The 144,179-nt window shown below is 43.2% G+C and overlaps 3 protein-coding genes across 4 annotated transcripts in view; all 3 read left to right on the forward strand.

Annotated features, from left to right (window-relative positions):
* The first annotated feature begins 19,464 nt into the window (after positions 1-19,464).
* On the forward strand, positions 19,465-37,817 carry FAM219A (family with sequence similarity 219 member A). 2 transcript variants are annotated; one of them, XM_075187214.1, is made up of 4 exons: positions 19,465-19,563; positions 27,231-27,311; positions 31,006-31,060; positions 32,418-37,817. In XM_075187214.1, exons 1-4 carry the CDS (start codon positions 19,475-19,477, stop codon positions 32,574-32,576), a joined length of 384 nt encoding a protein of 127 aa, XP_075043315.1. In that variant the 5' UTR covers positions 19,465-19,474; the 3' UTR covers positions 32,577-37,817. The 2 variants fall into 2 exon arrangements, with proteins under 2 accessions (XP_075043315.1, XP_075043322.1); XM_075187221.1 differs by having other exon boundaries at positions 32,421-37,817.
* Positions 37,818-50,115: 12,298 nt separating this feature from the next.
* On the forward strand, positions 50,116-93,540 carry LOC142102382 (BOS complex subunit NCLN-like). Its single transcript, XM_075187235.1, has 15 exons — positions 50,116-50,321; positions 51,699-51,889; positions 53,202-53,346; positions 54,285-54,379; positions 59,965-60,048; positions 60,541-60,644; positions 61,316-61,404; positions 62,341-62,480; positions 62,666-62,847; positions 66,190-66,277; positions 68,085-68,123; positions 75,405-75,568; positions 91,130-91,183; positions 92,306-92,384; positions 92,579-93,540. Exons 1-15 carry the CDS (start codon positions 50,174-50,176, stop codon positions 92,636-92,638), a joined length of 1,662 nt encoding a protein of 553 aa, XP_075043336.1. The 5' UTR covers positions 50,116-50,173; the 3' UTR covers positions 92,639-93,540.
* Positions 93,541-138,278: 44,738 nt separating this feature from the next.
* The window catches only part of LOC142160697 (uncharacterized), a 6,524-nt gene continuing 623 nt past the window's right edge, over positions 138,279-144,179 (forward strand). Inside the window, exons 1-2 of the mRNA XM_075215606.1 lie at positions 138,279-141,666; positions 142,252-142,662. Of these exons, the coding sequence (XP_075071707.1) occupies positions 138,279-141,666; positions 142,252-142,662 (3,799 nt within the window). The remainder of the gene's footprint in view (positions 141,667-142,251; positions 142,663-144,179) is intronic.

Consider the following 144,179-nt stretch of genomic DNA (forward strand, 5'->3'; position numbering starts at 1 on the left):
GTTAGAGGGGGAATGAGCACAGGAGACAGGGACATACCAATTTGTGAGGGAATGGGATCAAGAGGACAGGAGGTAGAGTAGGAAGATAAGAAGAGAGTAGAAACTTCCTCTTCATTTGTGGGATCAAATGAAGAGAAAGTGTCAGAGGGTGCTACAAAGGAATTGAGACGATTGCTTGTCGAGTGAGATGATATCATTTCAAGTCGGATATTATTAATCTTGTCCTTGAAATAGGAAGCAAGATCCTGGGCACTGATGGTAGTCAGAGGATTGGGGTGGGAGGATTGAGAAGAGATTTAAATGTGTTAAAAAAGCGTTTGGGGTTAGAAGCCTGAGCATAGATGAGAGATTGGAAATATGTTTGTTTTGCAGTGTCCAGAGCATTTCTATAGGAGCGGTAGATAGAATTATGTGCTGAAATCATTACAGGTACAATGTTAAGACAATACCACACATAATTACAGAGCACACACAGTTGCAGAGGAACACATGATAATCACGGGGTAAAGTAGCAGGACACTGCACTTAGCTCTGGGGTACACTAAGGAGCTAGAAAAGTACATGTTGTTATAGTGAGAAACAAGGGGCTCAGTACATGCCTGAGGTGGCCCTCATTGGTCCCCTGCACTCTCATTCACCTGCTAACCTGAGATAACGAACCACAGGAGACAAACAGGGCAGAAGAGAAAACCAGCGGAACAAGGGAGCAGAATACATGAGATCCGCTGTGTGTGTGTATGATGCCCATTATATAGGCTGCTAGAAGGAAGCTCATTAACAGCCCAGGGTCTAATCACAGCCGTCTGAACTGAACAAAACTACACATATCCGGGCAAAGGTCCAAGGTCCGCTTCCAGCAGGTCATGACAGGTAGATTTACTGACGGACAAGTTGGATCATAGAAGTAACTGAGATGAGACTGGGTCCCTCTGGTGGTGGTGAGGGGTATTACAACAAGCTGGTGGGACAGTATATTGCAGAAACACGTTGTTATTCTCTGACACTGAGTTTTCCAATCAATGAACAACATTAAACCTCAGCCAGCCAGCGTTTACTTGAGATCTGGGCCTGTCCTCTGATCGCTTCTGAACTGATGTCTTTATCGATCTATATATATCCAGTATTATGTACGTGATTGCTATAAACAAAATGTCAGTGAGAGGAGAAATGGATGTAGAAAGGTCAGGAAAATAATTTGTGGTGACACATGGGGCGGGTGGCTGGATTAGGTCTGAGTGATGTCACTGGTTCCTAGTGAATGGATAGGCTGCACTCTCAGTGATGTCACTGGTTCCTAGTGACTGGATAGGCTGCATTCTCAGTGATGTCACTGGTTCCTAGTGACTGGATAGGCTGCATTCTCAGTGATGTCACTGGTTCCTAGTGACTGGATAGGCTGCACACTCAGTGATGTCACTGGTTCCTAGTGAATGGATAGGCTGCATTCTCAGTGATGTCACTGGTTCCTAGTGACTGGATAGGCTGCATTCTCAGGGATGTCACTGGTTCCTAGTGACTGGATAGGCTGCACTCTCAGTGATGTCACTGGCTCCTAGTGAATGGATAGGCTGCATTCTCAGTGATGTCACTGGTTCCTAGTGACTGGATAGGCTGCACTCTCAGTGATGTCACTGGTTCCTAGTGACTGGATAGGCTGCCTTCTCAGTGATGTCACTGGTTCCTAGTGACTGGATCGGCTGCACTCTCAGTGATGTCACTGGTTCCTAGTGACTGGATAGGCTGCACTCTCAATGATGTCACTGGTCGCTAGTGACTGGATATGCTGCACTCTCAGTGATGTCACTGGTTCCTAGTGAATGGATAGGCTGCATTCTCAGTGATGTCACTGGTTCCTAGTGACTGGATAGGCTGCACTCTCAGTGATGTCACTGGTTCCTAGTGACTGGATAGGCTGCATTCTCAGGGATGTCACTGGTTCCTAGTGACTGGATAGGCTGCACTCTCAGTGATGTCACTGGCTCCTAGTGAATGGATAGGCTGCATTCTCAGTGATGTCACTGGTTCCTAGTGACTGGATAGGCTGCACTCTCAGTGATGTCACTGGTCCCTAGTGACTGGATAGGCTGCATTCTCAGTGATGTCACTGGTTCCTACTGACTGGATAGGCTGCACTCTCAGTGATGTCACTGGTTCCTAGTGACTGGATAGGCTGCCTTCTCAGTGATGTCACTGGTTCCTAGTGACTGGATCGGCTGCACTCTCAGTGATGTCACTGGTTCCTAGTGACTGGATAGGCTGCACTCTCAATGATGTCACTGGTTCCTAGTGACTGGATAGGCTGCCTTCTCAGTGATGTCACTGGTTCCTAGTGACTGGATCGGCTGCACTCTCAGTGATGTCACTGGTTCCTAGTGACTGGATAGGCTGCACTCTCAGTGATGTCACTGGTTCCTAGTGACTGGATAGGCTGCACTCTCAGTGATGTCGCTGGTTCCTAGTGACTGGATCGGCTGCATTCTCAGTGACGTCACTGGTTCCTACTGACTGGATCGGCTGCATTCTTAGTGATGTCACTGGTTCTTAGTGAATGGATAGGCTGCATTCTCAGTGATGTCACTGGTTCCTAGTGACTGGATAGGCTGCACTCTCAGTGATGTCACTGGTTCCTAGTGACTGGATAGGCTGCATTCTCAGTGATGTCACTGGCTCCTAGTGACTGCATAGGCTGCATTCTCCTGAATATTGGTTCAACACATAGTGGCTGACTCTACCGTACATAGCTAATGGGTGTGTTTTAATACACAGTCTATTAAGCTGTATATTGGCTCTTAAACTATTATAGTCTTTATTATAGTATAAGAAGCTGTTATGTTTATTTATAGGCAGCAGTCCGTCAAGGTGAATGTGAGTCCACAGTTAGTCATTGGGCTGTGCAGACCTGCAGGAGTTAATCCCCCGGATCACACTGGAATAATCACAGCGCTGGGATCAGATGTGCGCTGTAATATTTATAGCTTCGGGGCCCCCAGGAGTCATTAACTGCAGTGGAGACACCTGTGTCCCAGGGTGCAGGATTCCTGCTCTACATTAGATGTATCCCGATGCCGCAGAGGAAGGGGATATCTCTGCAGTAACAGTAGTGTAGTACGTGGGTGGCGAGAGATATCTCTGCAGTAACAGTAGTGTAGTACGTGGGTGGCGAGAGATATCTCTGCAGTAACAGTAGTATAGTACGTGGGTGGCGAGAGATATCTCTGCAGTAACAGTAGTATAGTACGTGGGTGGCGAGAGATATCTCTGCAGTAACAGTAGTGTAGTACGTGGGTGGCGAGAGATATCTCTGCAGTAACAGTAGTATAGTACGTGGGTGGTGAGAGATATATCTGCAGTAACAGTAGTGTAGTATGTGGGTGGCGAGAGATATCTCTGCAGTAACAGTAGTGTAGTACGTGGGTGGCGAGAGATATCTCTGCAGTAACAGTAGTATAGTACGTGGGTGGCGAGAGATATCTCTGCAGTAACAGTAGTGTAGTACGTGGGTGGCGAGAGATATCTCTGCAGTAACAGTAGTGTAGTACGTGGGTGGCGAGAGATATCTCTGTAGTAACAGTAGTGTAGTACGTGGGTGGCGAGAGATATCTCTGCAGTAACAGTAGTGTAGTACGTGGGTGGCGAGAGATATCTCTGCAGTAACAGTAGTATAGTACGTGGGTGGTGAGAGATATCTCTGCAGTAACAGTAGTGTAGTACGTGGGTGGTGAGAGATATCTCTGCAGTAACAGTAGTGTAGTACATGGGTGGTGAGAGATATATCTGCAGTAACAGCAGTATAGTACGTGGGTGGCGAGAGATATCTCTGTAGTAACAGTAGTATAGTACATGGGTGGCGAGAGATATCTCTGCAGTAACAGTAGTATAGTACATGGGTGGTGAGAGATATATCTGCAGTAACAGCAGTATAGTACGTGGGTGGTGAGAGATATCTCTGCAGTAACAGCAGTATAGTACGTGGGTGGTGAGAGATATCTCTGTAGTAACAGTAGTGTAGTACGTGGGTGGCGAGAGATATCTCTGCAGTAACAGTAGTGTAGTACGTGGGTGGTGAGAGATATCTCTGCAGTAACAGCAGTATAGTACGTGGGTGGCGAGAGATATCTCTGCAGTAACAGCAGTATAGTACGTGGGTGGTGAGAGATATCTCTGTAGTAACAGTAGTGTAGTACGTGGGTGGCGAGAGATATCTCTGCAGTAACAGTAGTGTAGTACGTGGGTGGTGAGAGATATCTCTGCAGTAACAGTAGTGTAGTACATGGGTGGTGAGAGATATATCTGCAGTAACAGCAGTATAGTACGTGGGTGGCGAGAGATATCTCTGTAGTAACAGTAGTATAGTACATGGATGGCGAGAGATATCTCTGCAGTAACAGTAGTATAGTACATGGGTGGTGAGAGATATATCTGCAGTAACAGCAGTATAGTACGTGGGTGGCGAGAGATATCTCTGCAGTAACAGTAGTATAGTACATGGGTGGTGAGAGATATATCTGCAGTAACAGTAGTGTAGTACGTGGGTGGTGAGAGATATATCTGCAGTAACAGTAGTATAGTACATGGGTGGTGAGAGATATATCTGCAGTAACAGTAGTATAGTACATGGGTGGTGAGAGATATATCTGCAGTAACAGCAGTATAGTACGTGGGTGGTGAGAGATATCTCTGCAGTAAGAGAAGTATAGTACATGGGTGGCGAGAGATATCTCTGTAGTAACAGTAGTGTAGTACGTGGGTGGCGAGAGATATCTCTGCAGTAACAGTAGTGTAGTACGTGGGTGGCGAGAGATATCTCTGCAGTAACAGTAGTATAGTACGTGGGTGGCGAGAGATATATCTGCAGTAACAGCAGTATAGTACGTGGGTGGTGAGAGATATCTCTGCAGTAACAGTAGTATAGTACATGGGTGGCGAGAGATATCTCTGCAGTAACAGTAGTATAGTACATGGGTGGTGAGAGATATATCTGCAGTAACAGCAGTATAGTACGTGGGTGGTGAGAGATATCTCTGCAGTAAGAGAAGTATAGTACATGGGTGGCGAGAGATATCTCTGCAGTAACAGTAGTATAGTACGTGGGTGGTGAGAGATATCTCTGCAGTAACAGTAGTATAGTACGTGGGTGGCGAGAGATATCTCTGCAGTAACAGTAGTGTAGTACGTGGGTGGTGAGAGATATCTCTGCAGTAACAGTAGTATAGTACATGGGTGGCGAGAGATATCTCTGCAGTAACAGTAGTATAGTACATGGGTGGCGAGAGATATCTCTGCAGTAACAGTAGTATAGTACATGGGTGGCGATAGATATCTCTGCAGTAACAGTAGTGTAGTACGTGGGTGGCGAGAGATATCTCTGCAGTAACAGTAGTATAGTACGTGGGTGGCGAGAGATATCTCTGCAGTAACAGTAGTATAGTACGTGGGTGGCGATAGATATCTCTGCAGTAACAGTAGTGTAGTACGTGGGTGGCGAGAGATATCTCTGCAGTAACAGTAGTATAGTACGTGGGTGGTGAGAGATATATCTGCAGTAACAGTAGTGTAGTACGTGGGTGGCGAGAGATATCTCTGCAGTAACAGTAGTATAGTACATGGGTGGCGAGAGATATCTCTGCAGTAACAGTAGTGTAGTACGTGGGTGGCGAGAGATATCTCTGCAGTAACAGTAGTATAGTACATGGGTGGCGAGAGATATCTCTGCAGTAACAGTAGTATAGTACATGGGTGGCGAGAGATATCTCTGCAGTAACAGTAGTATAGTACATGGGTGGCGATAGATATCTCTGCAGTAACAGTAGTGTAGTACGTGGGTGGCGAGAGATATCTCTGCAGTAACAGTAGTATAGTACGTGGGTGGCGAGAGATATCTCTGCAGTAACAGTAGTGTAGTACGTGGGTGGCGAGAGATATCTCTGCAGTAACCGTAGTATAGTACATGGGTGGCGAGAGATATCTCTGCAGTAACAGTAGTGTAGTACATGGGTGGCGATAGATATCTCTGCAGTAACAGTAGTGTAGTACGTGGGTGGCGAGAGATATCTCTGCAGTAACAGTAGTATAGTATGTGGGTGGCGAGAGATATCTCTGCAGTAACAGTAGTGTAGTACGTGGGTGGCGAGAGATATCTCTGCAGAAACAGTAGTGTAGTACGTGGGTGGCGATAGATATCTCTGCAGTAACAGTAGTATAGTACGTGGGTGGCGAGAGATATCTCTGCAGTAACAGTAGTGTAGTAAGTGGGTGGCAAGAGATATCTCTGCAGTAACAGTAGTGTAGTACGTGGGTGGTGAGAGATATCTCTGCAGTAAGAGAAGTATAGTACATGGGTGGCGAGAGATATCTCTGTAGTAACAGTAGTATAGTACGTGGGTGGCGAGAGATATATCTGCAGTAACAGTAGTATAGTACGTGGGTGGCGAGAGATATCTCTGTAGTAACAGTAGTATAGTACGTGGGTGGCGAGAGATATCTCTGTAGTAACAGTAGTGTAGTACGTGGGTGGCGAGAGATATCTCTGTAGTAACAGTAGTATAGTACGTGGGTGGCGAGAGATATCTCTGCAGTAAGAGAAGTATAGTACGTGGGTGGCGAGAGATATCTCTGCAGTAACAGTAGTATAGTACGTGGGTGGCGAGAGATATATCTGCAGTAACAGTAGTATAGTACGTGGGTGGCGAGAGATATCTCTGCAGTAACAGTAGTATAGTACATGGGTGGCGAGAGATATCTCTGCAGTAACAGTAGTATAGTACATGGGTGGCGAGAGATATCTCTGCAGTAACAGTAGTATAGTACATGGGTGGCGATAGATATCTCTGCAGTAACAGTAGTGTAGTACGTGGGTGACGAGAGATATATCTGCAGTAACAGTAGTGTAGTACGTGGGTGGCGAGAGATATCTCTGCAGTAACAGTAGTATAGTACGTGGGTGGTGAGAGATATCTCTGCAGTAACAGTAGTATAGTACGTGGGTGGCGAGAGATATATCTGCAGTAACAGTAGTGTAGTACGTGGGCGACGAGAGATATATCTGCAGTAACAGTAGTGTAGTACGTGGGTGACGAGAGATATATCTGCAGTACCAGTAGTGTAGTACGTGGGTGGCGAGAGATATCTCTGCTGTAACAGTAGTATAGTACGTGGGTGGTGAGAGATATCTCTGCAGTAACAGTAGTATAGTACGTGGGTGGCGATAGATATCTCTGCAGTAACAGTAGTGTAGTACGTGGTGGCAAGAGATATCTCTGCAGTAACAGTAGTGTAGTACGTGGGTGGCGAGAGATATCTCTGCAGTAAGAGAAGTATAGTACGTGGGTGGCGAGAGATATCTCTGCAGTAACAGTAGTATAGTACGTGGGTGGCGAGAGATATATCTGCAGTAACAGTAGTATAGTACGTGGGTGGTGAGAGATATCTCTGCAGTAACAGTAGTATAGTACATGGGTGGCGAGAGATATCTCTGCAGTAACAGTAGTATAGTACATGGGTGGCGAGAGATATCTCTGCAGTAACAGTAGTATAGTACATGGGTGGCGATAGATATCTCTGCAGTAACAGTAGTGTAGTACGTGGGTGACGAGAGATATATCTGCAGTAACAGTAGTGTAGTACGTGGGTGGCGAGAGATATCTCTGCAGTAACAGTAGTATAGTACGTGGGTGGTGAGAGATATCTCTGCAGTAACAGTAGTATAGTACGTGGGTGGCGAGAGATATATCTGCAGTAACAGTAGTGTAGTACGTGGGCGACGAGAGATATATCTGCAGTAACAGTAGTGTAGTACGTGGGTGACGAGAGATATATCTGCAGTACCAGTAGTGTAGTACGTGGGTGGCGAGAGATATCTCTGCTGTAACAGTAGTATAGTACGTGGGTGGTGAGAGATATCTCTGCAGTAACAGTAGTATAGTACGTGGGTGGCGATAGATATCTCTGCAGTAACAGTAGTGTAGTACGTGGTGGCAAGAGATATCTCTGCAGTAACAGTAGTGTAGTACGTGGGTGGCGAGAGATATCTCTGCAGTAAGAGAAGTATAGTATGTGGGTGGCGAGAGATATCTCTGCAGTAACAGTAGTGTAGTACGTGGGTGGTGAGAGATATCTCTGCAGTAACAGTAGTATAGTACGTGGGTGGTGAGAGATATCTCTGCAGTAACAGTAGTATAGTACGTGGGTGGCGATAGATATCTCTGCAGTAACAGTAGTGTAGTACGTGGGTGGCGAGAGATATCTCTGCAGTAACAGTAGTATAGTACGTGGGTGGTGAGAGATATCTCTGCAGTAACAGTAGTATAGTACATGGGTGGTGAGAGATATCTCTGCAGTAACAGTAGTGTAGTACGTGGGTGGCGAGAGATATATCTGCAGTAACAGTAGTGTAGTACGTGGGTGACGAGAGATATATCTGCAGTAACAGTAGTGTAGTACGTGGGTGGCGATAGATATCTCTGCAGTAACAGTAGTGTAGTAAGTGGGTGGCGAGAGATATCTCTGCAGTAACAGTAGTGTAGTACGTGGGTGGCGAGAGATATCTCTGTAGTAACAGTAGTATAGTACGTGGGCGGTGAGAGATATCTCTGCAGTAACAGCAGTATAGTACGTGGGCGGTGAGAGATATCTCTGCAGTAACAGTAGTATAGTACATGGATGGCGAGAGATATATCTGCAGTAACAGTAGTATAGTACGTGGGTGGCGAGAGATATATCTGCAGTAACAGTAGTATAGTACGTGGGTGGCGAGAGATATATCTGCAGTAACAGTAGTGTAGTACGTGGGTGGCGAGAGATATCTCTGCAGTAACCGTAGTATAGTACGTGGGTGGCGAGAGATTTTTCTGCAGTAACAGTAGTGTAGTACGTGGGTGGTGAGAGATATCTCTGCAGTAACAGTAGTATAGTACGTGGGTGGTGAGAGATATCTCTGCAGTAACAGTAGTATAGTACGTGGGTGGCGATAGATATCTCTGCAGTAACAGTAGTGTAGTACGTGGGTGGGGAGAGATATCTCTGCAGTAACAGTAGTATAGTACGTGGGTGGTGAGAGATATCTCTGCAGTAACAGTAGTATAGTACATGGGTGGTGAGAGATATCTCTGCAGTAACAGTAGTGTAGTACGTGGGTGGCGAGAGATATATCTGCAGTAACAGTAGTGTAGTACGTGGGTGACGAGAGATATATCTGCAGTAACAGTAGTGTAGTACGTGGGTGGCGATAGATATCTCTGCAGTAACAGTAGTGTAGTAAGTGGGTGGCGAGAGATATCTCTGCAGTAACAGTAGTGTAGTACGTGGGTGGCGAGAGATATCTCTGTAGTAACAGTAGTATAGTACGTGGGCGGTGAGAGATATCTCTGCAGTAACAGCAGTATAGTACGTGGGCGGTGAGAGATATCTCTGCAGTAACAGTAGTATAGTACATGGATGGCGAGAGATATATCTGCAGTAACAGTAGTATAGTACGTGGGTGGCGAGAGATATATCTGCAGTAACAGTAGTATAGTACGTGGGTGGCGAGAGATATATCTGCAGTAACAGTAGTGTAGTACGTGGGTGGCGAGAGATATCTCTGCAGTAACCGTAGTATAGTACGTGGGTGGCGAGAGATTTTTCTGCAGTAACAGTAGTGTAGTACGTGGGTGGTGAGAGATATCTCTGCAGTAACAGTAGTATAGTACGTGGGTGGTGAGAGATATCTCTGCAGTAACAGTAGTATAGTACGTGGGTGGCGATAGATATCTCTGCAGTAACAGTAGTGTAGTACGTGGGTGGGGAGAGATATCTCTGCAGTAACAGTAGTATAGTACGTGGGTGGTGAGAGATATCTCTGCAGTAACAGTAGTATAGTACATGGGTGGTGAGAGATATCTCTGCAGTAACAGTAGTGTAGTAAGTGGGTGGCAAGAGATATCTCTGCAGTAACAGCAGTATAGTACGTGGGTGGCGAGAGATATCTCTGCAGTAACAGCAGTATAGTACGTGGGCGGTGAGAGATATCTCTGCAGTAACAGTAGTATAGTACGTGGGTGGCGATAGATATCTCTGCAGTAACAGTAGTGTAGTACGTGGGTGGGGAGAGATATCTCTGCAGTAACAGTAGTATAGTACGTGGGTGGTGAGAGATATCTCTGCAGTAACAGTAGTATAGTACATGGGTGGTGAGAGATATCTCTGCAGTAACAGTAGTGTAGTAAGTGGGTGGCAAGAGATATCTCTGCAGTAACAGCAGTATAGTACGTGGGTGGCGAGAGATATCTCTGCAGTAACAGCAGTATAGTACGTGGGCGGTGAGAGATATCTCTGCAGTAACAGTAGTATAGTATATGGGTGGTGAGAGATATCTCTGCAGTAACAGTAGTATAGTAGGTGGGTGGTGAGAGATATAAATAATAATTATATCTATCTCTAAGATAATATACTTCACATAACAATACTGCCAGCTGCTGTCCTTCATTCCTGTTTTATACCTCAGTCAGAGATTACCCTGCTTAATACAGATGCACAATAACAGCTGTACCTCGCGGCTCCGTCGCCTGTATAAGAGCCTTAGTGACTTCCAATATCTTATGTCTGACAGCAGGCTGTACATTATCACATATATTGGTAACGTGTAAATATTTATGTGACTTTTACTTAGCTCTGAATACAATTAGCCTTCAATATAGCAAAATAATACTTTAAAACACCCTGTCCTTGTCTCATCAAATCACCCTGAACACCTGTGTGAATAGTAATGTAGCTATCAATATATTGTGCAGCGTTGTATTGATCTGGTGTCCTACGGGAGTCAGATTGTGTCAGTAACTCACTGCGGCATTAGCCAGAACAGCTGACAATCTGTAGTCTGCGGCTTATGTATGAGAGTAAGTCCTGTCTGAGTCTGCTGGTTAGTAAGATATTCTTCTGGAAACTATTAGTATTAATTTTATTATTAATTATTATTTATAGGGCGCCCCAAAGTGTCTGTAGCGCCGTACAGGGACAAGCATTATCACAGTACGAGGTGAGACAGCACGGTACAATTAACAATAAGCACAGTAACTCGTGAAGCTCAAGAGCTAGAGAGAGGGACAGGGGGGTGGGGGAGGGAAGATCCACATACGCTGGTAGCCTGGGCACAAGAGGGAGGGTGCAGATGACAGGGAGACCCCCAGAGGGGTGAGGAGAGAAGTGAGAGGGGTTGGAGGGCAGAAGGTCCTCGAGGAGGAGGGTTGAGTAGCTGGAGAGCGGAGTTAGAAGTTGTGGAAACAGGAGGAGAGATGGCCGTGCTCAAAGGAGCGTACAATCTAAGGGGAGGGGTAGACAGATAGACACAAGGGTGAGAGGGAGAGAAGAAGGAACGGATCCAGAATCAAGGAAGGGGAAGAGGGGGGGGCGGTAGATGAGAAGGTGGGTAGTTAAGTGGGAGACTGGAAAGCTTTTAAGAGCCCGTTTGAAACTGGACAGATTGGGGGATGTTCTGATGGAGCGACGGAGCTTGTTTTAGCGGAGGGGGGCAGCGCGGGAGAAGTCTCGGATATGCCCATGGGAGGATGTAATCAGAGGGGAAGAGAAGCGACGATCGTTGGCAGATCGCAGAGGGCGGGATGGAGCGTGAATAGAGATTAGGTTGGAGATGTAGGGAGCAGTGGAGTTAGTGAGGGCCTTGTATGTGAGTGTGAAGAGCTTGAACACTATTCTGTAGGGGAAGGGGAGCCAGTGAAGGGCTTGTTAGAGGGGGAGACAGAAGAGGAGCGGCGAGAAAGGAAGGTAAGCTTTGCGGCTGCGTTAAGTACAGATCGAAGGGGAGCGAGATGAGAGTGGGGGAGGCCAGTAAGGAGAAGATTGCAGTAGTCCAAGTGGGAGATAATCAGAGAGTGGATAAGAGATTTGGTGACATCTTGGGAGAGGAAGGGCCGAATGTGTGCGATGTTGCGTAAGTGGAAGCTGCAGGATTTGGCAAGAGAGTGAATGTGAGGGGCAAAGGAGAAAGAGGAGTCGAGGATGACACCGAGGCAGTGAAGTTGGGAAACAGGGGAGATAGAGGAGTTGTTGACAGTGATAGAGACGTCGGAAGGGGAGGAGGTACAAGGGGGAGGAAAATAAATGTTCCTGTACTGTACTAGTGTTCCACTTCTGTATTGTGAATATAATTCATGAGCTCAATTCCCGACCATGGCCTTATCTGTGAGGGGTTTGTATGTTCTCCCCGTGTTTGCGTGCGTTTCCTCCAGGTGCTTCGGTTTCCTCCCACACTCCCAAAACATGCTAGTAGGTTAATTGGCTGCTATTAAATTGACCCTAGTCTCTGTGTCTGTGTGTATGTATATTAGGGAATTCAGACTGTAAGCCCCAATGAGGCAGGTACTGATGTGAGTGAGTTCTCTGTACAGCGCTGTGGAATTAGTGGCGCTATATAAATAGATAGTGATGATAATTCTTAGTATCTGATCTAATTTTCTGTGTGGATGACTGCACAGTAAAACTTCTCTTGTCCTGTATGCTGGATGTACGTCTGATTATTAGGACCTGTGAATCATGATCGGGGTGTAGTGTATCAGGACGATGCACATATTTCCTGGTCCAGGAGCAGTGGGGCCGGATACTGTACTATGATTGTACTGGAGTTAGTGCAGTTATGATGCCATAAATAAGGTGGTTACAGATGGATTGTGAGAGGTAGATGCTGCCTAGAGCATCTCAGGAAGGGGTAATATACAGGATTATTTGGTAAGTATTAACCACCGTACAGTGCCAGACTTCATGGGGGATTTCAGACCCTCTTGGCACCTGCAGTAATAATCATTCAGTGAACCGCGTCCGTGCTAATAGCGCTACGAAGCAGCTGGAAATGTTTAATGTTTTAATAACACGTCTGAAAATGTGTGAAATCTCCCAGCTGTTCACAATTCATCAGTGAGAGATCAGAGTGGTCTAACGGGCAGCAGGAAGGACGTGGTCAGGGGGTCCCCGACATGTAGAAGGTGACTGGTGACCAGACAGTGACCGCACACTAGAGAGCGTATTCCTGGAGTGTTGTGACAGTTCCTGTATAATTAATGGTGACCGCGCACTGACTCCCTGTACTCCTTCCAGGTGACATCATTTCTTTATTATCTCTTTCAGAAGTAAAGTTATAATTATCCTGCCCTCCTCACCCGCAGGGCGTCCCTGCAGAGATGGTGTGTGCGATATAGTAAGGGCTCAGGATTGTTGTCAGATTACAGACTACCCCAGTGTTATAAATTGTCTCACAAGGCTGTACTCAAGCACAGCAGTAGCGTCTGGTTATACAGAAATTAATTCCTCATCAGCCATAATGATTCCTGACAGTTGAAAGTGAAGCTCAGATTGTTTGTCACATACAGGAGCCTGTGGAAGAGACTTCTTGTGTGAGTGCTGTCTGATGAGAGGGGACCAGCTGCCCAGGGCCCAGTCCATTGACCTGTTATATGGTGGTAACTGTCCTGTTCCGCGGTGGTATCTGTCCATGATCCTGTTCTGTCGTGCTATCTGTTCTGTTTTGCTTTTGTAACTGTCCATGGTCCTATTTCATGGTGGTACCTGTCCATGATCCTGTTTTGCGGTGGTAACTGTCCATGGTCCTGTTTTGCGGTGGTAACTGTCCACGGTCCTGTTCCATGGTGGTAACTGTCCACGGTCCTGTTCCATGGTGGTAACTGTCCACGGTCCTGTTCCATGGTGGTAACTGTCCACGGTCCTGTTCCATGGTGGTAACTGTCCACGGTCCTGTTCCATGGTGGTAACTGTCCACGGTCCTGTTCCATGGTGGTAACTGTCCACGGTCCTGTTCCATGGTGGTAACTGTCCATGGTCCTGTTCCATGGTGGTAACTGTCCATGGTCCTGTTCCATGGTGGTAACTGTCTTTGGTTATGTTCCCCGGTGGTAACTGTCTTTGGTTATGTTCCCCGGTGGTAACTGTCTATGGTCCTATTCTGTGGGTTTGGTGTTTGGTCATTAATGGTGGGGATGCAGTCAATGATGTTCGGTGTAATTAATGATTGGTGTGCAATTGTGAGCGTGTAATTGTTCATGTTGGATGGATTGTTATTAATAGCTGTGTGCAATTATTTGTTTGTGTACCATAGTTGATGCCAGGTGTGTACTGGTCGGTGATTGGTTGTCAGTTGTTCATTGTGGATGTGTAATGGGTGATGATGATTTTGCAGTGTATAATTTTTAATGATTGGTTTCTAGTTGTTGAGGGAGGGTATGTAATATTTGAAAATTGGTCATTTGTTGACGATGGTTGCAATTGAGAGCAACTGCAAAAATACATTTTAGGTACAGTAGGCAATAAGAACATTCATATATATATACAGTCAAGTCCATAAATATTGGGACATTGACACAATTCTCATATTTTGGGCTCTATACACCACCACAATGGATTTGAAATGAAACTAACAAGATGTGCTTTAACTGCAGACTGTCAGCTTTAATTTGAGGGTATTTACATCCAAATCAGGTGAACGGTGTAGGAATTACAACAGTTTCTATATGTGCCTCCCACTTTTTAAGGGACCAAAAGTAATAGGGCAATCGACTCAAAACCTATTTCATGGACATGTGTGGGCTATTCCCTTGTTATTTCATATTCAATTAAGCAGGTAAAGGGTCTGGAGTTGATTCTAGGTGTGACATTTGCATTTGGAATCTGTTGCCGTCAACTCTCAATATGAGATCCAAAGAGCTGTCACTATCAGTGAAGCAAGCCATCATTAGACTGAAAAATCAAAACAAACCCATCAGAGAGATAGCAAAAAATTAGGTTTGGCCAAATCAACTGTTTGGAACATTCTTAAAAAGAAAGAACGCACCGGAGAGCTCAGCAACACCAAAAGACCCGGAAGACCACGGAAAACAACTGTGGTGGATGACAGAAGATTTTTTTCCCTGGTGAAGAAAAACCCCTTCACAACAGATGGCCAAATCAAGAACACTCTCCAGGAGGTAGGTGTATATGTGTCAAAGTCAACAATCAAGAGAAGACTTCACAAGAGTGAATATAGAGGGTTCACCACAAGATGTAAACCACTTGTGAGCCACAAACACAGGAAGACCAGATTAGAGTTTGCCAAACAACATCTAAAAAAGTCATTACAGTTCTGGAACAACATCCTATGGACAGATGAGACAAAGATCAACTTGTACCAGAGTGATGGGAAGAGAAGAGTATGGAGACGGAAAGGAACTGCTCATGATCCAAAACATACCACCTCATGAGTGAAGCATGGTGGTGGTAGTGTCCTGGCGTGGGCATGTATGGTGCCAATGGAACTGGTTCCCTTGTATTTATTGATGATGTGACTGCTGACAAAAGGATGAATTCTCAAGTGTTTCAGGCAATATTATCTGCTCATATTCAGTCAAATGCTTCAGAACTCATTGGACGGCGCTTCACAGTGCTGATGGACAATGACCCGAAGCATACTGCAAAAGCAACCAAAGAGTTTTTAAGGCTAACAAGTGGAATGTTATGCAATGGCCAAGTCAATCACCTGACCTGAATCCGAGTGAGCTGCATTTCACTTGATGAAGACAAAACTGAAGGGAAAATGCCCCAAGAACAAGCAGGAACTGAAGACATTTGCAGTAGAGGCCTGGCAGAGCATCACCAGGGATGAAAGCCAGCGTCTGGTGATGTCTATGCCTTCCAGACTTCAGGCTGTAATTGACTGCAAAGGATTTGCAACAAAGTATTAGAAAGTGAAAGTTTGATGTAGGATTGTTTAGTTTGTCCCATTACTTTTGGTCCCTTAAAAAGTGGGAGGCACATATAGAAACCGTTGTAATTCCTACACCGTTCACCTGATTTGGATGTAAATACCCTCAAATTAAAGCTGACAGTCTGCAGTTAAAGCACATCTTGTTAGTTTCATTTCAAATCCATTGTGGTGGTGGTCTCAGCTAGGTTGCTTTTCAACATGGGTCCCTGATGAAAGCAACCTAGCTGAGACGATGGTGCAGGGCATATTACTGTGATGAATCTTTCTATTTTTTCTATAAAATTTAGTATTTTTGTCATTGCTGGTGCTGCTCTGTTTGTTTGTTGAACAACTATGGATCCTGTTTTTTGAATTATGGACTATGCACAGCTTTTTAAGCTTGATTTACTTATTGTATATAGAGTGCATCCTCGTGTGTGTATATATCTATATCTATCTATAAATATATATATATATATATATATATATATATATATATATATATATATATATATATATATATATATATATATATAAACATATATACACATATATATACACTATATGGGCAAAAGTATTTAGCCACACTTATTAATTATTGAATTGAGGTGTTTCAGTCAGACTCGTTGCCGGAGGTGTATATAATCCAGCACCTATTCATGCAGTCTCCACCTTTGCAATAAGACGGTTCATGAAATTTCATCCCTGCTGGATATTCCACGGTCAACTGTCAGTGATATTATTAGAAAGTGGAAGCGTTTAGGAACAACAGCAACTCAGCCACGAAGAGGAAGACCACGTAACATCACAGAGCGGGGTCAACGACTGCTAAGGCGCATGGTGCGCACGGGACACCAACGCTCTGCTGATTCCATAGCTGAAGAGTCCTGAACTTCCACTGGCATTAATGAAAGCACAAAAACTGTGCGGCAGGAACTTAATGGATGGATTTCCATGGCCGAGCAGCTGCATGCAGACCTCACATCATCAAGACCAATGCCAAGCGTCGGATGGAGTGGTGTAAAGCACACCGACACTGGACTGTGGAGCAGTGGAGACGTGTTCTGTGGAGTGACGAATCGCGCTTCTCTGTTTGACAGTTAGGGGGAATCTGGGTTTGGTGGATGCTGGGAGAACGTTATCTGCCTGACTGCATTATGCCAACTGTGAAGCTTGGTGGAGGAGGGATAATGGTATGGGGCTGTTTTTCAGGGTTTGGGCTAGGCCCCTTATCTCCAGTGAAGGGCGATCTTAATGCTTCAACGTACCAAGTCATTCTGGACAATGCGATGCTTCCAACTTTGTGGTAACAGTTTGGGGACGGCCCTTTTCTATTCCAACATGACTGTGCCCAGTGCACAAAGCAAGGACTACAAAGACATGGGTTGATGAGTTCAGTGTGGAAGAACTTGACTGGCCGGCACAGAGCCCTGACCTCAACCCCATCGAACACCTTTGGGATGAACTGGACCGGAGATTACGAGCCAGACCTTCTCATCCAACATCAGTGTCTGACCTCATAAATACTCTACAGAATGAATGGGCACAAATACCCACAGTAACACTCCAACATCTTGTGGAAAGCCTTCCAAGAAGAGTGGAAGCTGTTATCACTGCAAAAGGTGGACCACCTCCATATTAAAGTATATGTATCTGAATACAATGTCATTACAGTCCCTGGTGGTGTAATAGTCAAGCGTCCGAATACTTTTGTCCATACAGTGTATATCAGGATGTTCTTACTGCACATAAAATGCGTTTTTACAGTTACTCTTATTTGCAACGTGGAATATTTTATTCATAAAATACATATATATTTAAATGTATATTTGTTGATTGTTATAGTATTAACAGGTGTTACTGTATTTAGTATTTCACCATGCGTTGTGATGGGATGTTATATTACACATTGTGCGTATCCGGCAGTGTGTTGTCTCTGCGACCAGTAAGTGCCGTATAACCAGAACCTACTTATACCTTGATTCACGTGGAAGCGTTCTATCAGATCCGCTTGTACTTGTATATGGACGTACGTGTGAGCACTTATCATTCAGCTGTATAGATTGCTGTCCCCTGCGTTCCTTGATGAACCAGGCCCAGAATATGCAGTAAGATGTATAGTGCACAGTGAGCCGTCTGCCTGGCCTGTGTCCTCTGTACCTGCCATACGTGGAGCTGCGCTGTACTCTGTGTAACAATCCCCTGATAACCAGATTACACAGAGGACAGATAATCCCTTCGTTCTCCTGAGCTGACAGATGTTGTTCATTTAATGATCAGATAATAGCATTTAGCTGCTCACAGATGTGTCTGACAATCTCCTCTTTCCATATGTAGAGAATCCGCTGACCGCGGGCTCCTGTATCCTGGATCCACTCCCGGGAGTGTTGGAGCAGCAGCTGCTGAGTCCCCCTCCCCAATATCACTATTAACCCCTTCACCTGCCAGTCTGTCATCTCTGGTTCCTATTACAGGGGTCTCTCTGATTCTATCCCCCCCCCCCCCCCCTATCTGGGACATGTGACTCTGGCTGCATCTATTTACATATCAGTAGTCACATGGGATATAATGATTTATATACTGCGCACAGTTTGTGTCAGTGACTTCGGCTCCCCTGGTGACATCATCAGTAAGCGACCTCAGAAATAATTACGTTGCACATTCCTCAGTGGCTCATGTTCTATATTGCAGACAGGAACTCGTGTTGTAATTGCAGACAGGAACTCATGTTGTTGAGCAGAAGCCAATTACAGAATGTACTAAGAATCAATGTACTAAGAAAGAGACAGCACAGTTTCTATTAATAAGGGATCGATATTTGAATTGATTATATCTTTTGAGAGCCATTAGGAGGGACCAGCGTTTTGTTTTTGTATTCTATAAATGAGCAGCATTTTGTGAATACATATTTACTCCCCTGCTTTCTAGTTAATGGACTGTTTTATATATGGTCAGTGTTCCCTGTTCTGCTTCCATAAATTCATGGAATAATAAATATGAAAAGTAAAAGTTCTTAGTCTGTAGGATCTTTCTATAACATCTCTATATATCTACATGAGATCGCACGGACTACTGCGAGGCTGATTCAGGTCAATCTCAAGATGCTTTTATTCCTAATACAAAGATCATTATTTTATTTGTAGCACAGTTTTCATTATTATAAGGAGACGGGGGTCAGAGTTATCACATGTTGCTATGTGAAGGGGTACACAGGGCTGGTTATTGTCTAATTTGTGACTGACCTGTCTCTGCTATCAAGCAACAATCAGGCGCTGGCTATATCTCAGTTCATGCTGGGACTTTTAGTTCCACCCTTAAAGTCACAGGTTTACTGTTCTTTTTGTATCGCTTCCCATATTTGTTGTTTAATTTTAGATTGTAAGCTCTTATAAGCAGTTTCCTCACTCAGTTTGTTAAGTTCCTGTATCTTAATTATTTTTCATGTTGTTCTCACCCCCCTGACACTGAACGGAGCTACTGAATGTGTCAGCACTTTACAGATAATTATAAATAGGAAATAATAATATTAAAGATATTGCTAGAAACAAGAAATGTTGATAAAACATGTTATAATGTCCAGGACGGATGGTATAATACACTTTGGGAGCCAGTGGAGAGGGTATTTATAAACTTGAATGCCAAGGGCACGGAGCTCTGCATAATTGTATTTCCTCTCTCTGTAATACTAACAGCACTGTGACTGGTCATGGTGTCTGGCTGACTGTATCCTCTATCCTCACAGAGAAGCAGCGGGAGATGGCCAGGAAGGGATCTCTGAAGAACGGGAACGTAGGGAGTCCAGTCAACCAGCAGCCCAAGAAGAACAATGTTATGGCCAGAACAAGGTAACGATGTGCGGCTGGGATCTGTCTCTTATCACAGCTGGGGTGGTTCCATGACTCTGCTGATGGATATAAAAACAGGAGGTACGAGGTAAAATAAGGACCTCAATTGCATGTAGTGATGCTGCTACCAGGGCAGTTCAGGTGTAGAACCCAAGAGAGACATATAGTATATATACAGGTAACACATGTGGCTGATTACTAAACAGAGAAAGAACAATAAGGGTCCGCTGGTCACCATGTGCGATGATGTATGGAAAATAGTTTTTAGTTCAATTTTCCCTTTTTTTAAATTAATAGCTTAATTAATTCTACTATTTTCATCCCTATAGTAATATAGAACTGAATAAGAAAAGGTTTTTTGAGAAAATACTGATTCAGCTCTCTTCCACTTCCAAGAAGCCTGCGAGATGCCGGTGTTGTAGTAGAATCCTGCCAGTTGCCGACAACGTAGTAGTAGCCTGCCAGTTGCCGATGACATAGTAGAAGCCTGCCAGTTGCCAGCGTTGTAGTAGAAGCCTGCCAGTTGCTGGTGTTGTAGTAGAAGCCTGCCAGTTGCCAGCGTTGTAGTAGAATCCTGCCAGTTGCTGGTGTTGTAGTAGAAGCATGCCAGTTGCCAGCGTTGTAGTAGAAGCCTGCCAGTTGCTGGTGTTGTAGTAGAATCCTGCCAGTTGCCAGCGTTGTAGTAGAAGCCTGCCAGTTGCTGGTGTTGTAGTAGAATCCTGCCAGTTGCCAGCGTTGTAGTAGAAGCCTGCGAGATGCCGGTGTTGTAGTAGAATCCTGCCAGTTGCTGGTGTTGTAGTAGAAGCCTGTGAGATGCCGGTGTTGTAGTAGAATCCTGCCAGTTGCCGGTGTTGTAGTAGAATCCTGCCAGTTGCTGGTGTTGTAGTAGAATCCTGCCAGTTGCTGGTGTTGTAGTAGAATCCTGCCAGTTGCCGGTGTTGTAGTAGAATCCTGCCAGTTGCCGGTGTTGTAGTAGAATCCTGCCAGTTGCCGGTGTTGTAGTAGAATCCTGCCAGTTGCTGGTGTTGTAGTAGAATCCTGCCAGTTGCTGGTGTTGTAGTAGAAGCCTGCCAGTTGCCAGCGTTGTAGTAGAAGCCTGCGAGATGCCGGTGTTGTAGTAGAAGCCTGAGAGATGCCGGTGTTGTAGTAGAATCCTGCCAGTTGCCGGTGTTGTAGTAGAATCCTGCCAGTTGCTGGTGTTGTAGTAGAAGCCTGCCAGTTGCCAGCGTTGTAGTAGAAGCCTGCGAGATGCCGGTGTTGTAGTAGAATCCTGCCAGCTGCCGGTGTTGTAGTAGAATCCTGCCAGTTGCTGGTGTTGTAGTAGAAGCCTGCCAGTTGCCGGTGTTGTAGTAGAAGCCTGCCAGTTGCCGGTGTTGTAGTAGAATCCTGCCAGTTGCTGGTGTTGTAGTAGAAGCCTGCCAGTTGCCGGTGTTGTAGTAGAAGCCTGCCAGTTGCCGGTGTTGTGGTAGAAGCCTGTGAGATGCCGGTGTTGTAGTAGAAGCCTGCGAGATGCCGGTGTTGTAGTAGAATCCTGCCAGTTGCTGGTGTTGTAGTAGAAGCCTGTGAGATGCCGGTGTTGTAGTAGAATCCTGCCAGTTGCCGGTGTTGTAGTAGAAGCCTGCCAGTTGCCGGTGTTGTAGTAGAAGCCTGTGAGATGCTGGTGTTGTAGTAGAAGCCTGCGAGATGCCGGTGTTGTAGTAGAATCCTGCCAGTTGCTGGTGTTGTAGTAGAAGCCTGTGAGATGCCGGTGTTGTAGTAGAATCCTGCCAGTTGCCGGTGTTGTAGTAGAATCCTGCCAGTTGCTGGTGTTGTAGTAGAATCCTGCCAGTTGCTGGTGTTGTAGTAGAAGCCTGCCAGTTGCCAGCGTTGTAGTAGAAGCCTGCGAGATGCCGGTGTTGTAGTAGAATCCTGCCAGTTGCCGGTGTTGTAGTAGAAGCCTGCCAGTTGCTGGTGTTGTAGTAGAAGCCTGCCAGTTGCCGGTGTTGTAGTAGAATCCTGCCAGTTGCTGGTGTTGTAGTAGAAGCCTGCCAGTTGCTGGTGTTGTAGTAGAAGCCTGCGAGATGCCGGTGTTGTAGTAGAATCCTGCCAGTTGCCGGTGTTGTAGTAGAATCCTGCCAGCTGCTGGTGTTGTAGTAGAATCCTGCCAGTTGCCGGTGTTGTAGTAGAATCCTGCCAGTTGCTGGTGTTGTAGTAGAAGCCTGCCAGTTGCCGGTGTTGTAGTAGAATCCTGCCAGTTGCTGGTGTTGTAGTAGAAGCCTGCCAGTTGCTGGTGTTGTAGTAGAAGCCTGCCAGTTGCCAGCGTTGTAGTAGAAGCCTGCGAGATGCCAGCGTTGTAGTAGAAGCCTGCCAGTTGCCAGCGTTGTAGTAGAAGCCTGCGAGATGCCGGTGTTGTAGTAGAATCCTGCCAGTTGCTGGTGTTGTAGTAGAAGCCTGCCAGTTGCTGGTGTTGTAGTAGAAGCCTGCCAGTTGCTGGTGTTGTAGTAGAAGCCTGCCAGTTGCTGGTGTTATAGTAGAAGCCTGCCAGTTGCTGGTGTTGTAGTAGAAGCCTGCCAGTTGCTGGTGTTGTAGTAGAAGCCTGCCAGTTGCCAGCGTTGTAGTAGAAGCCTGTGAGATGCCGGTGTTGTAGTAGAATCCTGCCAGTTGCCGGTGTTGTAGTAGAATCCTGCCAGTTGCTGGTGTTGTAGTAGAATCCTGCCAGTTGCTGGTGTTGTAGTAGAAGCCTGCCAGTTGCCAGCGTTGTAGTAGAAGCCTGCGAGATGCCGGTGTTGTAGTAGAATCCTGCCAGTTGCCGGTGTTGTAGTAGAATCCTGCCAGTTGCTGGTGTTGTAGTAGAAGCCTGCCAGTTGCTGGTGTTGTAGTAGAAGCCTGCCAGTTGCCAGCGTTGTAGTAGAAGCCTGCGAGATGCCGGTGTTGTAGTAGAATCCTGCCAGTTGCTGGTGTTGTAGCAGAAGCCTGCCAGTTGCTGGTGTTGTAGTAGAAGCCTGCCAGTTGCCGGTGTTGTAGTAGAATCCTGCCAGTTGCTGGTGTTGTAGTAGAAGCCTGCCAGTTGCTGGTGTTGTAGTAGAAGCCTGCCAGTTGCCGGCGTTGTAGTAGAAGCCTGCGAGATGCCAGCGTTGTAGTAGAAGCCTGCCAGTTGCCAGCGTTGTAGTAGAAGCCTGCGAGATGCCGGTGTTGTAGTAGAATCCTGCCAGTTGCCGGTGTTGTAGTAGAATCCTGCCAGTTGCTGGTGTTGTAGTAGAAGCCTGCCAGTTGCTGGTGTTGTAGTAGAAGCCTGCCAGTTGCCAGCGTTGTAGTAGAAGCCTGCGAGATGCCAGCGTTGTAGTAGAAGCCTGCGAGATGCCGGTGTTGTAGTAGAATCCTGCCAGTTGCTGGTGTTGTAGTAGAAGCCTGCCAGTTGCTGGTGTTGTAGTAGAAGCCTGCCAGTTGCTGGTGTTGTAGTAGAAGCCTGCCAGTTGCTGGTGTTGTAGTAGAAGCCTGCCAGTTGCTGGTGTTGTAGTAGAAGCCTGCCAGTTGCCAGCGTTGTAGTAGAAGCCTGTGAGATGCCGGTGTTGTAGTAGAATCCTGCCAGTTGCCGGTGTTGTAGTAGAATCCTGCCAGTTGCTGGTGTTGTAGTAGAATCCTGCCAGTTGCTGGTGTTGTAGTAGAAGCCTGCCAGTTGCCAGCGTTGTAGTAGAAGCCTGCGAGATGCCGGTGTTGTAGTAGAATCCTGCCAGTTGCCGGTGTTGTAGTAGAATCCTGCCAGTTGCTGGTGTTGTAGTAGAAGCCTGCCAGTTGCTGGTGTTGTAGTAGAAGCCTGCCAGTTGCCGGTGTTGTAGTAGAAGCCTGCAAAATGCCGGTGTTGTAGTAGAATCCTGCCAGTTGCTGGTGTTGTAGTAGAAGCCTGCCAGTTGCTGGTGTTGTAGTAGAAGCCTGCCAGTTGCCAGCGTTGTAGTAGAAGCCTGCGAGATGCCGGTGTTGTAGTAGAATCCTGCCAGTTGCTGGTGTTGTAGTAGAAGCCTGCCAGTTGCTGGTGTTGTAGTAGAAGCCTGCCAGTTGCCGGTGTTGTAGTAGAATCCTGCCAGTTGCTGGTGTTGTAGTAGAAGCCTGCCAGTTGCTGGTGTTGTAGTAGAAGCCTGCCAGTTGCCGGCGTTGTAGTAGAAGCCTGCGAGATGCCAGCGTTGTAGTAGAAGCCTGCCAGTTGCCAGCGTTGTAGTAGAAGCCTGCGAGATGCCGGTGTTGTAGTAGAATCCTGCCAGTTGCCGGTGTTGTAGTAGAATCCTGCCAGTTGCTGGTGTTGTAGTAGAAGCCTGCCAGTTGCTGGTGTTGTAGTAGAAGCCTGCCAGTTGCCAGCGTTGTAGTAGAAGCCTGCGAGATGCCAGCGTTGTAGTAGAAGCCTGCGAGATGCCGGTGTTGTAGTAGAATCCTGCCAGTTGCTGGTGTTGTAGTAGAAGCCTGCCAGTTGCCAGCGTTGTAGTAGAAGCCTGCCAGTTGCCAGCGTTGTAGTAGAAGCCTGCGAGATGCCAGCGTTGTAGTAGAAGCCTGCCAGTTGCCAGCGTTGTAGTAGAAGCCTGCGAGATGCCAGCGTTGTAGTAGAAGCCTGCGAGATGCCAGCGTTGTAGTAGAAGCCTGCCAGTTGCTGGTGTTGTAGTAGAAGCCTGCCAGTTGCCAGCGTTGTAGTAGAAGCCTGTGAGATGCCAGCGTTGTAGTAGAAGCCTGCCAGTTGCCGGTGTTGTAGTAGAAGCCTGCCAGTTGCCGGTGTTGTAGTAGAAGCATGCCAGTTGCTGGTGTTGTAGTAGAATCCTGCCAGTTGCCAGCGTTGTAGTAGAAGCCTGCGAGATGCCAGCGTTGTAGTAGAATCCTGCCAGTTGCCGGTGTTGTAGTAGAAGCCTGCCAGTTGCTGGTGTTGTAGTAGAAGCCTGCCAGTTGCCGGTGTTGTAGTAGAAGCCTGCCAGTTGCCGACGACGTAGTAGAAGCCTGCCAGTTGCTGGTGTTGTAGTAGAATCCTGCCAGTTGCCGGTGTTGTAGTAGAAGCCTGCGAGATGCCAGCGTTGTAGTAGAAGCCTGCCAGTTGCTGGTGTTGTAGTAGAATCCTGCCAGTTGCTGGTGTTGTAGTAGAAGCCTGCCAGTTGCCGGTGTTGTAGTAGAAGCCTGCCAGTTGCCGGTGTTGTAGTAGAAGCCTGCCAGTTGCCGGTGTTGTAGTAGAAGCATGCCAGTTGCTGGTGTTGTAGTAGAAGCCTGCGAGATGCCAGCGTTGTAGTAGAATCCTGCCAGTTGCCGGTGTTGTAGTAGAATCCTGCCAGTTGCTGGTGTTGTAGTATAAGCCTGCCAGTTGCCGGTGTTGTAGTAGAAGCCTGCGAGATGCCGGTGTTGTAGTAGAAGCCTGCCAGTTGCAGACGACGTAGTAGAATCCTGCCAGATGCTGGTGTTGTAGTAGAATCCTGCCAGTTGCTGGTGTTGTGGGGAGAGCTGGATTAAGGCTTTGGGGGGGCCCAGGGCAACTTCAGAGGGGGGGGGGGGTTCTTTGGTGTAAGAGGTACATGAAAATATAGAAAGACCTAACCAGCCCCAGCATTAAATCAATAGCACCTTTGTTTAATAATTAGGCCTCCTTCCCTGCAGCCAGCCCCAACATGAAATTAATAGTATTTATTTTTGATAAATAAACATATTTCCCTCCCCCAAACAGCCCCGGCAATAAAGTAATCGTATTTAAATGTAATAAATATATTTAATCGCCTCACCTTACATGAAAAGGCCCCACTATTAAATTAAATATTCCTGCAATCACCCCAAAAACCCACACTCCACCATTATATTAATAACCTACATTACATAAAGACCCCCTCTCGTCCCTCACACTTACCTTGTTCCAGCCGTGCTGTGTAGCAGAGACAGACTCCTCTGCAGCCTGCGTGCATGAGACAGCGCCTGTCATGTGGTGTGTGTCCCGCGTGACGTGTCAGTGAAGGCGATAGGAGGAGGGAGGAACGAATCATAAGGTCCCGGAGGAGGGGCCAGCGACACGTACTATACTGCCCTCTGCTGGCAGCCTTTGAGCTTATCCGGGGGGGTGGCCCTGTGAGAGGAGGGTCCCAGACCTCCCCCTTAATCTCGCTCTGGTTTTGGGCAGAAGAAAGCCAGAAATCCAGCGCTCCCCCTTATCATCTATCGCAGCCAGTGCTTAATAACATAGATCGGTAATAAAGGGGCGCAGATAATTGTATAATAATGGATTCTAAATGATGAATGAAGGACATTACTTTCTAATTGGCGGCCCTCATTATGTTACAGATATATCACACACAGTGCAGGAAACAGAAGAGCGTCTGCTAGCAGCCGGTGGGACGGATGGAAGTGCCCAGGGACAGGCGGAGTAATGATCAGGGTTATGAGGAGAGGGGCTGCAGACATGGGACCTTTAGGACCATTTAATAATTTTGAAGTCTGAGAAGAATTATAGAAAATGCTAATTGTGGAGGAGAAAAATAATAACTATTATATAGTGACCCCCAAACATGGGACAACGTTACCTATGTTTTTCTGTGTGAGAGCCGGGAGCTCTCCTGACATCATTGTACGACCATCCTAAGCCACCCACAGGTCAGCCTGGCTCTATCATCTTCTGGGGAGTCTCTGTCGCACATTGGATGAATGTCTGAGAGACCCACGCATCATGCTATGGGAGAAGACCCCCATGGGCTGTGAGAGAGCAGGGTTGGCTTGTGGCATATTTTATATAGAGCTCTATGACATCCTTCCAACATGATCAGGGACTGAGGTGCGTGCTTGAGGCATGCCCGCCTCAGGCTCCCTGACCTTACCATACATGGTGCCCGCAGGCCGTCAAGACCTAAAGGTTTGATGAGTGAAGTCTGCTCTCGTGTACCTGGATGTTACACTGGGACATTGCCGAGCGAGCTGGGTGGTGGTAGAGCTCAGGGGGCTGGAGGATGGTTGTGAAGGGGCCCCAGGAACACTGATACCGTTTTCCTGTTACTACGTATAATGCCTCATCCTGTATATTACACACAGGACCTACTGCTCGGTTCTACACTTCATGAGCTTGTATTACCGTGTGTGAACAAGTGGGGGAGCGTACTATACGGGAGACTACGTTCCTGGGGCTCTCTGTCCCACCGCTGCCGGACCGCACACTTCCAGATGTGCCCCAGAGCGCAGGATAGTACACGGGACTGACCCTGTGACAAGTGGGGTAAATGTATTATGCTCCAATTTTAGCAACGTGCCAATATTCTGCAACTTTGACAGCTAAATTTAAAACGGCAACGTGTCTAAGGGCAAGTTTTAACTTTAAATACATTGCCATTTTAAATTTAGCTGTCAAAGTCGCCGAATATCGCAAGTTGCAGAAATCACAGATTAATACATTTACTCACAGATGTCAGATAAATATACGTCATTATACCGGATCTATAGTGGTGTATCTGTCAGCATTGTCTGATAACTAATCTGCCATCTTCCTGATGAAGCACCAGCTCCATTCTCCTATCTCTCTTTATAACCATTATATATATATATATATATATATATATATATATCATTATTTACTTCTACCTGTAAATGATGTGAGACATTGTCCACATACTGTTTGCTACTAATAATATAGATACCGCTCTGAGTAATACTGATAACTCTCTGAGTAATAATATTATTTTATCGCTTTCCAGACTGGTCGTCCCAAACAAAGGTTACTCCTCCCTAGACCAGAGCCCAGATGAAAAACCCCTTGTAGCCCTGGACACAGACAGGTAATTATCTCATATATCTGTCTGTCTATAGATATCTGTCTGTCTCTATATACACTGTATGGACAAAAGTATTTGGACGCTTGACCATTACCCCAACAGGGACTGTAATGATATTATATTCTGATACATATACTTTAATATGGGGTTGGTCTCCCTTTTCTCCCTTTTTCAGCAATAACAGCTTTCACTCTTTTTGGAAGGCTCCACAAGATGTTGGAGTGTTACTGTGGGTATTTGTGGCCATTCATTCTGTAGAGTATTTATGAGGTCAGACACTGATGTTGGATGAGAAGACCTGGCTCACAATCTCCGTTCCATTTCATCCCAAAAGTTTTCGATGGGGTTGAGGTCAGGGTTCTGTGTGGGCCAGTCAAGTTCTTCCACACCGAACTGATCAAACCATGTCTTTGTGCCCCAGTGCACAAAGCAAGGACTACAGTCATGTTGGAATAGAATAGGGCCTTCCCCAAACTGTTACCACAAAGTTGGAAGCATCGCATTGTCCAGAATGACTCGGTATGCTGAAGCAGTAAGATCGCCCTTCACTGGAGATAAGGGGCCTAGCCCAAACTCTGAAAAACAGCCCCATACCATTATCCCCCCTCCACCAAACTTCACAGTTGGCATAATGCAGTCAGGCATGTAACGTTCTCCCGGCATCTGCCAAACCCAGACTCACCCATCTGACTGCCAAATAGAGATGTGTGATTCATCACTCCACAGAACACGTTTCCACTGCTCCACAGTCCAGTGTCGGTGTGCTTTACACCACTCCATCCGATGCTCGGCATTGGTCTTGGTGATGTGAGGCTGCATGCAGCTGCTCGGCCATGGAAACCCATCCATTAAGCTCACGACGCACAGTTTTTGTGCTTACATTAATGCCAGTGGAAGTTCAGAACTCTTCAGCTATGGAATCAGCAGAGCGTTGGTGACTTTTACGCACCATGCGCCTTAGCAGTCGTTGACCCCACTCTGTGATGTTACGTGGTCTTCCTCTTCGTGGCTGAGTTGCTGTTGTTCCTAAACGCTTCCACTTTCTAATATTATCCCTTACAGTTGACCGTGGAATATCCAGCAGGGAGGAAATTTCACAAACCTTATTACACAGGGGGTATCCTATCACAGTACCACGCTTGTAGTCACTGTGCTCTTCAGAACGACCCATTTTGTATCACAAATGTTTGCAAATGGAGACTGCACGGTTGGTGCTGGATTTTATACATCTCTGGCAATGGGTCTGATTGAAACACCTCAATTCAACAATTAACAGGTGTGGCCAAATACTTTTGTCCATATAGTGTATATCTGTCTGTCTCTATAGATGTCTCTCTCTCTCTCTTTCTCTCTCTGTATATGTGTGTGTGTGTGTGTATAAATAAATATATATATATATATATATATATATATATATATATATATATATATATATATGTAGTGTGCTTAAGTCTTAGGTGTGTGTGTGTTTTAGGTGGGTGTGGGATAAAACGCTGCACAGTAAACATGGTTTAAAAAATAGAGGTGTTAATAGTTTGTTTTTTATTTATTTTTTTTAAATTCTTTATTTTGAATGGTCAAACAATAGAAGGCATATAAGATACGAAGTGTGAAGATTACAATGTGTACATAAAAGGACATTAACATTGTAGTGAAATCCAGAGAAGGCGTCCTGAAAAAACTTGGAACATAAATTGACAATATTTTCATTATTCTTGCTTTTCTTTAAGTATAACAGACAATAATGCAAAAAATAGGGGGGGGGGGGGGGGTGAAGGAAAATTAGAAGGGAAAGGGAAGACCACAAAAGTTGATGCAAGAATGTGATCGGAAAGAAGGTAATATGTAAATGTTAGAGGGTCAAAGGGTGGCAGAGCAGGAGCAGAATCCTGATCGCCACACATGGGTCATTTCAAGGTCGTTAAGGGTCAGAGGGGAACAAGCACTCTGCGAACTGCCAAGGAGCCCTTACACGACAGAGGTTACGCAAAACAAGCAAGTAAGTAGTAAGCAATTTCTTCCAAGGTTGCCACATGTCATATTTGCTTTTTAAGGGCAGAGAAAGATGGAGAAGAGCTGCGTTTCCAGTTAAGGGCTATAAGGGATTTGGCGGCTGTGAGGATGTGTGCAGTCAGTTTTTTAGAAAATTGTTAATAGCTTATTTTTATTAATTAATAACATGAATGAACAGAAGAGAAGTCTAAATCAAATCAATATTTGGTGTGACTGCCCTTTTCCTTCAAACCCGGAATCAATGCATCAATTCTTCTAGGGACACTTGCACACAGTTTTTGAAGGATCTCGGCAGGGAGGTTGTTCCAAACATCTTGGAGAACTAACCACAGATCTGTGGATGTAGCTGGCTCAAATCCTTCTGTCTCTTCATGTAATCCCAGACAGACTGGAGATCAGGGCTCTGTGGGGGCCATATCATCACTTCCAGGACTCCTTGTTCTTCCTTACACTGAAGATAGTTCTTAATGACATTGGCTGTATGTTTGAGGTCGTCGTCCTGTTGCAGAATAAATTTGGTGTTAATCAGACACCTCCCTGATGGTATTGTATGATGGATAAGCACCTGCCTGTATTTCTCAGCAATGAGGACACCATTAATCCTGACCAAATTTCCAACCCCACTTGCTGAAATGCAGCCCCAAACTTACAAGGAACCTCCACCCTGCTTCACTGTTGCCTGCAGACACTTATTATTGTACCACTCTCCAGCCCTTCGGCGAACAAACTGCCTTCAGTTACAGCCAAATATTTAAAATTTTAACTCATCAGTCCAGAGCACCTGCTGCCATTTTTCTGCCCCCCAGTTCCAATGTTTTCGTGCATAGTTGAGTCGCTTGGTCCATGTTTCCACATGGAAGGTTGGCTTTTTCACCGCAATTCTTCCATGATGACCACTTCTGGCTTCTCTGAACAGTAGGTGGGTGTACCTGGGTCCCACTGTTTATATCAGTTCTGAGATGATGGGACTGCTGGACATCTTCCAATTTTGTAGTGCAGGAAGCTTGATGTGTCTTTCATCTAAGGTTCCGTGCCCGACCCTGGCGTCTACAGTCCTCAACGTTGCCTGTTTCATTGTACTTCTTCAAAAGAGCTTCAACAGCACATCTTGAAGCCCCAGCCTGCTTTGAAATCTCTGCCTGGGAGAGACCTTGCTGATGCAGTATAACTACCTTGTGTCATGTTGCTGTGCTCAGTCCTGCCATGTTGTATGACCTGGGTGTATGATCTGTGACATGAACCCGTCTTCCCCAACCTCCTTTGTAGCAGAGTTTGGCTGTTCCTCACCCAGTTTTAAGCCTCCTACACAACTGTTTCTATTTCAGTTAATAACTGTGTTTCAGCCTACATATGAAAATGATGATTATTATCATCTGTTTGGGATGATTGGTTAATCGTACAAATTCCTGATTTTGTGCAAGTGTACCTAGAAGAACTAATGTTGTTTGCAAGACAAAGGGTGGTCACCAAATATTGATTTGTATTAGGTTTCTTTTCTGTTCATTCACTTTGCATTTTGTTAATTGATAAAAAATAAACTGTAAACACTATTTTTGAAGCATTCTTACTTTGCAGAATTTTGTTCTCAGCTGCCTAAAACTTTTGCACAGTATTGTGTGATATATTTATATCTATATATAATGGATATTATGATCTAATGATGACATATTTTCCATCCCACAAGTGATGACGACTTTGATATGTCCAGATATTCATCTTCAGGATATTCCTCAGCTGAGGTAAGTCATCGACTTGCTATACACACAGATACTGAGAACTAGATTCCCCTCTGTACACTCAGAATGAGGACAGATACTAAGAATTACATCCCCCACTGTACACACAGAATGAGAACTAGATCCCCCTCTGTACACGCAGTATGAGGACAGATACTGAGAATTACATCCCCTCTGTACACTCAGAATGAGGACAGATACTGAGAATTACATCCCCCACTGTACACACAGAATGAGAACTAGATCCCCCTCTGTACACGCAGTATGAGGACAGATACTGAGAATTACATCCCCTCTGTACACACAGAATGAGGACAGATACTGAGAATTACATCCCCCTCTGTACACACAGAGTGAGGACAGATACTAAGAATTACATCCCCCACTGTACACGCAGAATAAGGACAAATACTGAGAATTACATCCCCCTCTGTACACACAGAATAAGGACAAATACTGAGAATTGCCTCCCCCTCTGTACACTCAGAATAAGGACAAATACTGAGAATTACATCCCCCGCTGTACACACAGAATGGGGACAGATACTGAGCATTACATCCCCCTCTGTACACACAGAATGAGAACAGATACTGAGAACTAGATCCCCCTGTGTACACGCAGTATGAGGACAGATACTGAGAATTACATCCCCTCTGTACACACAGAATGAGGACAGATACCGAGAATTACATCCCCCTCTGTACACACAGAATAAGGACAGATACTGAGAATTACATCCCCTCTGTACACACAGAATAAGGACAGATACTGAGAACTAGATCCCCCTCTGTACACGCAGTATGAGGACAGATACTGAGAATTACATCCCCTCTGTACACACAGAATAAGGACAAATACTGAGAATTACATCCCCCGCTGTACACACAGAATGAGGACAGATACTGAGAATTACATCCCCCTCTGTACACACAGAATAAGGACATATACTGAGAATTACATCCCCTCTGTACACACAGAATAAGGACAGATACTGAGAATTACATCCCCCTCTGTACACACAGAATGGGGACAGATACTGAGAATTGGATACAGATATCATTGTTTTATTGATCTAATATTGGGTTGTGACTGAGAGAAATGAGAAAGGAGAACGTTGGGGGAGACAGACGATTATCCGTGGCGCCTGTGCAGTCACTTGTTGGAGGCACCTAACATGACCCATTTCCCCCAGCATGATATAATGCCGGGGCAATTACTTGTTGCAGTCTGAGATCCCCTTTGATCTGCTCCGACTGATGTCGCCCCTGATGCGTGTACCCCACTGACACCCCTTGTAGGTAACAGTGCAGGTTAGTTCTTGAAGTCTGTCATCCTTATAATGTTTCCTGTTCCCTACAGCAGATTAACCAAGACTTGAACATCCAACTGCTGAAGGACGGCTACCGGTTAGACGAGATCCCAGACGACGAAGATCTGGATCTTATACCCCCAAAGTCCGTCAACCCCACCTGCATGTGTTGCCAAGCCACTTCCTCCACCGCCTGTCATATCCAGTAATGAGGGAGGTGCCACGTGTTTGTGTGATCCACGATAACTGTAAATCTTAACAGCCATTGCTTCCTCCTATGGTAGGACACGCATCTGTTTGTGTTCATGGAGCCAGGAGAAACCAAAAATAATCTATTCTCTTAATTTATCCGATTCCTGTTATGACGTGGGCCGTGGAACGATGGCTGATGGGAGGGATACAAGGACCAGAGCTGCTAACATAGGAAACGTCACTAATCTCTCCAGAATAAATCAGTCTCTAGACACATTTCTGTAACTGAGAGACGGGTGTAACGGTGGTGGGGAGATGCCTGGTGTCTGTAGACCAGAGGAGGTCTAGGTAGAAGCACCAGGACACTCCTATGTAGAACCAGAACATGTATTTAGCAATATCATGTAGTATCAGATGAGGAAGAGAAACTGTCTCTATATCGCCCCCTGTCTTATATTCTTTGTAAAATTGCCTCAATCACTCAAAACCCTTCGTATTTAATCTCATTGTTTTCCGTACATCAAGTTCTTTGAATACAGAGTTGGCATCAGGACAGAAGCTTCCAATGCAAACTCCTCCAAATTAGATCGTGTTGGACATAATCCGGCATTTTGGCTAAAATCTTGTAAAGGGATGAAATGTTCAATGACCACGAACGGTCGGTTTATCGTCTGAGAACCCACAGTTATCTCAGTGCTGCCCGTATTGTATCCATTGTTATGTTTATTGGATGCGCTCAGGCTGGTATCACGTTGAATGTTTGTCTGCGTTCGGGGGCTGGCGAATATGATGGTTTAGACCCCCCCAATAATGCACTCCTTATTTGGTTTCTTCTGTCTCCATGTTTTATGTCCATATTTTACAAACAAAGAGAAAACACCCAATATTCTATCAGTGACGGAGAAATACCCCATGCACTGTCCGCTCTCACACCCCTCCGCTGCTCAATACGCCTTCACTCTCGTCTCTTACCCTGACCCTTATGTAATATATTGTGACCCGGTCACCCCAGCTCTGGGAGGTGTGGGTCCCCCAGTCCATGGAGGGGATCACCTTATATTCTGTGAGGAACGCAGTTTCTTGCATGTGTGCTTAGGTAATCTGTGTATAGAGCTTAAGACGGCTAAAGTGAAGATGGATATTAATGTAAATCATGGCTAGTAATGTAAATCAGTTCTGTAATGACGCCCCCAGCTCCTATGTGACACAATCTTTGTAGGTTCCTCACAGTACCGAATATATGGCAGCACGGGTCGGCCCGTTACCAGAGGTTTCCCATGAATTGTAGCTCATGAATGAACACAGCGTTTGCTTCGACAGCTACATTTTGGTTCTCTGTGTCCCAAGTGTGCACAGAAAGGACCTTTATGTTATATGTTGTCAGTCGGTGGGGGTCTTGGATACATCATGGTGGGGATGTTAAATTGCACTCAGGGATTCTGGACAAGACAAGAAGAAAATATGCCCCTATCTTTGTTTTCCACCTTTATGTAACTTGGATTTATCCTCCATCCCTAAACATGGCCGGGACTGTACAGGTGGAGTACGATAGACACGTGGGATGACCGCGCGCCCTCAGTCCGCGACGTATGCATCTCATTGTGCCACATATCGCACTCTGACCCGAATGTGCACTGCGCTCTCTCCTTTGTTTAACACGGTGCCATGTGGAGGCGTAGGGCGCAATAGATGGGGTTTGGTCACACTGTCTGCCTAATATAAATATCCTCCATTTGTGCATAGAGCATAATATTACAATTCCATATAACATCCGGATCTGCTTGTTGTAATACATAGTTGTAAGATCCCATTAACATCCAGATTTCAATATTTTGCATTGAACTATATGTAAATGTAATTTGTTATTTAATTGGGAAACAATATATAGGGTACGTTTGCACAGCCCACCAAACACCTCGGTTACGCACTGTCTCACCTCAATAATGTGTACGCAGACGTTAATGTGCGCAGGGCGGACTGTTGAGATGCGGAAGTGCGGCCACGGGACATGCCCACTCTTAGAAGTGCGTCTGGGAGCTGCAGAGATGCGGAAAAATCTTTCACTTTGTATTAACGTTTTCTTCTTGGTTGTCCTTATTTGTGGGTTTATTTAATGGGGGAACATCGGGGCCGCCTGTAGAACAAGTAGCAATTCTGTGTCAGCTTTTTGCTTCCTCGCTCAATGTACAAAACGGTCCCATTATAAGTATTGGATAAGACCTGGTTTCCGCAAGCTCAGAGTTGTATAATTCCTGATGGGGCGTGAAAATGGGTGTTCACCTTTTCACGTGGCAAATACGTTACTTTATCTCACTACAATGATTTTGCTCCTTTCTGTGCGGATCTTCGCTGCTGTCCCTACTCCTTCTCCTATAATGCCCCCTCTCCGCCCATCTCGTCTCTTTAACCCTGGCGGAAATTTACCCACAAGTAAAGAGCTGCTTCTGTACTGTGCAGCGATCCTTCTGTGCTTCATAGATCACCTCTAGCGTTCTTATCTCATTGTTAATCTCTGCCTCATTGTATTTCTGACCTGCAGGAGTCAGTGTTGCTATTGCTGTCCTTGGGGATGATTAGTCGGTGACTAAAACCTCTTAGCCTATAACATAAGAGGAGCCTCAGAACAAAGCACTGTATATAAGATACCGTGACCTTAATTGCAAAGTTTAGTTTCATTTTACAACAGACTTAATGTATTTCAATAATTCCCATTAGTGAGAAGCTTCTGCTCTGGTTCTCGGACTATCAGCCACATATAATAACCTGCATGTGAGATTATATCATAGAGGATAGTTTGTTACTGTATTTCCTTAATGATGATAGCGATCACTTATCTAATATCAATGTTGTATAGATTGCAGTGGAGATCCCTGAATAAGTGCACAGCAGAACCTGATCCTACCTGGTAATGTTTTATTACAGTGTAGCGCTCAGTGGTCCTTTATACCCAAGTGTGAGGTTCAGCACTAACACAGAGAACAGCTCCCTTGTACTGCTTGTCCTAGCTGAGAGTTGCCACCAGGGGGCGACGCTACATCATTGTCCAAGAGTAGAACAGTTGTAGCCTCCTGATTATAGCACTGGGTCATTTAGGAATAACAAATATGAGGACCCTCTCTGCTGTGTTATGTGAGTAACCGCTCTGTTATGTGAGTGACCGCACTTACTGTCCTCTTAGCGCATGTTAAGGTACGCGCCACATTCCCAGAGCATCAATCTATGTGTCAGGAGAGTGGGTGATATCAGTACTGCCGTACATGCGGCTCTTTTGTGTGTTTAAAAAGGTGCACAGGTGAAAACTCCCCCCAAAATTGCCGTCTCCATCCCCGGAAACTCATTGAAATTTCGAACTGCAAAGGAAAGTTAATAAAAGAAGGCCCACTCATACGTCTAATGCAGTGGATTCCAAACTTTTTCAGTTGAAGGCACTCCATAATTTTTTCAAGGCACCCCTAAGCCAAAATAATTACCAAGTAGTCCCTCGCCTTGCTTACCACTGGCCCTGGCCGAGGCACACTTGTGAGATCGCCGAGGCACCCCAGGGAGTCGAGGCACAGAGTTTGGGAACCACTGATCTAATCCATACTCGGTGAGGAATGACCCCCTATCCGCCAAACTCCCCCCATCGGATGCTGCAAAGGCTGTGACACAAGAGCCTTTGCACGACGGGTTTGCATTATTGCACATAAACCAACCATAGCGTGAGCAGCTGAACGATGCTGCCGGTGTTGGGTGTATGCGGAGGGAGCTGGTCACATGGCATTAGCTGCTTAGATTTGGAATAAAATCTTTCAGCGCTGTCCTGACAATACTGCAACTAATATGATATATAATGTGTGTTTGTGCCAATATACTGAAGGTAGTTGTACTGTTTTAGCTGGAATTCCCTTAATCCTCCTTTCCTGCATGTTCTCTGACAGTTCCCACCCACTGCGGCACACGTATATCTCTCTATATCACCACACAGCGTAGTTAATACCAAGCACAAAACATTTCTCGGGTTCTGATAATAACGGACATTTTGTTGTTGATACAAAGACTTATATTCAGGGTCACTGTCTGAGACTCGTTGTATGAGTGGGAATCTCTGTAGAAAACATTGTATCTCATCCTCTCCCAGACACACGAGCAGCCTGTAGCTCTTTTGCCTGCTGTGGAACTACAAGTCCCAGCATAGATAGCGGACCAGACCTTTTCTTAGCCAATACTGAAGAAACGGTTTCTGATCCCGAGTGAAATATAATAGTTTATCTCTAGAACATATATATATACACAGGTATTACAGACTAACTTCTACTGTCCCTCTAATTAACTGTTACATTGTTACCTAGAGGTTAGGGCTCCCCCTACAGGTCAGAGATGATTTCGTCCAGGATCTGATAAATATTGGGACATGTCTGATTGCTTTTCATTAGTCCATTCTCCTAATACGCACATTGACCTTATATCGCCACAAGGACTGGTCTGTGTAATTATCCAGCCTCACAATAGCCCTTGTATAGATATTATATTACTTATTGTGATTGTTCAGCTGGCTCATAACACCTCTGCTGGGATAGTACTTATCGCTTCCTTCTTATTTTACAACATGTAATAGAAACCAGTAAGGAGCTGTATATTGTATGTTATTATATTATTACACTATATCACGGGAACACGCGCTCATACCACACGGGTGTCACAGCTGGAGACCAGCGAATCGCAGAGCACTCGGAGGTCAGGAGAGGACTGATCTCTGCCGCAGACTAGAGATGGGTCACCTGGTCTTTGGGTTCTTGAAGTTGATAGACCCCAAAGTCCAGGAAAATGTGGGCGACTTGGGTTCCGGCTGTGTCGCCATCAGTGTGTGTAAATATTGTGGCCCGTCGGTATACAACAGGCGTATTTACACCTCCGCTCCTGTTTCATATCGCTGTATACAGTACTCATGTAATATACTGCTTAACCCTTGCAGAGCTGTATCAGGACCGTGACACACTGGACGTCTCTCCCCGGGTCTGTGGGGTAACCCCCTCTCGCCCAGCGGGGGGACACATTGCAGATTGCAGTACATGGCCCTGTGCACAAGAGAGGTTAAATGTCATTTTTATTCCTTTATTTTTGTATGTACTATTTATTTGAGAACAGGATGTGTTTGTTTTTCCGTTGAAATATGTAAAACATGTATAATATTTTTTTTAACATTTCCATTGCAGTATTTATTAATGTTACTGGTGTGTGTAGTGTAACATGACGATATTAAAAGCATAAGTATGAAACCTGTGTGTTTGTCCTTATTTCTCAGCCCGGGGGACATCGTTCATTCTATCAGTACAGGACCGGCAGATCATGTGTAATAGCTGATGTTAGGCTTACAGGCCTGTACATACCTACTCATAGTCTGACATCCCACCCTGTGTGCCTCACACCTCCTCACCCTGTGTACCTCCTCACCCTGTGTGCCTCACATCTCCTCACCCTGTGTACCTCACACCTCCTCACCCTGTGTGCCTCACATCTCCTCACCCTGTGTACCTCCTCACCCTGTGTGACTCACATCTCCTCACCCTGTGTACCTCACACCTCCTCTACCTGTGTACCTCACACCCTGTGTGCCTCACACCTCCTCACCCTGTGTACCTCCTCACCCTGTGTACCTCACACCTCCTCAACTTGTGTACCTCACACCCTGTATGCCTCACACCTCCTCACCCTGTGTACCTCCTCACCCGGTGTGCCTCACATCTCCTCACCGTGTGTACCTCACACCTCCTCAACTTGTGTACCTCACACCCTGTATGCCTCACATCTCCTCACCCTGTGTACCTCCTCACCCTGTGTGCCTCACACCTCCTCACCCTGTGTGCCGCACACCTCCTCAACCTGTGTACCTCACACCCTGTGTGCTTCACACCTCGTCACGCTGTGTGCCTCATACCTCCTCACGCTGTGTGCCTCATACCTCCTCACACCTCCTCAACCTATGTACATCACACCCTGTGTGCCTCACACCTCCTCTACCTGTGTACCTCACAACCTGTGTGCCTCACACCTCCTCTACCTGTGTACCTCACACCCTCTGTGCCTCACACCTCCTCACCCTGTGTACATCACACCCTGTGTTCCTCACACCTCCTCACCCTATGTGCCTCACACCTCCTCACCCTGTGTACATCAGACAGATGAATTCACTTCCTGTCACTGGATGATCTTCCTGTTTCTCAGCATATTGCAGACACTACTAGAACGGTTTAATGCAGCACATAGATTGTCAGCCCATAGGCTCACCTGCGTACCAGCAGGGTCTGTCTAATTCTTCTATAGTGGTAAAGTTAAATATAATGTAATGTCTCATCACTACTTCGTCCCTGGATCCATGAGAGACGAGATATTTACAATCCTTAGACCATATATTGGCAGAGATATTTGGGTGTAATATGTCGGTGCTGGTACCCGTGGAGTGACCCTGATCTGGGTAACAGACCCCACTCTGCATCCTCAGCACTGTCTGCTCTGTTCCTCCACCTCACACTCTGTGTTACCTTCTCTGCAGATGTTAGTGGTCAGAATACAGACACTGCTGATGCTGCTATCTGATGGGAGTTGTATCTTATCACCACAAACGTTGCATTATGTAGATACTGAACCAGACAATTGTTCTTGGGATTCCCAGATGCTCCTACAAATATTATTAAACACAGACACACATCTTAGGCAGATATCAGCTTTATTACAGATACTGTGTTATATGTCTGCACATGAGTTCTGTCTGTAGAGGTGGAATATTGTGCAACTCTACATACAATATAGGAGACGGCAAATCTGGAAACAATATGATGAGACGGCAGGATACCCGGCCGGACCCCTGTGGAGGGGGGATCGGGGGCAGTATTTCCCACACACAGCGCTTGGTAATTGCTCAGTGGTCCCTGCGTTGTTTGACTCCTAAAAAGACGTTTCTTCGCGGTCCGGCAGCGATCAGAGATAATGTCTGAGTTTTTCATATTGATACAAAGTGTCACGTTCCTCTCCGAACCCAGCAGTTACCGGCTCATTAATATAATACCCGTCTCTACCACTCAGCAGCCCACAAACCTTGTATTTCAATAAAGAATTCCTATCAGTATCTTTAAGCTGGGAGAAGGCCTTGTTTTCTAGATCTTCATCATATTTTTTCTCAAGGAATTGTTGTTTCAAATTCTCCCCTTGTGCAATATAATCTTGGATGTCAGTACAGTTACGTCTGACCTGTGTAAACTGGCTGAAAGGAATACTGTGCAACCAGTTGGGCTGGTGATTGCTATCGGATAGGATAAAACTGTAAACAGCCACAGTTTTTTTTAAAGATCTAGTTGCTAATTTACCATCCTTAATGAAAATTTCGAGGTCTAGGAATTCTATAGAATTTTGACTGTATTGTACTGTGAATTATAGGCCATATTGATTGGTATTGATGTGTTTAAGGAATTCTTGTAGTTTTCTCTCTGGACCCACCCATATAATCAGCACATCATCAATGTAGGGCTTCCAGAGCACCAGGATCATAGCCCAGCTATTATTGGACCAAATAAATTAGTTTTCCCAATAGCTCATGTACAGATTTGCATAGCTGGGTGCAAACCTGGTGCCCATAGCTGTGCCTTGCAATGGTAGGTAAAAAGTGATCCTCAAGCCAAAAGTAGTTGTGGGTTAGAATAAACTCTAAGTTAGTTAGGATGAACTCGATTTGGTTGCAATTGAGGGAATATTCTGTTTCAAGAAAGTATCTAGTACTCATTAATTTTATTTAAATACCTGGCCATAACATATCAATTGTGTTTTATTTATTTTTGTCTTATTAGAATGGTTTATGGATTTAAGTATATTTGTATACACTGTATGAGGCACTCAGATGTGCAGTTTGTTTATTTATGGTATTTTTCTTGACTAAAAGTGTAGCTGCTACACAATTATTCTAATTTTATAATTCTATTTTAATTGAATATTTTATATCAGTGGTATTGATTTATTATTAAACAGATTGAATGACTGAAGTCTTAATTATTAGATGCCAGAATATAATAATATTTTATTGTATATATAGTTAGGGGGAATCTGGGTTTGGCGAATTCTGATTTTCAGGCTTTGGGCTAGGCCCCTTATCTCCAGTGAAGGGCAATCTTAACGCTTCAGCATATCAAGTCGTTTTGGACAATGCTATGCTTACAACTTTGTGGCAATAGTTTGGAGAAGGCCCTTTTCTATTCCAACATGATTGTGCCCCAGTGCACAAAGCAAGGACTACAAAGACATGGTTTGATGTGATCGATGGGGTTGAGGTCAGGGCTCTGTGCGGGCCAGTCAAGTTCTTCCACACCGAACACCTTTGGGATGAACTGGAACAGATTGCGAGCCAGGCCTTCTCGTCCAACATCAGTGTCTGACCTCATAAATGCTCTACAGAAGGAATGGGCACAAATTCCCACAGAAACACTCCATCATCTTGTGGAAAGTCTTCCAAGAAGAGTGGAAGCTGTTATCACTGCAAAAGGGGAACCAACTCCATACTATAGTTTATGCATTTGAATACAATGTCATTACAGTCCCTGTTGGTGTAATGATCAAGCGTTTGAATACTTTTGTCCATATACTGTAGCTCAGGACAACACATAAACAGATGGATGTGCAGGACAATGCTAACCAGGGACCCAGAAAGAGAAGCCTGTGGATATACTAAAAAGGAGATACATAAACTTCCCCATCTACAGAATGTATTCTATACTTGGAGTTGTACCAGTGAAACCATATCTGATAATAGTTATGACTGGCACCTCTAACCCAGTACATGTAGCGTTCATGGCCTATAACATCACTTACGATAGCTCGCCATTTTTGGAAGTTAGGGTAATTAGCAGGAAGCCATGTGCGGGCTATTATGACTTTTGCTAGTGTCGGGAGAATAAAGATATATTTGTAAATTATTTTATTTAGGGTATCCTCTAATGAGACACCAAACAGACAGATCAGAGGGGTATGGGGGGGGGCACCTGGTACAGTGCCAAAAATACATCACACATCTGCCCAAAAGCACTGGACTGCCGGACAGCCCCACACAAGGTGCCAGACGTCAATGTCATGGGAATCAGTTAGTGTCTTGTCTACCACCCATTTTAAACAGAGAAACTGGTGTAAAATATACCCTGTGAAATGCAAATAAGTGAACCTGTTGGAATCGGATGCCGGAGGTTGAGTCCCGAAGACTTTTAAGTGCCTGAGTCCAGTCTTCATCAGAGAAGAGACCCAAGTGAGCCTCCCATCTAATTTTGAGAGAAAGTAATACATCTGGGTCAAATTCAGAATTAAGTTTGGAGTATAGGATGGAAATCATTCTCCTTCTTGTCACAGTAGATAGTAAAAGACAGGAAATTGTGAATTAATAGGATGTCACAATTGTAAATAATGAAAAAAAAGCAGAGATGGGCAAATCAAATTCTTATCTTAACTGAGCAAAAGATTTACGTGCACAGTCGCAATAAATATATGGCACAAATAGGGAGCACCTCCCCTGGAACATATTACCGTGAGAACGTTTATGTAATTCCCGCAGATTACCGTTATACCAGAGAGACATATCAGGGCCATATACATCCCCATCTAAAATATTATAAGCTAACGACCATACCTCTATTACTTGTCTGATAATGGGGGCTATTCCCCACCCTCTTCTGCCTGCCATGAGCGTCTGAAGAGGGGTGTTAGGAGACCCCATCTGCTCAGCCAGGAACTCCACCAAGATACTGTCTCCTGGAGCTTTTATCCAATCAGATGGGACAACTGTGCCGCTCGGTAGTAGAGCTTGAGGTTAGGAAGAGCCAAACCACCTTGACGACTTGGAGCAACAAAGGGTATTAAGTTTAATTCTAGGCCATTTAGCCCCCATATAAAGGAGGAAGCCTATTTATTAATGAAGAGAAATAACTTATTGGGAAGAGGTGCAGGAGAGTGTTGCAAAATATAGAGGTATTTAGGCTGTATAATCATTTTAAATAGATACATTTTCCTTGACATGGTAAGACGCAACCTACCCCAAGATTGAGATTTAAATTTAAAATATTTTGTAATGGGATCAATATTAAGTGAAATGAATTCTGATGGCAGTGAAGAGACCCAGATTCCCAGATATTTAAAGCGTAGCTTCCACTACCAACGAGAGAGGTGAAGGTATATCAACCGGGACCTTACCATGTACAGGGAAAATGCTAGATTTATCTCAGTTGACTCTAAGGCACGAAAATTGTCCGAAGGCGTCTACCACTTCCAGGAGATTATTAAGCAAATGAGTAGAATCAGAAAGGAACAATAGCATGTTATTAGCATAAAGGGCAACGTTATCTACTATCCTCCATGCAGGGAGGCCAACAATACCAGTGGCTATAGAGCCAGTGGCTCTATGGCCAGAGCAACAGGGCAGGAGAGAGTAGAGACCCCTGACGAATGCCCCTACCCAGACCAAACGGGGCTGTAGTATAGCCATTGATGCACACCCTCGCCGCCGGAGTGGAATATAATAATTTAATCCATCTGATAATGGTGACCCCTGACCAAACCGGCCCAGCACCTGCCATAAGTAGATCCACTTGACCGAGTCAAAAGCCTTGGCCGTATAAAGAGACAACCACCACTGCCCCCAGGCTCAGCCCCATGATCCAACTGGAGATGCATGAACAGGCGGTGTAGATTAATTGTTGGGGATTTTCCTGGCATAAACCCCTGTCTGGTCTGGGTGCACCAACTGCCCAAAATCAGCATTAAGACAGGTGGCAAAAATGTGGGCTACAATTTTGATCCATTGACTCACTGGGGAGACTAGAGGTAGGTGAATTGAATGTAAATATGCTTTACGGTGGGAGTGAGTGAAGGAGACTTTGGATTCATAAAGTGTTTTATAATAGAGCAAGAAAATCTGTGCAATATTTTTACTAGCAAAATGTTTAACATTGTATTCACCCAAAATAGCAGGACTGGTTCTTGTAACTTGCTCATCTCCAGTCAGACATGACAAATAACTTCCCCCCATGTCTGACTCAGCATATAGGAGGTGCCTAGAACATAGGAGATGACGTTTGTACATCATATAAACGGTCCGACCAATTCTGTTGAGCATGTATCATCATCATCATCATCATCATCATCATCATGTAAGTCTGTCTTCTGTAAAATGGGAAGTGATATACCGACATTCCAACTCCCTGCACATTTGTTCCAGGGCAGAATCTTTCCATCTATTACATTTCTTAATTTCAGCCAATAATGTAACTTCCAAAACGTAATACCTCTATCAGCAACATCAATCCTTACCATTAGGGGAGAATGATCAGACATACCCCTCGGCAGGTACCCTATATCTGAAGCAAGGGGAGCTAATCTATAGGATATAAACATAAAACCTATTCTGGATAATGCATGATAGACACCCGCAACTCAACAATATTGGTGTCACTCCACTTCCTAAGACGCCATATATCTACCAGACCCTTTTCTTCAATGAGCCGAATGGGTTAGACCGAAAAGGAATGGGAGTCATGGATCCCTATCTTGATAGATGGTGGGAATCTGTTACATTATTATAATTGCCCGGGCATATGACAGGTGTTTCAGGAGATAAGGCCATGTGGCCGCTGCTCTGTGTGTCTAGCACAGGTATTACCCTGTGTAGATGGCCCCTGTTGTGTGGATTGTATAGACTGCAGGTATAGGTGAAAAAAACATCCCTCAGCCACAAATACCGCCAGATGCGCACCGGCATCTGTACAGAGCATATCTGTTACCTAGGGGGCTGCAAGCCTGTTACACTGGGTACACACTACAGGTTTTTCAACCAGTTATCGTGCCGATCACACGCTTGGTAAGATATTGCATTAGTGTGTTCGCTCCGACGATCATATTTTATTGTACCAAAGCACGTCGTATCATTTGATTCGAGTTTTTTATACTTTCTAAAAATCACGATCAACGATGCCGACCAAATGTGGAATTGTCTATGCACTTCTGACCAGCAGTGTAGGCAGATATCTCTATCTATATCTCAGTGTACAGAGTCACAATCTTCTCAGCAGACGGTTATGAGAGATGAAGATCTCAGATCAGAAGGTAAATCATGTAGGTGTGTACACATGGATCGGCTGCTCATCGGGACTTCCAGTCGTTGGTGAAATCGTTACAGACATTGCATCTGCAGTAATTCCTGTAGTGTGTACCCAGCTTTACTCAAACTCCTTTCAAGATGTCAACTATCAGCAAATGGACGGATCAGGCCGCACACTGAGCAGATTTAGAGAAATAATATACGGCTAATAATTGTAGTGTCCATAAAGATCTCAGATATAAAGTGTAAACGTGTATTTACCTGTTTATTTGTTCTTAAGGAAACAATGTTCAGAGAATATCCTGGATGGAATCACGTCAATGAGGGAGTGGGGGGGACGGGACGTTGTATAAAAGAGGATTGTCTCCAGTGTAATTGGATAAGACATTTTACAGGACAACAGAGATACAGGAGAGATAAATATAATGTGCACATGTTCCAGAAGGTCACAGACGGAGGATATTGTGGCTGCATTCATGGTATAGATGTGACAGGACACAGCAGCTCCAGACCTGAAGCCTTTATGTGACGTTGTACATCATATATATTACATACACACACATATATATATATATTTATATATATATTACACATAGCGCCACCCTGTGCCCCAAGAGGAGTACTGCAGCTCTATGTACATCAGTACTCAGAGCCCATAACTTTCCAAATATCTGTTCCAGACCTATCTCAGGACAATGATCCCACTGATAACAGGTTTGTACCAAATGATCATCAGTGAATTATTCTGCAATGTGCTTTATTCTCCAGTGTTATTATAACACGAGGTCTAATATTCAGCTCTAGTCACACATATGGCAGTATATCAGAGCCGGATTTAGACCTCATGGGGCCCTAGGCAAGATACTAGTTTGGGGCCCCCATCCCTAAAACAGTCCATAACAATATATTTTTTTAGCATAGCATATATTTACTTTTAACACGTACTAGAAAAGATAGTGTAAACAATGTTATACAAAAAAATATTATCTTTTTAACTCCTTAACTAAACCAGAGTGCAAATAATGGTGTACAAAAGTCTTTCTTAGCTTTAAATGCCTTATATCAGACAAAGTGCAAACAATATTAAGTTTGCTCTTTGTCTAATATAACGCATTTAAAGCTAAGAAATTGTTAACCCAAACACAAATATTTCAGTGTCTTAAATACATATACATGATTATGTACATGACTATGCAATGATTTGTATGTTTTACATTGGATTGCAGATGTTCTACCTACGATGCTTATTTTTCTTCACTTTCTAATTGAAGAAATAAAGCATATAAAAAATAAAGAATCTAATAAAAATCTACCTTTATTTCTTGGCCCTATACCACTATGTACCTGAATTACTTACACAGATTTGTACTAATTGTGTAAAGGTGCCTATGGGAAGAATAACAGATAAGTGTATTCTTTGCCAATTTGCCTTTATCATTAAAATATATATTTTTTTCACTATCCTAATAAAGCAAAGCCCAATCTCTCCAGAGAATAACAAATTAAAGTTTACAAGGACAGATCATGCAGTCAAGATATTTAATGTTTAGCCAACAGGTAGCAAAATTAAAATGTGGTTTGGTCACAAATGTATTCCTCCTGTCATTAAGGGGCTAATCATGAAATTTAGCATTCAGCGACATTGTAGCTAGACAGATATATACATTTAAATTGGCTTCTTCCCTTTCAGCTTCCTCATGCACCATGTCAAAGGCTTGAAAGTTGCCATCTTTTCTTGTGCAGGCCTCCACTTTCTCCTGTATGGGCAGCTGGTCCTTTACAAGGCTGGCAGCTTGGCTATTACCAGATCCACTGTCCAGCTCATCATCACAATTTGACGGAGACTTGATATTAAACAGTAACGGCTTTTTTTTGGCGCTCAGCGTCTTTCCGGTCTCGTAGGTCTTTCTGGATCCACTGCAAACTCCCGAGAGTGGGCTGAAGCACCGGAGAAGCCCTGTCACGGGAAATGGCACCATGTATGTACTTCTGAACGGGCTCATTCTAAAGGTGGACAGAAAGTACACACATAACATGATAGTCTAAGCATTTCTGATTTTACATATAAATAAAGTCGCATAATACTGATTGAGAAAGTTGAAACATTATTATTCAAGTTCTAAGAACACTATAGCATAGAAAGAGAGAGCTTGAAAATATTTGTGGTGTTAACAGACATAAAGAAATAATAAATAATCTAACCATTAAATAATAAACTAAAAACTGCTCCAACGTTTAGCCAAACAGTTCCAGCAATTTACACTTAAATATCCAACAGCTTTCCCAACTGGCTTGGTGACATAACCCTATAAGAGCAGGGCTGCCAAGAGGAATTCAGGGCCCCGGTACAACAACTTCATGGGGCCCCCCTTAAAGCTGAGAATGAAAAAAATGTTGTGCTGCCACTACATTTTCGGCACCAACATATTTTGGTGCGGCTAAAAAAAAAAAAAAAACACCCCAAAATTTTTTTGCGCCACTAAAAATTTGTACGCCCACAACCACAATTGTACGACCATACACACATGTGGGTGTGGTCGTACAATTGGGGGCATGGCTATGAATCACTTGGCGTGCCCAGGAAACCCTCTTACAGAAAAAAAACTTGCATTGCTGTGTCACCAAAAATTGGGATTGTCCCACTAGAATCACAACATTTCTCACACGCTCCTGCTCTCTCCTACCTGTTCTTCTCACTTTCACCAACTGTGGCTGCAGGTTTCCTTATCTGCGGCTTGGCAGGAACCTGGAATGTTGGAAAAAAAATGGGTACTTTTAGAAAATTACAGCCAGCACCAGCGTTAAATCAATAGCACCCACGATTAACAATTAGGCCTTCCTCCAGCCCCAATATTAAAATAATAGGTTTATTTATTAAATGAGAATACTATTTCCCTCCCTACAAACAGCCCCAGCAATAAATTAATAGTATTTACATTTCAGAAATATACCTATTTACCGCAACCATCACTGACATTAAATAATTCATAGGCACATTTAATAAAGAGACCTCATTGTCCCCCACATTCAATAGCCCCCAAACCACCCCATCTTAAACTCTTTCATCACTGTGCCATGCTGCCCCCGTTCTCCATCACTGTGCCCTCCTACCCCCCCCACTCCATCACTGTTCCATCCTGCCTCCCCACTTCATCACTGTGCCATCCTGCCCCCCCCCCCCGCTCTCCATCACTGTGCCATCTTGTTCCCCCTCTCCATCACTCTGTGCCTTTCTGCTGCCCCCCTTTTTTCCTTCATACTGTGCCTCTCTCTCCCCCTTTTTCCTCATGGTGTGCCTCTCTGTACCCCTCTTTTTCTCAATACTGTGCCTCTCTGTACCCCTCTTTTTCTCAATACTGTGCCTCTCTGTACCCCTCTTTTTCTCAATACTGTGCCTCTCTGTACCCCTCTTTTTATCAATGCTGTGCCTCTCTGTACCCCTCTTTTTCTCAATGCTGTGCCTCTCTGTACCCCTCTTTTTCTCAATACTGTGCCTCTCTGTACCCCTCTTTTTCTCAATACTGTGCCTCTCTGTACCCCTCTTTTTCTCAATACTGTGCCTCTCTGTACCCCTCTTTTTCTCAATACTGTGCCTCTCTGTACCCCTCTTTTTCTCAATACTGTGCCTCTCTGTACCCCTCTTTTTCTCAATACTGTGCCTCTCTGTACCCCTCTTTTTATCAATGCTGTGCCTCTCTGTACCCCTCTTTTTCTCAATGCTGTGCCTCTCTGTACCCCTCTTTTTCTCAATACTGTGCCTCTCTGTACCCCTCTTTTTCTCAATACTGTGCCTCTCTGTACCCCTCTTTTTCTCAATACTGTGCCTCTCTGTACCCCTCTTTTTCTGAATATTGTGCCTCTCTCTCCCCCCACCGTTGTTCCTCACACTGTGCCTTTTTTTTTTTTTTTTTTTTTTTACTTACATTAGTATTAGCTGTTTTCTTCTCTTCTCTTTTGTCTTCTGTCTTCTGTCTTCTGTCTTCTGTCTTCTGTCTTCTGTCTTGGTCCTGTCTGCCCTGCTCCTCACTGACTGCCGGGGGTGACTTGATGACGTCACGCCCGGCAGTCAGTGTAAACAAAGCAGAGAGGAAGGAGGAGGGGCCGCCGGCGCCGCTATTTTGTAAGTATCTTTTTATTTTATTTTTTTACTTTTTTACAACGCTGCTCCCCCCCCCCACCAACGAAGGGGCGGAGCCCCGAACCGCGGCACACCACCCCCCCCTATACCGCCACCGCCCCCACACGCAAAAAAAAAAAAAAAAAAAAGGAAAAAAAGTAAGATTAAAAAAACAAAAAAAGCAAAAAAAAAACCTGAACAGTGAGGCCCCGGGCCGGGCCCCCTGGCATGCCCGGGCCCGGGTAATCAGTACCCGCTCCCCCCCCCTCTCGGCGGCCCTGTATAAGAGTATGGGGCAAGAAACAAATTACAACATAGGATGTTCATTCTATGGCGAACCATCTCTTCTGCATTGCTAAAACAATAGCGCACTGACACTCCGGATCCAAGAGCTGTAGAAAACTGATATTTGATATGCCAGGAAAAAGGTAAAGATTGAGCACTATTATTTTCTGTTACTATTTGTGCTGATTTAAAAGAGGGGTTCTAAATAGAAACTGAATTTTAGGCTCACTGTGCCTATTCGTTAAATTATTTTGTGAGTGTAGGAACTAAGCTATTCCATAGTTTGTAAGAGGTAGGCAATCTGTGGCTCCCCCACTGTTTTACAACTACAAGTCCTAGGGATTGCAGGGGATGCTGAGAATTATAGTTTCCCAATAGCTGTCTACCCTTATCCTGTCCCTCACCTCCTTAGCACAATGTACAGAGCATAAACCGCAGTACTTATGTTCGTGCCTACAAGCTTGTCACATCTGCTTTCAGCTTGTCAAAGTCTCCCGTTCTTTATTATGTAGCGTGTTGTGGTTTTGTGCTATTCCCCATGTTACTGCTCCCTATAAATAAAAGTTAATGATAAAGCCACAGACTACACCGCTGTACACTGCACTTCTCTTGTAACGCAGCTCCGCAGCTCCCATGTCCTGGTCTCTCGGCGCAGCGCTGATTGAGTCATATTTACAGCCGGCCAAGTTTGGGCAATGGACACAGCGGCTGACAAACAGTGACAGATTTCCGGGGGGCTGGGACCGCAGGGCCCCCCTGGGACTGCTGGGCCCTAGGCAGATGCCTAGGTTGCCTAGTGGTAAATCCGGTCCTGAGTATATGAATAGTTGTATTATTAAGCAGGTCTCTATGTCAGTCCTTATAATGCTCTGAACAACACTTTATATTGGGAGATTTCCAGGATGTTGATAAAACCTGTTCATGGACCATTAATATCGCGCAGAGGACGTATTGTATAAGAACAGAGCTCAGTAATGATTGTGCTGTCTCTGAGTATTACGGGTTACACAGATTATCTCCTTAGATCCAGACAGATTAGACAGATGGTGTCAGTAGGACAGTGAGACAATGCTCAGTAATGAGCTGACACTCTGTGATGAAGACCAGCGATGTGGCACTACAAGCCCCAGCAGAGCTCAGGTGTGCCCAGGATGATGGAGCTGCTACTTCTATTAATGCTCCTCCCAGCTGGCGTTACCCCCCTGGAGTTTACAGTGTATCGGATGCAGCAGTACAGCCTGGAGGGACGCCCACATGGTGAGTGTGTGTTACCCTGTGCAGGTGGCATCTGGCCCTGGTACCTGCCCTACCTGCCCTTGTACCTCCCAGCTGAGGTAGATCAAGTCTGGGCTCATTCAGGCTGAGTTTCGGACATTGAAGACTTATCTTAATATGTAATTATCATACAAATTGTTATTCATTTGTCCTGTGTCTTCATGGTGGAAAAGCAGATAATTAACTCTTTAGCTGTCAATGACGATGGGGGCGGTCCTGTTCTCAGTCACTACAGACAGACCTACGTCACCATAAAGCCACAGGGTTAATGTTCTTCATTGTTATTTAAGAACTTATACGAGCAGGTGGGGAAACACAGCTTCCATCCTTTCCTCAGCACACAGACAGCGGAGGCTCTAGGGATCGCTGTGGACCACGCAGGGATCTCCCAGTAATATCACCAAGATAGACAGTGCCCCTAGTGGTCATCATATATTTGCATGCTCTAACATGAGCTTAGTGAGTATATGTGTTAACACGCAGTAACATAGGCTTTACAGTCAGCATCACCTAAGATATAGAAACATTCTGCATATGTGAGTTCAACTTATTAGACTTATTTAAATGTATATTTTCCCTATATACTTTAGTGAGGCCGTGTGCACAGACCAGACCTCAGACACATATGAGGGAGTCCCTATGTCTATTGCACGTTACAGAATAAAGTTAGGGGTATATTATATTGTATACAGTACACAATGGAAGGTCTCTTTTATTAGTGACATTATGTTATGTGGAGCAAAGTGTTATTTATTTATTTATTGGACAGATACTTTTTTTTTCAATTATTTTACCCAATAAAATGTTAATTCCTAAAAAAAAGATGTGAAAAATGGAGTCTTATGTGCAAAACAGAAAACTAATTTGCACCCGTTGCATTGTAACATGGTTTTGTCCAGGAGACTACTTACTCAGTCGCCGCGATTCACCGGGAATCGCTGTGTTTGGGACCTAATTCTGCCCACTTCACTAGGAAGTGGGCACTTCCTAGTGAAGTGGGCAGAATTCAGGAAATTGCCACACTCGCCCGGGAGTCCGGGAGACTCTCGCAAAATGCGGGAGTCTCCTGGACATTCCGGGAGAGTTGGCAAGTATGATCAAACCTGACCCAACATCCATACGTACATGTCACAGCCATATTGTGGAGGCAGATTCTACACTAGGCTCCTGCCTAAGGGCGGCTGATGCTGGGAGGCTCTTTCTCTGTACAGTGCAGATCTCAAAGCAGCAAAAAATCTAGAAATACAATTTGTCATGTTTATATAGCGAGGGTAGAACGTGGATTATTCTGCATGTTGCTGATTGTGGTGGGGTGTAGGTATCTGATCTCTGAACTTTCTGGTGCCGTCCTCCCCCCAGGGTGCAGAGCGGTTCAGGTGAATGCAGAGAGCAGAACGCTGGAGGCTGAGATTCTGACCCGTCGTTGTGTCATCATGAGACTTACAGACTTCTCTATGGAGAGATGGACCCGAATTCTCTCCCAGTCTGCAGCTGCTGTGCTCATACTGGTCCCCCCAAATGTCTCTGCGGTACTGCAAGGACCGGCGCAGGTAACTGGTGCTAAGAGGGACTAACAATGTCCAGTTAGAACTGGGTCAGGAAGACACTGCTTCCCCAAGGTCATTATCTGGTGCAGCTATATACTGTAATTACCATAACTATCTGTATATACAGTAAGGGTAATTTATAAACCGCAGATAATAAGGAGCCACTCTACTTATTTGTCTGCCTAATACATCTCAGGACACCCGGTGTCCCAGTCCTCAGCTCTGTGCGTAGGGAGTATGTGCTTACTTTTACAGGGTTAAACTGTGAAACGGTAGAAATCGCTTCAAAGCCCAACTTACTTACACTTTAGGACGACCCCTCCCTTTATGTCATCTGTTCTATTGTTCCCCTAGAACAGAGCTCGTTATAGCTTCATTATATATGAAATTATTCATGAAAGTGAGGGGACATCGGGACGTCTTTCTTACGTTTCATTTTTGTGTGTTTGAATATTTGTTTTACAGTAAAGCACATTTCTATGTCCTAGCTAACCAATTTACTACAATCAAATGGAAGGTTTGAAATGCGTCAGTTTGAAAGTAGTCACTGCCATCTTGGTCTGCAAACTGGTGCCCGTAACTGTAACAATGGGTGCACATGCGCAGTAGTCATGTGATGTCACGAAACAGCATTTAAGCTGCACTTTTGTAAATGATGCCTACTGCTTACTTCTGCTGGGCGCCCCAACAATCTTATCAAGTGGGAGCCCTGAAATATGTGCAGCGATAGGGCCTCGGGGAGGGGTGGTCCTTGGTGTCTGGGGTCAGTACGTGCATATTTGCTGTGAAAGTTGATATAAATTCCCATTTACTCAGTCCCATGACTCCCCCAGTGCCACTGCCTCATAAGGTCAGAATCCTCCATACCCCTTACCGGCGGATGCTGTTTTAGTCCCTTGAGAACAGAAGGTGCTTTTCAACCTCACTAATTTAAACTATCAGCATGTTGGGACTTCTGCCTGAAATTGCCTGTTGAAGACTCAGAAAAGCAGTATTGTAGGCATTTGACACATATGTTGTGAAGAAATTACTTCCTTCAGCAACATCTGTAACTAAACTGGACTGCACTAATTGGTTTCATGTTACTAACAAAGAGAATATCGTCACAAGCTATCTGTGAAGTGGCAGCAACGATGTGTTTCTGAGTTTTCCACAGGTGATTTCAGGAAAACATCCCACTTCTAGTATCAGAAGTGACTCCAGTAACTTGTAATAGCACAAATGCATGTTATCACTTTCAGATGACTTTCTCTGGGTAAGTTTGGTCTTCTATTTGACTTTATTCCAGTCTTTTTCTTATTGCATTTCTGTGCAGTGTTTCTTGGACAGAGAAATGGAGATACTTAGGAATGAAATCATCTTTCCTGTCTACTTTGCTCTAGAAGATAAAGCTCTTCTAGATATGTATGAGGAAAGCAGAGCTGTTTCACTGCCTCTGACATCATCATCGGCCTTGGAAGGTGAGTCCTGAAGATCTTTAGACCTGACCAACCCTCCGGATAATCACCCCAAATACAATTAAGGTGCAATTACAGACAAGTACAAATTAAATAGATATCATGGCAGCAATCACATAAATAAAGCTATGTTACTGGAGCATGCTTTCGGCTAGCACCTTCCAATTCCACTGTTTAAAATATATAATATATATTGTTGTTTAGTCATAAAATAACGGTAATAGTATATTTATATCCCCCAGAGAATAATCTTTGTAAAAAAATTTAATGCATTAATTTTAAAATTGCGTCAACAGACCAGGTATCCTGTTAGTGCTTAGCAAATTTGCAAAACCTGCCATATTCACCAAATTCACCAATGCTGTAGTATTCTTCAACAGAATCTTTTATTTTAAATTTAGCAACCCAAAAAAGTAGCCTAACTTTAGAATTTTAACTGCATATAGTTAAAGACTGATCTAATTAACACCTTATTCACAAAATAAACGAATTGTTTTCACTATAGAGACCTTAAAAATGATTTTAAGAGGGGAATTCAATTCCCCCCTGAAGTAGTGCTGCAATAACTCTATTACGGTAAAGTTAACCTGGCTTTCTGGAGCTGCGAGCAAAAAGCCGGCGTTGAAACTACCGTAATAATGGTAATAGTGCGCAGGCCGCGTTACTTTGTACAGTAACGCGGCCAATTGAATTCCCCCCTAAATGTTTGTGAATGTCATTTTGTTACAAAAGGGGAGATTACATTGGTGCCATTAAAATCATTGTTTAGTGAGTTAAACCATATTAATTTTACTTTTTGGGGAAATCGTTCTGATTTGTGTTTCTTGAGACCTTCAAATCAGAAGTGTCTTTTTAATTCAGATACGGAGGAGTCCCAGTTTTCTAGTGAGTTCAGTATAAGTTTTAGATCCCACGTTCTCGCTATGTCTTTCTATTCCTAGTTATGTTCGGAATGGTGATGGGAAGCGGTTTCCAAATGACGACCAGTGAGGTACAAAGTAAACCCATCCGTAAGCCGGTTATTGCCACCCTAGAGGTAAGAAGCTGTCATTCTGTCTGCTGTTGGACACATAAGCAATGCCATTGTGCTGACATGTTTATTGATGGGTGAAATGGGGGAAGGGTGAAGCCTTGTTTAGGTTGGGGAGAGGGTGTTTACCTAGTTTATATCTTGTCCTTCCTTTTGTTCATCCCTATCCTGTTGTGAATTTTTGTGGGGTCCACTCCCAATTCTCCCACAACAATCAGTGGTGTGCAGCACACAGGGAGTGAGAGGTTCCCTTAGATTGGTGTTTGGTTCCTGCAGACAGTGGCCAAACATTGCAGACCAACATTTGCATTTTGAGCTACGTCTGGAAGAGCTGAGTCAGTCAGCTGATAACAACAGGGGGACTGTATACAGGTCTGTTTCCCACACTGAAGCTAAAATAAAAAGGAAATGAGGGAAACAGTGTGTGTGTGTGTGTGTGTGTGTGTGTGTGTGTGTGTGTGTGTGTGTATTTTACAATGTGAAGGAAGCAAAAAAAGGTTCTTAGAATTTTATACCATATTCTATTTATAAGGTATTTATAAAGATCCTAAAAATTACTTTATTTTATCTATTGAAGCATTATAGATATGTGTATTATCTTAAGAGACTGCTACTTTGCTCAGGATCATTTTCTGCTTTTCTAATGTGCTGCTTCAGAGAATAGAGAATGATTACAGTAATAAATTGTTTTTAGAAATATATGACTGGTTTCTGGCTTTGTCCTTATCCATAATACCTCTCTCTTCATATATAAAATAACTCCTTAAATACCTAACAATGCAGCGACATCTCTGATACCAGTTCTGTGGAAACCCCTTCAGCTCCTTCTATGTCGGACTGGTTTACTTGTATCATTGTTTATAAAGGTGGTAATCATTTTTAGGATTACCACCATAACGACACAGAGAAGTCCTCCAAATGAAAGACGAATCTATAAAAAAAACGATGTAAAGAAAAGCAGACTTACCTGTATACCGAAGTTGCAGATGTCCGATTGACGCAGGATGCTGACCGCAAATGAGTCCGACTACTGAGGTGTCCGTCAAAAGATTTTAACGTCATTGCGTCTTCTTTTCCTCTTAACCAAACATTGTCGCTTTAAATTAAGAGGAAAAGAAGTCGCAATTGACGGACACCTCAGTAGTCGGACTCATTTGCGGTCAGCATCCTGCGCCAATCGGACAGGTGAGCAGGTGGTGGACAGGTGAGGTGCAGTTTGGGCACTTATGTATGGTATAATGTGAATTGGGGGCATTACTGGGGCATCAAATGAGCTGGGGGCACTTCTATGTATCAGAATGTGATTACCGTGGCCTAATATGAATTGAAGGTACTAATATGTAGAATGTTATTATTTTCACCTTGAGAAAATGCATTATGATGAAGCAAAAATAAAAAACAGTGACAACGTTATTTATACAAAAACACACAGTGCTATTATATTAGATCTTCATACTTTATGGTGACATAAGCAGTGTTACCTGTATATGATCCCCCTGCAGCTACAGCACTGATGGTATCAGGAATATTTTGAGTTTTAATTCACACTCACGGGGGATCCAGGGATCCTCTTGGGCCCATAAATAGATTGATTCCTTGAATCCATCACTGCAGATTTGCAATTTATTAAAGTTCTCAGATCCAGTCCTAAATCTGGTTTACTGAACGGGGAGTTATGTCTGTGAGATATGTCCAAGAAACGTTTAGAAGGTCAAAACTTTTGCACTATTTTTGGACAAACTATAATAACTCCCAGGGGACATTTCCTCCACCGTATTAACAGACACACCGTCCTCTGGATGCTCTGCCAGGTAAATCTGCTTAAAAACCATGTGTGGCAGAGGGCAAAGTGTCAGCTATCGGCTCAATCAAATTGAAGGACTGTCTATTTAACTCTTCCTTGTCCCAGGCATACAGATTATGATACATAACTTTTATTCTCTGTAATTTCATCCCATCTGATTATAAATCTGTATTGCATTTATTTCATTTATTATGTTCTTTTATTTATGTTCTTATATTTATGTTTTTTTTTTTTATTATATCCAAATGCTCTGTATCTTTTTATATTAAATCTAAAATTTTGTCCTTAATACTCAAACAAATCCATTAGCCTTTTATGAAGAATATTAATTGACCTTTGAATGCTGGTGGGTGAATCCATTCGACCAACAATCCTGGTGTGCCAGCGGCTACATCGGTGTAACAGAGTTTTGATGTGTTAACCCTTTGATTGCTGTGATCCCATTGCCCTTGCTTAATAGGTTGTGACAGACGATAAGTGTATATAGGTGTGAGCGCTGTTTGGGGGCGATTCAACAAATCTATACCCTGTGTGATAGGTGAGTGCTAGAGTCATGTGTGACCACATACAGGGAACATAGAGTCACTGACCACATACAGGGAACATACAGTCACTGACCACATGCAGTAAACATACAGTCACTGACCACATACAGGGAACATACAGTCACTGACCACATACAGGGAACATACAGTCACTGACCACATACAGTCACTGACCACATACAGGGAACATACAGTCACTGACCACATACAGTAAACATACAGTCACTGACCACATGCAGTAAACATACAGTCACTGACCACATGCAGTAAACATACAGTCACTGACCACATACAGTAAACATACAGTCACTGACCACATGCAGTAAACATACAGTCACTGACCACATACAGTAAACATACAGTCACTGACCACATGCAGTAAACATACAGTCACTGACCACATGCAGTAAACATACAGTCACTGACCACATACAAGGAACATACAGTCACTGACCACATACAGGGAACATACAGTCACTGACCACATACAGGGAACATACAGTCACTGACCACATGCAGTAAACATACAGTCACTGACCACATACTGTAAACATACAGTCACTGACCACATACAGGAAACATACAGTCACTGACCACATGCAGGGAACATACAGTCACTGACCACATGCAGGGAACATACAGTCACTGACCACATACAGTAAACATACAGTCACTGACCACATACAGTAAACATACAGTCACTGACCACATACAGTAAACATACAGTCACTGACCACATACTGTAAACATACAGTCACTGACCACATACAGGAAACATACAGTCACTGACCACATGCAGGGAACATACAGTCACTGACCACATGCAGGGAACATACAGTCACTGACCACATACAGTCACTGACCACATACAGGGAACATACAGTCACTGACCACATACAGTCACTGACCACATACAGGGAACATACAGTCACTGACCACATACAGTAAACATACAGTCACTGACCACATGCAGTAAACATACAGTCACTGACCACATACAGTAAACATACAGTACTGACCACATACAGTAAACATACAGTCACTGACCACATGCAGTAAACATACAGTCACTGACCACATGCAGTAAACATACAGTCACTGACCACATACAGTAAACATACAGTCACTGACCACATGCAGTAAACATACAGTCACTGACCACATACAGTAAACATACAGTCACTGACCACATGCAGTAAACATACAGTCACTGACCACATGCAGTAAACATACAGTCACTGACCACATACAAGGAACATACAGTCACTGACCACATACAGGGAACATACAGTCACTGACCACATACAGGGAACATACAGTCACTGACCACATGCAGTAAACATACAGTCACTGACCACATACTGTAAACATACAGTCACTGACCACATACAGGAAACATACAGTCACTGACCACATGCAGGGAACATACAGTCACTGACCACATGCAGGGAACATACAGTCACTGACCACATACAGTAAACATACAGTCACTGACCACATACAGTAAACATACAGTCACTGACCACATACAGTAAACATACAGTCACTGACCACATACTGTAAACATACAGTCACTGACCACATACAGGAAACATACAGTCACTGACCACATGCAGGGAACATACAGTCACTGACCACATGCAGGGAACATACAGTCACTGACCACATACAGTAAACATACAGTCACTGACCACATACAGTAAACATACAGTCACTGACCACATACAGTAAACATACAGTCACTGACCACATGCAGTAAACATACAGTCACTGACCACATACAGTAAACATACAGTCACTGACCACATGCAGTAAACATACAGTCACTGACCACATACAGTAAACATACAGTCACTGACCACATGCAGTAAACATACAGTCACTGACCACATACAAGGAACATACAGTCACTGACCACATACAGGGAACATACAGTCACTGACCACATACAGGGAACATACAGTCACTGACCACATGCAGTAAATATACAGTCACTGACCACATACTGTAAACATACAGTCACTGACCACATACAGGAAACATACAGTCACTGACCACATGCAGGGAACATACAGTCACTGACCACATGCAGTAAACATACAGTCACTGACCACATACAGTAAACATACAGTCACTGACCACATGCAGTAAACATACAGTCACTGACCACATACAGGGAACATACAGTCACTGACCACATACAGGGAACATACAGTAACTGACCACATGCAGTAAACATACAGTGACTGACCACATACTGTAAACATACCGTCACTGACCACATACAGGGAACATACAGTCACTGACCACATGCAGGGAACATACAGTCACTGACCACATACAGGGAACATACAGGGAACATACAGTCACTGACCACATGCAGTAAACATACAGTCACTGACCACATACAGTAAACATACAGTCACTGACCACATACAGTAAACATACAGTCACTGACCACATACAGGGAACAAACAGTCACTGACCACATACAGTAAACATACAGTCACTGACCACATACAGTAAACATACAGTCACTGACCACATACAGTAAACATACAGTCACTGACCACATACAGTAAACATACAGTCACTGACCACATGCAGTAAACATACAGTCACTGACCACATACAGTAAACATACAGTCACTGACCACATACAGTAAACATACAGTCACTGACCACATACAGGGAACATACAGTCACTGACCACATACAGGGAACATACAGTCACTGACCACATACAGTAAACATACAGTCACTGACCACATACAGGGAACATACAGTCACAGATGCTGAGAGCACGTTCCTGAATATCTAGTGAACATTTTCAGATCATTTAATTGGAACCTGAGAAATGTCAACTCAGCAAATTGGTTTTATGTTGCAGAAAATGAGCTATTACTGGAGGTCAGAGGGGCGACATGTGGAATTCTGCTCCCAATTACATGAATGGGGTGTCAAGTGGACCTTGTGTTCTTATAACGTAGTTCTGTAATAAAAGACTCATTAGGTAATATTCAGTGTATTAATCTGTCACCTTTATGTGTACACTGATTCCGTTGTGTGTTTCTAAGGCCCCTGTGATAATACTGTGTGAAAACCTCCAGTGTCTGGATGCTCTGCCATAAATATTCATTTATTTGTGCTTCTAATACATAGGATATAACTGTAGTAAGTACTGAGCCCACGTATGTTCAGTGTCGTCATGTAAGTTATTGTCTGTGTCTTCTCCTGCACAGGGGCAGCTCCCGGGGCGCGGGGAAGTTGGCGAACTCCCTACAGTTGTTGTCGTCGCTCATTATGACTCCTTCGGAGCCGCTCCGGTAAGTTATCAACTGGGGCACTGCAGGGAGTAGAGTAAATTACTGCTGCCAAGGAGAGTAATACTGAGGTATTAGTAGCATAAAATGTTGCTTTTGCTGTTACAGGTAAATATAAATACTTGTCAATGCCTTTATATCTAATATCCTGTTATATATCCGCCCCACAGTGTCTGTACATCTGACCCCTTCATCTGTATCCGCCCCACACTGACTGTACATCTGACCCCTTCATCTGTATCCGCCCCATGGGTAGTGTATATCTAACCCCTTCATCTGTATTCGCCCCACACTGACTGTACATCTGACCCCTTCATCTGTATCCGCCCCATGGGTAGTGTATATCTAACCCCTTCATCTGTATCCGCCCCACACTGACTGTACATCTGACCCCTTCATCTGTATCCGCCCCATGGGTAGTGTATATCTAACCACCTCCTCTATAACCCCCCCAGTGACTGTATAACTAACCCCATCTCCCTTATCCCCCCACAGTGGTTGGCTTATGGGGCCGATTCTAATGGCAGTGGTGTTTCTGTGCTCCTGGAAATGATTCGTCTCTTCCATGTACTCTACAATAACCCCCGGAGTCAGCCCAGGTGAGGATGTTACAGTAGTGTCCATCTTTTCATATAAACAAATATTTATTTTGAACTGAGATTTAGATTTAGACACTTCTGATGATTTATCTCAGACATAGATGAGCAGGTCAGGAGGCCGACCTGGCGGTGGCACAGACTTCCTGCTCTCTCCGTGCTGCACCTTCCAGGCCATTCCCTCTGAGTCCTCTCTTTCCTTCTCCTCCTTTGAGGTCCATCCATCAGGCCTCTCTATCCAGTCCATCTTTGGGTCATCGTCATCTACCGTCCTCCTGGTCCCGTCTCCCAATTCTTTGATTACTTTTGTACCTCTGCGTTCTTTTGCAAATTTATAATCCACAAAGTTATTGGAGCGTCTGTGTAGTAGAGGACAGCAGACCTGCCCCAGATTTCATCAGCGCATGTATGTTGAGATCTGCGCCCTGATGACTCTGAGAGTGGGCAAATCCAAAAGAAATGCGTATAATACTAAACGCGGGTTTCAGGCCCATAATGAACTGATTGTCATAGTTCTACATTTCTGTGATTCTCTGAGTCATCCCCTAATTATACAAAGCAAAGTATAACATTTATTTCCTTATGAAGATTTACTCATAGAATCTTTTATTCTCGTAACACAATGTCTGATCTCCAGGTCAGTATTATTATATATCTGTTGTGATCTCTTTCAGATATAACATCCTGTTCTCTCTCACGGGAGGAGGGAAATTTAACTACCTCGGCAGCAAGCGCTGGATAGAGGAACATCTCGACCATTCCGGTATGACGCCAGGCCGTGTAACCCTTCACCATTAGCAACGTAACCACTAACTAAACACAATTACTGACCAACAGCCGCTACATATGTGTCTATGTATTGTCTCTGAATAATCTCATTTACAAGACAGCTCTCACTGCAAATGAGGGGTAGTTCCATAAGTTAATTAGAGAGGTGAATAAATTGGTCCATAGAACAGCCCACAGTAAATAATTTCATGTCTAGTTTTTCAGGTTTGACAATTTACCTGAGAATGTTTTGTTAGAGAACAGGAGTTGTACAACGTACTGACACTTCACCCCCGTCATTTACTGCAGCTTCTCTCATGACTGGACCCTTTAGGTAACATATAGATTGGCTCGCTCATGTTTTATTCAAGTCATGTGATCTCACCCATAAACTCCACCCACCAAAGGCCCCCATATGGTGAGCACAGATGCCAAGGGATAAAAGTTCTCATACATCAAATGGTGGGCAGTGGATGTCTTGTTCAATGAATCGAGCAGATGAATATCCACTCACCTAACTTTACATAACACTTTTTATTACTGTTTTTAAGTGAATAAATCGGCCTAATCCATTGAGATGTAAATGGGCATTTTGCTTTGTTATTTCCAGAGATTTGGGAGGCAAGATCCACCCAAAGTACCCCCGGTCTGGTCACCCGACCAACACTGCTGGAATCTTAAGTCCAATATCCAGACAGTCATTAGTGTCCTATATGTTACTAAGGCTGTTTCTGCCTCTAAATACCTCTTTTTCTAGATATTGGACTTAATTCTTCCTTACATTGTAACCACAATCATTACACCGGTGTCTTGGCTGGTCGGTGCCTTTCCTGGACAGAACATTGACTATAGACATCTGTATCCTGACCCTATAATATATATCACCTGCTTATCTGACTGATCTGTTACTCTCTGATTACTGTCCTTGTAGAAACCAGTGTTCTTCATGAGAACGTGGCCTTCGTCCTGTGCCTGGATACACTAGCCAATGGGGACTCTCTTCACCTTCATGTCTCCCGACCACCACCAGAAGGGACCACTCAGTGGGAATTCATGAAGGCGCTTCAATCGGTAATTGAACTCTCGAGAACGTCCAGTATTTGCAACACAAAATGTTCTTGCATTCAAATTATATACAGCATTACCATAAATATTGTCCAACAGATGCAAAACATCACTGAAAGCAGATTTATTGTCTATTAATGATTGATTACATTTTATGATTTGTAAATAGTGCATCTGTTGCTTCATTCCAGGTCATCGAGTCTCCTCCATTTCTGGGTGTTAATTTTTCACTAATCCACAAGAAGATTAATTTGGGGGAAAATCTTTTCGCCTGGGAACACGAGCAGTTTGGATTACGCCGACTCCCGGCATTCACAGTATCACATCTGAACACTCACAATCAATGGCTGAAGAACACCATCCTAGACACCAGGTGACCAATCTACGTTCTCCTGAATATCGGCCCAGTTCTTAGATGAACATATTTACACTAGGAGGGGACTGCTTGTGTGTTACACAATGCTAGGAAGGGCTTGTAAATAGGGGGTGGGATTATCAGTGTTTAAGGTCCATAGTAAATATCAAGATTCAAGTGAAATAAAGATTATATTGCTTCACCCCTTCACTTCCCCAGTCTACCTCTCATTTGTGTCAATTGTGTTTGGACATGAATTGCATCCAATAACGTTCTTTGACGTACGTCCCTTTCTAGCGCATAACCAGAGCGAATTCACACTAAATGGAATTATAATGACCTGAATTTGTTACAGACAGAATAAAGAGGTAACTGATTCTTGTTCGGATGTAAGGTTTCACTGTTGCATACATGGAACAATGTAGCCCTGCTGTAAATTATATGGATATTATGACATCAGAACTCTCCATAATATATACATATATTATAAACTGTACCTGTTTATCCCCCCACTCCTCTGGGCAGAGTGATATTAACACTGTACATTGTCCCCATCAGAAACGCCGGCCGTCCTCAGTCACCCACATTCAGAGCGACAATCCTAGATGAAAATACAGCCACAAATCATACAATAATGTGTTTAAGTGATGATTTGAAGGCCGTCGGTTTGTTCTCTGTGGTGATTTGTTTTGTAGTTTATACAGCATTATGTCAGCTCTTTGTACAGTGCACAGAACCAGGCGGCCGGAGATGTTTCACACACACACATATTATATATAGATATATAGTCAGTGTTAGTGGATGTTTATTTCAATATTGATATTCATAGAAATGGCTCCTGGTTTTGCAGAAGAAACCACATGGCTTCTGCATAGTTCATTTTTTTTAATTTACTATTTAAATGGAAAATATCATGCGAATAACAGATATGCATTGTGTCTGGGGGCTGCAGCGATAGAGCTGAGCACCTGTACAATGTGACTCATCGTCTGCTCAATGTGCTGGTGCAATTTAAGAAACTGATAAATTGGGGCTCTGACAGTGTGTGGACAGTAAATGTTGGTACTTTTAAAGGGGGGGTTTCAAATTCCTATAATGTGAGCAATAAATGCAATATACTGTTAAATGCACAATTCTGGGTTGTATAATTGTTCTGCTGCTTCTCCTCCATTATGTTATTAGCTTTAATCCAGTTTGAACACACGGTTATTGTGAAATATGACCTACAGTATACGATACCTCAGGACATTCCAGGATTCTAATAATGTGTAGTCCAAGGAAATCCCCCTCCTTACCTAGGCCACCGGCATATATCCCTCCACTCAGGTCAGGGTCATGCAGGGTAACAACATGGCACCAGATTACAAAATTGTTTAAATGGCATGATATTGTGTTATATTGGAAATTCTTCATAAAGACATTTCACCTCAGAAATTCACCTCTGGTCGCCCCGCTCCCTCAGTCCGGCCACTGGCCCCTCCGCTCCCTCAGTCCGGCCTCTGGCCCCTTCGCTCCCTCAGTCCGGCCACTGGCCCCTCCACTCCCTCAGTCCGGCCTCTGGCCCCTTCGCTCCCTCAGTCCGGTCACTGGCCCCTCCGCTCCCTCAGTCCGGCCACTGGCCCCTCAGCTCCCTCAGTCCAGCCTCTGGCCCCTCCGCTCCCTCAGTCCGGCCACTGGCCCCTCCGCTTCCTCAGTCCGGCCACTGGCCCCTCCGCTCCCTCAGTCCGGCCACTGGCCCCTCCTCTCCCTTAGCAGGGGCGGATCCAGACTTTTGCTATACCCCGGGCGATTTTAGGGGGGGCGATTTAGGCCCCGCCCCCTTTCTAATTTCTAAGGTTGCCGGCGGCTGCACAGTATGTGCAGGTCCGCTCGGCAGTGACAGTGTGCTGCCCCGCTGCTCTGATTGTGTTTAAAACACAATCAGAGCAGCCGGGCAGCATACTGTCACTGCTGAACGGACCTGCACAGTGTGCAGCCGCCGGCAGCAAGCCCCTGCTAAGGGGGGCGATCGCCCCGATCGCCCCCCCCCCCTGGATCCGCCACTGTCCCTCAGTCCGGCCTCTGGCCCCTCCGCTCCCTCAGTCCGGCCTCTGGCCCCTCCGCTCCCTCAGTCCGGCCTCTGGCCCCTCCGCTCACTACCACCACCAAAGAAGAGGGTTAAAGTTTTTGCTCAGAAGATGGACTGTGCGTCTAAAACGGGGAAAAGTCGGGGTATATATAGGAAACAGGAAGATACATAATTAGTAGCAGATGGTTATCTATCTTCTTCGAATCAGCAAGACATGAATCAGGGCAGAGAAAAGTCCAAACATTTTCCATTGTCCATAACTTAATTATTTGTGTAACTCTGATTCTAGAGGGAAATTGCCTGAGGGTCGTTGGAGTCTGTCCCACAGTACAAATCCATTTTACTGCAGTTTCGCTCATCTGTAGCTGTAACCCACCACTTCCAATCAGATATAAGTATTTTAGCATACCTGCCAACACTTTCCAGCACTAAAAAAGGGGCGTGGTCTGTTGAGAAATGGACACAATTTTGACTTATCGGGTGTGGCTGAGCAGATCGGAACATGGTCTTGGTAGATTGGGCATGGTTGAAGCAGTCCAAGCAGATCTAGCGTGATTTGGGTGGATTAGACGTGGCTGGAGAAGAAGATCTTGGTGTGGTTTGGATGGAAAAGGCGTGGCTGGAGCAGACCTGGGTGTGGTTTGGGTGGATCGGTTGTGGTTGGAGCAGACCTGGGTGTGGTTTGGGTGGAGAGGGTGTGGTTGGAGCAGACCTGGGTGTGGTTTGGTTGGAGAAGATCTGGGTGTGGTTTTGGTGGCAAAGGCTTGATTGGAGCAGGCTTGGGTGTGGTTTGAGTGGAGAGGGCGTGGTTGGAGTAGATCTGAGTGAAGGGGGTATGGTTGGAGCAGATAGGGTAGCTTGGGTGGAGAGGGTGTGGTTGAAGTCAAGGGGGGGGGGGCGGACGTTATTGAATTTGACTACAAAAACCAACATTCCAAATTAGAAAATAAGCAGAGTAATGAAATCTGCAATGTGATTGGTTGCTATGGGTTACAGCGCATCATTGCTGCTTGCACCATGTTATTAAATAGGCCCCAATGGATGCAGAACACCCAGTAACAATTTATTAATTGTCAGATTCTACTGTTCCTGGGGGAAAAGTTACCACCTTCCAGCCTTGGATTATCTGGTGCCAGTCAGTCACCTATCCCCCCGCTGCGATATATCACATAGGAGACACATTACAGAGCCTGGCCCTCAGGGAATGCAGAATATCAGTGTATAAAGACAGCTGGGCTACGTAATGGTCCATATTAAGGGGTGTATAGTTATCATTATATTGTATGTTACAGATCTCAGGTAGATATAACGAAGCTGAGAAGAAACACGCAGATCCTGTGTGAAGCTCTGGCGCGGTTCTTATATAAAGACACTATGAAGGTAAGAGAACCGCGCTCTCCTAAACGGACAGGTGAAGACCTCCTGCGAGAGTCGTGACTTGTGAGTACCTAACGACAACCTCAGTTTCTAGGGGAAACTACATAAAGCCAAACTAAGGGCAGATCACACAATAGCTTTTACCCCAAACCCTCCAATCTATGTGGATGTTCAGTTCAACTCATTATACAACCAGGACCCATAGAGAACGCAACCGAAACACAGGAGCCTCAGCCAAAATCTGATTACCAGGGCTCCCAACCCTCAGATGACTTTAATCTATTCACTTCTACACGCTCTCCTACAACTTTTACTAATCTACTGTTATATGTCAGTGCTTTATAAATAAAGGGTATTAATATCATTAGTGGCTCCGATAAACATATCTTCAGGGCCAAAGCCCACTTACCTCACAGATGGGAACATTTGTCTTTATTTGGGGTAATTATAAATGTAAACACGTTTCATGCCCCAACGTCCTAGCAGCTCCTGAAAACCCATTTATACCATTTCGGATATTTCTCTTTAAGAAGAGTCTCTGAGCTGTAAGTTACTGCAGAGTAATGAATAGACTCAGCCATCAAAAGACACGTTCAGGGCTCTTCTCATTATCTTTCCTGCAGTCTGAAGAAGAAGTAAATGAGTCTTATAAAGTGTCATTATGATGGAAATTGGGAGAATAAGATTTTCTGATGAATCTGGTTATATTATACGGAGATTGTAACCTCTGTTCAGTGATTGCAGCCGGCAGAGACTCCGTGTAGCGGACAGATGAGGTCACAGGGGTGAGACGCAAAGCGGCCAGGAAATTGTTTTAATATACCCCACTCTTACTGGGTAAATCAGCAATCATCTTTATATGATGTACAATAATAATGATATAAAGAACTCATTAATGTTATAACTCACATATAGTAATAAGTATATCAACTACCGTCAGAATCTTCTCTAAATAGAGCACCAGATTAATTGTAAACACTGCACAGTAATGTGAAATAAAACAATACATGTTACTTATTTTTCTATATTTGAATTGGTGATTTTGTTTTTGTACGTCTTATAAAGAATTTACTGTGGAACTGACTTCAGAAGATTAACATTTATTTTTAACTCATTCATTATTTAGACTCCATGTGCAGTAACAGACGTTTAGATGAAAGTGATAAATATATTAAATAGGAGGACTTAAATTAGTTCCAGAATCTCCACCTCTGCTGATTGGGAGCTGAGGATCTTTCTCAAAGTTTGCAGTATTGTGATGTAGAAGCTATGAGATAGACGTTCACAGTAAATATGGCAGCATGCAGTGTGCAACTTAGGCATTATTTTCTGAGTAAACACATCTAAGCTTACATGCCATGGAAAGGTGACACAATACATTCCACCCTCTAATACAACACAGGTTGTTCCTATACAGAACCATCTACATGTTGTGTTTACATGAAAGGTAGAAAGGCCCACCTATGTTTTGGAGTATTGAACTAAGGCAGTATGCAACAATGTATCTGTACTATTTAGGGATAAAAGTAATAAAACATACATAGTAATGGGAGTAATAGTGCTAGACTTTATACAATAGATCACAAAGTCTTCCTGGCCTGTTACACATTATATAAAACCAGCACACAATCATAAACTCCATCACCCTATGTGAGCAGAATTCAGATATAATGATGAATTTTTCATGTAACAATATTGAGAAGTTTATATTGGTTGAATATAGACAGGAATAATTAATTCTAAACTAACACTGCCATCTAGTGTTCATTTTCCAGTATGCATGACATTAACCAATGTTTATTTGTTTCAGAAAACCTCAGAAACAGTGCAGCTCTTCCAAGGAGAACTGGTACGTTGTGCATTACCCTGGCTGCAGAATGGAGGGAGAATAACTGATGTAATGTAAACTGTATACAGCTCTTACTGAAATATAGGTGTTATTAGCATACTATTTGTGGTATTATTATGACTCCTATTATGCTGGTTGTATTAGTGCGCTTGTTTACGGCAGAGACAGATATGTTGGGGCTGACGCAGAGTGAGTACTGTGCCAGTTTGTGTAGCGTATCTTGTGTAAAATCAATGCGCTCATGACCAGAAAAGCGGGCGGCACGCATACGTGCCCCTGCGGGTCTGCATGGTTATGCCACTTAGGCCTGGATCGGCGGGATGGTGGCGTTCTCACATTGGCAGAGCACAGTAAGGGCGTGTTTGCGCTCCTGCGAATAGATGCAGACTGGGAGTAAGAAATAGATTTCTGCCTGAGATAGAGATATTTGCAGGTGATCAGGGGACGGTGTAAATAACGGGTGATGGCGATGGCGGTCCCAGGAGCTAGCAATCTGCTTGTGATTGGCTGTTTGCGAATGATTAACTTACACTTACTGGTGACTTCGTTGTTGTCCGGGCAAACGTTACGCTTTTGTGTGCGAGTTTAAGAATATTTTTTTTTTAGAACACAAGATGAGGGATCTGTTTCTTCTGTGTTAGAGAGGTTTCAGTAGCTTTATCGATGCCTAATAGTAAGGGTGTTTGCTGCAAATAAAATATATGGTTAAAAACATGAGTTCCAGCAGGACACAAGTCTATGTGACGTTAATCAGGTGCCTATGATACTGCTGCCCCCTGGCACGCATCTTAAGTCAGTTACCGCTGTTAGGAACTCCTCTCAGCCGGTACAACACAACCCGGAGTCTACTCTGCCAGTCAGGTGTTCACTGGAGCCCCTGATGGTGGGGACAGACTGGGCTGCAGACTGACAGAGGGTCGTGAAGTGTGTACCGGCTGGGGAGAACCCAGGGAAGCGAAGTGGAGTCCAAGCAGAGGTCAAGGCCCGGCAGCAGATAGCAGATCCGATAAACAAGCCGAGGTCAGGGGTCACGAGCAGACAGGGTGGTCGGTATTCAAGCCAGAGGTCAAGGTCACGAGAAACACAGGCAGGGTCCAAATCCAGGCAAGGGGTCATACGCGGGTAGTCAATAGAAATTCCAAGAGACAGGAACAAGGCACAGAGCAGGTCAGCAGACTGGCAACAGAAGCTATAACCGGCAATGAGGCAGCAGACCTCATTGCCTTAAATACAGCCAAGAGCCAATCAGAACCTGTCCCACACTTGCAGGCTAATTGCCAGATACTTAGAAAGACCAATCAGGGCTTAGCCCTGAAATCCCCACTTGCAGGCTAATACCTGCTAATTCAGACACAGGCTGAATCTGATTACTTGCCTCTAGTGCGCATGTGCGCCCGGCCGCCGAGACGCGGCGCTGAGGAGGCGTCCGGCCATTGCCTTGGCAACGGTCGGGAGTTGGAGGGAAGTGACGTCCCGGTCGTCATGGTGACGGCCGGGACGCTGGGGCAGACAGGAAGCGAGCCGCGGCGGCTGTGAGTACCGCCGCGGCTCGTGACAGTACCCCCCCCTTGAGGAGGGGTCGAGGGACCCCGACATCCAGGTTTCCCAGGGAATTTTTTAAAAAATTCCTTCAAATGCTTTGAAGCGTGCAGTCGTCTTTGCGGGACCCAGGACCGCTCCTCTAATCCGCGATTCTTCCACTGCACTAGGAAGTGCACCTGACCCTGCACTTTTTTTAGAGTCGAGAATCCTCTGGATAATGTATTTTGGTGGTTTATTCATATTTCTCACAGGCAAATTTGGAGGCTGGGACTGGTTCTGGTATAGCACCGGCTTAAATAGAGAACAGTGAAAAGTGTTGGGGATCCTCAGTGAACCAGGAATCTTTAATCTGAAAGCTACCGAATTAATCTGCTTGATGATCATGAACGGACCAATGAATTTAGGCCCCAGATTCTTACAAGGCTGTCTAAGCCTAATATTCTGTGTTGAAAGCCACACTTTCTGGCCCACTTTGAATGAGCAGATGGTACGGTGGCGATCCGAATTTTTTTTAGAGAAAAATGAGGCTCGTTTTAAAGAGCACTGAACTTTCTTCCAGATACTTCTGAGATCTGTAGCTGTATAACGTATCTCTGGAATACCAGCGGACCTGAGCGAATATAAAGAATTGGACCTGGGGTGGAAACCAAAATTACAGTAGAACGAGAAGTATGAGTGGATGAGTGACAGGAATTGTTGTACGCAAACTCTGCCCAGGGTAACAGAGAGGAACAGTTGTCGTAGAATTCAGTGGTGTATAATCGTAGAAACTGCTCCAGGGACTGGTTAACCCTCTCAGTTCGGCCATTAGATTGAGGGTGGTACGCAGATGAGAGACTGATTTTTATTCCAAGAAGGGTACAGAACGACTTCCAGAACTGCGCAACAAACTGAGAACCACGATCTGAGACAATATCAACAGGAAGAACATGGAGTCGAAATATATGTTGGACAAAGAGAACAGCCAGATTTCTAGAGCTGGGATGTCTGGTTAGCGGTATGAAATTTGACATTTTACTAAAACGATCCTCAACCACCCATATGGTATTATGTCCTGCAGAGGGTGGGGATCAACGATGAAGTCCATTGATAAGTGTGTCCAAGGTTTTGAGGGAATGTTCAACGGAACAAGCTGGCCTGAAGGAGAGTTCCTGGGGACCTTACTCCTTGCACAAGTCTCACAGGAGAGGACAAAGTCTCTGACATCCGCAGATAACGAGGGCCACCACACGGCACGAGAAAGAATTTCCAATGTTTTATGGATTCCAGGATGCCCGGCTGTCTTGTTGTCATGTGCCTCAGAAAGGACCGCTTTTCTCAAGTGGACTGGAACAAACAGACGATTTCCTGGAGTATTAGCAGGAGCTATCTTCTGGAATCTATGGAGCGTCATACTTAAATCTTGAGTTAGTCCGGCATGGATTACAGAGGAAGGAATGATAGGTAGAGGATCAGAAACAGGAATGTGATGCGACATAAAGCTCCTAGACAGAGCATCTGCCCGGACATTTTTAGAACCAGGTCAGTACGTAATTACGAAATTGAAGCGGGTAAAGAAGAGTGCCCAGCGGGCCTGTCTGGGATTCAACCGTTTTGCCGACTGGATGTACTGTAGATTCTCGTGGTCCATAATCACAGAGACAACATGAACCGCTCCTTCCAGCCAGTGACGCCACTCCTCAAAGGCCCACTTAATAGCTAATAGCTCTCGGTTGCCCACATCGTAATTCGCTTCAGCAGTAGAGAACTTACGAGAGAAGTATGCACATGGATGCAAACGGTGAGTGTAAGGATCCTTCTGAGAAAGGATAGCGCCAGCACCGGCATCGGAGGCATCCACTTCTAACACAAAAGGAACATCTGGATCGGGATGTCTAAGGATTTGAGCAGATACAAACGCTCTTTTTAGGGCTTCAAATGCAGCTACCGCCTGAGGAGGCCAATTAGTGGAATCCATCCCTTTCCGGGTAGGGGCGACTATAGGAGCCACTATATCAGAAAAACTGCGGATGAAACTTCTATAATAATTTGCGAAGCCCAAGAACCTCTGCACGGCCTTGAGGTTGTTGGGTTGTACCCAGTCGAGAATGGCTTGGACTTTAGTTGGGTCCATGGAGAAGCAAGCCGGAGAGATGATGTATCCCAGAAATGACACCTTCTGTACCTCAAATTCGCATTTCTCCAACTTGGCGAAGAGATGGTGGTTTCTACGTTTTTGGAGAACCTGCTTAACATGACTCCAATGCAAGGACAGCGACTGAGGGTATATCAGGATGTCATCCAAATAGACAACCACGAAGTGGTCAAGAAATTCACGGAGAACTTCATTAATCAGGTCTTGAAATACAGCAGGTGCATTACTGAGGCCAAACGGCATGACCAGATACTCATAGTGGCTGGAGTGTGTATTGAATGCCGTCTTCCACTCATCTCCCTCTCGGATGCGGATGAGGTTGTACGCTCCACGGAGATCGATTTTGGTGAAGACGGTGGCACCTCTTAACTGATCGAATAGCACTGAGATGAGAGGGAGAGGATAGGTGTTCTTGACTGTAATTAAATTAAGGCCCCGGTAGTCAATGCAGGGCCGCAGTCCACCATCTTTCTTTGACACAAAGAAGCATCCGGCACCTACAGGAGATTTGGATGGCTTGACAAATCCCTTTTCAAGATTTTCCTCAATATAAGCTTGCATGGCCTTTGTCTCGGGACCAGAGAGAGAATACAAGCGCCCCTTAGGTAACTTGGAACCAGGAATCAGCTCAATAGCACAGACGAAGTCTCGATGAGGTGGTAAAGTGTCAGCAGCCTTTTTGGAGAACACATCCCAGTACTCATGATATTGTGAGGGAAGTTGCTCCGGAATAGACTGGATAACACGCAGAGGCAGAGTCAAGCAGGACTGTGTACAAAACGAGCTTAACTGGACAATTTCACCTTTTGCCCAATCCACGACAGGAATATGACGGGAAAGCCACGGATGGCCCAGGATCAGCGGGACCGACAGACAGTCGATAAGGAAGAGGGTTATTGCCTCGGAATGGAGAGCTCCTATGTTTAGTTGTAGTGATGGGGTCTCAAAAACAATTTTTCCTCCAGGCAATGGACTCCCATCTAGGTCACAAACTGTAATTGCAGAACGAAGCTTCACCATAGGAATCCCAGCAGAATGGGCAAACCCGATGTCGAGGAAGTTGCCTGCAGCTCCACTATCAATGAAGGCCGACAGGGCCACGGAACTGGCACCGAAAGCGACTTGTGCGGGAATAAGGACAGCATTCTTTTGGGAAACAATTTGGAAGCCTAAGTGAACCTTTTCCAGACATGCTCTTTTTTCAGGTTTGTATGGACAGGAGCAGGAGAAGTGGCCTTTATTGCCACAATAGAGACATAGACCTTGTAACCGTCTCTTGTCCCTTCCCTCAGGAGGGAGGTGAAACGCCCCCCGAGTGCGTAGGCTTCTCAACAGCCGTGGAGGCTGGAATAACTGCAGATGAAAAAGAAGATGACTCTTTCTCAGTCCTCCTCTCCTTGATTCTCCTGTGAATTTTAATAGCAAGCTGCATAAGGCTCTCCAATGAGGCGGGGAAAGGATACTGCACAAGTGAATCCTTAATCTCCTCTGACAGTCCTAGGCGAAACTGGCTGTGTAACGCTGGATCGTTCCACTCACTGTCAGGCGACCATCTGCGGAATTCAGCGCAGTATTCTTCTGCTGAACGCTGACCTTGCTTTAAGGCCCATATGTGAGCCTCGGCGGAGGCAACTCGATCTGGGTCATCGTAGAGGAGGCCCAATGCACTAAAGAAAGAGTCCAATGATTGCATAATAGGACTCGACTGTGGTAGGGTGAAAGCCCAGGACTGGGGGTCACCCTGCAGGAGGGAGATGACAATTCCAACTCTCTGCTGTTCTGAACCAGAAGACCGAGGTTTCAGCCGAAAATAGAGCTTGCAGCTTTCTTTAAAATTCCGGAACAGGACTCTGTTTCCGGAGAACCGGTCCGGCAAATTTAACTTGGGTTCATCAACCAAACCAGAAATGGGCAGTGTAATCCGAGGAACCTCGCCAGAGGAGGACAAACGCTGGGACAGTTCCCGGATCATCTGGTAGAGGGTCTCAACATGACCCCGCCAGGGCTTGAAGAGGAGACGATTTGGTTTCGCTTTCTTCCATACCAACCTCGTCTCCGGAACGTGTTTGGCCGGTTATAATGTTAGGAACTCCTCTCAGCCGGTACAACACAACACGGAGTCTACTCTGCCAGTCAGGTGTTCACTGGAGCCCCTGATGGTGGGGACAGGCTGGGCTGCAGACTGACAGAGGGTCGTGAAGTGTGTACCAGCTGGGGAGAACCCAGGCAAGCAAAGTGGAGTCCAAGCAGAGGTCAAGGGCTGGCAGCAGATAGCAGATCCGATAAACAAGCCGAGGTCAGGGGTCACGAGCAGACAGGGTGGTCGGTATCCAAGCCAGGGGTCAAGGTCACGAGAAACACAGGCAGGGTCCAAATCCAGGCAAGGGGTCATACACGGGTAGTCAATAGAGATTCCAAGAGACAGGAACAAGGCACAGAGCAGGTCAGCAGACTGGCAACAGAAGCTATAACCGGCAATGAGGCAGCAGACCTCATTGCCTTAAATACAGCCAAGAGCCAATCAGAACCTGTCCCGCACTTGCAGGCTAATTGCCAGATACTTAGAAAGACCAATCAGGGCTTAGCCCTGAAATCCCCACTTGCAGGCTAATACCTGCTAATTCAGACACAGGCTGAATCTGATTACTTGCCTCTAGTGCGCATGTGCGCCCGGCCGCCGAGACGCGGCGCTGGGCAACGGCCGGAAGTTGGAGGGAAGTGACGTCCCGGTCGTCATGGTGACGGTCGGGACGCTGGGGCAGACAGGAAGTGATCCGCGGCGGCTGTGAGTACCGCCGCGGCTCGTGACAACCGCTTTGTATATGGTTATAAAAGCAGCTTATTTTTAATGAACACAAATTACATTTGAGATTTGGGGTGTTGGGATGCAAACCACGGCAGCCCCCGTGGGTGTTGAACCACTATTTATATGACTGCAGCTCACTAGGTTGAAGCCACAGCACTGAATCACTTTTCTAAGAATATTTCTGGTTACTGTTTGTGACAATATTTTGCTCTTTATGTGGCATGGAGATTATTGTTCTGATTTCATATCTAGAGACATTGCCAGATGAATGCTGTTAAATAAGTGACATAAATACATGAAACATTTACATGAGATGCGTGCACAGCTGCCTTCATATGTCTGTATACTTCATATGACAGCAGTAGCGAGTTACATTCCTCGCTCCTTGTTGGCGTGTTCACACAACCGCTAAGCTGATGAATCTCGTCTTGTCATGTGCAGTGCAGGAGGATCTTGCAGGATAGGATGTGTATTTAACCTGGTTATAATATCCAGGGGTAAATATATAAAACTTGGGTCTGTCTCTGTTGGTAAGTACGACAAATATAAAGGGTTCAAAGGGACCCAGCACAGAAGAAAACGGCTCCTATCTAATTGTCTATATAATGGACTAATATATAAATACTCACTGACGTAAAGAGAGAGATAAATGTTTCTTTCACTCACCACAAAACGCAACAAGGAACATTATATAATTACACAATGAAAAAACGTTTAAATTGTGATGAAAATTTTCCCCATTTCAAAGCACTTTTGCTGCCCATTTTGTTCCTTAGTCCCTTAATGTTGGTGATTGCAGGCGGTACAGGAGGAGCGGCTGGCGGCCATCATGGATTGGCTGGTCTCCCACCCTCGCGCAGCTCAGCTAATCGAGAGGAACCACCCGATACTAAGCACCATGGAGCATCTCTTCAAGAGGCACCTGAAGGACGTGAAGCGTCACGTGTTCAAGCCGGACGACAGGTACAAATCTTCCCCTATTTATTTTTACAGCACAATGTGATACACAATACAGTAAGTACAAACAAACAAAACAATGTATTAAATACCAATTGCAGAGAACTTTCACAGTACGTACGAGTGCATGATTTGTTCTGCACTGACCGGATACATCCACACATGTGTTCAGCCATGTCGCCCATTGCTTAGCGGTGTTCAGTTGAATGGAACAAATTGCAGCTTAAACGGAACTTTAAAAAAAACAAGGACCCTATAAAGCTCACAAGGACCAATCACTGGCAATGCAGGGGATAGAAACAGCTCGAAATGTTACTAGAAAATCAATTATATGTAATATTTCCATTGGCAGCTTTCATGTGAGAAATGGCTTGTGTTAAAACTCTTTATTCCATTAAAATTTAGCAATAAAATATCTATGTGAGATGTAAAGCAACATATCATATGGGGAGGTAATAATCCCGGCACAAGAAATACTTATGGAACAATTCCTGACATGAAAATCCTGAAACCGAAAGTAAAGACGCGGAAGAAATCCCAAAGGAAAAAATACTTACACGGAAGATTGGCTGATGTCTAAAAATCCCGCATATATTAAATACTTACATAGAATATATACTTACACAAAAAATTCCAAAACGGATATGCATAACATTGTAGGCATGCTTTTGTGGGCGGGAACAATATAAATGACATTGTAGCCATTAGTTGATAGCCAGGTTAAAAATTTAATTGACGACATTTGTGGGCGGGCACGATATACATTATATTGTCACCATAATATTTGGGGCGGAATATAGATTTAATTGCCGGCATTTACATTATAGTTGTAGGGATTTATAAATTGTGTGTCGGGATTTTTATCTTGAAAGTATTATTGTTGTAAGTATTTCATATGTTGTAGGGATATATTGTGTAAGTATTTTGTGTTTGTATGGAATAATTCCATGTAAGTATTTCTGGTGTCCGTATTTATTCCGTAAGGAAATACTTTCTTTTCATCTTTTTATGCGTCGGGATTTCTTTACTGTAAGTATTCTAGTCATGTAAGTATTAGTCATGTAAGTATTAGTCATGTAAGTATTGGTTATGTAAGTATTTACATCGCGTCTGGGTTTTCGGCGTAAGTATTTTATACATGGAGGGATAAATGTGTACGGATATGTTCCGTCGGGATTTCTTCCATCGAGAATACTTACCGCACCCATCATATGTGTCATAGATCTTCGCCATTAGACGCTTTAAATGTTCATAGGTCATGTCACAGTTTGATCTTACGATGACGTTCAGCAGTGTGAATCTTCCTGTCACGATTATTCCGGGCAAGTATAATTTCACAGACCACACAGGAGTCTTCTTTATATTTTTTTTTAAATTGGTTGCTGGTTTAGGACAATTGAGACTCAGTAAACAACGTTAAACTGGACCAGTGCAAGATAGGCTACTTAGCAGTAGCCACTTGTGCTAGCAGACCCTTTATTATCACCTCCACTCCATTTGTTTGTCTGAGAGTGAAGAGGAATCTGGCGTCACTAAGCATCCCACGACGACACTTATGACACTGAGCATCATCTTGGACGTGTCCTAGTATTTTTGGTATATCAGTCTTTTGTTTGTATATTGCTGCCTTCCTGACAAGTAAACAGAAGTCCAATTCTCCCTTGGCAATCTCTAGCATTGAACATAGTTCAACTAATGAATAGACCAGCATCCAGTATTGATGGCCCCACCCACAGGGAACTCAAAGCCTTATACCTGTAAGCTCCTCCCCATCTCTAGTCTGATTTACAGGCGTCACATCCTAGGTAAATGTAATCTGAATAAGTGCTTGTTTTTTTTCCTGTCTACAAGGACATATTACATCCACACCCTGGAGCTGGCTAGCTGCGAGAGAGGTCACTGCTAAATGTACGTGGTAAGTCAGCCACCGTACAACATACACATATACACCAATCAGCCACTTTAAGAAAACTTACCTGCTCCTCGCTCCTGTCTCCTGTTCTGTCAACCGCGCGGCACTACCGAGTGCGCTCAAGTCACATGATCCCTCATGGGGATTTTAAAATCCTTGCTGCTCCTGTGTAAAAGAAGCACTATGACGCTAAGCTGTGTCAGACCAACAGGTTACTTACCTCCTGACTTCTTTGCAGACTGTTCCTTTCTGTAGTGCTTCTGCCAACCAGACCCAGACCCATTGTTATATTGTTCCAGGGCCATTTCTCCTATATACCTCTCATGCCCAGGGGCCAAACCAAGGGCTGCGACCTGCAGTTTCCCAGCAGCAAAAAAACATCCCGCCTTGCGGCGGTTCTTGGAGGGGACCAGGGGGCTGTTAGATTCCGTGCCTTGCTAGGCCAGAGCTAATCTAGACTGAGGGACTACCTGTCAGCATAACAGCCACAACATTAAACTGCCTGCCTAATATTGTGTAGGTCCCCCTTGTGCCACCAAAACAGCTCTGACCCATCGAGGCATGGACTCCACAAGATCTCTGAATGTGTACTATGGTATCTGGCACCAAGACGTTAGCAGCAGATACTTTAATCCTGTAAGTTGTGAGTTGGGGCCTCCACGGCTCGGACTTGTTTTTCCATCACATCCTACAGATGCTCGATCTGATTGATATCTGGGAAATTTGGAGGCCAAGTCATTACCTTGAAGTTTTTGTCATGTTCCTCAAACCATTCTTGGAGAAATGTTTACAGTGTGGCAGGGCCCATTATCCTGCTGAACGAGGCCACTGTCATCAGGGAATACCGCTGCCATGAAGAGGTCTACTTGGTCTTCAACAATGTTTAGGTAGATGGTACGTGTCAAAGTAACTTCCACATCAATGCCAGGACCCAAGGTTTCCCAGCTTGTCTTTTTTCCCAGGGTACATCCGGGTGCCATCTTTTCCCCAGGTGAACGACGCACACACACCCAGCTGTCCACATGTTGTAAAAGAAAATGTGATTCATCAGACCAGGTCACCTTCTTCCATTGCTTCATGGTCTAGTTCTGGTGCTCATGTACCCATTGTAGGTGCTTTTGGTGGTGGACATGGGTCAGCAAAGGCACTCTGATGAGTATGCAGCTAAGCAGCACAATACACAGAAACACACAATGCATCGCAGGTTGCTATCACAGCCAGCAGGAACTTTTTCAGCGATTTGTGCTACAATATCTCTTCTGTGGGGTTGGACCAGACGGGTTAGCCTTCCACTTCCCAGTGCATCAATGAGCTAGCCTTGGGCGTCCATGACTCTGTTCCTGGATGGTCTGTCCTTGGACCATTTTTGGTAGGTACTAACCACTGCATACTGGGAACACCCCACAAGACCTGCTATATTGGAGATGCTCTGACCCAGCCGTTTAGTCATCACAATTTGGCACATATCAAAGTCTCTCAGATCCTTACAGTCGCCCATTTTTCTGCTTCCAACACATCAACATCAAGAACTGAATGTTCACTGGCTGCCTAATATATCCCACCCCTTGACAGGTGCCATTGTAATGTGATAATCATTGTTATTCACTATTCACTTCACTTCTCAGTGGTTTTAATGTAATGGCTATTTTTTTAAACATATACACACACACACTATCAGTCAAAAGTTTTAGAACACTTCTATTTTTACACTTTTTATTGAAATTTACTCAGTTTAATGTCTCAATGTACTCTGAAATGAAAGCACAGTATAAATAAACAACTAAAGACAACAAGACAACAATTAGATCATGGAATCATTTTGCTTAACAAAATGTAATCTACATGTTTTACGCTCCGAGGTAGCCACCTTTTGCAGTTATAAACTCCACACACTTCTGGCATTCTTTCTACAATGGACATCAAATACTGTTCAGGAAGTTCCTTCCAACATCTGCAGAAGTTCCCACTAATGTGTTGTACTTGTAGGTAGCTTTTCTTTCACCAAGCTGGTTTGGGCTATACTGGAAAGAAGGGTGGAGTATAAATATGGAGACTGTGCTGGCCATTCCATGATTTGAAGCCTACCGTCCTGTTCTTTTCCTGGAAGGTAGTTCTGACATAGCCTGGAGATATGTTCTGGGTCATTATCTTGCTGCAGGATGAACCCTTGACCAACTAGGTATAGCAGAGGGCATTGCATGGGGCTTCAAAATGCTGTGGTAGCTATTTGGCTTCAGGGTGTCAGTCAGTCCGTGCAGGTTGCCGACTGTGGATCCAGCAAAAGAGCCCCAGACCATCACACTTCCCATCCTCCATGTTTGACAATTCGTGTCACATACTGATGAACTATCCTTTCACCTTCTCAATGGAGGACAAAAACCCTGTGTGGTGAACTGAAAATTTCAAATTTTGATTAAATCAGTCCTTCTGACCTTCTTCCAGTCTTCATTAGTCCACCGACGGTGCTGCACGGCCCAGGCAAACCTCTTTGTTTTATTTTACCAGCTTAGCAATTGCTTTCTTACTGCCACTCGACCTGTCAAACCTGCAGCTCCAAGTCTTCTTTCAAAAATGAAACTGAGACGGTCTTACTGTGACTGCTGTTAAGCTGTGCTGGAAGCTGTTGTCCTGGGAGCTGCTTATCATGAAAGATGATGACTCTCAGAAAGTTGTCTTACGATTTTGTTGTGGCTTTGAGTCTTTCAGAGTTTCCTCTAGTTTCCAAGCGCTTTCTCATACTGTAGGAAACTGTACTCGCTGACATCTTGGTTATCTTTGTTATATATATCTTTGTTATCTTTGTCCCTCGCTTCATCCGTCTCACTCCCAAGCTGTGCTCCTTCAAACGAGCACTTAAAACTCACCTGTTCCTTAAAGCCTACCAATCATCCACCTAACCCCTCACCTACTCTGCTCGCTCTTCCCTCTCTCCCCTGGTATCACCGCTCCCTCTCGTGTCTGTTTCGTCCACCCTCCCTTAGGATGTAAGCTTGTTTGAGCAGGGCACTTCTTCCCTCGTGTCTCCACACCTGTTCTTCTGCTCCGTCCTTACTCCATTTGTCTGTCCCGCAGTTTCTGAAGCACTGGTACTTTGTGTTTATTGTTCTGTACTGTTTAACTCTGTATGGTTTACTGTCTGTACTATGTACGGCGCTGCGGACACCTTGTGGCGCCTAACAAATAAATGATAATAATAATAATAATAATAACACTGAATCGTGTAGGTCTTGCAGTCTGTCTGTCTTCCTTTGTTAATTGCTTTGTTCTCACCATTCTTTTAGCAATATCCTACTTCCTGCGGAACAATACTGTCCAAATAATGCTTCAGAGGGTGTAATAACAGTCTGCTCCAACATCGCTCTTATACAGACAGGGGTTTGTAATCAACAAAAGTTTGGACACCTGTAGGAATTGTTCGCAGCAACTTTCAGGGCTTAATGTTCTCCCATTACTTGTTCCCTGAAAGAGGCCTTTTAGTATAGCTCAGAAAGTTACATTACTTTTCAGTTTTGCTTACATAAATTTTTATTTTTTTAACCTCCAGGTTATTACTGGTCTTGAACTGCTTAAATTTCAATACAAGTTGGAAAAATGGGGTGTTCTAATAATTGTGACCGGTAGTGTGTGTGTATCTATCTCTCTCTCTCATATATATATATATATATATACACAAGTTAACCTGTGCATGATACTCATGCATTCTAGTCAAATCAAGCCACTTAAGGTATTAAAAAGGTTCTTGTCATGCATTTGGGCCATAGCCCAGGCCTCAACCACCAACCACTCCCCACTGTCACCCCCGGCAACCACCAACCACTCCCCACTGTCACCCCCGGCAACCACCAACCACTCCCAACTGTCACTTCTCCTTCAAGAAATATATAAAGATTTAAAAAATATATATATATAAACACTTTTAACAATTAACAAATTAAATTAACAAATTAAAAACATCTTAGTATACCAAATTTCAGCCCTTTCTGAATTTTTTTTTCCACACACACACTAAGAATTTAGTAGGTCAGTGTATAACTCCGCCCAGCAGGTGGCGCTGCAGCTTGGTTTTATTTTTTCCACACACAGACAGACTAACACATGCCACTAGACATTTATATTATAGATATATATACACACACACACACACACACACATACATATAGGTGAACTGTGACAAATATGCCTCATTGCCACAATATATAAGAAAATAGGTAAAAACCCAGCTAGTCTGTAGCAGCAGGCTGCAGACAGGGTTACATTTTCCCTGAGATCCTCTTTCAGCACATACACAGTAGAGATGAGCGCACTCGGATTTTGTGAATCCGAGCCCACCCGAACCTTTCCGATCCAAGTCGGATCCGAGACAGATCCGGGTATTGGCGCCAAATGAAAACTTGAAACCGAGGCTCTGAGTCATAATCCCGCTGTTGGATCTCGCGATACTCGGATCCTATAAATTCCCCGCTAGTCGCCACCATCTTCACTCGGGCATTGATCAGGGTAGAGGGAGGGTGTGTTAGGTGGTCCTCTGTCCTGGTAGATCTCGTGCTGTGCTGTTTAGTTCTGTGCTGTGCTGTGCTGTGCTGTGCTGTGTTCTGCAGTATCAGTCCAGTGGTGCTTTGTGCTGTGCTCTGTCAATTTTGAGTTCAGTGGTGCTGCTGGGTCCTGTGCTGTGTCCTGTTCAGTCCAGTGGTCCAGTGGTGCTGTGTCCTGTGCTCTGTGCTTCTAAGGGCATAGTTATTTCCCCATTATTCCCAAGTGTTTTAAAAAATAAAAAAAAGTTATTAAAAAAAATACCAAAAAATAAATAATTTAAAAAAAAATTAATTACAACAAAATTTGCAAAACCAATCCTGCAGTATAAGCCCATTGGTACTGCAATATTACCAAGTTCACACATTCAACAGTAAAAGTCCAGTGGTGCTGTGTGCTGTGCTCTGTCAATTTTGAGTTCAGTGGTGCTGCTGGGTCCTGTGCTGTGCCCTGTTCAGTCCAGTGGTCCAGTGGTCCTGTGTCCTGTGCTCTGTGCTTCTAAGGGCATAGTTATTTCCCCATTATTCCCAAGTGTTTAAAAAATTAAAAAAAAGTTATAAAAAAAAATACAAAAAAAAAATTACAACAAAATTTGCAAAACCAATCCTGCAGTATATAAGCCCATTGGTACTGCAATATTATATTACCAAGTTCACTGATTCAGCAGTATAAGTCCAGTGGTACTGCTATTACAAAGTTCACTGATTCAGCAGTATAAGTGCAGTGGTACTGATATATTACAAAGTTCACTGATTCAGCAGTATAAGTGCAGTGGTACTGATATATTACAAAGTTCACTGATTCAGCAGTATAAGTCCAGTGGTACTGATATTACAAAGTTCACTGATTCAGCAGTATAAGTGCAGTGGTACTGATATATTACAAAGTTCACTGATTCAGCAGTGTATAAGTCCAGTGGTACTGCTATTACAAAGTTCACTGATTCAGCAGTGTATAAGTCCAGTGGTACTGCTATTACAAAGTTCACTGATTCAGCAGTGTATAAGTCCAGTGGTACTGCTATTACAAAGTTCACTGATTCAGCAGTGTATAAGTCCAGTGGTACTGCTATTACAAAGTTCACTGATTCAGCAGTATAAGTCCAGTGCTACTCTCCTGTGCCGCATATAATTTTTAAAGGCTTTGCCGAGTGTGTGTGGCTTAGGGGTACGCTCTCTTGTGCTACATATAATGGAAAACAAAAATTTGGAGGATAAAGTAGGGAAAGATCAAGACCCACTTCCTCCTAATGCTGAAGCTGCTGCCACTAGTCATGACATAGACGATGAAATGCTATCAACGTCGTCTGGCAAGCCCGATGCCCAATCTCCTAGTACAGGGCATGTAAAATCCAAAAAGCCCAAGTTCTCAAAAAATAGCAAAAAGAGAAACTTAAAATCATCTGAGGAGAAACGTAAAGTTGGCAATATGCCATTTACGACACGTAGTGGCAAGGAACGGCTTAGGCCCTGGCCCGTGTTCATGACTAGTGGTCCAGCTTCACCCAAGGATCTAAGCCCTCCTCCTCCCCCCCCTACAAAAAATTTAAGAGAGTTATGCTGTCAGCAACAACAACAAAACAGCAAAGAACTCTGCCTTCTAAACAGATGACATCACAAATCCCCAAGGCGAGTCCAAGGGTGTTGTTGGTTGTGAAACCTGACCTTCCCATCACTGTACGGGAAGAGGTGACTCCATCCAGCATTTGCAGCACGCCCTCTGCATATGCTGGAAGGATCACCCACAGTCCAGTTACAGATTTGGCTAATGAAGGTGTGAATGTTGTACACCTGGAGGAGGATATTGATGTAGCTGGCGCTGAGGAGGATGTTGATGATTATGATGCAGACAGATACTAAATTGCCTTTCTCAATTTCTATTTATATTCTAGATTATATAACAGCTGAATAGTTTTCTATTTTACTCCTAGTGGAGAGGGGATCTGATGCAGACAGATACCAAACTGCCTTTGTCCATTTCTTTGTATATTTGAATTTCTAGTTCTACAGTCTATGCAGGCTGCTTTATTTATATTCAACTACAAGTGTAGGGCGGGGGGGGGGGGGGGGGGGGGGGGAGGCATAGATAGCCACCAAAGTAACGTGGTCCATTTAATTTCACTTTCTAGCTCCACAGTCTGTGCAGCCTGCTTTTTTTTTATCTTCAAAGTATTTATATTTACAAGCCTTGCAATCTAAATTAACTAGAGGTAGTGACGTGGTAGAACTCCAAAAGGCAGTTTGGAAGCCCCTGTACAAACTGGCTCTATGTTTTAACTGAGTTGTCCCCCCTCCAGTGTGTACTCGGAAAGAGTTTTTAGTGCAGCGGGGAACCTGGTCAGTGAGCGGCGAAGGAGGTTGCTTCCTCACAACGTTGAAAAAATTATGTTTATAAAAATGAATAATCAATTCCTCAATGAAGTACAGCACTGCCCTCCAGATAGTACAGAGGGACCTGTGGTTGTGGAGTCCAGCGGGGACGAATTGATAATGTGTGAGGAGGAGGAAGTACACACTGTAGGGGGAGAGGAATCAGAGGTTGAGGATGAGGACGACATCTTTCCTCAGTAGAGCCTGTTTAGTTTGTACAGGCAGAGATGAATTGTTTTTTTGGTGTGGGGGCCCAAACAAACCAATCATTTCAGCCACAGTTGTTTGGTAGGCCCTGTCGCTGAAATGATTGGTTTGTTAAAGTGTGCATGTCCTATTTCAACAACAAAAGGGTGGGTGGGAGGGCCCAAGGACAATTCCATCTTGCAACTTTTTTTGTGGCATTATGTGACCATTCAACAGTCGTTTGCCATGTTCAAAAAGTAAAAGAAAATGCCAACAAATTCAATAAATTAAATCAAAAGTTAAATGCCCTGTCATTATTTAAAACAAGAGGTTTTGACGTGCTAGAATTAGTGTAGTGTTAAGATGTTATAAACACTACACTTGGAACTTGGAGGAGGTATTGTGGCCCCGGTATCAAATTGGGTACCGGGGCCACCCCACTACGCAGTCCAGATACTTGTTTGGTGGAATTCTGACCAGTTGAGGGTGTATTTATTTTATTGTGTCCCCGGTATCAAATTGGGTACCGGGGCCACCCCACTACGCAGTCCAGATACTTGTTTGGTGGAATTCTGACCAGTTGAGGGTGTATTTATTTTATTGTGGCCCCGGTATGAAATTGGGTACCGGGGCCACCCCACTACGCAGTCCAGATACTTGTTTGGTGGAATTCTGACCAGTTGAGGGTGTATTTATTATATTGTGACCCCGGTATCAAATTGGGTACCGGGGCCACCCCAATACGCAGTCCAGATACTTGTTTGGTGGAATTCTGACCAGTTGAGGGTGTATTTATTTTATTGTGGCCCCTGTATCAAATTGGGTACCGGGGCCACCCCACTACGCAGTCCAAATACTTGTTTGGTGGAATTCTGACCAGTTGAGGGTTTTATTATTATATTGTGGGGACTACTCTATACCACACTACCACTCTATTTAATACTTTAATTCTATTTAATACTTTAATTCTATTAGTAGTTACCATAAAGAGGAACAAATTAAACAAATTTTACCAAAAGTATAATATGACTTACAAACCACTACACTTGAAAGATGGTGCCTTTAAATGAAAAAGCCAGTCTTCATTGCACGACTATGTGCAACAGGGACAGTTTTTTGGTTTACAAAGTCAACCAATAACACTTCGACCCTGTCCGTCTTTAACATACTTGATGGGATCTCAATGATGAATGCTCTGTACCATGGTTGGAGGAGGTATTGTGGCCCTGGTACCAAATTGGGTACCGGGGCCACTCCACTATGCAGTCCAGATAGAGGTGTATCAGATATTAAACAACGTTGACTGTTGCTGCAAAATTTTTAAATAATATTGTGGGGAACAATACACTACGCAGTCCATAAACTTTTTGGGTGGAATTCAGACCCGTGGAGGGTTTTTTAATAATATTGTGGCCCCGGTAAAAAATTGTGTACCGGGGCCACCCCACTACGCAGTCCAGAACCTTTTTTTTGGGAATTCAGACCCGTGGATGGTTTTTTAATTATATTGTGGTGACCCACTCCTCTACGCAGTCCAAGTACATTATTGGTGTGAATCATACAAGTTCAGGGTTTTTAATTTATATTGTGGTGACCCACTCCTCTACGCAGTCCAGGTACATTATTCGGTGCGATTCATACCAGTTGATGGTTTTCTTATTATATATATTGTGGTGACCCACTCCTCTACGCAGTCCAGGTACATTATTGGTGCGAATCATACAAGTTCAGGGTTTTTAATTTATATTGTGGTGACCCACTCCTCTACGCAGTCCAGGTACATTATTCGGTGCGATTCATACCAGTTGATGGTTTTCTTATTATATATATTGTGGTGACCCACTCCTCTACGCAGTCCAGGTACATTTTTTGGTGCGATTAAGACCAGTTGATGGTTTTCTTATTATATTGTGGGGACCACTCCACTACGCAGTCCAGAAAGATACCTCGTTGCAACGTTTTGGACTAATAACTATATTGTGAGGTGTTCAGAATACACGGTAAATTAGTGGAAATGCTTGTTATTGAATGTTATTGAGGTTAATAATAGCGTAGGAGTGAAAATAAGCCCAAAAACTTGATTTTTGAACTTTTTATGCTTTTTTCAAAAAAAATCTGAATCCAAAACCTTAAATCCGAACCAAAACCTTTCGGCAGGTGTTTTGCGAAACAAATCCGAACCCAAAACATCACGGAAATCCGAATCCAAAACACAAAACACGAGACACCAAAAGTCGCCGGTGCACATCTCTAATACACAGACAGGTGTTCTACATGGGTGTACTTGGTTTGTTTTGCTGTGATTTGTTTGTAGTGCTTGGGTGGAGCGTAAAGACACTGTTTGTATTTGTGGGTGGGACCACCGATGCCAGTTAGTGGCCGGCTAGTAGTCAGGGAACTATTGTTTAGCCAGATGTAGGTGGTGGGAGATTCTGTGATACTGTTGCTGGATATGACTGCTGTATCATCCCTTAAACTATTTAGCCATCCTGACAACTGCTAATAAACAGTGAAATGGTTCAGCAAACCTGTGTAAGATTCCAGTGAATGCCGTAGTTTATCACAATATAGCTAGAGAGAGAGATACACACACACACACACACACACACACACACACACACACACACACACACACACACATATACACTACCGGTATATATACACTTTGTTATTAATATATAATGTATGACCAGATTCTGTTTAGCTGCAGTCCTCTTTTAACTAAGGAACCAAGGTCATACTTCCCTGTTTCTAGTAATAATTACTTAATCTTAAAACCTTAAATATAACAGATAAAAAAAGAAGATCAATTTACTCAAAACCAGTATGTTTTACATGGCCGTAAACCTGTCAATTTTCATAACCAAGATACTGCGACTTACCTGTCTGTAAGATATTTAACAGATGAAGTAATTATATAACAGAGGAGTTGTGGTATTATTACTTATTACTTAGGCGACATCACAACTGACAGATCCCTAAACGAATCCTTTTATCACCAAATACAGTGCAAAGATAAAAGGGGAAGACAGCGTAGATCAAAGATATTTAAGAATACAATGTAACAGAATCTTTTGTTTAAGCATCTAAGTGAATTATAATTTCAATGTAACAGAACGTTTTATCACTTGAAAGAATCTCTAATCCAATTCACATTATAAATACTGACAAATCGCATCAAGAAGTAATAACATGAACATAACACCATCAAAGGAACTTTCATCTATTCTAATAGAATGGTGGATGTATTAAAACTACAATAACTAAAACATATTATAACATCTTACTCTGACCCAAATCCATCATTTCTAATAGTTAAAAGGATTTTAAAGGTAACAAAACTACTGTAAATATATATAAACTGATAAGGGATCCCAAACTATTTTTTATATAAATGAAATCCTACTAACACTCTACATCTGATACACAATTTGAAATATAAATTCTATTGTTCTGATTAAAGTCCACCGGATCCCTCCATCAGACCCAACTTCTTAAACCTTAAATGTCATCCTAAAATGGTCTAATCCTATAATCCACAACCCCAATGGATTACAATCAGGATGTAGGAGGGTAACTCCATCAACCTATTACCAGTTACAAGGACTTTCCAATACGTAATTACTTAGGTAGGATCACGATTGATGAAATTAATTAATGTATTTTTCCACCAGAAATATTAGTGGTTACTTATGTTGTCTCTTGTCACATTTATAATGCCAGGTTTATGTTGAGGTGGTTTTTCTTTCATTATTTTTCTTAAAACTTGGGGCTAATAAATTCTTTAAAATTCTTTTTGAATGACATTTGGTCTATCTGTAATGATAGGCTTGTGAACTGGATCGTGTTATGAGATTAAGGGCTAGATTTTTTGGCTATTTTGAAACCGCCGGATTTACTAAAGCCCAAACAAACGGCCAGAACTGACATTTTTCAAAACCACCACTTTACAAATCGCCATCCCGATTTTAACAATGATTAACATACAAACCACCAGATTTCCTAAGCTGGGGCTTTCAAAACCGCCGCAAAACAGCCATAATGAAAGCGGTGGTTGTGAGTGGTGAGATTGCTCAAACTGCATGCGGCCATTCAGAGCATAAGAGGAGGCATCAATCATATATAAATTATTGAGGCAATCATTTATTGATTAAGGTGCAAAATTAATTTATAATTTACTTATGAGGAAAAAAAATTTGAAAAATTTTTCAGAGGACAAAATTATTGAATTATATTTTTCTGGCACTATGTAATGCCAAAATGTGCAACAAATATAATAATATTAAATGATTGCTAATGGTAAATATTATTGTTTTGATTGCACAAATTGGCATTACATAGTGCCTATAATATAATAATTTTGCCCCCTTAAATAAAATTTAATTTTTTTTTGCTCATAAGTAAATTATAGATTAATTTTGCACCTTAATCAATAAGTAATGATTGCCTTACTAATTTTTATATAATTGATGCCTCCTCTTATGTTCTGAATGGCAAAATAGCTCAAACAGCAGCAGTTTGCCAATCAGAGGAAGGTATTTAAAAACCTGTCTTTTGGACGGGGGTTTGGATGGCGGCTTTAACAAAACCGTCAGCGGTTTTGCTGTTTCCAAACTGCCACACATCGCTCGCAATTTCAAATCACAGCCTCAAATCACACTATAGTAAATGCGATAGTTTGGACCACTAAACCGCTGGCGATGTGCAAATCTAGCCCTAAGTTTATTTTTCTCAAGATTTACTGTTGAATTAAGATATGAATTATACTGCAGCCTGTTCTTGTTTATTTTATTTTTTTAGAATTTGTTCATATTTCTCGATTTGTATTTCTAACTGATAAATTATCATATTGCACCAAATCTTTGGGTAACCTCATTCTTGAAGATCGTTCAATATATTGACTTGGGGGCAGCTATTCTGAACAGAAACTGTAGTTTTTCTTTTAATAGCCTCATAGGTGGAGTAAATTCTTCTACACACATTTTCAGGTTGGTTTTTCTAGTTGCTGACAAAAAAATAAAATCATTTTAAGGATAAACTGTGACTATCTGCACTGTACAGAGGGAACTTAGGTGAGCTCCCTAATTTATCCATATAAATTGATGAACTCTTGTCATATTTCTATATGGATAATTCGGGATACTCCCTTAGTGTATGACAGTATTATCTGTTATCAATACTATATGCCGCTAGATTTCCTTTTAACGCTTTGTGGGATAGTACCGATATAGCACATGCCCACTGGAAGGTGATATCATAATTTGGTGTCTATAAAAGTTAGAGTTCCTTTTCTTCTGGGAACGTAATGTTAATGATCCAGTTCACTACAGTCAGGTCCATTATTATGTATTGTGACATGCGCACCCCTTTGGTGATGCACACATGAACACCTTCTTGCTTTTTACTTTGTTTTAATTGTCAGAATGGCAAAGTAATTCATAACATACATTTGCACACACTTTCCTTGTGAGCCTAATGCTAAAGTAACAGAGACCAGCTCTCTAGACACTGGCCACTGTCTAGCATCAGTCACACTGAACAGCTCAGGTTTATATAGTTTGCACTTCTCCCACAGCCCTAGCTTGATAGACAGGTTACACTCCCACCCCGCCTTTAAAATGAGTTCTCATCAGGTGCTCTGCTTGATGAGCCTCACTGCAGACACACCGTCAGCTGCTGTTAGCTGTGGGAAAAAAAAAATATGTTTTGAAATAATTGGAAATTAAGTTAAAATAGACTCTTTAATATTATTTTGTCACACATATGTCCTCCACCTGTATCTCCTTAACCTAGGTGTACTACTGTACAAATAAGCTGGCAGTCTGCAGGGCAAGGCTGCAGACAGTTACATATTATGTAACTCCTCTCTTAGAAGCCTTTGACAAACCACTACTTTTGCCACACTATATAACTACACACTTATAAATCTATTTGATTATTTTATCTTACAATTTCCTGTGGTTTGTTACTAAAAATATTAATAATTATTTATATAAAGTGTGTACTAGGTGTTTCATTATGGAGATTGCCTTTTCTGTGTCACTCTGAAATTGTGGTTATTAGTAAAGGAGAGAAGTAGAACATATGGAGTATGGAGATTATCCCTGGTTTTAATTTACAACGTTATATAGAAATAGGCCAGCTCCGGAGAATTCGGGGAATATACTGAGATCTAACCTTTTCTACAACTTATATTAATTGATCAAACATTGGGACAGGATTGGGAAATGGCCATGGGGTTCCTCTGTTACTCCCCAGGGTAGATAGCGAATAATATGGACACAGATAATTATTACCTGACTACAATTGGGCAAAACTTAAAAGCCAAAATTACAAAACAAAATTAAAAGTCCTGAGCACAATTTTCTGTAATTCTGACTCCCGTCTTTTACACAAGGATTGTGTTATACGGGGAGTCCTCCCGGCTTCAGCATTAAATATAATGCTGGACTCCTATCTGGCTCTAATCTTTATTTATTGACTCCAAATACTCGACTATTATAAAATCAGGAGCCGTCTCCTGAGCTATAATTCTGTTTTACTCCATCTTATAATTGTCTCTCTCCACAGAAGTCCAGAGTTTGTGTTCTATGATCAGATGAAACAGACGATGACATCACACAGGTAAATCTACATGTATGTTATATGACACAGGTAAACCCACATATATGTTGCATGACACGTGCTGTTGCTAAGATATTTAGAACTACAACTGGGGATATTTGTGAAAACTGGAGCACAGGAACGTTGCGCAGTAATATAGACAACCAATCAGCATCTATCACCTCCGTCAGTGTCCGATGTGTATGGGTTACACCTTTTTCCCGCGCCTCAGCTCTCATCCCAATTTTACCGCAAAAATGGAAAAGTAAATGTGTGGGATTAGTAAATGAATTTAGCAAATATATGAACAGAATTAGAACAAAGTTCAAATGAAGTTTCTGTGTGATCCAGCTGATTAGGAGAGATCAGGGTAAATGTTCTAGATGTAATAATATACAGTGGTAGATGTCCGTACATACTAGGAACAGATACGGAGATTGTTACATCCAGTACACAGAACAGGACATATCCTGGGATACAGCCAGAGATCAATATTTACCTGGTGACACTGATATAATCAGAATACAATGAAACAATCTTAGAGGGAGATTTAATTAGTCACAAGGTGTCTCCGTAACGTCCATGGAGACACCACATTCCGATATCATGGTCCTCATACCATATGGAGCCGAGAGGAAAAATGAGCGGAGATTCCTACCGCAATTGCCGGCAATGTGCACAGCCAGACATCGTGGTGAGGTCCGTGCTCCATTTATCCGGCAAATGAATCTCCCCCTTGATGGTTAATTCTTCCTCTCACATGTCAATGTAGAACTTTGTATAATGTATTTCAGATATCTGGGGACTCATACACTACAACCCCTATTCCCCGGTTACAGCTAGCTGGATGAAACGGGGTCATTTGCAGAAGTGAAAATCTGGGAACACAATGTACCCCCAACTTTTAGTTCGTGAGGCATCTGGGGGGGTGCAAAAAAGGAAAAACAAAAAAGTTTAATGCACAGGGTGGTACTGTAGTGGTGTTGAGGATGAACATTGGACCCATCATAGTAAGATCCTTCTAATAGTGAAGTCACATTTAGCATGTAACCGGCATGAAAGTGGCAGTTATCACACTGCAACACCAGAAAGATGACAGAGAAACGCCCGGTATGTTCCTCTGCTGATTTCCTTCTCTTACAGGGTGAAACCAGCCGTGTTTGACCTGTTCATGGCTCTGATCATCGCTGTCTATCTGGGGGTGATACAACAAGCCATCCAGGTGAGGAGATGAAGACTAAGAAACACACAAGAGTTGTGCAATAAACACTGAATGATCAAACACACAACAATAGTATAACACATCACAGTGACATGAAACACACAACCTCTCGTGCGTGGACCTCTCACAAGGCCTCTAAGTTAGACTCCATTACTGTACTCTGCAAACTAACCTCTCATCTCCTTGTCTTACAGAATTTCAGCTCCGTGTACAATAAGTTTGTTCGGCTAATTACAAAGCAGAAGAGGAAATAAATGGAAATGTGTTTCTAGATATCTACTGCCCGGATCCTAAACCTCAATAAAGAGAACTCAATATACCACTGCCACGGGAGTACTATTGCAAAGAGTGTGTGAGTTAATATTCGATTATTCAGAAAATAAAATAAAAATCCCCACAACACAAAACATATCTGCTAATTGGATAAACCATGGTAACACCAGACCTCAAAACAATATAGAGCAATATATGGAACATGAGGGGTTTGTGAGAAACATTAGTGGTAAAATCCCGCCATCACAATGTCAACGAGTCATTTACAAACCTGGAATAATTGCACCTAACCCAAAGACCATTTCTAGTCGGTGGATCTCCCTGCACAGTTACACGATTGGATCTAGTGTTATCTGAATCATATAAGCTGCAATAAGAGCGAGGTTACAACTGCTGATATGGGGAGGTCTAGACCGGATTCCCATGAGGGTATTTCTGTAGTTTATACACAGTGCTCACATTTAATCAGTTCCCAACTCCTGCACCCTCAGGCTGGCGCTGTCCGCCAGGAAGGAGCCACTATGACAACGTAGAACGACAGTGTGGGATCGGGAACTAGACAATTCCACCCATGTAGATGATTATTACTCTTTTTAATGATCCCATTAAGACTTGTCAGTAATTTGTATTATATACATTTTTTTCAGCTGACATTACTTGGTACATACCAGTCAGATACATAAAAACGTTACTATCTATCGGTAAATGTTGTTTTATATGGTGTCAGTGTAGTAGGGCCTCACCGAGTATGTATTGTGTGATCTACAATGTATTGTACCTTTTATCTTGTATTATAACTTTTTAAATATATTGTTGGTCCGAGATATCGACTGTCTTTCAGATTTTGAAAATAATTGAATAATAAAATGATTTTGATCAAGGATTTCTCCGAGTTTATACACTTTATTTCATGACTTCTGGTAACACAATTAATATATTCAATAAATAAATAAATGTGAGGGCAGCACGGTGGCTTAGTGGTTAGCACTTCTGCTTAACAGCACTGGGGTCATGAGTTCAATTCCCAACCATGGCCTTATCTGTGAGGAGTTTGTATGTTCTCCCCGTGTTTGCCTGGGTTTCCTCCGGGTGCTCCGGTTTCCTCCCACACTCCTAAAACATACTGGTAGGTTAATTGGCTGCTAACAAATTGAACCTAGTCTCTCTGTGTGAGTGTGTGTGTATGTATGTTGGGGAATTTAGACTGTAAGCCCCAATGGGGCAGGGACTGATGTGAGCGAGTTCTCTGTACAGCGCTGCGGAATTAGTGGCGCTATATAAATAAATGATGATGTGTCAGGGGGAGGGAGCATTTACAAAATGATGATCTAGATAGATTGCAGCAATGGCCAAGAGCTACAGTTTAATCCTGAAAAATGTAAATTATTCACTTGAGTATCAAATGGCCCCCGGCTGTTCATTTCAAGGTGAACGTTCCATACCTGTACTTCTAAATTTCCACTTTGGAATAGGGAGCCTGATCCAGACTTTTGCTATACCCCGGGCGATTTTAGGGGGGTAGCGATTTAGGCCCCGCCGCCTTTCTAATTTCTAAGGCTGCCGGCGGCTGCACAGTATGTGCAGGTCCGCTCGGCAGTGACAGTGTGCTGCTCTGATTGTGTTTAAAACACAATCAGAGCAGCCGGGCAGCACACTGTCACTGCTGAACGGACCTGCACAGTGTGCAGCTGCCGGCAGCAAGCCCCTGCTAGGATGGAGTCTCGTGGGGATCCTCACTGGGAGAGTCCCCTGGCTGTTGAGCCTATTCCAGGCCTACTCACAGAACCGTAGCCTTTATTGAAATGATGCATAATTTAGAAGAATTACTTCATGAACAATCTGCTGATGCTATTCCAATGGAGACACTCCTTCATAGTACATCTGTATAGTTTGGAAAAAATCCAGTTTCTTTTCCAAGGACAATCTGAGTCCACAAATTTCGGTCTTTGAGGATCTTGTCTCTAATAAACTTAATGATTTGACCCATCATTCCTCCTTCTACCAACATAGTAACCTCACTAAGGGAGAAAAACAGGCCCTTTTGGAGATTGAACAGTGGGACGATGTTGTGGTGAAACCTTCAGACAAAGAGGGTAATGTTGTCATTTGGCCTAAGATCATGTATACCCAGGAAGCACACAAACAACTTTGTGATACTAGTTGCTACCAACCACTTTTCTCAAACCCCACTGAGGAATTAAAATCTAGCTATTATGATATGATCTCATCCGCCAGGTCTAAAGGCATCATATGTAAATCTGAATTGGACTTTTTACAAGTTGACAACCCCAGAACATTATATCTATTACCCAAGGTTCATAAAAACAAAGTCAGACCCCCAGGGAGACTAATACTTTCAGGTATTGGCAGCTTACCAAGCAGGAGAGTTATTTTGTGGACACTCACCTAAGGAAGTTTGTGACATCCCTACCTTCGTACGTCAAAGTCACCACTGACATTTTACGTAATATGCATGGGATTACATTAGATGACAGTGTCCTACTCATTACGGTTGGTGTTGAATCCCTTTATACAAGTATAAACCTTGAAGTAGGTTAGAATGCTGTGAAATTCTTCAGTAACTTTCTGTTAGACCTCCTGAATTTTATTCTAAAAAAACTACTTTGTATTTTCAAACAAATTCTATCTACAGGTAAGAGGAACTGTCATGGGAGCGTCTTGTGCTCCAACTTTTGCCAACTTGTACCTGGGCCAGTGGGAGCAGGAGATTGTCTTTGATGACCACAAAATGTATTAAAGCACTTGGCGAAACGTACTTCGGGATATGTGATGTCATTCGTGACGTCACACCCCGGAAGTGACTGCCGACACGGAGACTCAGTCCGTACGGCGGCTTTACATCTCCTCTCCTCAAATGGTCTCTCTACCACTAAAGGCTCACTCATATATAGACTAGATTAAACCATGGGCATTAAACAAAATTTGACCATCAGTGTTATCTAGCCCGTTATTTCGGGACATTGATGAGGAACATTTGGGGGTGTGCCGCTGGTACTATCATACACTCATATTATTATTTTTATTATTATCATTTATTTGTAAGGTGCCACAAGGTTTCTGCAGCGCCCTACATGGTACGAACAGTAGACTATACAGGGTAAAACTGTACAGAACAATAAACACAAAGTACCAATACTTCAGAAACTCCGGGCAGGCAAATACAGTAGAGACAGAAGAGGTATGGAGACAGGAGGAAAGAGGGCCCTACTCATACGAGCTTACATCCTAAGGGAGGGTAAACAAAATCAGGCACAGAAGGGAGCCAGTGAAGTAAAGGGGAGAGAAAAAAGGGGCCAGGGGAGAAACAGAAGAGATGAGAGGTTAAGTGGATGGTTGAAGGAGCACAGGTTTGAAGGAGCACAGGTTGGGTGAGAGACGGATGGAGCGAGGGAGGTCGTTCCAGTGAAGGGGCAGAGCGGGAGAAGTCTTGGATTCTAGAGTGGGAAGAGGTGATCAGAGTGGAGGAGAGGCGGCGATCATTGGCCGAGCACAGGGAGAGGGCGGGAGTGTGAATGGAGACGAGGTTAGAGATATAAGGGGCAGTAGACTGGGAGAGGCTGAGAGGCAGTCAGTTACACGAGAGATGAGGGAGGAGTAAAGATCAGGAGAAGAGATGTAGAGTTGAATATCATCAGCATATAGGCGATACTGAAGACCGAACTAGGAGATAAGAGCCCCAAGCGAGGAAGTATAGAGCAAAAAGAGTAAAGGGCCAAGAACAAAGCCCTGAGGGACTCCTACAGGGAGAGGGGAGGGGGTGGAGGAAGAACCAGACGTGGATACAGAGAAGGAGCGGTTAGCAAGGTACGAGGTGAACCAGGCATGGACAGAACCAGAGAGGCCGAGAGAGAGAAGAGTTTGCAGCATATATATTAGAGATATAAACAGCGCCTATGGAGCAGCTATAGATGCATTGTCCATTTAGAAGCTACAAACATTGGTTGCAAGCTATAGGGCATATTTCCTCTTAGTTCAGATTAAATACAGAGGGTAAGACATGAGAAATAACAGGGGATGTGTTATATAATTCCCTATAACTTGAATGTATCAAACCCACTATTAGCGCTTATTGAGCTGTGACCTACATATTGTCAGCTCAGCAGCGATCATCTCTTGTCACAAACTATATGGTATACCTTCTCTTGGCTTCTATTACTAAGACAATTATGATAGTGACAACTATGATGTATAGAGACTTTATATATTAAATATCAATATGGGAACTTATAATATTTCCATTTTCTGATTTCCACATTAACTGTATAACTAGTGGGTTATAACTGAATCTCTCTATGTCACTGAGAAATTACTTTTCTCTCAGCCACTTACTAAATATTATATAGCTTTCATTTCCATGATCATATATTAGCTCCATCGCATCAGTACATACTCTACTGTCTGTACACTTACTATTTAGCAGCAGTCACCGAAGGGTTACATATTTTAACTTCTCTCTCTATTTATCCTACTTGTTTTTATCTTATATTTCGCCTTTTTTTAATCATCATTTCAAAAAAGGCTACGGCCCTGTTATGTTATAAATCATTTATAAGGAACTGGAGTGCCCCCTTTTGGGTCATTGAGCCTCAACTTCTCTCCCCTTTCCTCTGATTTATCACTTAAGTTGGTGGTGCACCCCCTCGTTGGATATATGTATTAGAAATAAATATGAATGTAATTAATATATCAAACTAATTACTACTTTCTATGAGGGAAGTTCCTTTCCTACTGCGAGCATTAACTTCCCTTGTTTCACTACTCACTAACCACCAACCAGTACCAGTAGTCAGGATGTAAGGCCTGGAGATGAGTTTGATCATGGTTACCCCACCTGGCGCAAGAAGGAGAGAGCTGAAGATGCTTCACAGACTTGGAAGAAGCCTCCCAAATATGGGCAGGACAGACCTGGAATAAAAGCTGTGATTGCAAAGAAAAAGGGGGTAAAGACCCCAAAAGAGGTTACAGTGGCTAAAAGGTACCAGTGCAATACTGGGGGAGATGGTGCAGTGTAAAGAGAAGGATAACATCACTACAGGGCCCACAATTTCAGTAGGGGATGACTCTGAAGAGGAGGACGGTGCTTCAGGTAACCGGGGTGATACAACGGAAATGGAAGAGGTGAAAGGAAAACTAGAAATAGCCAAAAGTGAGGTGGAGAAGTTGAATGAGCAGATATTGTTGCTGGAAATAAACAAAGCATTTAGCTGAAATAGAGGAGCCAGATTCAAGAATTAGAAGACCTGGAATGTGTGGAAACAGGTAAAGGATGAACAGTGCGTTTTCCAAGTGCTTGAATAAATGCTGAGGAAGCTGAATCTACAAAGCTCAAGTGGAGGGAGAATCAGGGGCCAGCATGCAAAACTCTCAGGGGGTTATTCATTAAGGTTTATGGTCATCGGGTACACGCACGTCCAAATTCAAGAAGCAGAGGTTCTGAAGAAATGTTACATGACTAATACGGTGCTAAAGTCACTTCCAGGATGTAAAAAAATGACACATAGAACCTCGTATTTCTGTGACCCTTTAACTAATACACCGGCACAAGTACGTTTGAGTGCGATATGTATTTGTATTGCTGATTAGGGCTGGATCACACAGGCGTGGAATTGCATTAAATTATAAATAAATTAGTAATCCTTACACTCAGATTTTATCATCAGAGTTATCATAATGTCATACTAACCTGCTCATTAACCATTTCTATGATGTGTATATATGATATTGCAGTAAATGGAAAAGCATATATGATGATAGTGGAATAATGGCTGTGCTGCCATATCCTGTGTGGCGATAATGGCTGTGCTGCCATATACAGTGTGAGGACAATGGAATAAAGGCTGTGCTGCCATATGCTGTGTGATTATAATGGCTGTGCTGCCATATGCTGTGTGATTATAATGGCTGTGCTGCCATATACTGTGTGTGGATAATGATCATTATCCACACAAACTGTACCCTATTTCTCATATTAACAGATGAAGTTTTTAAAAATTTTATCCCTGTTCCACTCATCAAACACTTAATAATGATAGAAAATGTGTTGTAGTTAATGCTAGGTAAAGAGGAACGCATGTTCAAAATGTCCCTTCATTATAGTACTAATGTAACTTAGTGCACATTCTCCTTACATAACTAAAAAACACTCACTTTTTTCTTAATAAAATTTGGAGAATAAATTAAAAACACACCAAAATCATTATTAATAATTTGAATAATAAGTTTTCAGATGCTTGATTGTTTTAAAAAATTTTTTTTTTTTAATCAAAACATGGGGTGGAAGTGTGAATAGTGATGGAGGGATTGAAACTGGGTCTGGGGGGCAGAAACTGGAAGGGAGGGGGTGTGACAATGTCTAGCCATAAATACCCAGGCAATCACAGGAGAACGCACCTGCATACTCTCTATAACAGGTTTTTGTGATTTCAGATCAGTAGTAGGAGCTCACAGATTGTTTGGCATACATATCTGGGACTTCCTTGTACATTATTGGTGAGTACCAGGCCCTATGTGAGACAGTTTACAGGGCATTTAAGTTGTTTTTTTTTTTTTACTACTGACTGCCTTTTACTCCTATGCTCCTCCGCTTCAGCCTCGAAGTAGAGGCAGCCAAACTTCATAGCTCAGCAGGTGGAACTGATTGTCCAGTTGGTGGCGGAGAAGCTGCCCTCTAACAACCGGCAGCTCTCTGCCCCCGCCAACTACAGAATATGGGAGGACATCACGATGCAGGTCAATGCCGTGGCTTCATTTAGACAAACAGTGACTGAGGTCAAATATGGTAATAAAAGTTTGGTGGGACCAAAATTATTATATTGTGCTCTGCATACCAATAACAGACCTTTGTAAGTTTGAGCAAATTTTAAATAATTGTCCAAGGTATGACAGATTAATATCTTTACTAACTTTAAAAACATTGCCAAAGTAGGGATGATAATGTACAATAATGTACAAAGTCTTCAAATTAAGAATTACGCTGGGTTGCTTTCTGTTCAAGTCTTTGAAAAATATTTTTGGTTGTAGACATTGCAACATTTTTATCTTTGAATATTTCACACAGGTGGCAAGGACTTTGTCTTTCGGTCGACCATTGAACTCAGAGAACAACCCCGGCATGCTAGGAGGGTCAGGCGGTGGTCCCCCAGCTCCCTTAGACCTCAGTTCCCTGGGGGCCACAGCATTGGTCTGCATAGATGATCAGTTGGTGCAGGGAGTTGTGAGGATTGACACCAGAGATAGCCCACCCCTAACACCACCACTATGCCCCAGAAGTAAATTTCAAATAACTATACAGTGGGGGAAAAAAATTTTTTTTGATTACATAAATCTAAATGCACACAACAATAATACGGACTATAGAAAAATAGCACTTGCCAATTGTAAGGCAAATAAAACTCCTAAATCTTTGGCACTTATACTGCAACCTAGCCAGCCTATGGTATAATTAATCATGGTCTTCAAGATTATGGACTGTTTTCAGACAAGATCACTGAGATTTCTAAAGGAGGCCTAGCTAACATTCCACTGAACACACATATTGCTGGATGAGAAAACTGATATGTTACCAATTTTTTAACAATTTTGGAGAAAAGATGATTAAAATCCACTGACTTGCATTTAACAAAAAAAAGTTATCAAATCTACTAAAATGATGCATAAATGTGTAAGTCAAACATAGATGTTTTTTCTTTGCTGTCACTATGTTAGGTGAAGATGCAGATACAGTAGAAGAGGAGAAGGACCTGGCAGAGAAAGAGTCTCAGATGGAAGAGGAAGTAGTGGGCAGCCCTCAAACCTCCAGGATTTCTACACTAACATGCACTAAGTACTAGAAAAAAACCCCACCCAGGACATAATCACTACCCTAACCCATCTCCTTAACTCTTTCATTAACAATGACACTACCCTGTCCTAATGTCACATGTTTCCCCTCCTGTCCCTAAGACACATTTCCTCTTCTTCCCCTATAGAACGATTCCTCACTCCTGGCCCTCTGTGTGGGGTTTGGTTTTGGTACTTTTGATGTTTACATTAATACATATTCGTTTTACAAACAAAAAGTTGTCTATGCGTTTTTGTCCATTTACTTTGCTTCAAATATAATGCTTAAAGGACAAAAGATACTTACAGGTCAAGTATGTTGAAATCCCATAGTTTTGGTAACCAGAATAGTCTGGTGAATTCTATAAAGAGTACTATATAGTCATACATAGCAGACAACAGACACAATATTTGAAATCTTTTAGCACACAACCGCAATGCACTTGGATGCAAGCATGTAGGAATCCCCTTTCCTGGACATGACAAACATGAAGCAGAAGCACTAAGCGTAGATGTGCAAGCAACAGGGGCATAAGGCAGTCTTGTGCAAACAGAGACTGCTTCTGGTGAGAATGTTGTAAAAAGCAATAGCATGTCTGGTGCAAGTGATGCTAGTTTGTTTAAGCTTAGCATAAAAAGGAACCTAATCTTTATGGTGACCAAGGTCTGTCTGCCTGGCAGCCAGACACAAGATATAAGCGGACTGGAATGTGCTAACAAAACTTAAAGTAACTGATAGCCTCTTGGAAATGGATGTTTCAGTGAAGGAACATGAAATTACATATTGATTAGTTGTTTTAGAATATGATGTGGAGCAGGAAAGAAAGGCGAGGGAGGGGAATAGGAGTATGAATGGGGGAGTAAGGAGTGAAGGGGTTAACGATGGGGATCGGGGGGGCAAAAAAAAAAAAAAAAAAGAAAGCAGCCATACATTTCATATGTCAGGATACTGGGGGTCCTAAAATCAGCCCCTGCACAGCCAAATTTGGGAAAAGTGGAAAGAGGAGGGTTCCCTTAACAGATAGGGGTACTTTTATGGACCAGGTATTTAGGTTAGGATTTGTGGCCTAGGATCTTTTTCACCTTTATTCACCCAGTGGTGTTGATAGAGCATGATATAAGTTTTCAGACCCACTATGGTCTCCAGAATTTCTGGGCACAGTGGGGGAGTGTTAAGAACGAGTCCCCCTGGGTGAATTTTGAGAGTTCAGCCATTGCCAATTGTATCTCGGCATGTAATGAATCCTTATAACTGCAAGACCTATCATACTGGATAAAAGGTATGCGGCAATGGAATCTCCTTTAACTAAAGTTCCGGATTCAGAGCGCCATGTCTGGGGTGGGGTCTGGGTGGCTGGTTTTAGCCTGAGGCAACTGGATTCTTGACCAGTTCACCTTCCAGCTGTGGCCTATACAGTCAGGGGCAGAATCCAGTGCTTCTATGCCGGCCAGTCCCAGACATGTTATCGCTGTGTCTCTTTTCGCCATTTCAGCAAAGATTGTGATGTTGTCAGGTGCGATTACTTGGACATATGGCCATAAGTTATAAAGTAATTATATGTAACCTCTGTGGTGATGTGGGGCATTCTTTTACAACTGCCTCCACGAGCACCATAACAGGGAATCTGATGTGGAGCAGGTGGAAAAGGCTGAGGAGGTAGAGCGAGAACAGAGGAGGCCTCCTAAGGCAAATCCAAGGAAACAGGGATTGTAGATTAGACAGCCGGCGGGTCATCTCATTGCCCCCTTAATGTCGGAAAATGTAAGTGTCACCAGTCATACTGCCTGCATTTTGTGGAGTCACTACTTATCCCAGGGATGTCGGAAATCATGGATGTGACTTTGTCACATTTCTTATTTCGTACCCTACCCGATTATAGAAATAAGCATTGGACAAATGTATGGTTATGGATGTTTTTCTAATGGAGCAGGACCTGAGGCTGTTAAATATCAAAGGTCAACAGACCAGATTGAGCAGGAATGCCTTATTGGGGAAATAAAACCTAATCTTTTCCCCCCCCGACGGGTGATTTTAAACTCCACTATCAGGCCAGAACATAGGGAAGGCTCATGGACATCTCTGGGCTATTAAACAGGTTTCTTTTAGTTAGTATGGTAAGTCAGGCTGGGCTAATAGATGTACATATTTGTTGTAATAGAATAAATTATGGTACAAACATAAGTTGGATAACATATTGTTAATGTATTATATGTGTTTAAATGAAGTAGTTCAACTGTCTATATTTCTATGTATTCTGTGCAAGGGTTAAATTCTTTCTATATGGCTTACAATGAATAGGGGGCCTCATCGTACACAGGATATGTCAATTGATGCCAGATGTGTTAAGTAGGTATAAGCTTAGGAATGTGAAAGGTCACATATGCCCCTTGACCTTAAGGATATTGGCTTTCTGTTTGTCTTTTAAATTGTGACAGATATTTCATCAAAGTATTAGAGCCTAAAATCAGTGAGAATACCTTTTGTGAAAATTTCCTTAGGTATGAGCACTTATTGATACAAGAATTAAAACAATGGTGGGAAGCCACCACACTTTCCAAATATCTGGAAAAAAACATTATCCCTAGAGGTTTGAGGATTGCAAAGAAACCCACCTTTAACCAGGGGAAGACCGAATTTATGAATGTGTTGAATCTATATCAGATTGTTCACCTGTAAGTGTCAGATTATCAGTTATGAGCTCATCAGCTGGAGAGAATTAAATACACTGCATGGTTTGAGTGTACAATAAACTCTGCTTTATTAGTTACAAGTTCCTATCTATATAGCAAAAATCACGTATTGCAGAAAACTACACCCCAAAAGGTTTTAACCACTCATGTTTCCTTCACACATATGTTAGTATATTCTCTCATTATCCACACTAGAACTCCCCAGGAGGGGGGCTGGCTTATCTCCTGTCTGGTATGTTCAAGGTTATAAGCTTAGCCTTGCAAATAATGAATTACTCCTACAAAACAGGTGCATCTAATTGAATTTAAGCTATAACAGAACAAAATGGCTATAAGGCAACAAGATGGCGTCCGCTTAGCAAAATCACATTTCTCAAATGCATGGAATAGGGCTCTTGATTTCTGTTCCTTCTTCCTTATGAAACTTATCATTGCGGATAGGGAAACTACACTTAAAAATATAGATGAAGAAATCAGCTTTATTCAAAATACGTTGAAACCCATAGAACACCTCGATGACTATAGAAATCTAGAAGCACTCACTCTGAACAAAATTAAGGGTATTGAAGAAGACATTATTAAAGGGAAAGAAAAGAAGTTCCAAAGGGACATTAGGGATTATGAACAGGGCACTCTTCAATCCCTACCCCGTGGCTCTACATGTCCTGTCCCTAGATTACATCCTCCCACCAAAAGACATTCCACTCCAGATAAAAGAAACCATTCTAAGTACCGCACCACTTACCCATCTACCCACAAATCACCCCTAATCAAGACCTTACCAAATAGGGGTCTGACAAAAAGGATTTACAAGCCTCTTAATCCCAAGAATATATATATATTATAAATCACCCATAAGGAACAACACTAGGTTTTCAAAAAAGGTCAAGGAAGGGTTTCAAAAGGGGAAAGATTTCTACAACAGGGAAGTCAATGATTCACAGCTTGGACTCCTGAAAAAATTAAAACAAACTAAACTCCACAAAGATCCCCCCTTCGACCTCACCTCTACTGCAGAAGAGAACCTTGAGATTTTTTTAGAGCTAGTGTCAAAGGGCACCCCCCAAAAGGATCCATGCCCTTCAGACCCAATTCACCTGTCTCTGGATCACCCCCAACATACCAGAGATTCACCAAAACACACCTCCAACATAAAAAAGAGGAGAAAACCATCAGAGGGAAAATGAGTAGGAAAGGCCCTTAGGAGCAAGACCCAAAGTAAGGAAATAGTTGCTAATAATAAAGGGATTTTCAATCTTAGCAAGACTGTACTCACACAAACCCAACTTGGGGTCCTCGCCAAAGGCCATAAATTTGCCCCAGACCAACCCTTAAATAAGTTCGAAACGTATATCAATCTACACAAATTAATTCGGAAACGCACTCTTAAAAAAAAAATTTTTTTTTAAACTACCCAACAAGCCTGTGCCCTCCAAAACTCCAAAAGAAATGGAGACAGAATTCAAACACACTGCACTAAAAGAAAATTCCAAATTTTACCCGAGTTATCTAAAAGGGCCCTTATCACCTCATTCCAAAAGTTGGTAGAGGATGATATCCAAGATCTTCTTATCACAAATAAATCCTCTAACGTTACCCGGAGAGAGAGGGCTGCCATTAAAAAACTCAAAAATAATCCTGATCTTATAATCAAACCAGCGGATAAGGGCGGTGGGATCACCATTCTAGATAGAGATATGTACCTTGAAGAGTTGAACAGACAACTCAAGGATACTAATACCTATGAGGTACTTTCAGGTGATCCAACTGCCAAGTATCAAGAAGAGTTATTGAATCTCCTTAAACCGGCCTTCCAAAGGGGCATCTTAAATAAAGCTGAGTACGACTACCTCCATATTAAATTTCCTAGGGTCCCTGTCATCTACCAATTGCCAAAAATACATAAGAATCTAGAAAAGCCTCCGGGCAGACCCATTGTCTCACGTATCATGTCCCTCACCACCCACCTGTCAAGCTACATCGATTTTTTTCTACAACCATTAGTTACTAAACAAAAAAGTTACATTAGGGATACGGGGCATGTGCTCGAATTCCTCAAAGATATAAAATGGGAGGATGGTTATTATCTAGCCACCTGCGACGTAACCTCGCTCTATACTGTAATTGACCACCAGGCAGGCTGCACTCACGTCAGAAACATTCTAACTAAGGATTCAGACCTCTCCAATCTACAAATTGACTTTATCATGGAAGGGATATCCTTCATTCTTCATCACAATTATTTTTGGTCGGAGGGAGTATACTACAAACAGGTTCGCGGAACTGCTATGGGCGCGAAGTTTGCGCCCAGTTAAGGGAACCTGTTTGTAGCGGAATGGGAGAATGCCACCATCTGGGAAAACAATCCCTATGCCCCTCAGGTCCCATTTTGGCGTCGATATATCAACGATGTCCTCTTTGTTTGGACTGGTACTAAGAGTGACCTTGATCTATTTTTAGGGTACATCAATCTTAATACCCTTAATCTTCATTTTACTGCACACACTAGCAGAGACCGAGTCCAATTTCTCGATCTTGAAATATATATCGAGAATGGGCAGATTGAGACCAAAACCTTTTTTAAGGAAGTTCATTCGAACTCCTTCATCCCCTTCAACAGTAATCACCATAACAACTGGATACGTAATATCCCTAAGGGGAAGTTTACTAGAATTCGGAGAAACTGCTCAAAACCAGAACAATTTGCGTTACAGGCTAATGTCCTAAAAAATCGGTTTCTTGAGAGGCATTATAAACCCCAAATAGTTGAACAAGCTTATGAACTCGTTGAACATACTGATAAGGAACACCTTCTCGTTACACACAAAAAAAGAACTTGAACCCATGTCCATACCCTTCATCACCAAGTTCAGCTCTGATTCCAAAAAGATTGAACAGATTGTGAAAAAACATTGGAAAGTACTTTGGGGGGATGCAGTATTAAAAGAAATTCTTCCAGTAGCCCTCAAATTCATCTACACAAAAGCCAATAATTTGAGAAGGCAACTTGTCAGTAGCACTATTTCCCCTAAGAAAGCCCCTCTTGGAGGAACATGGCTAAAGGAAACTGAGAAGGGCTTCTACCATTGTCATCGGTGCTTGGCATGTAAAACCAGCTGTGTCTCTAGCACCAAACCCATTGTAGCATTCCAGTCAAATGTTTCCGGAGAACAATTCAAATTCGACAGCAGACTTACCTGTGACACCACAGGGGTGATCTCCTAGAATGCCCCTGTGGTTTGCAATATATCGGAAGAACGATTACAAAGCTTAGCGTTAGGATTTCCGAACACCATAGGAACATTAAAAAGGGTCTAGAAACCCACAGTGTTTCAGCACGCTTTGCTGCACAACATTTCAAAGATCCTTCCTTGCTACATTTCATGGGAATCTGGAAGATTGCCAAACCATGGAGGGGTGGGGACTTTGTTAAGATCATATCTCAGAAGGAGTCAGAATGGATCTACTGTATGAAATCCTTAACACCCCAGGGCTTAAACATTGACTTTGAGTTGGGTCAGTTCCTATGACCAGCCGTATACCTCAGAAAAGTTATCTTATACTCACCTTTAACTCTCCATCTTTATCTCTCCATCATTATCATTAATCTATAACTACTCCCTGTTGTCCTCTTGCTGTAAACAAACATACATATATACACAACAGCATGTACAAATTTTATTATTCCCCTGGGAGCATCAAGATATGTTTGAAGAGGTTAACACGATTACATTGTCAGTAGTATACTGTGTTATCCCCCCGTGAGGGAGATTTACCTAGATTTACTTAGTTTACTTTCTAATGTTGACACATACTTTTGCATCTTCCTATTTCCACAATTATCGGACTTTTAACTTTGATGAACATTAGGAATTCCTTTTCACACTACGTTGTGGATTCATGGATCCATTTGTTCTCTACTACACGATTTGACGCTTTATATGCCAATCAGTTCACTGGCCTATTGAACATGTCTGCCCCGCCTGTTTAGACACTCGCCCAGATCATTGGACGACTCACTATGACACACAGTGATAGGCGGACTCATTCCACTTTTAATTGGTCCACATCACTAAGAAGGGCGCCCCTTTTAAACCCACCAAGGAACTATGGACATGTAACACTATCCCTGAAGAAGCCTATTTGGTGAAACGCGTTGGTTTGGACACTGGCCCTCACTACAACATGGGTTCTGAACATTAGAACCTATTAAGGGCTGTTTTCCCGTATATCGCCGCATGCGCAGAACATACCCAGCCGCTGCCGCGACTGTGGAATATACGCAAGATCACTGCCATAGCCGAAGACAAACATTGGGAGAAAAATACAAACCCTGGACAGGTTAAGTAAAAGGGCATAACACCCGGACCCACTGGCTGGATCCTTGGACTTCCGATATCACCCTTTAACACAATGGACCTTTACCGGTTACCTACAGATATCTTGGGACCGTGGCCCCACTGCGTGTGTGAACTCCCATTCTCTGGAACTTATTATACACTATATATGGTTGGATCTAATTTGTTTGGACTGCAAACAAAGACTCTGAGACTTTACTGTTACTGTCCATCATTGTTTCTTTAGCACGGGACCTATTATAGACTCTATTTGGAGCTGTATCGCTATTTCCTAATTGTTAGGTATGGCGTTGTGAATCATATGGTGTTCGGAATCCTGCACCATCCACAGCGATACCTATACGGATCTCGGATTTGATTTACATCTATGTATCCAAAGGGTAGAAGCTCTTCCTTTGGTACCGGCATTGTTTATTTATTCTATGCTGTTATTTTATGTACACATCTCCATCTGTGATTATAGGTTGCAACCTTCCTCATCAGTGATTGATTATATATTTGTTTACCCATTGAAGATTAAAAGCACTTGCTGTGCGTCAAGGAGTACTGCATTGACTTTCATTTTGTATTATTGTAGGGTTGATACCACCAATCCACCTGGTTGTTTACCTACCCATCATTAGGGAGTGTCCACCTACTCTTCCCCATTTTCTGCGCCATAGAAGACCTGTCTGATTGTTTATATATCTGTCAAAAGCATTTATAATTGAAATGATACACTACTAAAGTGAAGAAATCAAAGTATGTGATACGATTAGTGACGTCTGTTAGGAGGGGTGGGCTTTTATGTATATAATCTAAGTACATTGGGTAAAAAAGCCAGTCTTGCTCTGTTTTTGAACTAAGACTAAATGCATTGCATTATGGAAGAATTAAAGAATTTTGACATTTTTACACTTACTGCTTTTGAGTGCTTAATCATTATCATTTTGGAGGTCAGCACAATGATTATCTGTAAATAACGATCAGCTAATACATTTGGAGACGGGAGACAAACTATATATTCAACTGTGGCCACAAAGGTAATTTTTTTTTTATCTTTCTGACTATATACTTCTGTCTCCTACTCTCTGGGTTTGCTGAAAAGGTATTTATAGTTGTCTCTGTAAGTGTGAAATTGCAAATGTATTTTTGAATTTTTTATATGTTTGGTTCCAAATCTATACAATTAGAATTTACATTTGCTGCTTATTGCTCAGAGACTGTTTTACCTTGTTAACCATAGTATAAAAGGTTGCATGTATGTGAGTGTAAAAGGGTTTCCTTGACAGGGCCAAAATCTGGACAGTTGCTGAATTCAAATATTACTTCTAGTTAACGCTTGAAGGAGGTAAAGATAGCTCCAAGCCATGTACTGTAGAACACATAGAAAAAGTACACTATAAGGCTTTAGATAGCAATGTTTGTAACGTGTGTGTGTGTGATAACAGCAGGATTTATCTGAAGAGATAATGTGTGGTTTCCCCAATAACGGTTGAAGCCGGTAAACGAGGTGATACATATTAATAGTGGTTATAGCCCTATTACCATAGCGTAGATACTGAATAAGTCAGACTATAAAAGAAAAAATTAAGCTGTGCTATGGGACAATATGTAGCCACGTATTAAAAGCCTAATTGGTTGGATATTTCCCCTGGGAGTCTGACCGCCATTATGTTCCATGAATATGGAAAAAAGTCTGTTCAATATGTGCATAAATGGTTAACAAGGTGTCCTAAATTCACAGCTAAAGGAAATTTAGATTTAAATGTCTTAGGAGAAATAGAAAAGGTCGTTTCTAAATGTAAAGAAGTGCAAGTCTTGCAATTATGGTTAAGTAAAGCTACAATTCTGCCTCCATATGTTGATCAATATATGGCAGTTAAAACTCCTAGTGCATCAGGAGAGCAAGACGACCTAATATCTGATTTATTACCTATTGTAATGGGGGCACAAGGAAGGCTTTATCCACAGGTACCTCTCTATGTGGATCATCAAATAGATATGCCACTTTGAGACAGAATTGTGGAAAAAACAAAGAGGGAGGATGAAATTCTTGTAAAGTCTGATGATGATAGTGAGGGAGAAGTAAGGGGAGCAGTAGGTGGTTTTGTTACAGAAGTGAAACAACCCCTTATGGGTAAAGACTATGCAAATATATCTGCAGATAACATTTCCAGTATTCCAAGACGGCCTGGAAAATCCCCTGAGGTCCGCATGCTTCCTTTAAGAACTATAACTACAGACCAGGGAGCTCAGTGGGTAGCTCATGTCCCTTGGACATGAACTGAATTGAATTGTTACGGAATGTAAAGATTATAGAACTAAGCCTGCAGAGGTCATGATCAAATTGCAGAAATTATACAAAACGCATAGTCCCACATTTTCAGATATACTGCAATTGTTTCATGTTCTGTTAACCTCAGATGAACTTACTACTTTAAATATTCAGTGTAAGTGGAATGAGGCTAATTTTCAAACCCCTAGAAATGATGCAAGGGCTGATTTTGATACACAGTGGGAACTTGCAATGGCAAAATTTAAAGAAATGTTTCCCCTGAAAGTGGATTGGTCCAAAGTTTTTATGATTAAACAGGGTGCAGCTGAAGGAGTCAGAGAATATAATGCTAGATTCAGAAGATTAAATTATTCTGGAGTGTGTTTGCAAAAGCTGATTTTTATAGTATTTTAACTAGTGCTTATGTTGAGGGGTTAAAGCAACATTTAAAGACTCAAATTCAAATTCACAACACCCTGTGGCCTGTAAAAGATATTGATGCATTAGCTACAATTGCTGCACATCATGAAGATAATATGGTAATTAAAAAAGTTAAAGCAGAAACAAAATTGATGAATTTGCAAATGGAAGCGTCAACAGCAACAATACGGGGTGTTAGATCCAAAGCAAGGATGAATGCACATCCTGACAGGAATAACAGGACACAAGTGATTTGTTATAACTGCCAGGAGAGGGGGCATTTTGCTAAGTATTGCAGGATACCTAGGAAGCAAAGAGACAATCAGGTAAGACCAGATCAAATAAGCACTTCTCAAGATAATATTGATTGACGGTCTCAAGCAGCTCCTGTGCCCTTATGTCCATTATTAAGAACAGATGTAAAGGACCCCACTGTAAACATAACAATTAATGGTAATACGCTTGAATTTCTGATTGATACAGGAGCTGCAAAGATCAGTGTTAAAAAATGAAATTCCATTGCCAACTACAGCAACATTGTAAATGCAGTGGGAATTGCTGGACAAAATATTTCTTTATAAGAAACAGAGCCAGTTACAGTCGCATTAGGTCCTATCACAGAAAACTTTTTTTCATTGGCAGAAAATGCTCCTTCTAATTTATTGGGTAGAGATTTGTTGTGTAAATTAGGGTGTTCAATATATTGTACTCCGGATGGAGTGTTTTTATACATTCCTCATAACAAAAGATATGAAGTGCAGCTAGCTCTTGACATGAATGCTAATATGCCTTATCATGACACATGAGATTCAGCCCTTATGGTGCTACCAACCAGGGCTAAACAAAATGGTAGATGACATGCTAGAAAATGTACCTAGTCAGTGGTGGACTACAGATGCAAATGAAACTTGGAAAATGAAAGTTAGCCCAATTTCTGTTAAATTGAAACCAAATGTAAGACTTCCCTCATTGCCTCAGTATCCTTTAAGGCCAGAAGCTGAGCAAGGTATTTTCCCTGAAATAAAATCATTATTACAGCAAGGAGTTTTGATTAAAACCCAAAGTCCCTGTAATAGGCCAATCTATCCGATAAAGAAAAGTGGCGGGCGGGGCTATAGGCTAGTTCAAGATCTACGGGCTATTAATGCGATAGTTGAACCTTTACATCCAGGTGTTCCAAACCCTGTAACAATTCTTATGCAAATACCAGCAGAAGCCCAGGTTTTCCCAGTCATTGATTTATGTTCTGCCTACTTTTCTATTCCTATACATGTGTCAATATCTGTTTGCATTTACCTATCAGGGTGAACAGTACACTTGGACTAGAATTCCCCAGAGTTTTGTAAACAGTGGTACTATATTCAGCCAAGCCTTAGCAGCTGTTTTAAAGACTTTGAGATTTTCACAAGAAAGTACGCTTATTCAGTATGTGGATGATTTGTTGTTAGGTTCTGATTCTTTTGAAATATTGTTTTCAGACACTGGTGAGTTGTTAACTCATTTGGCATATTCAGGAGACAATGTGTCACAGGGTAAAATGCAGTTGTGCAGTCCACAGGTCCTATACATAGGACACTGTTTAACTAAATGGAAAATACATTTTTCCCCAGATCGCATACAAGCCATCCATGATTTAACTTTGCCATTGAATAAAAGGAAATTATGTGGATTTCTCGGTTGTGCGGGTGTCTGTAGGCATTTTATATCAAACTATTCAAGTTTAACTGCCCCTTTGTATGAACTTACAACTGATGCTGTTAAAAGGACCTCATATTCACACTGATATTACCAAAAGTTGTTTTGAGCAGCTTAAACAAGAACTCTTGATGGCCCCTGCATTGGGTATACCAAATTATGAGTTATCATTCACTTTGTTTTGTCATTAACAGTCAGGTCATGCTGCTGGTGTTTTAACACAGCCCCATGGGAATATCCCCAGACCTGTTGCATACTACAGTAAGCAACTTGATCCCGTAGCTAGAAGGCTCCCAAATTGTTTAAAATCTGTTGCAGCCACTGCCTTGTTAGTAGAAAATGTGCCGATGTACTATAAGTGGATTTCCCAAAACTATAAGTCCCACATGCAGTAGCTGCACTTTTAAATTGCCCTATGAGTAGACATGTTACAAATGCCAGACTAACAAAATGGGAATAGATTCTTCCTATGGCTCCAAATATTACACTCGTCAGATGCAATATTTTAAATTCTGCAACTCTGTTTATTGCTTCTGATATTGAATCTTGCAAGATTCAAAGGGAGGGGGAGGTATATTTGAATACAGAGGATTTGGTATTAAGTGAATCAGGCAAGGAGAATACACATAAAAGAGTAAACGTCAGAGTTTTACACATTTTGCTCATAAACCAAATGATTGTGTTGTATCCATGCAGCAAACTACCTCATCACGACCAGATTTAAAAGAAATACAATTGCAGAATCCTGATTTGATTTTCTATGTAGATGGGAGTTGTCATAGGAAAAATGACACAGGATCATTACAGTCAAGATTTGCAATAGTGGATGATAATATGACAGTACATTCTGAAAATTTACCATCTCCACATTCCGCTCAGATCGCCGAATTAAAACCATTAATTCGAACTACGCCAATTTATTTCTGGCATTTTGGGAGGAGTCTGCCATTTAGCATGGCGGGGTACTTGGAGCGAACCTGGTGACATGGATGCGTTATATTGACGATGTCTTTTTTATCTGGACCGGTGATTCCGCTAGTTTGGATCTTTTCTGTGATGAGCTCAATAAGAATAAGATCAATGTTGAATTCACATTCTACATTAGTCCAGTTGAGGTTAATTCTTTAGACCGGAGTATCTATATTGAGGGCAATCAGTTATGTACGAAGACATATAGGAAGCCCACCGATTCTAACTCTTATATTTTATCTACCAGTGGTCATCACCATAGATGGTTAGATAATGTCCCTAAGAGACAATTTTTACGACTCAAGAGAAATTGTTCAGACCCAAAGGTATTAGAGGAACAATTTTTGGGGATGAAAAAACAATTCCTTAGCAAGGGCTATAAAGAGGAATTATTGAATAGAGCTATAGGATCCGCTAACGAAAAAGATAGAAATCAATTATTGAAGGTACGTCCTGAAATTTGTAAATCGAAAGAAAATAAGTTAGTATTTGTTACACAATATAATTCCCAATATAGACAAATAGAAAAAATGATCAGCAAATATTGGAATATTTTAAAAAAGGATCAGGCATTGTTAAATGTGATAAATGGGGAGGGGTGGTACCTGCGCTTCTCCCAGTTGTGTGTAAACTAGGGGCTGCCTCCAGGAAAAAGTGAGGGGTAGGCTTCCACCCTCTAAATCGTATAGATATAGAACAATGGATAACCTGGTGGCGCCAAAAAAACAAATAGTGGTGTGTATCGTTATGATATTCACTTTATTTATGCATATGAATTCAATGATGCATAAGTTCTAATCATCCAGGTGCTTGATGAAATAGTAAGCAACAATAACCTGTGTTACTGATGTCATAAATAACAAACCAATCTATACCATGGAAACTGGATAAGGTATATCAGGTATAAACTGAATCAACACATTTAAAACAAACTGTTGCCATAGACGGTATATCTGGTGATACCGATAATGAATCCCACTACACTGGATTCACTTACAATAGTCACAATGTCCAGGATATTCAATAGTGGTCCTGCAGAAATGTCAATGGTGCACAGATAAGTGCCTCATATGATAAAAGACGGTGTGTGAATAGCGACCAATATAGTGACCAGTGTTCCGTTTGGTATATTTTTCTGATCCAATACCTGGTATATAAGGATGGAAATGTTGAAATTAGATATATCGACAATCCTATCAGCAAACCCTTTTAGGGTAAAATGACCAATAAACCGTGCCAATCGGTAAAACATCAACAGACCTCCAGTCAGAATGGATGTCCAGATGTTTGGACTGCTGGAGCGGACTTACCCGGTCCCGGGATATATAGAAGATGGTGTCCGTTTGTAATCTAGATGGTCTGTGTATCCGTGGGATGCTTTCCAGTGCGTGGGGTAAACCGATGGTGGTGTGTCGACGGAAGTGACGTTAGGCCGCGGCCGCGGCTCAGTGAACTTCCGAATCGCGCATGCGGGTATTCGGAGGAATTGATCTCCGTTCTGTCGTCTGGCGTTTGTGGCCAAGAGGTTAAGGTTAGTGTGATCCTGTAGTACGTAAACCTACGCGTTTCGCCAATAATGGCTTCCTCATATGTATGAATGCCCCACGGGGAAGCATCCCTTTATAGTCAATGCATATCTTGTAATTGGTCATGTGATGGTCGATAGTAGTGGTCAGCTGACATCAAGAAACAATCCTGCTGAGATATATACATAATCGATTCCTATATGAATCAGACTATGGTATCAAGGGAAAATTTGAGAATATCATTAGAAAATACTGGCACATCCTGCTAGGTGACGAGGATCTCAAGAAAATATTACCAGCCAAACCATCTTTTACCTGCAAAAGAGCCTCCGTATATCCGCATGCGCATGCGCGATTCGGAAGTTCACTGAGCCGCGGCCTAACGTCACTTCCGTCAACACACCACCATCGGTTTACCCCACGCACTGGAAAGCATCCCACGGATACACAGACCATCTGGATTACAAACGGACACCATCTTCTATATATCCCGGGACCGGGTAAGTCCGCTCCAGCAGTCCAAACATCTGGACATCCATTCTGACTGGAGGTCTGCTGATGTTTTACCGATTGGCACGGTTTATTGGTCATTTTACCTTAAAAGGGTTTGCTGATAGGATTGTCGATATATCTAATTTCAACATTTCCATCCTTATATACCAGGTATTGGATCAGAAAAATATACCAAACGGAACACTGGTCACTATATTGGTCGCTATTCACACACCGTCTTTTATCATATGAGGCACTTATCTGTGCACCATTGACATTTCTGCAGGACCACTTTTGAATATCCTGGACATTGTGACTATTGTAAGTGAATCCAGTATAGTGGGATTCATTATCGGTATCACCAGATATACCGTCTATGGCAACAGTTTGTTTTGATTGTGTTGATTCAGTTTATACCTGATATACCTTATCCAGTTTCCATGGTATAGATTGGTTTGTTATTTATGACATCAGTAACACAGGTTATTGTTGCTTACTATTTCATCAAGCACCTGGATGATTAGAACTTATGCATCATTGAATTCATATGCATGAATAAAGTGAATATCATAACGATACACACCACTATTTGTTTTTTTTGGCGCCACCAGGTTATCCATTGTTAAATGTGATTCCAGATCGCCCGAGCTTTGTCTATAGACGAGCCCTGAACCTTAAGGATAATCTGGTCCGAAGTGCTCTTATGGATGTGAAGAGGACGGGTATTGTTTCTAAGGGATTTTTTAGATGTGGTCTCTGTGCGGCCTGTAGAGCCACTTTTTCAGATCAGAAGAGTAAAATCTCAGGCTTTGAAGTTAAAGGTCGTAAATATTTGATTAAATCTTTTTTGAGTTGTAATACTCCGAATGTTGTTTATCTTTTGGAGAGCAAGTGTGGCTTTTTTTATGTTGGACGCACCTCTCGACCACTTAAGGTTAGATTGTCAGAACACCTTCGCAATATAAAAAAGGGTTATGAGAACCATTCTGTGTCCTCATTTTAAGAGCCATCACAAGTGTATGGCTAATGGTTTAAAAAAATTTGGCCATAGAAAAGATAGAAGGTAATTGGAGACATAAGAATACTTCTATCACTCTCGCAAAATGCGAAATGAGATGGATCTATAACCTGGGGACTTAAGTTCGAAATCCTGATTGAGACCTTCTGGGACTAAAGTGGTTTCTTGTAGATGAATAATGTATATGGTGCTTTATTATATTTGGCTAAATATATCATAATCTTTGTTTTAGTCAGAATATATTTATTAGGTATGCTTTATTTATAAGTGCTGTATTGGTAGAGTTGGTTATATATATATATATACATCTTGTGAAAAGCTAAGCAGGAGTCTCTTGGGTTGAGCTGTGGATGGGAGACCCCTGGTGGAAATCAGATGATTTTATTTTTATTTATTTTTATTTTTATTTTAAAGTATTTTATGTTTTATGAATTCGTTTTTATCTGCTATATTACTATATTTATTATGCTTGATGTGTAATTTTGATGAAGATTGTGTGCCCCGAGATTTACATGGTAATATCCGGCGTTCGGGACTATTTAAATGATATTAACTGTCACTCCCGAGTATATGCCTTGACAAAGGCTCTGCATGAGCCGAAACGCGTTGGCTGCTGGGAGAATTGCGACGTTGGACGCTGCACGTCTGTAGTGTGGATTTGCCTCCTGTGCCGGTGTCCTATGTATAAGCTTGGTCGGGATTGAGAGTGAGGTTTACCCAGGGACTGCCTGCTTTTCATCTCCACCGTAGACACGCTTTGTTATACCTTTAGGACGGTAAGGGCACATCTATTCCACACTTCAAGGCTTGTTTGACGCTGTGTTTTTCTATGTTGTGAATAAAGCTGTTTTTTTACGTTGTTACACTATGGAGCTTTATTATCTTTTCTATGGATCCATCGATCATTGAGTGGAATTCCAGTCTTAGAAGATCGTATCTACACATGATGAATAACGGCTGTTTTATAGGCTTATTTACTGGAACCATCTGGTGAGTGTGTACCCATTGGGGGTTAGGAATTAACCCTTGTCTACACGTGGTGGTCCAATTGCTCTTTTGAATACACGGGTTAGCTTGGGGATTTCCTTCTATTATCCCATTTATCTACAGACTACACTATTGTTCTGTTTTTCTTTTTCTGTTTTTTATGTCTGATCTATGAGGGATAACAAATTCATTGGGACTTATCCAGAGGAGTTATGCTCTTATTTAAAAGAGCATAGGACTTTGAATTTATTACTCTTCACAATATTTTAATGTTCATAGCATTTGTATTATGATGTTGTGATGTGATCTCTAGTTTGGTGCTTGTCTGCAATTATATATGTGTATTTGTTTATATTGTTTAGGTTTTGGTGTTAGCCGTTTTTTGCTATAAAGCTGCCTTTCAGGTTTGTTACATTGGGTGCGCCTGTGACTTAGACATTGCTTGTTATCTTGGTTTTAAAACCATTAAAAGCTTGCCAATTGGCAGAGGGTAAAACAGTAAGTATTTACACAGATAGTAAATATGGGTTCGGTGTCATTCATGATTATGCTGAAATATGGCGACAAAGAAATTTCATCACAGCTAATGGTACAACAGTTGCTCATCATCAATTGTAAATGAATTACTGCATGCCATTCAGTTACCAAAACAGGTAGCAGTTATTAAATGTCAAGCGCATATGACAGGACATGATGAGGTAACAAAAGGAAATCATAGAGCTGACTTAGATGCTAAGAAAGCAGCAGAAACAGACAATGCAGAGATTGTTGAAAATACTGAGATTCTAAATGTTGTAATACCTGATCAAACTGAACTAATTGAGATGCAAAAAGGTTGTGTTTCACAGAAAAATGCCCAATGGGAAATGGCAGGATGTCAAATTGGTAAATATTGACTGTGGCGTGGGAAAGGAGGTAAGCCTGTAGCTCCCAAAGCACTCTTACCAGCATTGGCACAAATGAGTCATGGATTAACCCATGCAGGCAAGACTGCTATGAAGACTATAGTCCAAATGTATTGGTATGCACCTGCCAGGTACTGTGCTTCATGTATTATCTGTCTACAGAGTAATGCAGGGAAGGCAGTAAAAACAATACCTAATCACCTGCCACCAACTGACGGCCCATTTCAAATAATTCAAATTGATTTTATCCAACTTCCTAAGTGTAGGATGTTAGAATATGTATTAGTATGTGTTGATCAATTTTCTGTTTGGGTTGAAGGTTACGCAGATGCAAAAGCCACCGCTAATGTTACAGCTAAAAAGATTGTACAAGAATTTGTATGTAGATGTGGCATTACCACAGGTGATTTCTTATGACCGAGGTCCTCATTTTATTGGATTTGTTTTTAAGCAAATGTGTGAATTGGCAGGTATAAAACAGCTTCATGTACCGTACCATCCACAAAGTAGTGGGAAAGTTGAGGGATACAATGAAATTAAAAATAAACTGTAAGATATTCAAGGAAACTGGAATGTAATGGCCTGAAGCATTACCAATAGTTTTACATGCTATCAGATTTACCCCTCGAGGTCTTCTCAATTTATCACCATATGACATTCTGTTTGGAAAAATTCTTAATTTGACTAACTTAGTGAGAATTCTTCTAAGTGAAATTCTTACAAGTGTATTAACTAGTATAGTTAGAGATAACAAGAGAGGAACAAGAGGAGAACAGGAGGGGAACCTTTTACCTGCAAACACTGCTACATGAGGACAACATTCAACAAACAGCCCTGAGCTCTGATATCCTCCACCACCTGGACTGCTAACTGCCTGGACACTATCTGCTGAACTGTTTCTCACACTTATTCAGGCTGCTGCAGTATCATCACTTGGCGATTCCTCTTATGCTGCTTGGATTCCCACTTTAAATCTGTGGCTCCACTTAGCTTGAACTTTGACCTGGCTCCCTCTTGTCCTGTGGATTTGTATAACCAGCTCAGTGCACCTTGTATTACGCTTTGTTTTATACTATTGCCTTCCAATCATGCCTGATGTTACGGTTTCACCTAACTGTTTTTTCTAAACCCACCCATCTGCTATCTCTGCTGTCCTTTCTGCTTCTTAATTCCTGACTCGTACTTTACATCTCTTCTTCCTCTTTTCTCTCCTTCTACCTTTGCATTCTTTTTTATTCACCTCTTGTGCTCTCACCATTTCCTCACTACACTTGTAAGCCCTTACCATTCTTGATTTATGAATTCTTTCAACTGTCTATTCCACACCTTTTTTAGCTTAATCATGATTTACTCCTCTCACTTCTGTCCTCTCCCTCTATCCCCCTGCTTCCCATGTCCAACCTTTCCATATTCTTCCTCCTCCTCACTCCCCCATCTCACTTCCCATCCCCCTCCCTATTTCACTCCTCTCATCTCACTTCGCTTCCCCCTCTGGCCCAGCGTCCCGGCCGTTGTCATGACGACCGGGATGTCATTTCAGATTTGTGATGCTCTTTTGTTATAGCTCCACGTGCCGGCATCCAGGGCAGCCGGGCGCGCACGCATATGAATAATTAATCATCAGCCCCCTGTGCCTGCTGATTTCCTGCTGTGCCCCAAAGTATGCTATTGGTTCCTGCCAGTATATAAGGCAGGGAGTGCCAAACCTCCCTGCCGGTTATAGTGCCTGCTACCCTGCATACTACCCTGCTGTATTATTGCTCCTTGCTTGCTATTGCTATCTTAATTACCGTTGCTGACCCTTGCCTGGATATTGTTTTCGTGGTTTGCCTGTGACCCTTGACCTCTTGCCTGGATTCTGACTCTCCTTATTTGACTGTGACCCTGACCCATTTGTCGGATACTGACGCTGCTGTATTGCCTGAGACCTGTTTGATCCCCGGCCTGGACCTCGACGCTACCGTTTTGACGGCGACCCTCAAAACCTCTGCTGGGATCTTCACTCCACCTCTGTGTGAACACCAGCGCTACGCTCTCAGGTTATCAGCTCCTACATCTAGAGTACAAGACCTGGGGGCATCAGAGTACCAGTGAGCGCATCTAGCTATACGGGAAAAGCGGTTCCTATAGGTGAAGACCTCAGAAGCGGTTCTAGCAGCCGATACCTGGGGCGTGAGCCGTAACATTGTCTCCCCCATACTCAAGAAACAGTCCCTTGATCCTGCCTCTCTCTCTAATTATCGACCTATTTTGCTTCTTCCTTTTCCCTTAAACTCCTTGAACGGGTTGTCTACAACTGCCTCACCTCCTTTCTCTTTTCTCACGCACTCCTTGACCCGCTTCAATTCGGTTTCTGCTCCTTCACTCCACTGAAAGTGCCCTCACAAAGGTCACTAATGACCTTCTCCTCGCTAAATCCAAGAGACACTACTCCCTTCTTATCCTTCTTGACCTCTCTGATGCCTTCGATACCGTTGACCACGCACTCCTTTTGCAAACTCTCAAATCAATAGACCTCTGTAAAACTGTCCTCTCCTGGCTTTCCTCTTACCTCACCAACCGCTCCTTCTCAGTCTCTACACGACTCTACATCCCCCCCTCTTCCCCTACCTGTTGGTGCTCCTCAAGGTTCCATTCTTGGCCCCCTGCTTTTCTCCCTCTACCCCTCCCTCCTCCCTTGGTGTCCTAACCCACTCCTTTGGCCTCCAGTACCATCTCTATGCTGATGATACCTAAGTTTATCTTTCATCCCCTGACCTCTCCCCTTCCCTTCTGTCTCGTATCTCCTCCTGTCTCTCGCCAATTTCATCTTGAATGTCCCAATGCTTCCTTAAACTCAATATCTCCAAGACTGAACTTATCGTCTTCCCCCCCTTCCAGAACTCTCTCACCCCCCCTCTCTATTTCTGTTAATAACACTACCCTCGTCTCTGTCCCTCAAGTCCGATGCCTTGGGGTCATCCTTGATTCCTCCCTCTCCTTCAAGCCTCACATTCTGTCCCTCTCAAAATCCTGCTACTTCCACCTTCGGAATATATCCAAGATACGCCCCTCTCTCACCACGGAAGCTACGAAAACCCTTGTTCACTGGCTTGTAATCTCTCGCCTTGACTACTGTAAATGCCTTCTCTCTAGCCTACCTGATTCTCACCTTGACCCTCTTAAGTCTATCCTCAATGCTTCTGCCCGCCTCATTTTTCTCTCCCGCTGCTCTATCTCAGCTGTCTCCCTCCAACAGTCACTACATTGGCTCCCCATGGCCTACAGAATTAAATTTAAACTCCTCACCCTCACCTTTAAAGCTCTTAGTCAATCTTCCCCTCCCTACATTTCCAATCTCATCTCTACCTACACTACTAGCCGCCCCCTCCGCTCTGCCTGTGACCGCCGCCTCACTGATCACCTCTTCTCACTCCCGTCTCCAGGACTTTGCCCGGGCTGCTCCCCAGCTGTGGAACGATCTTCCACGTTCCATCAGGGTAGCATCTACTCTCAAAGGCTTCAAGCGTACCCCCTGTACCTCTTGACATGCTTCCTTAGCCCTGCTTTCTTAAGCTTCGGCCTACTTCTCGCTGATTTCTTCCATGTTACATGTGTGTGTGTAAATATTTTTATTCTTTCTGTATCATGTTGTGTCATGGGTCACTGTTTTCTGTATATGTCATGTACGGCGCTGCGGACCCTTTGTGTCGCCTTATAAATTAAAGATAATAAATAATAATAAGATATAAAGGCAACTTCTATTGCTTATTCAATTCCTCCATTTGCCTGTCCCCCAATCTGAGCACCTTCAAAACGGGCTCTCAAAACCCATCTCTTCCTCAAGGCCTACTAGCCATACACCTAGCCTTCTTAAGCCTTGTTCTCCTCACCTCCCACTTCCCTGTGTCCTCTTGCACTTGATCCCCTCCACTGACGCCTCTATGCCTGCTCTCTGTTTCCCCTCTCTTTAGTATGTAAGCTCTTCTGAGCAGGGCCCTCTTCCCTCCTGCCTCAACACCATTTCTTCTCCTACATCTGGAAAAGGATTAATTATGTAGACCTGATAAGGAAAATGTTTTGCTGTATAATAGATCGTCAGAAAATGTTGTTACGAGTAGGTTGTCGCATATTAAGATGTTCTATTAAAATTTAGTTTAAAAGGCTATCATTATGATTTATGGATTTATACTGGTCATTATATAATACAGTACTGGAGATATATATTGCTTTAAGAAAGAGAGCATGCACCTTAGAAATTAAGATGAATTATTGATTATATAATAGGTGCTGTTAGTTATTACTTTGCCCAATTCTGAGCTCAGCTTTGTGTGGGCAGAGGGTTATCTTTTGGATTCTGCACAGCATCAGAATCACTCTCAGATCTCTATGAAACCTTTCATTTTTTGGGGGAAACTTCCACATGTAATAACATTTGAATTGTAACAATTAAGTTACTGACAAATATTTGATTAGCATAAGTCAAACAATTGGAAGGACAACAAAGGAGTTTGAAGATCCTCTCACCAGACTTGTGAAACACTGACTGTTATAGGTAGAAATTTATTGCGTTCTGGTTGTGTAATGGGAAGGATATTACCAGGTGTTGATGACCACATTACTAAGGGTTGTTAAGAGACACTTGGATCCATTCTACCATTTGTAAGAAGATCACCAAACCATAAAAAGACCACGCAGTAGAGGGAGAAATAGTTCCACAGTGTTAGTAGCCGCGGGCATCGCGTCGCTATGACGACCGGGACGTCACATCCTGTTTCACGGCCCCGACCGTTGCCAGGGCAATGGCTGGACGCCGAAATCACTGCTATCGCGCCCCGGCCACTCAGTACAGCCGGGCGCGAGCACTACAACCTGCGCGCTAATTAGGCCTCTAATGTAGTTAATTTTGGCCTGTGTGTTGTTGCAGGGCAATGCCCTGATTGGTTGGCTCAAGTGTAAAAGGCTTAGCCTCCCTGCCGGTTATAGCGTCCTGTTTCCAGTACTGCTGCCTGCTCCTGAGCTCGTTTGGTGTTGAACCTTTGGATTGATTACCTGTGTTTGACCTATTGCCTGTCCCCGGATTCTGAACCATTGCCTGTGACCTTGACCTATTGCCTGTACCCAGATTCTAAATCGTTGCCTGTGACCCCGACTCTGTTGGTACCTGACATCTCCTCCGGTGCTCTGTCCAGTCTGCAGATCGCTGGCATGCCTCTGTTCCGCGTGTTACCTCCTGTACCTGTGTGCAGCCGTGTGAATATAAACTTATACTACTTTGAGTTTAAGACCTGGGGGCATCTGAGTACCTGTGAGCATAACCAGTCTCTATGGGAAAGGCGGCTGCTAAAGGTGAAGACCTCTTCTACCAGTTCTATAAGTTTATGCCGCACTGGATGTCGTAACATTATAACCGGCCAGTGAAGATTGGAGGTGATTCCATCATGGATGACAGCGAGCCAAACCTTTCTCTGGCCCAGATCCTAGCTAATCAGATCCAGTCCTTGTCACAAGTAGTACAGAATTTATCACACTGCTTGTCAGCACAGGAAGAGTCCTCTAGAAACCCGTAGCTTCAACAGGCCTCCTCTGGTACCATTGCAGAGCCAAAGCTGAACCTGCCCGATCGGTTCTCTGGAGGCAGACCCGCCTTCCGCAACTTTAAAGAAAGCTGCAAGTTATATTTCCGTTTACCACACTGACTCTCTGCTGTTCAGAGCCAGAAGAGTGTGTTCTTAATCTCTTTACTTCAGGGCGATCCCCAGTCCTGGGCCTTTTCTCTTCCACCAGCGAGCCCCTCCTTGCAAACCGTGGATGCCTTCTTCCAGGCCTTGGGTCTACTATATGACGTCCCTGACAGAGTGGCCTCAGCTGAATCACATCTCCGGGCATTAAGGCAAGGACGTCGTTCTGCAGAAGAATATTGTGCAGAATTCAGACGGTGGGCAACCGATAGTGAGTGGAACAACCCGACACTTCGGCGCCAGCTCCGTCTAGGTCTTACAGATCAAATCAAGGACTCCTTAGTCCAGTATCCTGCACCAACCTCACTTGAATCTCTGATACAATTAGCTATTAAAATTGATCGTCGAATCAAGGAAAGGAAGATTGAGAGAGAGTCAGCTATACCTTCTTGCTCACCACCTAAGCCTTGCTCTACCTTTCTGGACACGTCTGAGCCCATGCAGTTGGGTGCTTACCGTCTGCCTCCCGAAGAACGCTCCAGACGGCACTCGCTGGGCCTCTGCATGTACTGTGGTAAATCAGGCCACCTAGTTTGGACCTGCCCTACAAAGTCGGGAGACGCCTAGACCTAAGCGCTGGCGAAGAGGTGCGTTTAGGTTTTCAAATAATCTCTTCAAAAAATTCCTTGCTAGTCCCTGCACGCTTAGCCTTCGGAGATCATTCTTCAGATGTCTTGGCTTTCCTCGATAGTGATGCAGCGGGTAACTTCCTGGATAGCCACTTGGCTCGGACACTGGGCATTCCAGATATCAAGTTGGAATCGAGCATTACCAACTGTGGCTTGGATGGCAACCCCTTGCCTGTGGGTAGAATACTTGCTAAGACTGCATTGGTTCTCTTATCTGCAGGAGCCCTCCATACGGAGGAGCTCTCATTCTTCCTGATTACCTGTCCCTCTGCTCCATTGATCCTGGGGTATCCTTGGCTTCAGAGCCATAATCCCCTTATTGATTGGGAAAAAGAGGAGATCATCCGTTGGAGTCCAGAGTGTTCTTCCTCTTGTCTGACACTTCCTCTTAGAGCTCTCTGGCCTAACCCAGAACTGCTACCGGCACCCTATCAGGATTTCTGGGATGTATTCTGTAAGAAGAAAGCAGACTCTCTTCCGCCTCATCAAGATTATGACTGTGCAATTGATCTTGTACCAGGTTCTAAGTTGCCGAAGGGTCATCTATATTCCTGAAACTCAGGCCATGGAGCAATATGTAGAGGAAAACCTGCAAAAAGGGTTTATCCGCCCTTCCAAGTCTCCCGTAGGGGTTGGTTGCTTCTTCGTATCTAAAAAAGATGGCAGCCTTAGGCCTTGCATAGACTTCTGTGGTCTGAACAATATCACCTTTAAGAACACATCCTCTACCATTACTTTCTGTCTTGTTCGACCAACTCAAAACAGCCACAATCGTCTCAAAAATTGACCTTAGAGGTGCCTACAACCTCATACATATTAAAAAGGGGGATGAGTGGAAAACAGCATTCAACACTCAGTCAGGACACTATGAATATCTTGTAATGTCGTTTGGTTTATGTAATGCTCCGGCAGTCTTCCAAGACCTTATCAATGATGTGTTACGAGAATTCCTTGGAAAAACGGCGGTCGTCTATCTAGATGATATATTAATCTATTCACCATCCTTGTCTCAGCACCGGCAGCATGTTCGCGAGGTTCTACAAAAATTACGTAAACATCACCTCTATGCAAAATGGGAGAAGTGTGAGTTCGAGGTTTCCAGAATAACCTTCCTGGGGTACATCATCTCTTCATCTGGTTTCGCTATGGATCCCAGTAAGTATGGATACAATTGGGAGGGACCGCGCTACCTCATTAAGTGTATGTTGCAGCCTGTGGGAGAGGAGCAGGGGTATATCCCAATCCCCAGTGTAATAGTAGAATGCAAAAATACTCCCAGGCGCAGTGGTTTGAACATAAGATGGATCTGGATAAATGTAATTACTGCGCATCAAACATTTATTAAACAGAATACCTCCAGTGCACGGAGTATAATCAAAGTTACAATACAAATGTTTAAATCAAGATGATTAAGGGATCCCCTTATAATCATAGATAAACAATCAAAAGTTTTGACAATATTGTTGATATTGGTATAGTTTGCCGATATTTGGCTCCTTTTTGGCTATTCAAGTCCACAGATAAAGTTATTTGTTAGTCCCAATATCAGTGACAGGCAATGGGAAATAATCTGATTAAGTTTTTCAGTAAGATTCCTCTTTACAGAACCCGCGCCTTCATCTCAAGATTGAGGGTACTACAGTTGTATTTTGTAGTTAATAAAATGTACCTTGTTGTTGGGGTAATTGATAAGACATCCATAGTAGCTGGCTCCTTATCGGAGTTCTTTCCTTTTTATAATGCCCCCAGATCTCTTTTGGAGAAAAAAAAATAATGGTGAAAGTGTTCACCGCGATTGGCTTATATACTCTAAATAAAAAAGCAGTGTATTTTGCATCCCTTGCAAACTATACAGCAGTGTGTCACATGCCCTTCTAACATTAGGATTTTATGATTGGAAAAATGCTGGATCAAGGTTTAAAGGACCATGAAACCGCAAATGATCATCGCAGCTGTGCAATGAAATTCACACGACGAGTCGAATATAGTTGCCGGATAGACAACCCCCTTGCTTTACAAATAGATAAATAACAAAATTACTGGAGAGAAGTTTTAAAGAGAGTTGTTGCCGTTATCAAGTTCCTAGGGGGACGTGGTTTACCCCTTCGTGGGACTAGTGAGTTATTTGGTTCTCCACAGAATGGATGATTCCTTGGATGTCTAGAACTCATGCCCCAATTTGATCCATTTCTTGAAAATCATATAAAGAAATGCAGGAAGTGGAGTAAGCAATTACATGTCCTCAACCCCAGTTGAAGAATTTATTGAGCTTATGGGAGCTAAAGTTTTAGATAAAATAGTCTATGAACTCACAATGGCTTGCAGAATAATATTTGGCCCTTTTATTTGCCAATCAATCCTTTAGCACTGTATGTACATTGTTCTGCTCACTCAATCTAGTGGGAGCATGTGCTCCTGATTCTTGTGCATCAGATGTGTCGTTCTTTAAATTATTAGAGTACCTTTACACCAGGCCTGTCCAACCTGCGGCCCTCCAGGTGTTGTGAAACTACAAGCCCCAGCATGCTTTGCCGGTAGACAACCAGTTCATAGCTGGAAGGGCATGCTGGAACTTGTAGTTTCACAACACCTGGAGGGCCGCAGTTTGGACAGGCCTGCTTTACACCTTTTTTTCCTTCATCAACTCATCAATGGGATACTCACTAAACATCTCAGTAAAGCATCTGGACACCTTTCCTTACAGAGCTTGTCAAGCACCAGACGATCAGCTTGGGCAGATGCAACAAAACCATTAAGAGGCAGCTACAAGCATGTTGGTGATGCACTCAATAAAATGAAGAATACAGAACAACAACCTGCAAATGCTCTAAGAGAAGCAAAAGCTCTGGAAGAGCAACTTAACACCTTTTAAACTGTTATCTTGCTTGTGCTATGGGGAAACATTCCTGAAAGGTTGGATGCAACAAGACAAATGTTTGTGCTGAAGAAGTTGTGAAACTCTACAGTTCACTAGAAGATTATGTGCAAAAAATTAGATATTTTTTTGACACCTTTGAAACTGAAGCTAAACAAATGACATCCAACCATTTTTATCCAGTTGAAACAAAATTAAAAAACAAAGCAAAAACGGAAACGTTTCCATGATGAGAAAGAGACAGACTATGAACCGCATTTTACAGCAAGGGAAAAAATCATTTTCAATACCATCAATATAATAATAGATTTTATTGTGGAGCTGAATCAACGAAACTAGTCCTATGAAAACTACAATAGGTGATTTGCAATTCTTAAATCATCTGGAATATCGATAAATGAGCTTCGAAATTTGGCAGATAATCCGCAAAACAATTTTCCAGACAACATTGAAGATTGTTTTACTGAAGAATTTATCCAATTTTCTTCAATGTTGCCTGAGGAGAGTAACCCATTGGCAATGAGGCAGTATATAAGTGACCATGATCTTATGGATACGTTCCCCAATACAGAAACCAATGTATGTATTTTTTTATGTATGCCTATTGATAAAGCCAGTGAAGAGATGTCATTTTCCCATCTAAAAATAATTAAAAATGAAAGAAGAACCACCATGGGACAAGATCATCTATCAGCACTATCGTTGCTATCTGTGGAATCAGGTCTTGTTAAACAACTGGACTTCCATGACCTAGTGGATGATTTTGCAAAAAAAGAAAAACAAACACACAGAATAACATTGTAGAAATGTAAAGGTATGTTATATTTGTTAAAAGTAATTGAATAAAACTGTATAGTGATTAGGGATTTTTTTGTATGACATTATTGACATTTTCTCTGATATCAGACGTTTAAAGTTAATTTAGCTTAGTTTGTTTGCAGTGTGTTTTATGTCAAGCGTTAAGTTACAAAAATATTAACATATAATGTAGCAAATGAAGAATGAAGGCATGCAGTCCAATATGAACAGGGTTCTACTTATAGAAGTTCATATAAAATTAGTAATTAACTAGATTGTGAAATAAATTGATGTTAGTAACCATATAATAATCCAATTATTATTATTTATTATTATTATTAATTTTTATTTATAGGGCGCCACAAAGTATCCGTAGCGCCAAACAAGGACAAACAATGGCACAGTACAAGGTGAAACAGCACAGTACAAGTAACAGTAAGCACTATAACTCTGGGGGCTCAGGCACAGCATGAAAGAGAGAGAGAGGGAGGGGAAAAGTGAGTACAGGCAGGTAACTATGGCCCAAGAGGGTGGGCACGGATGACAGGTTGAGAGTCACTGAGGGGAGCGGAGAGAAGCGAGAGGAGACAGAGGGCAGAGGGACTGAGAGGAGGTGAGCTGAGTAGCTGGAGAGCGCAGTTAAAAGTGATGGAAACAGAAGGTAGGAGAGCCCTGCTCAAAGGAGCGAACAATCTAAAGGGAGGGGAAGACAGACAGACACATGGATGAGATGGAGAGACGGGAGGAAGGAGGAGAAGGGAAGAAGGGATGAGAAAGAGAGGTAGCCGACCGGTGGGAGTTTAGGCATGAGACTGGAAGGCTTTAAGGAAAAGGTGGGTTTTTAATGTTCGTTTGAAAGAGGACAGATTAGGGGAAAATCTGATGGAGCGGGGAGCTTGTTCCAATGGAGGGGAGCGGCGCTGGAGAAGTCTTGGATACGTGCGTGAGAGGAGGTAATCAGAGGGGAAGAGAGGCAACGATCATTGGACGCTCGCAGTGAGCGGGAGGGAGTGTGAATAGAGATAAGGTTAGAGATGTAGGGAGCAGTGGAGTTGGCGATACCTTTAGAGTCCAGAGAACAGAGTTGACTAGGTAACACAACAAGGTATAGACAAGGGGACAGTGAAAACCTAAGATGGGTTATGGATGTAAATGGCATTTCCTTCAAAATGTTTATGCTAATTTTAGCTACACATATTGTCTAAGGGAATGTATTATGTGTGTGACTATAGGGTATTTAAGTGGATTTTTCAGCTCTTTAGGAAATTATATTGTGGGCATTTTGACTCCAGAAATAAGGATATTAACTGCGCTTGTAGAGAGGGGTTTTAGAAATTATAGGAAAATGAAATAGTCTGGTCTGGTATTTCCCCTATGGTAGGCACTATTACTATTACTTATTTTCAAAAGATGAATAAATTAGTCAAAAATCCTCGAAAAAATAGCTAATCAAACCTCAGAGGACATACATTTTAAAATGAAGAATTAAGGTAGATAAGGAAAGTAAACTTACAACATATAAAAGATTAGATTTGTGTTAACTTTAAAGGGAAGTGCTTGTTGCTCTAATAGGCTAAGAGTGTTGCACTAACATATTACACTCCCATGAACAAATGTAATGATTAATTTAGAGAATAGAGAAGATACAATTAGGATTCAAGAACTATATATTGGGGTGGTTTGAGTGTATTGGTAAAATAAATAAATATTGTAGGAAGGTTTATGGTAATAAATAAATATTAATTGTAGTAAAGTTTATTGGTATAGTGCATTGGAGAAATGCTTTACAAGAACAGTAGGATCATGTGATGTATGATGTTGAAGGGCATGAAACATTGCATGCATGTATCTTACCATCTCAACATGCAATGTTCTGCTTGTTGCTTTTCCTAAACCTTCTTTATTAGGCACTTGTTATTAGTTGTCATTAATGAGAATTCTGACAAAATATGGGAATGAGAAAGCAGTTAAAGGGTTACTGGCTTAATAGTATGCAACAGTTGTGGAATCTCCTTTTCTGTTGTCTGTGTGTAATGTAACCCTCAGAGAGAGCTGTTTTTAGCACTACAAACTGCCCTTCAAAAGTGTTAAGTTGCAGTCAATTGTTCCTCATATGGTCCCCAAGTACATAAGCAGATGATATATACGTTTAGTACGGCTGTGCCATCTAAATTGATGGCAGTCCCTATTGCAATACATCAAGCTTAATCGATATGTGGACATTCAATTTCTTTATCACCCAATTTTTAGGACTACAACCGTTCTTGAATGTTGCCCCGGGAACTCCTTAACATAATATTTAGCAAATATCATCTCTCTAACTGCACGAACCCGATGAAAGGAAGAGTTTATGTAGTGCTTGTAACTTGCTTCTCCCAGAGCCGCACTCCAGAGGGTAAAAGGTCACGTTGGAGAACAGTTATGGGTTTTCTTCTTTAAAACGTCTGTTCATCAAGTGATATTAACTAAACTTTGAGAATGAAAGAAACATAATAATAGTTAGTGACAGTTTATGATTTATTTTATTTCTACTCCCAAACCTCATGTTATCCCGTCTGATAACACCTGATGAATTCAACACAAAGAGTGATAGTTATGTTATCGGGGGTTATGACAAGGACCAGCAAGTGGAGTATATTACCTGACATTTGAAATGGACACTATCAGACTGTGATGCTTCATATTATACAGCTGGTTTGTAAAATATAATATTTGAATATTTTGTAACATGTACCTAATTTAATATGTGATGTAAACAAAACTTAAAACAGCTTTTTTGTATATTTGAGGGACAAGGGTTGCTATAAAAGTAAAGTAGTCTTCCTCATTAAAATTACATCACCTTTACTTAATTTTATTTTCCTGCTATACTTTTACCAAAACATCAACATTTTTAGTCTATCAAGTCCGTACTCTACGGCCTCATTTAGAGTCGGACGCAAGTCCTTTCGTTCAGCGCAAAAAGTGCTTTTATCTAGTGTGTGGCATAGATAGGGAAGGATTTAATAATTTTAGACAGACCAGGTGGTTGTTTTTTGGTTAACCCTGTGTCACACACGCGTCACGCAGGCTCAGGTGAGTGTTGCTCGTGACAAATTGATGGCAGACTTGTGGGATAATTTTTTAAGAACTTAAGTGAATTAGGGTTGTGTGATTCTTGAGAGAGGAAATACAGACTAATTCACCAGAGACTGAACTCAATGCTTAAAAGTAAAACATAAGACATAAAGAAATTTGTTTCCCCCCCCCTTATTTTGTTTTTCTTATTTTTTAATTTTTTATTTGGCATTATACTGTGGGAGATGGCTGCTGCATATAAACGTATAGCCAAGGATGCGCTCATTGCGCAATGTGAGGAAAATGGAATTCCCAGCCATGGCAAAAGCAAGGAGCAATTGATTGACGCTCTTGTGTAGAGAGATCAGCACCAAGTCGTAGATGTGTCCCAGGAAGGACACAGTCTGGATTCAGAAGCGGACCTGACTGTGGATATTGCTCAAAACGGTGGACTGTTAATTTCGGATGATTCTAATAGTTCACGTGTGGACACCACTATGGACGTTTATTTGCAAACTGCCCTAAAACATCTGCGCTCAGCGGACATTGCAACCAAAATGCAGCTTATACAGCAGTTACAGGAGAAGGAAGCTGCTGTGGAGGCAGCGGAGAGACGCACGCTGCTGTGGAGGCAGAGGAGAGGCGCACGCTGCTGTGGAGGCAGAGGAGAGGCGCACGCTGCTGTGGAGGCAGAGGAGAGGCGCACGCTGCTGTGGAGGCAGAGGAGAGGCGCACGCTGCTGTGGAGGCAGAGGAGAGGCGCACGCTGCTGTGGAGGCAGCGGAGAGGCGCACGCTGCTGTGGAGGCAGCGGAGAGGCGCACGCTGCTGTGGAGGCAGCGGAGTGCCAGGCGGAACGCCAAACAGAATGAGAAGCTGTCGAGCAAGAGGCAGAGAGGAGATACCAGCTGGAGCTTGCCAAGCTCCAACGCCAGCCAGAAGCCAGAGAGGCTGGTATCAGCAGACCCCATCTAGAGAATTTCCCTGTATTGGAAAAAGACAAATTTGGATGCTTTTTGCGAGGATTTGAAAAGACATTCTGACAGTATGGATTGCCCAAAGATCAGTGGGCACAGAATTTAACCCCTGGTATGCGAGGGAAAGCATTAGAGCCCTTTGCAGATCTTCCACCTGAGATGGACAGATATTATGAGGCAATCAAAAGTGCTGTTTTGCAGCGTTTTAATATCACGCTGGAGGCGCACAGGTAAAAGTTCTGGGATATAAAACGCAGTGCCTCTGACACTATTTCAGGACTGGTGGCCCAACGGTCTTCTTCCTGCAAATAGTGGATTGGAGGGTTACAGATCACCACCTTTGATGCTCTGAAAGATTTCATGATTCAGGTGCAGTTTCTTACTTTGTGCCCAGCTGATGTGAAGGAATAGGTAGCGGATAGGTACCCTGAATCGTCTGTGGAGGCAGCTAGACTGGCTGACAAGTACACTGTCACCCGGGCATCTGCAGCTAAAAGAGGGACCTTTGCACCAGGGCAGTCTCCCTGGAAAGGGGAAACGCCAGGAGGATCAACACCACCCCCCACAGCACCATCACTCACTGTTTCTTCATCTTTTGGGAGGGTTGGGGCAAAGCCTGTTTTGGGAGACACCCGCCGAAGTTTTGTGTGCAACCAGGTGTGGCACATCAGTACTGTTTGTCCAGAAAAAAAGACCAGCTCACCCTCCTCTGGGGGAAGGGGGTACCTCCCCTGTAATCTTCAGTATGTGCAGGTCTGCTTGGCAGTGACAGTGTGCTGCCCCGCTGCTCTGATTGTGTTTAAAACACAATCAGAGCAGCCGGGCAGCACACTGTCACTGCTGAACGGACCTGCACAGTGTGCAGCTGTCGGCAGCAAGCCCCTGGTATGGAGGGGGGGGGGAGATCGCCCCGATTGCCCCCCCCCCTGGATCCACCACTGGACTTAACCCTGAACCTACAAAGGAAAGTCTAAAACAGGTATTGTGTCACAGGTACAAGAACCAGATGAATTGGGAGGCAGGACAAGGAGATGGTATATCGTGTGTTGTCCCCGATTTCACAGAGACCGCTGCTGCAGAGCTGGATAACAGAATGGCTGCAGGAAGCTTTCAGGGGGGAGCATAGGATATGGGAAAAATGCAGGGATCTATGGGTAAAGGGCACGGTAGAAACCATACCCCAATTCACCCCCCCTCAGCAGGCAGACCCCAATCCCACACCATTCCTAGACACTTGACCCAAAGTGAGAGATTCTGCAGTGCAACCTGCACCATGGACTGTCCTTTGTTCTAAGACCCTGAGAGGTCTAACAGAAAAGCCTTGCCTGTGTCTCACCACAAAAGCAGGGGCTGTGATTGGGATAGGCGTGTACAATTGGTCCCTACAGGGTTAATGGATAGAGTGCAGCGCTGTGGGTGTGGCCAACTGTGTACATGGCTCTTAGATCACAGAAAAGTAAAGTTACCCAGCTGGAATCTGACCCCCCCACCATGTCTCTTTTAGAGATGAGCGGGCTCGGATTTCGCTAATCCGAGCCCACCCGAACAGTGCGGATCCGACGGGATCCAGAACAGTTGAGGGTGATATATTGTGGCCCCGGTACCAAATTGGGTACCGGGGCCACTCCACTACGCAGTCCAGATGGATGCGTATCAGATATTAAACTACATTCAGTGTTGGGGCCAAATCCAAAATTAATGAAACTACACTCTGTATATGCTGCAGAGGATGTAGGAGCAGGCAACTGTGCAGTGGAATTGAGACCATTTGAAGGTGGAGGCATTGTGGCCAAATTGGGTACCGGGCCCACTCCACTACGCAGTCCAGAAAGCTAACTCGGTGCAACGTTTTGGACTAAAAAGAATATTGTGAGGTGTGAGCTGTTCAGAATAGACTGGAAATTAGTGGAAATGATTGTTATTGAATGTTATTGAGGTTAATAATAGCGTAGGAGTGGAAAACAACCAAAAAACAGGATTTTAGTGCTTTTTATGCTTTTTAAGAAATAAATCAGAACCCAAAACCCGAAATCAGAACCAAAACCTTTCGTCAGGTGTTTTGACAAAACAAATCAGAACCCAAAACCTCAAGCTAATCAGAACCCAAAACACTAAAAGTGCCCGGTGCACACCCCTAGTCTCTTTACTGTGCAGCACAAGAATGAGTGCAACATGGTAACACAGACAGACTGTCACAATGGAAGCGTTGTGTTAGGTAAGCAGGGATAATCGTCATGTAGGTAGTAATTTTCCTGCCACCATCTACAACGGGGAGGTGTCATGTGCAAGCTAATTTATATGTATATATATATATCTGTAAACATGTATTTGTGAATTAATTCTTATAAATAGTGTGATATGGCTCAGAGGAGCTGTTTAAATCAATGTGTTTGTTTATGTTAATTCTCCCCAAAGGGTGCTGGTAAATAAGAGCCTAGATCTATGGTAGCCCCCTGTATCATTTATGGCAGGTCGCAAACGTGAAAGCCTTTGAAAATATCTTTTTCAAGACAATGAAATCTAACACATGTCTGGGAAGCCTCAGACATTCCGGCTGCAGAGACAGGGTTATATGTTAATGACAAATTCAAGATGAATAGGGTCACAGGAAAATATATCCTTTTCTCCAATATCATACATATCGGAGGCAGGTGTGGTATGCAGATGATGGGGAACTTATGACCGGTTGTGTGGAGGTAAAATCATGTTTCTAAGCCATACTGGTGAAAAGTTAGGACAGGGTAACAAAAACCTAACTTAGAAGGTGTTACCTTGGGCTCGGTCAACACACTGTGGACACAAGACAATCTTGACAGCGCTGCTTCACCGAAAAAAAAATGATATTAAAAAATTAAAAGGAAAATTAAAGAGGGACGGGGCCAGCAGGATGTCAGGCCCCTAATAAGTATGTTCTCCCTACACCTGTACACCCCTTATGGCAGCCTTGTCATACGCTAGTTACAGATAAGAAGTATTATGTATTACATTATCATGTTTATAAGCATCTTTATAGAACACAGTGACTTAGGTTACATAAAATCTTAGCTGGTGGATTTAACCATAATGACGACCCTAAAACAAGGTAGATACCAAGATAGTATCCCACAATAAATATGGGAAACACATTTTACCAGAGCGAACAGACTACCATACAAAGAGATGGGCATGACCTATCAATACATGGCATTTATACACCATAAACAGATAACAAAATACATATCACACACAAGGTCAATATCCAACTCCAATTCCAGCACAGACACTGACTCCATCTCATTTTCTATATATGATGACCATAGTTTTAACTATGACCAATTGGACATTCGATCCTTTGAACAAGGATGGCAACATAATACCCCCAACAGGTCTCATCCATCAAATCAAGTTATTTCTCCGACAAAAATAGTCTCACCACAAGGGCCAGACATCCCATTTATCACAAATAGAGATAATACGGTATATTCCACACCCAGAGTGGTTATAGAAACCCCCAACCTCTGAAGAATCTGATCCAAAATATACAAGTACAGACCCCTTCTCCCAAATTAGTCATTTTTTGGGGCTAGGCCCAAAATTTAGGAACATACATCTAAGACCCAACCAACAAATCCCTGTAAAAAGAAAACTCGACATCTCAGACGAGGAAGAAGAGTAGGTCAAAAAATCCAAAAACAAGCCATCAAACAATCCCTCTTACAACCAATAGGGATTTTCAATTTGAGCGGACACACATTATCTGATCCTGAAATCAGTGTATTAAACAAAGGTCTTAAATACGCTCCCACAAATACTTTAAACAAATTTGAAACATTTTAGATGTTCAGGAAAATTACCTTAAAATAATTTCTTACAAAAACTCCATTGGAACGCAATGTTTCAACACCTCATGATTTATACTAACATACGCATTAAAAACCAGATTCCACCTTTTATCCACGACATGTCAAGGGTAGCCTGATATACACCTTCGAGACCATGGTTTTAGGAGACTTTGAAACAATGAAAATTCATAGTACCCAATCCTAAAGTAAATCTAACAAGGGCAGAAATGAATGCACTCAAAAACTACAGAATACCAAAGAAATCACAATTAAGCCAGCTGATAAGGGTGGGGGAATAGTAATTTTAAACACCAGTGATTACATTGAAGAAACCCATAGACTGCTGTCAGATACATCCACATATCAGGCCCTTACCAACAATTCTACGGTCATATTTTCAGCACAACTGAAAACGATTCTCATTACAGGTAGGGATCTTGGTGTCCTCACCAACAATGAATATAACTAAATACACAACCCCCATCCAATTATTCCTGTCCTATATCGTCTCCCTAAAATTCATAAAAATACTAATCATCCCCCTGGATGACCCATTATTTCTGCCATTGGATCTATCACTGCTAATCTTTCCCACTACTTAGATACTTACCTACAGCTCTATGTTAAGCAACAAAAAGCATACTTAAAAGATACAACACATGTCCTACAGATCTTGAAAGATATCACAAGGAATACTGATTTTTGGCTAGTCACCTGTGATGTGACCTCATTATACAACATCATCAGCACGATTTTGGCATCAAAGGCATACAGCTTTATTTAGATCAAGATCCGAACAGGAGCACAACTCAAATAGATTTCATTCTTACTGTCATGTGCAAGCTAATTTTTAGGCATAAATCTGCAAATATATGTTTGTGAATTACTTCCTAGAAATAGTGAGACATGGTTCTCTTAGGAGCTGTTAGATCAAGGGGTTTTGTGTATGTTAAACCACCCAGGGGGGCTGGTAGATAAGGGTAGCACCTTATACCATTTATGGCAGGATGGCAAATGTGAATGCCTTTGAGGAGATCTCTTGCAAGACAATGAAATCTCACACATGTTTGGGAGGCCCCAGACAGGCCGACTGCAGAGACTGGGTTGTATGTTAATGACAGATTTAAGCTGAATAAGGGCACAGGAAAAGATCATATCATTTTCTCCAATATCATACATACCAGAGGCATGTGTGGTATGCAGATGAAGGGAAACTTAGGACCTGTTGTGTGAAGGTAAAATCATGTTCGTAAACCATACTGTTGAAAAGTTAGGACGGTGTAAAGAAAACTTGACTTAGAGGTATTCAAACAGCAAAGTCATAAGACCCTAATTTGCATTCTCCCCTCCTGTTGGTTCTGACCTCACAGGGAAGGGGGCTGGGGGGCCCTGTAGCTTGACTTTAAAACTGTATTGAAAATGTAACCCTGGGTTGTTCTTCTGAGGGAGTTTAATTGAAGAGGTTCCATTTTTTCCTGCTCCTCCCGGCACCACAAACTTGATTCTAAGTGAGGTATCAATTCTGTGTTTTATCCTTTTTATTTTATAAGAAACAATTGCACTCTATTTGTATGTCATTTTATTATCTTTTTATCTTAAGCATTGTGGATGTATTTTCCATATTAAATTACACTTAATAAGTTCTAGTCTCTGTGTTCTTATGAATTCACGCGACAGTTTGGTCCAGACGCTACCTAATTGAAACTGTGCAAACCTTGTGGTTTAAGTGAACTCTGATTAAAGTAAATTGTGTTGGATTAATGCTAGGGAGAACCGAAGGCTTCCTAAATAAGAGTGTCAGCTCTTATCCGAAACAACCTTGGTGGTGGTAATTAGTATCGCAAAGCTAGTGTGTGGCATAGATAGGGAAGGATTTAATCATTTTAGACAGACCAGGTGGTTGTCTTTGTGGTTGACCCTGTGTCACGTAAGCGTCACGCAGACTCAGGTGAGTGCTGTTCGTGACAAATTGGTGGCAAGCTTGTGGGATATATTTTTAATTTTTTTTTTAAGAACTTAAGTGAATTAGGGTTGTGTGATCCCTGAGAGAGGAAATACAGACTAATTCACCAGAGACTGAACTCAATGCTTAAAACATTTATAAGACATACAGCAATTGTTTCTTTCCCTCCCCTTCTCTTTTTTTTCTTATCTTTTTTTATTTGGCATTAAACTGAGGAAATGACTGCTGCATATAAACGTTTGACAAAGGAGGCGCTGATTTCAGATTGTGAGGATGCAGGAATTCCCACCAGTGGCAAAAGTAAGGAGCAATTGATTGAAGCTCTTGTACAGAGGGATGAACATCAACTCACAGTTGTGTCTGAGGAAGAGCATAGCCAGGACTCAGGAGCGGACCTGACTGTGGATATTCCTCAAAACCAGGGACGGTTAATTTCGGATGATTCTAATGGTGCATGTGTGGACACTGCTATGGACGTTTATATGCAAACCGCCCTGAAATATTTGGGCCCAGCGGACATTACAACTAAAATGCAACTCATACAGCAGTTCCAGGAGAAGGAAGCTGCTGACCGTCAGGAGAGAGAGAGACACGCTGCTATGGAGGCAGCAGAGAGGCGCGCTGCTATGGAGGCAGCAGAGAGGCACGCTGCTATGGAGGCAGCAGAGAGGCGCGCTGCTATGGAGGCAGCGGAGCGCCAAGCAGAAAGAGAATCTGCCGAGCGAGAGGCAGATAGGAGATATGAGCTGGAGCTTGTCAAGCTCAAACGCCAGTCAGAAGCGAAAGACACTGGTATTAGCAGACCCCGTCCTGAGAATTTCCCTGTATTGGAAAAAGACGGGGATGTAGATGCTTTTTTGCGAGGATTTGAAAAGACTTGCCGACAGTATGGACTGGCCAAAGATCAGTGGGCACAATATTTAACCCCTGGTTTGCGAGGTAAAGCATTAGAGGCCTTTGCAGATCTTCCACCTGAGATGGACGGAAATTATGAGGCAATCAAAAGTGCCCTGTTGCAACGTTTTAACATCACCCCAGAGGCGCATAGGCAGAAATTCAGAGATTTAAAACGCAGTGCCTCTGACACATATTCAGGACTTGTGGCCCAGCTGTGTGCTTCCTTCAAACAGTGGGTTGGAGGGCTACAGATCACCACCTTTGATGCTCTGCAAGATTTGATGATCCAGGAGCAGTTTCTGACTTTGTGCCCAGCTGATGTGAAGGAATGGGTAGTGGATCGGGACCCTGCATCATCTGCGGAAGCAGCTAGACTGGCTGACAAGTATACTGTCACCCGGGCCCCTGCAGCTAAAAGAGGAACTTTTGTGCCAGGACAGTCTGCCTGGAAAGGGGAGCGGCCAGGAGGAGCACCTTCACCTGCTGTTGTTTCTTCATCTTTTGGGAGGGTGGGGGCCAAGCCTGTTCAGGGAGATACCCGCCGTTGTTTTATTTGCAACAGGACAGGGCACCTCAGTGCCGCCTGTCCAGACCGAAAGACATCTACAGCCTCCACTGTGGGACCACCTCCTCCCCGGTCTGCTCCAGCTGTCCTGTGTGTTGCGGGATCCCAAGTGAGCCGGAATGACAATCTGCAAACGGTCACTGTCGGTGACAAGGTAACTGTGGGGTTAAGAGACACGGGTGCTGATGTTACCCTGGTGCGTTCAGAGTTGGTGGGGTCATCGGATATAATTCCAGGGAAAACTATTGCTGTGCGCGGGGTGGGAGGGATACACCCTGCTGTGCCTATGGCCCGGGTCTATCTGGACTGGGGTGCTGGAAGAGGTCTAAGGGAAGTCGGGGTATCGGACAATATTCCTACAAATGTTTTGCTTGGAACTGATTTAGGCAGGATGTTATCTCGTTATGTTGCTAGTAGTGATGTTGTGGACTCTGAACTTAACCATGTTTTTTCCCAGGTATCAGGATGTGACAGGGAAAATGTTTGTTCAGTTGTATCTGAAGTCTGTAAACTAGGATGTGAGAAGGAAAATGATTGCTCAATTGTATCCGACCTAGGTCAACTGTCTGTATCCAAGGAGTTAGGGGATGTAACTATTTCCTCAGTGTCAGTGGTCACACGTAGGCAAGCAGAGAAGGATAGGTCCTCACAATTAACTCCTGAGAGAGAGGTAGAAAGTCCCTCTGACCCAGAAGCTCCCCCTCTAACCCCCCTCCCTCCAGCACCTGCAGTTACAGACGCCTTACCTTTATCACCAGACACTGAGCAGCAAGTGAGAAGCCAGGCTTTTCAACAAGCACAGCAGACTGACACTACACTGGAAACACTGAGGTGCCTAGCAGGCAGTCCTCCCACTGAGTCTGATAAAGAAAGAGTGTTTTGGGAACAGGGAAGGTTGTATAAGGAAAGTGTAGCCAGAGATGTACCTGAGGCGGGGGTGATGGAGAAACGGCTAGTGGTACCCCTTATGTATCGGGAAGGGTTACTCAGGGTAGCTCATGAGGTCCCGCTGGCAGGGCATTTAGGCATAAAGAAAACTAAGTCTCGCTTAAAGCAAAAGTTTTACTGGCCAGAAATGGGCAAAGATATTGCCAATTATTGTCGATCTTGTCATGCCTGTCAGATGGTGGGGAAGCCTGGTGATGTGGGACACGCCCCTCTAGTGCCCCTGCCAATAATAGCAGAACCCTTTGAGCGGGTAGCTGTGGACATTATAGGACCCCTTGCCATTCCCAGCAGCTCTGGAAAACAATTTATTCTCACTGTGGTGGACTATGCCACACGGTACCCCGAAGCGGTGGCCCTCTCCTCCATACGGGCTGACAAGGTGGCCGATGCCCTCATATCCATTTTCTCCAGGGTAGGATTCCCCAAGGAAATGTTAACTGATCAGGGCACACAGTTTATGTCTAATTTAATGCAAAGCCTTTGCAAAAAGATGCACGTGGAACACCTCATAGCCAGCCCCTACCACCCACAGACTAATGGCCTGTGTGAGCGTTTTAATGGTACTCTCAAACAGATGCTCAGAACCTTTGTGGAGTCCCAGGGGAGAGACTGGGAGAGGTTTCTGCCGCACCTCCTGTTTGCGTACAGGGAGGTGCCGCAGGAATCCACTGGCTTCTCCCCCTTTGAACTCCTGCATGGGCGCAGGGTGCGCGGTCCCTTAGATCTGATCAAAGAGGATTGGGAAGGGAAATTAATCACCCCCGAAACCTCCGTGGTCCACTATGTGGTGCAGTTCAGGGAGAGGATGCAATCCCTAATGGGGATGGTGCATAGTAATCTGAAGGCGGCCCAGACTAAGCAGAAGCAATGGTATGACCGCAGTGCTAGGGAGCGTATCTTTGAAGTGGGTCAGAAAGTTCTGGTATTGGTTCCTATGCGGCAGAATAAGTTACAGGCTGCTTGGGAGGGCCCCTACTTGATAGTTCAACGCATCAATGATGTCAATTATGTGGTAGCCAGGGATGAGGGACGGAAGAGGCACAAGGTATATCATGTGAACATGATCAAGGCCTACCACGAAAGGGGGGTCTCTGTATTAGCTGTATGTAGCTTACCTGAAGGGGACCAGGAGCCAGACCCCTTGTTAGACTTAGTAGCCTCTGCCAAGAGTGGGAGATCATTAGAGACCACCCAGCGTAGTGAGAGCTTGACAGAAGTACAGCTAGATCAGCTGTTTGTGACATTGAGGCCCTATCAGAATCATTTTACAGGGAAGCCAGGGCAAACACATCTAGTTGCTCATCATGTAAACACAGGCGATCAGCCTCCCCTCAGACAGACAGCTTATCGAGTTTCCCTGGAAGTGCAGACAGATATGAAAAGGGAGATTGAAGAAATGTTGGAGTTAGGGGTAATTAGAAAGTCCCACAGCTCCTGGGCTGCACCAGTAGTGCTGATCCCCAAAAAATGTGGTGGAACCCGGTTCTGTGTGGATTATAGAAGGTTAAATGAGGCTACTGTGTTTGATGCCTATCCCATGCCCAGGATAGATGAATTGCTAGAACGGTTAGCCCACGCTCGCTATATAACCATTATGGATCTGAGTAGGGGTTATTGGCAGATCCCTCTGACGCCTGAGGCTCAGGAGCGGTCCGCATTTATCACCCCGTTTGGTCTGTATGAGTTCCTGGTCATGCCCTTTGGGATGAAAAATGCCCCTGCCTCCTTCCAGCGACTTGTTGATAGCCTGCTAGAGGGCCAAGAGAGGTATGCTGTAGCCTACCTAGATGACATTGCTGTGTTTAGCCAGACCTGGGAAGAACATTTGATCCACTTGAGCAGTGTGCTAGCTAAAATAGCGGGGGCGGGTTTAACAATAAAACCTGAGAAATGTCAGATTGGTATGAATGAGGTGCAGTACTTGGGGCACCGAGTAGGAGGAGGTACCCTGCGTCCCGAGCCAACTAAGGTAGATGCTATTGCTGCATGGCCCACCCCTAAGACCAAGAAACAGGTTATGTCCTTTTTGGGGACCGCTGGATATTACCGAAAATTCGTGCCCCAATATAGCTCCTTAGCTAAGCCCCTAACTGACCTTACAAAAAAGAGGTTGCCCCAAGTGGTGACTTGGACCCCAGACTGTGAAGAGGCATTCACCGCATTGAAGTCTGCACTTACCCAATCCCCAGTATTGCAGGCTCCTGATTTTGACCGGAGGTTTACAGTGCAAACGGATGCCTCCAACTATGGGCTGGGAGCTGTACTCAGCCAAGTGAATCAACAAGGGGAAGAGCACCCCATACTGTACCTAAGTCGGAAGCTGCTTCCCAGGGAGGTGGCCTACGCAGTTGTGGAAAAAGAGTGTTTAGCTATAGTGTGGGCCTTGCAAAAGTTGCAGTCCTACCTGTACGGACGGGACTTTACGGTAATCACAGATCACAACCCTCTCAGCTGGTTGCACAGGGTGGCTGGGGACAATGGGAAGTTGCTCCGGTGGAGTTTGACCCTCCAGCAATACACTTTCACTGTTCAGCACCGAAAAGGGAGCCACCATGGTAATGCAGATGGATTATCCCGTCAGAACGAAAGCCTTGTGTCAGGTGAGCAGGGAAAATCGTCTTGTAGGTAACAATTTCCCTGCCACCCTCTAGAACGGGGAGGTGTCATGTGCAAGCTAATTTTTAGGCATAAATCTGCAAATATATGTTTGTGAATTACTTCCTAGAAATAGTGAGACATGGTTCTCTTAGGAGCTGTTAGATCAAGGGGTTTTGTGTATGTTAAACCACCCAGGGGGGCTGGTAGATAAGGGTAGCACCTTATACCATTTATGGCAGGATGGCAAATGTGAATGCCTTTGAGGAGATCTCTTGCAAGACAATGAAATCTCACACATGTTTGGGAGGCCCCAGACAGGCCGACTGCAGAGACTGGGTTGTATGTTAATGACAGATTTAAGCTGAATAAGGGCACAGGAAAAGATCATATCATTTTCTCCAATATCATACATACCAGAGGCATGTGTGGTATGCAGATGAAGGGAAACTTAGGACCTGTTGTGTGAAGGTAAAATCATGTTCGTAAACCATACTGTTGAAAAGTTAGGACGGTGTAAAGAAAACTTGACTTAGAGGTATTCAAACAGCAAAGTCATAAGACCCTAATTTGCATTCTCCCCTCCTGTTGGTTCTGACCTCACAGGGAAGGGGGCTGGGGGGCCCTGTAGCTTGACTTTAAAACTGTATTGAAAATGTAACCCTGGGTTCTTCTTCTGAGGGAGTTTAATTGAAGAGGTTCCATTTTTTCCTGCTCCTCCCGGCACCACAAACTTGATTCTAAGTGAGGTATCAATTCTGTGTTTTATCCTTTTTATTTTATAAGAAACAATTGCACTCTATTTGTATGTCATTTTATTATCTTTTTTATCTTAAGCATTGTGGATGTATTTTCCATATTAAATTACACTTAATAAGTTCTAGTCTCTGTGTTCTTATGAATTCACGCGACAGTTTGGTCCAGACGCTACCTAATTGAAACTGTGCAAACCTTGTGGTTTAAGTGAACTCTGATTAAAGTAAATTGTGTTGGATTAATGCTAGGGAGAACCGAAGGCTTCCTAAATAAGAGTGTCAGCTCTTATCCGAAACAACCTTGGTGGTGGTAATTAGTATCGCAAAGCTAGTGTGTGGCATAGATAGGGAAGGATTTAATCATTTTAGACAGACCAGGTGGTTGTCTTTGTGGTTGACCCTGTGTCACGTAAGCGTCACGCAGACTCAGGTGAGTGCTGTTCGTGACACTTACCAATATAGAGTTTATTTTAAAACATCATCATCACCATTAATTTATAAAGCGCCACTAATTCCGCACTCGCATTAGTCCCTGACCCATTGGGGCTTATAGTCTAAATTCCCTAACACACACACGTCAGTTTGTTAGCAGCAAATTAACCTAAAACTGAAACAATTAACCTTAAGCTATTTCTGGTTTGAGGACATGTTTTATCCTCAACCACAAGGGACTGCTATGGGCACTAGATTTGCCCCCAACTATGCAAATTTATACAGGAGTTTTTGGGAGGATCAGACCATCTGGTCTAACAATAGCTGGGGGACAA

Source organism: Mixophyes fleayi, chromosome 1, assembly GCF_038048845.1.
Source record: "Mixophyes fleayi isolate aMixFle1 chromosome 1, aMixFle1.hap1, whole genome shotgun sequence".
Taxonomy (NCBI): domain Eukaryota; kingdom Metazoa; phylum Chordata; class Amphibia; order Anura; family Limnodynastidae; genus Mixophyes; species Mixophyes fleayi.

Excerpts from the sequence above, each read along its gene's own strand:
- LOC142102382 (XM_075187235.1), top strand. The coding sequence starts at position 50,174 with ATGTGGCACTACAAGCCCCAGCAGAGCTCAGGTGTGCCCAGGATGATG. Across the intron at positions 53,347-54,284 it reads ATCATCATCGGCCTTGGAAG|TTATGTTCGGAATGGTGATG; the intron begins GTGAGTCCTGAA and ends TTCTATTCCTAG. Across the intron at positions 62,848-66,189 it reads AACACCATCCTAGACACCAG|ATCTCAGGTAGATATAACGA; the intron begins GTGACCAATCTA and ends TGTATGTTACAG.
- FAM219A (XM_075187214.1), top strand. The coding sequence starts at position 19,475 with ATGGCCAGGAAGGGATCTCTGAAGAACGGGAACGTAGGGAGTCCAGTC. Across the intron at positions 27,312-31,005 it reads GTAGCCCTGGACACAGACAG|TGATGACGACTTTGATATGT; the intron begins GTAATTATCTCA and ends CCATCCCACAAG. Across the intron at positions 31,061-32,417 it reads CAGGATATTCCTCAGCTGAG|CAGATTAACCAAGACTTGAA; the intron begins GTAAGTCATCGA and ends TGTTCCCTACAG.